This window comes from Mesocricetus auratus, unplaced genomic scaffold (assembly GCF_017639785.1).
Source record: "Mesocricetus auratus isolate SY011 unplaced genomic scaffold, BCM_Maur_2.0 Super-Scaffold_100010, whole genome shotgun sequence".
Classification (NCBI taxonomy): domain Eukaryota; kingdom Metazoa; phylum Chordata; class Mammalia; order Rodentia; family Cricetidae; genus Mesocricetus; species Mesocricetus auratus.
In genome coordinates this window covers 49,247,673-49,391,851 of record NW_024429194.1, presented here as the reverse complement: position 1 = coordinate 49,391,851, position 144,179 = coordinate 49,247,673, and the positions used below count along the sequence as shown (strand labels likewise).

General features: G+C 43.9%; 1 protein-coding gene, 1 long non-coding RNA gene and 1 pseudogene across 6 annotated transcripts; 1 reads left to right on the top strand and 2 right to left on the bottom strand.

The window, feature by feature from the left end:
• LOC121142961 overlaps positions 1-1,066 on the bottom strand; it is a 41,125-nt pseudogene extending 40,059 nt beyond the window's left edge.
• A 20,698-nt stretch (positions 1,067-21,764) lies between these two features.
• Positions 21,765-25,885, bottom strand: LOC121142820. Its single transcript, XR_005879926.1, has 3 exons — positions 25,762-25,885; positions 22,328-22,385; positions 21,765-21,861 (listed from the first exon to the last, which is right to left on the bottom strand). It is a non-coding gene; the product is annotated as an uncharacterized LOC121142820 (long non-coding RNA).
• Positions 25,886-45,041: 19,156 nt separating this feature from the next.
• LOC101823809 (aldehyde oxidase 3) lies at positions 45,042-134,708 on the top strand. Of its 5 annotated transcripts, none has more exons than XM_040753584.1 (35): positions 45,047-45,327; positions 46,871-46,928; positions 49,682-49,778; positions 50,799-50,907; positions 53,119-53,245; positions 56,840-56,901; positions 59,531-59,611; positions 62,829-62,909; positions 65,581-65,725; positions 66,534-66,626; positions 71,518-71,669; positions 73,918-74,011; positions 77,334-77,443; positions 79,124-79,308; positions 80,113-80,275; positions 80,534-80,626; positions 85,041-85,210; positions 85,713-85,827; positions 86,163-86,285; positions 89,880-89,976; positions 90,776-90,900; positions 92,448-92,581; positions 95,126-95,213; positions 97,564-97,650; positions 98,652-98,843; positions 99,030-99,257; positions 105,800-105,895; positions 106,587-106,715; positions 108,434-108,508; positions 109,638-109,690; positions 113,055-113,169; positions 114,654-114,719; positions 116,171-116,359; positions 123,957-124,101; positions 134,191-134,708. In XM_040753584.1, exons 1-35 carry the CDS (start codon positions 45,274-45,276, stop codon positions 134,208-134,210), a joined length of 3,951 nt encoding a protein of 1,316 aa, XP_040609518.1. In that variant the 5' UTR covers positions 45,047-45,273; the 3' UTR covers positions 134,211-134,708. The 5 variants fall into 5 exon arrangements, with proteins under 5 accessions (XP_040609521.1, XP_040609520.1, XP_040609519.1 ...); XM_040753583.1 differs by having other exon boundaries at positions 45,049-45,327; positions 123,957-124,124; XM_040753585.1 differs by lacking the exon at positions 123,957-124,101 and having other exon boundaries at positions 45,046-45,327.
• Positions 134,709-144,179: the final 9,471 nt, after the last annotated feature.

Genomic DNA, 144,179 nt, shown 5'->3' with positions numbered 1-144,179 from the left:
TTTCTCTCACAATGGTTCTGTGTCCTTACTCTACCCCGACTGTGAGGTCATGTTTTATGTGTGAGTATGGTCTGTGTACATATATGTTGGTATGTGTTCAAGTGTGTGTGAGTATATGTGGAGGACAGAGGTTGGCACTGGGGTCTTGCTCAGTTGCTCTCCACATCCTTTTGAGACAGAGTCTTTCTGTGAACCTGGAACTCATCAGTTGTCTAGATTGGCTAGAAAGGAGCTCTAGGGGTCCTCCTCAGTCTGCATCCTCCTGCCTCAGTATAGTGGTTACTCACCATCACTCCCAGACTTTCCTGTGAACAGTAGTGATCAAGACTCAGTCCTCATGCCAGACACTGACTGAGACAGTTTCCCAAGCTCCTGAGGCTTATTTTAGAAACAGCACTAGATCAAGTTCTCTGGGGACAGGTTTCCTCAAATCTTCATTATTTGTACATTTTCTACATGTCTTTTTTTGTTTCTTGTTTTTTGTTTTGTTTGGTTTTGTTTTTCAAGACAGGGTCTCTCAATCACATTCAGAGCTAGCTGATGTGAATCGTCCTGATACACAGCTTGCTCTAGGTATCATCTATCCCTGCCTTATACAGCTGGGATGACAGGCAAACCATCACACCCACCCAGCATGTACATTTCTGGGAATCCAAACTCTGGTCCTCAGGCCTGTGTGGCAAGTGTTTCAACCACTGAGCCGTCTCTCCAGCCCTGCTTTTCTCATTTCTATTATTTACTACCAAACCTGTATTTGTTTTTATGTGAGCAGTTTTCTATCATTGTCAGGTGAACCATTATCCTTACAGACACTCTAAATAAATTCTGACCTGCTTCATTCATTAAGTAACTGATTCTGAGCATCCGCTGGGTGCAACATCCTGGGCAAAGAATACAGATGAGGTCTCCTCTTAAGTGAACCTCGATAGGGAAAGAGATCACTAGGCAAGTAATAAGTAATGTGATTTCAGCAACAGTAAGTGCTAGGAAGATGTGGAAAGAGGTGTTTGCAAGCACCTCCTGATGACACTTCTGGTCTCGTGAAGTGTCACCTACCAGCAGCCATGTTTGAAAATCTCGTTGGCAAACCAGAAAGGTACAGCTAGCACGTCTCTATTTTAACAGTACATCCTGATTCAGTCTCCGTCAGAGTCTCTCTCTATAGAAACATTACAATTTATAATGGCTTACATGTCTATGAATGCAAATGTTTCAGATTCTGTTTTATCAGCACACACTCGGCAGAGGGAGCTCGTGACTTAGTTTTGGCAAGCTGCACAAAAGGGCTGTGGCCAGAAGAATCTGCAGGAAGCCGGCTCTTGCCTGGCAGGGGTAGCCTGTCTCATGGTGTGAATGGGCGTGGCTGATGCTTCATCTATGGGCAGAATTCCCTTCAGTAAGGTTATGGGTTTTTGCCCAATAGGTTAACTTAGAACAAACAGCCAAACTCAAGAGTCCATCTAGAAAGACGATACCTCCCCACCTGTCCATCTCTCTACCCTCCATGTTTTATTTATCCCACATTGAACTCAGGATATCAACTTTCTGGGCCTGTCCTCATTGGGCTGTGATTTATCATTGACTAAACAGGTATCTCTGCCAGTGGAGATTACAAAGCATGAATCTACTTACAACTCAGCAGCTGTTGAGAGAGCGTTTAGGACATGAGGACCTGTTATTGGTGAGATAAAGACAGAGAGCATTAATTCCTCCCATCATGCTGTGATGCAACTCAGCAACATTGAAAGCAAGGGTGAGGACAGCAACGCTGACACCTTGTGAGCCTCTGTGTATGGTCTGCAGTTTCCCAGTTCCTCCAAGGACAAGGCTGCTAGGAACATGTGGGTTAGTTAGCATTTCCCCAGGAACAACACATGGTCTTCTGTTCTAGCTGCTTCTACAAGACAAAAATAGTGTGTGAGTGTCTGTGTGTGTGTGTGTGTGAGAGAGAGAGAGAGAGAGAGACAGAGAGACAGAGAGAGACAGAGACATAGACAGAGACAGAGAGACAGAGACGGAGAGGCAGAGAGAGACTGAGAGGGAGAGAGAGGAAGAGAGACAGACAGACAGATGAGAGACAGACAGATGAGAGAGAGAAAAAAGAGAGGGAGGGAGGGAGAAAGAAAGAGGTCTACTCTGTAGCCAAGGTTGTCATGGAATTCACTATATAGCCCAGGCTGGCCAAAAATTTGTGGAAACTCTCCTACTTCAGTTTCTCAGATGGGAAGGTTACAGATGTGAGCTGCCAACCCAGGCTCAAAAAACAACATTAAAGGAAAAATTCCTTTCTCTCTCTAAACCCATTTGTTAATAGAAAATACACAAGGTGTTGAGAAGAACATGGGCACATATGGTTCGCAATCTAGTGCTTGTAATTTTTTTTTATTACTTTAATTTTAAATAGCTTGCTTCACATGTCAATCCGAGTTCCCTCTCCCTCCCCTACTCCTGCACCTCCCCTTCCCCCCAGCCTCCCACCCTATCCCCACTTCCTTCCTCATAGGGAATATCCAGAGTCTGTCATTTCACTCAGGGCAGGGTCCAGGCATTCCCCTAATAGTCCAGGCTGACAGGGCATCCCTTTTTGTGTTATGGACACACGAAGTCCATTTGTATGCCCAGGGCCCCATAGGTAGCCCAAGCCTCCTCACTGACTCTCACACTCAGGGGGTCTGGATCAGTCCCATGCTGGCCTCCCAGCTGTCAGTCTGGGTTCCAAGAGCTCCCGCTTGTTCAGATCATCTGTCTCTGCTGGTTTGGCCAGCCCATTCTTTGTCAATTTGCTCATTGCTCCTCTCTCTGTGTAACTGGGTTCCATGGGTTCAGTTCAGTGTTTAACTGTGGGTGTTTGCCTCTGATTCCATCAGTCACTGGATGAAGGTTCTAGGATGGCATATAGTGTAGACGTCAAGTTCATTATCAGGAATGGACATTTAGGGTGGTCTATCCACTATTGCTTAGCTTGCTAGTTGGTGTCATCCCTTTAGATCACTAGAGGTCTCTCTGGTGCCAGATCTCTCTTCTAACCTATGACTCCCTCTGCTGTGGTATTTCTCATCCTATTCTCCCCATATTCTAACCCCCACTCAAACTTCCTCTCCCACATGACCTACTCTCTCTTCCTCTTCTCCCCCTCTCTTCTTTCCAGCTCCCACTCTCCCCCCACCCCTTCGCCGTATTCCCAATCTGCTCAGGAGACCTTGCCTCATTCCTCTTCTCTGGGGTAACATGCATATCTCTCTTTGGTTCTTTCCTGTTTCTCAGACTCTCTGTCAGTGGAAGTGCAGACTGGCACTATCCTGATCCATGTCTAAAATCCATATATGAGTGAATACATACCATGTTTGTCTTTTTGTGACTGGGTTACCTCACTCAGGATGGTTTCTTCTAGTACCATCCTTTTACCTGTGAATTTCAAGATTCCATTGTTTTTTTTCTGCTGAGTAATACTCCATTGTGTAAATGTACCACATTTTCTCTATCCACTCTTCAGCTTAGGGATATCTAGGTTGCTTCCAGGTTCTGGCTATTAAAAAAATATGCTGCTATGAACATAGTGGAACAGATGTCCTTGTTGTATGAATTTGCATCTTTTGGATATATGTCTAAGAGTGGAATTGCTGGGTCTTGTGGTAGATTGATTCCCATTTTCCTGAGAAATCTCCGTATTGATTTCCAGAATGGGTGTAGGAGTTGGCACTTCCATGAGCAGGGGAGGAGTGTTCCCCTCTCTCCACATCCTCTCCAGCATAAATTGTCTTTGGTGTTTTTATTTTAGCCATTCTGACAGTTGTGAGATGTTATCTCACAGTTGTTTTGATTTGCATTTCCCTGATGGCTAGAGATATTGAGCACTCTCTCAAGGGCCTCTCAGCCATTTTGGCCTCCCCTAAATTGAGAATTCTCTATTTAGTTCTGTACCCCACTTATTAATTGGATCCTTTGGTGCTTTGGAGACTTGCTTCTTGAGTTCTTTGTAAATTTTGGAGATCAGCCCTTGGTCAGATGTGGGGTTAGTGGATATCTTTTCCCATTCTGTGGACTGCCTTCTTGTCTTGCTGACAGTGTCCTTTGCCTTACAGAAGCTTCTTAGTTTCAGGAGGTCCCATTTGTTAATTGTCGATCTCAGTGTTTATGCTACTGGTGTTATGTTCAGGAAGCAGTCTCTTGTAGCAATTCGTTCAAGGGTACCTCCCACTTTCTCTTCTAAGAAGTTCAGTGTGGTTGGATTTATGTTGAGGTCTTTGATCCATTTGCACTTAAGTTTTGGGCATGGTGATAGACATGGATCTATCTGCAGTCTTCTACATGCCAGCATCCAGTCATGCCAGCACAATTTGTTTAAGATGTTTTCTTTTTTCAGTGTATAATTTTAGCTTCTTTGTCAAAAATCAAGTGTTCATAGGTGTGTGGGTTAATCTCAGGGATTTCAATTCGGTTCCATTGGTCAACCTGTCTATTTTTGTACCAATACCAAGCTGTTTTCAGGACTATAGCTCTATAATAGAGCTTGAAGTCAAGGATGGTGATGCCCCCTGAAGTTCCTTCGTTATATAGGGTTGTTCTGGATATCTGGGGTCTTTTGTTTTTCCATATATAGTTGATTATTGTTCTTTCAAGGTCTCTAAAGAGTTGTGCCATAGTTTTGATAGGGAGTGCATTGAATCTGTAGACTGCTTTTGTCAAGATTGCCATTTTTATTATTTTGATCCTACCAATCCAAGAGCATGGGAGATCTTTCAATTTTCTGGTATCCTCTTTGATTTCTTTCTTTAGATACTCAAAGTTCTTGATATACAGGTCTTTCACTTCTTTGGTTAATATTATCCCCAGATATTTGATGTGTTTATGGTTATTGTAAAGAGTGAGGTTTCTCTGATTTCTTACTCAGCCACTTTATCATATGTCTATAATAGGTCCACTGATTTTTTTAGTAAACCTTGTATCCTGCCACTTTGCTGAAGGTGTTTATCAGCTCTAGGAATTCCCTTGCAAATAGTGAAAGCTTGATTTCTTCTTTTCCTGTTTGTATCCCCTTGATCTCCTTTTGTTGTCTTATTGTTCTAGCTAAAACTTCAAGTACAGTATTGAAGAGATATGGAGATATTGGACAGCCTTGTCTTGTTCCTGATTTTAGAGGAGTTGCATTGAGTTTCTCTCCATTTAGTTTGATGTTAGCTGTTGGTTTACTGTACATTGATTTTATTATGTTCAGGTATGCTCCTGTTATCCCTGATCTCTCTAGGACCTTTATCATGAAGAGGTGCTAGATTTCGTCAAAGGCTTTTTCAGTATCTAGTGAGATGATCGTGTGGTTTTTCTTTCACAGTTTGTTTGTATGTTGAATTTCATTGATAGATTTTCTAATGTTGAACCATCCCTGCATCGCTTGGATGAAGCCTATTTGATCATGGTGGATGATTTCTCTGATGTGTTCTTGAATCTGATTTGCTAGTATTTTATTGAATATTTTTTGCATCGATGTTCATGAGGGAAACTGGTCTATAGTTCTCTTTCTTAGTTGTGTGTCTGTGTGGCTTGGGTACCAAGGTAATTGTAGACTTATCAAAAGAGTTTGCCAGTGAGCCTCCTCCTTCTATTGTGTGGAATACTTGGAGGAGTATTGGAATTAGCTCTTCTTTGAATTTCTGGTAGAATTCTGCATTGAAATATCTGGGCCTGGGCTTTTTTTTTTTTTTTTTTTGGCTGGGAGACTTTGATGACTGCTTCTATTGCATTAAGGGTTATACGTCTGTTTGGATTGTTTATCTGTTCTTGATTTAGTTTTGGCAAGTGATCTCTATCCAGGAAATTATCCATTTCTTATACATTTTCCAATTTTGTGGAGTACAGGTTTTCAAAATATGCCCTGATGATTCTCTGGATTTCTGCAGTGACCGTTGTTATGTCCCCCTTTTCATTTCTTATTTTGTTAATTAGCAAGTTCCCTCTCTGTCTTTTGGTTAGTTTGGACAGAGGTTTGTCTATTTTGTTGATTTTCTCAAAGTACCAACTCTTTGTTTCATTGATTCTTCACAATGGTTTCCTAGTTTCTACTTGATTGATTTCAGCCCTCAATTTGATTATTTCCTGGCATCTACTCCTCCTGGGTGAGTTTGCTTCCTTTTGTTCTAGAGCTTTCAGCTGTGCTATTAATTCTCTAGTGTGACTTTTCTCTAATTCCTTCATGTGGGCACTTAGTGCTATGAACTTTCCTCTCAGCACTGCTTTCAGAGTTTCCCATAAGATTGGGTATGTTGTGTCGTCATTCTCATTGAATTCCAGGAAGTCTTAATTGTGCATTGTTCAATTTCCATGAGTTTGTAGGAGTCCTGCGATTTGTGTTATTGCTGAATTCTAATTTTAATGCATGGTGGTCTGATAAGATACAGGGGATTATTCCAATTATTTTTAATATGTGGAGGATAGCTATGTTTCCTATTATGTGGGCAATTTCAGAGAAGGTTCCTTGTGCCACCGAGAAGATAGTATATCCCTTTGTGTTTGGGTGGAATGTTCTATAGATGTCTGTTAAACCCAGCTTGGTCATAACTTCTATTAGTTCTTTTGTTTCTTTGTTAAGTATCTGTCTGGAAGACCTGTGTAGCCGTGAGAGCAGAGTGTTGAAGTCTCCTACTAGTAGTTTGTGAGATTTTATGTGTGATTTGAGCTTTAGCAATGTTTCTTTCACGAATGTGGGTGCTTTTGTATTTGGGTCATAGATGTTCAAAATTGAGACTTCATCTTGATGGACTTTTCCTTTGATGTATATGAAATGTCCTTCTTCATCTCTTTTGATTGATTTTAATTTGAAGTCTAGTTTGTCAGATATTAGGATTGCTACACCTGCTTGTTTCTTGGGTCTGTTTGATTGGAAAATCATTTCCCAACCCTTTACATATGTTTTTGACGTTGAGATGTGTTTCTTGTATGCAGCAGAACGATGTTTTCTGTCTTGGTATCCATTCTGCTAGTCTGTGTCTTTTTATAGGCAAGTTGAGACTGTTGACATTGAGGGATATTAATAACCATTGATTGATGATACTTGTTTGTGCTTGATTAATTGGCAGTGGAGTTATGTGTAGGGTCTCCTCCCTTTTTAATTTGGTGTTTGGTAAAGTGGAATTATCTATTTCCTAAGTCTTTGTGAGTGTAGTTATCTTCGTTGGGTCTAGGTTTTCCTTCCAGCACTTTCTGTAGAGCTGGCTTCATGGATATACATTGTATAATCTGGCTTTGTCATGGAATATTTTGTTTTCTCCGTCTATGGTAATTGAAAGCTTTGCTGGATATAGTAGTCTGGGCTGGCATCCTTGTTCCCTTAGCGTTTGTAGGATTTCTGTCCCGATCTTCTGGCTTTCATAGTTTCCATTGAGAAGTCAGGTGTAATTCAGATAGGTCTGCGGTTGTATATTACTTGGACATTTTCTTTAGCTGCTTTTAATAGTTTCTCTTTATTCTGTAGGTTGATGTTTTGATTATTATGTGGCAAGGTGACTTCTTTTTCTGGTCCAGCCTATTTGGTGTTTTGTAAGATTCTTGTATTTTCATAGGCATATCCTTCTTTAGGTTAGGGACGTGTTCTATGATTATTGAATATGTTTTCTGTACCTTTGAGCTGTATTTCTTTGCCTTCTTCTATACCTATTATTCTCAGGTTTGACTTCTTCACTGTGTCCCATAATTCCTGGATATTTTGTGTTAGGCATTTGTTGGTTTTGAGATTTTCTTTGGCTGATGACTGTATATCCTCTAATGAGTCTTCATCACCTGAGATTCTCTCTTCTATCTCTAGTATTCTGTTAGTGATACTTGCATCTGTAGTTCCTGATCATTTACCTAGTTTATTCTTTCTAGTATCCCCTCATTCTGCGTTTTCTTTATTGTTTCTATTTTAGCGTTCAATCCTTCAACTGGTTGATTCGTTTCCTTAATTTTTTTGTTTTTTTTTTCTTGGTATTCTTTAGATTCTTTGAGAGATTTGTTTATTTCTTGAATTTTTTTGGTTTACCTTTCCCCCCATTTCTTGAATTTTTTGTTTGTTTTTCCTTCTATTTCTTTAAGGGATTTCCAAGTTTCTTCTATGAACATCTCTATCATCTTCATAAAATAATTTTTAAGGTCTGTCTCTTCTGCTTCGTTTATGTAGTGCTTGTCAGGTCTTGCTGGAGTTGGTTCTCTAGATTCTGGTGCAGTCATGTTGGTCTTTCTATTCCTGAGTGAGCTTTTATTCTGTCTTCTTCCCAGCTCTTCTTCCAGTGGTTACAGGTGGGGTCTTACTGTCTCCACTGGTCTCCTTCTTTCCTGAAGCAGAAAGTTGAAGCTGAAGCTGGGGTCACTGGAGGTTGGGGCCAGGAAGGGCTGTTGTCTTTCCTGTGTGGGCAGGTCCTCTGAAGCAGAAGCTGGGGTTGCCAGAGGTTGGGGCCTGGTAAGTCTCATGCCCTTCCTGAAGCTGGGGATGTAGGAGGTTGGGGTCTGGAAGGACTGATTGTCATGTACTTTCATGACAAGAATGTCATTGTCCTTCAGGTAAGGAATAGGTGAGTGGGGAATCTTACAAAAGGGAATTTCACTTGGGGCTTTTAGAAGCAAGAAGTATCAGAGCAATCTTCTTGTACTTCCTGTTTGTTTAGTGTCTTCAGCTCAAAACAAATCTTATGTCAAAGTAACATATTTGGGGATGTATGTACTGAAAGAGCTCCCAAGGACAGAAGCATTCTCTTTGTAGGACTATCCTAATTCAGTCACCCACAGAGGTTTAAGAAAATTGAGGTGATATCATTATGTAATTCCTAGACACTGAAGGACCCAGGCAGTGATCCTCAATGATATCTAGACATTATTAGAAGAGAGAAACAGCTCTAAATCCCTAGGGGAAAGGGCATACACTATTTATGTAAGACTGTTGGAGTACTGTGAACCCTGAATATTTGACCTTATGAAGTATATGCCTGTCAGTTTTCTTTGTCCATTCGACAACACTTAGAATTGCCTAGAAGACATGCCTCTGTGATGTCTATGAGGTTGTTTCTAGAGTTCAAGCAAGGAGAAGATTCCATCTTGAACATGAGCACCAACATTCCATGGGCCACAAACACAGACTGAATGAAATGAGGAGAAAGTGGGAAGCCCACTGAATTTGTTTCCCGAATGCATATGCAACAGGACCAGCTACAGTATGTTACTATTGTTATACCTTCCCCTACAAGGGAGCACTCCCCACCCCTACAATGTAAACCCTTCCTTCCTTAAGTTGCTATGTGTTGGGTGTTTCATGACAGAGATGGGCAAAGTTAGTAATACAAAGTGTGTACTGAGCTTTTAACTGATAATGATAAAGGATGAGATTCCCACTTTTTTGGTTTATGTGAAGAAATTATTACAGTATCTAAAACTGCCTTTTAAATTATCAGAAGGAATGGGAGTTTAGATGACACAAGATACCTATACATAACTCTATGTATATATGCATATATTTATATTATATACATATATAATTGCATTATATGAATCAGTGTACAATTTTTCTTCCAAAGGAATGGACATCTTTCCACTTAAAAAGTTTTCTGAACTAGCTTACTTTCTGTTGTTTGGTGAACACCAAGAGCAACAGTAACTTGGGGAGGGAAAGGTTATTTGATTTCCTCCTCCAGAAAATAGTCCATCAGTGAGGTAACTCAAGTCAGGAACCTGGAAGCAAAAGCTTCAGCAGAGACCATAGAGGCACCTTGATTGCTGGGTTGCTCTCTGACTTCTGTTCTGCTGGCTTTCTGATAGAGACAAGGATCACCTGCCTAGGGATGTTGCCCAAAAGTGGGCTCATCCCCCATACATATGTAAACACATAGAGGATTCCCACACATACTCCCACCAGCCAATCTGATCAAGGTGGTTCTTCAGTTGAGGGTGCCTATTCCTACAGTACTCTTGGTTGAATCAAATTGACAACAGAAACCAACCAGCACATTTTCTAGACAGTTTCACAGTAACTATTAAAATATTTCAACTTCTCAAATATTTTAGACTGATTAGATAAACAATGCTTTTCAAGTCAGAGGTAAAATTATAGTCATTTGATATTGGTTTTTTATACATCCCAGATACTGACAGACAGGCTCTAATAGCTGCCTAATGTATCCTTCTCCTTCAAACCAAGCAGTTTCCACGATCTTGTTTTCAACAAATAGGAAGGAAGGCAGTTGTATCCACTAATGGATCATTACAAATTAATGATAGACCTTTACACTGTCTAGGGCACTTTATCTTAACTTAAAGGGGTGCAATTAACTGGCATCACCATAGCAAGACTGTTCCCATTCCTGTTGATTTACTAATATGGAAAAATTGCTCAGAGCCAGTATTGGTCAGACCAAGAGGAACAAACAGGAATAGCATTAATGCCAAAAGTTATCTCATTCTAGAACAATGTGACATTGTCTCTGTCATCTGTATGTCCTCTCCTCCCTCTCTCCCTTTCCTCTCTCTCTCTCTCTCTCTCTCTCTCTCTCTCTCTCTCTCTCTCTCTCTCTCTCTCTCTCTCTCTCTCTCTCTCTCTCTCTCTCCTCTCTCTCTGTTTGTGTGTGTGTTTGTGTGTGTGTGTGTGTGTGTGTGTTTGTTGAAGCCATTGAGAGGTACAATTTCAAATTATTTTACAAATGTTCTCATACATTTTGTCATTTTGATCAATTGTGTATTAAATAAAATGAGGATAATTTCACAGTTAAACACAAAGGTCACAGAAAATGTTTAATGTTATAATTTATTGTAGAATTGTGTAGTAAGGGAAGCAGACTTTCAAATATACAACCCATTATGACCAGATAAAATTCTGTGGGGAATTAAATGGACAACCAAAGGGAAATTAGGCAGGGGTTGTGGCAAGACCCTAGGCTCAATTTTATTTACTAGGGGTGGTGGACGGAGAAGGAAGGGGTAGAGAAAAAGAGACAAACAGTAAAAAAAATCCTATTATAAGAAGACATGCTCATTTTTCAAATAGGAATTTTCAATTTTTATGGATTTGTGTTATCTGGAAAATATGCTTAAAATTCATCTTTTATTTAAAATATTATCTACACCATGCTTTAGAAATTAAAAACTTTGAAAATAATATTGATGAATAATTTTAGATTTAACAATTGCTTTAGTAAATGCCCAAGAGCTATAAAGATAAGAGGTTTTGAGAAACCACTATGAGTCCACATGTCAGAACATTTTTTGAAAAAGATTTTGGGCAGAGGAACTCTAGAAAACTACCCAAATATATCCTCCTGCGTTGGTCGTCTGTGTGCTGGGATCACAATTGTGTGTCACTGCCTCGGCTGTGAAAACCATATTTTGAAGTTGTCTTTATAGTGATAGGGTGAGATAAAACCCACAGCAATTGTCCCTTTGGAATATACCATGAACCTGGGGACACTATCTCTCTGTGTGTGATCCAGGTACAACCATTACTATCTGAAGAAGATGGATCGGTCAGAAACACTTAAGTCTAAAGGCTATAATAAACATATTCTTCCAGTACCTCAGGTACTCCCAGCACACCCACCGGTGCCTCAAGTTCCCATTGGCACATCTCTATAATATGGATCTTTACCTGTCCTTGGACTCCATGCATGGAATCTCACTGGTGGTCCATTCATCTTCATGTGGAGACTCCTGGAAAACACTTTCCAGATGCCTGGTGTCCTATGATCCACACTGAAGCTGCTTCTCCCCTGCCTCCCAGACCTTACCTTTTACTAGACAGAAGTGTGCTGATGTTCATGAGGTCTGAGCATACAACTGCATGCCATGCACATGGAGACAAGGAATAAAGAAATGTGCCAGATACCTACATCACAGCCTGTTCTTAAGTTCAATGCAAAGATTGAAAACATCAGTCAAAAATAAAGGGGAAGCATCAAAATATGGCTTTCTGGATAAGCCATGAGAGATGATTGTAGTAGTTTAAATGTTATTAGTCCCATAATTTCATAGAGAGTGATATTACTAGGAAGTGTGGCTTTGTTGGAGTAGGTATGGCCTTTTTGGAAGAAGTGTGTCACTGTGGAGGTGGGCTTTGAGGTTTCCTATGCTCAGGATCCCACCCAGTGTCAGTGGACTTTCCGTTGTTTGAAAGTTATAGGACTCTCACCAAATCCCCCAGCACCGCATCTGCCTGATTGCTGCCAAGTTCCCTGCCATGATGGCAATGTACTTTACCTCTGAACCTGTAAGCAAGTCCCCCCAATGAAATGTTTTCATTCATGAGAGTTGCCATGGTCATGGTGTCTCTTCACAGCAATTGAAACACTAAGACACAAATGAATCATATTTATTGAAGACTATATACATAATGGTAGGGCAGGAAATACTTGACAAAGAATAAGGTAAGACAACAAAGCTTCAGAACTGTGTTAGGTATATATGATAAAGGCAGAGATCTATAGAAATCAGTGTATAAGTCTCACTTCTTCTAGGTAGGCTCTCGTGACACTAAAGAAACATAAACAACTTTGTCTAGTTGCCACCACGATGTGGATGTCAGTGTTTTCTACTACAATCCACATTAAAGTTGTTTCTGTACTCCATGGTCATCAAATTTTAAGTTACTTGATGTTTTTAATCACATCCAATAGGAGGTCAAGGCCAACAGTGTGGCCAAGTTAAGGGTCAAGGTCAACAGAGTGGCTAGGGAAACTTTGATGTCTGGATATGGAGGATTGTACCACAGTCTTGAAGCTTGTGCTGCCCCTTGTGGTGGTTCCAGTATCCTCTGAGGTGTTGGTGTTGCTGACACACATGAGATCATCTTCTCCTGGATCTCTTGAATATCAGGTATCAGTTGGGCACACAATGACTTCTGGGTGCGGCCCACACACCCATCATGCCAGTGTCTGCCCAGATTGTTTCTCTGTGTGGCCCAGATATCCTGAAGGCCATGGCTTGGGGTCCTGGGTCCTCCAAGTTGATAAATCTCCTGGGTGTGATGAGGAGAGAATGAGGACTACAACTCTCAAAGTTAAATTTGACGCAGGCTTCTTGGTGGTAAGTTATCCCCAGCTCACTCTCATTTTGATTGGCCTTCAGTCTTCAGTTTCAGAAGCCTTATTTATGAATCCAAAATCTTTGATGAATGGAATGGTGGGGTTAGGGATCAAGTGAATCACAATAAGACCCTGTGCCATCTAATTCTTCTTGATATTAAGGGAGAGTGGTTCCTTATCCAATTTAAACTCGTTGCATAGTCTTGCTGCCTTGCTGTGAGTGTACTTCCGGGTCATATGGAGAGAGGGTACGGCCCACATACCCTTAAATTTAAGCTAGACCCAGGTAGTATTAGGTACTCAGGTAGTATGTCATTCTTCAGACAACCATCTCATGGTGTTAAAATGTGTTCAACCTTCTTGGAGCAGTAGGTGCGGTCTAGGTCAGACTTGAAGTCAGGTTTTTATCCGAGCTCTCTGAAAGTCCTCATGCAGGAAGAGCTGGGCACAGAGGATTTGCTGAGTGCGGCCCACACACTCTTGATCCCAAGCTGTGTTATTGTTATTTGATGTTTATGTGTGGCCCAGATTACTAGAGAGCAATGATGTCTTAACACACCTGATGTGAGAATGGTTGTTGCCTGTGTTGGAAGAATGGCAGGAACATCCTACAAAGTGTAGTGGTACTACAAAGAAGATTCTAGATTAGAACTGGTAGGAGTTCACGTCCTATGATGTGTTGACAATCATCAGTGCAAAAATGGTTGTGGTTGAGTACAAATTTCTAAGTGAAATGCCATGGATTCGGTCACAAATGAGTCTATGATTTGTCCAAAAAAATAAATTGACGTGTGAAAATCCCTGGCCTCAGACCAGGACTTCTTCATGCGTATGTCCATTTCTTTTGGTCATTAAGGTGATGTTTGTTCCAGGTCACAAACGAGGCAATGAATTGTCCAAAATAAATTGACATGACATAATGCCTGGCTTCAGACTAGGTCGGCGTCATGGTTATGTTCATTTCCAGTGGTCCTTAACATGATGTACTGTCCCTTTAAGCCTGGCTCTTTGGGGTGGGATCTTGCCCTGGGTTGACTAGAGGGTTGGCCCACACACCATTTAATGATAGTCCAGGTTAATTAGGGTTCAAGGAGGTGCTGGGTTTCCTTTGAGGTCTTTTTATGACCTTGAACCTGTGTCAATAATCATGTCATTATCAAGTTCCCCTTCTTGGAGGGGATAATACATGCAGATTTAAGTTAATCAGATCAAGTTCTGGGTTTCCCCAAATTCTTCGTGAGCAGGCTATGCCTAGAGATGCATATGAGAAATTATTGTTCTTAGAAAAAAAAAGTCAGTCAAGATATGGTGCAGGGTGCAGTATAAAACCCTTTTTGATAAGGTGCATCCATGATATTGTATTATTTAGGTGAGCCCTTGGCACTTTATGGCAATGTTGTCATCCTTGTTAGCTTGTTGAGGATGTCTGAACTGAGTGAAGTGTGTGTAAGAGCCACACTTCTGGTACTCAGAATGTCAGCTTATATCAAACAGTATAGGAAGTATAGAGCGTTAGTCCAAGACTATCAGTGACATATCAGTGACAAGCTGGGATGTGTGTGCACTGATGTCTTGTTGGTTGTAAAACAAGAACTGAACTTAAGGCCTTATTCAGAGAACCTCATGGTACAAACTGTTAAACAGGGTGTTTCACTTTAGTGTTGCTCTGGACAAACTTATTTGGTTGGGTTCAGGCCTCTTTGGGAGAGAATTAATCTGAGATAATATTACATCTGATTTTGTGCCCAAACTTCCTCCCTGTCAGGGTTTGGCCCAGGCCTGTTCCTTTTGAGGGACTACCCAGGCCTCACGTCTCTTCTTGCTTTTTGCCTAGGTTCAAGGCCTGCCCAGGGCCACATCTCTGTTTGCTGTGGGCCTGGGCTTCAGTCCCCCATATTTTCTCCTTTTGTTCCTAGACAAAATTAGGGTCTGAAATTCTCTCTTGGTTTCTAAAGGAGTTATTTGGTTCAGGGAATGCCCAAGCCCTCATCTTTTCTCACTTTGGGACTGGGATTCTTCAGGGTCAGGATGGGCCTGGGGAATACTCATTTCCTTGTTTTGGCCCTGGCTGGTTTCATTAGAGGAACTGTCAGAGACCCAGAAACCTACAATTTTTGGTCCCGGGTTTTGTAGGGTCAGGGATTTGCCCAAGCCCACATCTATTCTCAATTTGGGACTGGGAATACTCATTTTCTAGTTGGGCACCGGCCTCTTTCATTTGATTGGCTCAGACCCATATCTTATCCTTTTTTGGGGCCCAGGCTTCCTTACCGTCAGGGATTCCCAGAAGCCCAAGTCTCTCCTTATTTTCAAACTGGGTTCTTCTGCTTCAAGAATTGGCCCAGGCCCACATATCTTCTTGATTTGGGCCCCAGCCTTCTCAGGGTCAGAATTGGCCTAGGCACACTCATTTTCTTTTTCTGGCCCAGGCCTCTATCATTTTGTTGGCCCAGGCCTACTTCTCTGAATAATTAGGCCCAGACTTTTTTAGGGTCACGGTTGGCCCAGGCCCACATCTCTTCTTGCTTTGGGCCCGGGCCTTCTCAGAGTCAAGATTGGCCTGGGCACACTCATTTTCTTGTTCTTTGCCAGGCCTCTATCATTTTATTGGCCCAGGCTTGCTTCGCTGAATAATTGGGCCCAGACTTCTTTTGGGTAAGGGGTAGGCCCAGGCCCACGTCTCTTCTTGCTTTGGGCCCGGGCCTTTTCAGGGTCAAGTTTGGCCTGGGCACACTCATTTTTTTGTTCTGCCCCCAGCTCTTTCATTTGATTGGTCCTAGGACTAATTTTCTGGATAATTAGGCCCAGGCTTCTTTAGGGTCAGGGGTGGCCCAGGCCCACATCTCTTCTTGCTTTGGGCCCGGGCCTTTTCAGTGTCAGGAATGGCCTGGGCACACTCATTTTCTTGTTCTGGCCCAGGCCTCTTTCCATTTATTGGCCCAGGCCTAATTCTCTGCATCACTGGGCCCAGGCTTCTTTAGGGTCAGGGTTGGCCCAGGCCCACATCTCTTCTTGCTTTGGGCCCAGGCCTTTTCAGTGTCAGGAATGGCCTGTGCACACTATTTTTTTGTTCTGCCCCCAGCCTCTTTCATTTGATTGGTCCTAGGACTAATTTTCTGGATAATTGGGCCCAGGCTTCTTTAGGGTCAGGGTTGGCCCAGGCCCACATCTCTTCTTGCTTTGGGCCCAGGCCTTTTCTGTGTCAAGATTGGCCTGGGCACACTCATTTTCTTGTTCTGGCCCAGGCCTCTTTCCAATTTTTGGCCCAGGCCTAATTCTCTGCATCATTGGGCCCAGGCTTCTTTAGATTCAGGGTTGGCCCAGGCTGACATTTCTTCTGGCTTTGGGCAAGGGCCTTTTCAGTGTCAGGAATGGCCTGGGCACAGTCATATTCTTGTTCTGGCCCAGGCCTCTTTCAGTTGATTGGCCCAGGTCCAGGTTTCCTCTCTTAATGGGCCCGGTCTTCTTTAGGGTCAGGGTTTTCCATGGGTCCCCTTGTATTCTGATTGGGGTCCTGGCATTTTTAATGTCAGGGTACCTGTTTATGTTTAGGGTGGAGGTAGTGGATCCTTTTCAGCCCATGCTTGCCAAAATCTTCAAGTTAGTCTATTGTCAACATTTCTGTAAAAAAAAGAAAAGTCTGGTAGACATTGATAGTGGACAATACTAGCATTTTAACTGTTCTTATAACATCACTTACCTGTCCTCTGAGAAACATGCACAGATACAGACACAAATAGCCCACAGTTCACATGAAATAATTATACATTATACAAAGATGAAATATGTAGGAGAGAAAGCTGATTGATAAAACCTTCCTCTTGCACAGCTGACTGTCTATGGTGGAGTGGATATCCATGACCTAATTTGAAAGACTGTTGCTTTTAGGTTTTGAGATACCCACATGACAGTCCCACCAAGACCCTGTGGTATATTTCCCTTCTGTGGTCTGAACCCTTGATGGAATAACACAGTTACAAGAAACAGCAGAGATTAGACCTCCCAGAATCTAGAGGATGCCTTCCTAAGCATTGGGGGCTCTACAGATCTTCACAAGATCTCTTTGCTGTGTGGGGATGACGTCTTCTCTCTGTATGTCATACATAGCTGTGAACAGTCAGGGTATTTCTCTGATCTTTGTTGATGCAACCCTTCTCAAGGTCATATCTGTCTTGTCCATCAAAAACCCCTCAGTCACCTAAGCTGCCTTTGTCACCCCTCCCAAGAGAGGCCCCTTCCAAGTACACTGGGGTGAGATCACTTCTTCACCCACAGAATTTTCTGCAATCATTTACCTGAAATAGATCCATGACTACCTTTTCCTGAGCTAAATCCTGGTCCACTATAATGGGCTCTGCTGCCCTCAAAACTAGGTCACAACTGTAACCATGACAGTGACCCACATGTGAGGTCACAGAGGCCAGACCTCACTCTGTCTGTGAAATCTCAAAGGGAGTTGATGCCCACAGATGTCTTTTGGGCTGGTACTTAAGGGAAGTACCTGAAGGCTTCCCTTAAGATCATTTTTCATTTACGAGCTCATATTCCGTCTTTCTCCTCCAGGCAACATCACCCCTGGAACCAGCATATTCAGTGGGGAAGGGTCATATTCAGCCCTAAGGTGCACAGTTCACCTCTTGGTGTCTCATTTCTGCTGCTCAGTTTATCAACAAATTTCTCTTGTCATGAGATTTTAAGTGTCCCATCTGCAGGATTTTCGGTATCAAGCTGATGGAAAATGTTGATGTGCAACCTCTCCCATCACCACCTTTAAACAATTTTTGCAGGAGGATTTCCCAGAAAATTGACAAAATTCCCTCAGATATACAGATTCAACCACAAATTTAGTAACACATGGTTCATAAGTAAAAGTTTAAGTTTGAAAATAAGATGGAGCGAGTATGGCATCAGTGTTTGTGGCTAATCTGGGAAGGGTCTTCAAGCTGAATATATAGATGTCCAGGAAGGTTCATGTCTATGGATTCAAGGGAAGCATTCCTACCTGTGAAGCAAGTGCTCCCTGTGGGGATGTCACTAACAGGTGGGTAGTGCAAGTAGTTATCTTTAGCATTCTCGAGGCTCAAGCCTTAAGTCGTAGACTATGCACTGAGTTGACACTTTCTTCAGAGGCCTCTCTTCATTAAATTTTAACATACAATTTAAATTTAAATGTGGATAGCTTGGGGAGATGGCTGTAGTTGTGTTTCATATTGTAGCCCTGACTTCGGCCATGCTGGTTACAACCCATAATTATAAACGATTAAGGATCTTGCTGTGAAGAAGCAAAGTCCCTTCAGACCTCTGCAGTAATGACTTTGACACGTTACCCACAATCCCTGACGCTGTGGGCTGCCATAGCTGATGGTTGTCCCTGGCTCAGGCACAATAGCATAGCTTCATTCTCTACCAGCCTGGAGCCTCAAGTCTTCTCATGTGATACATGCTGGGTATGGACATCTCAAGGCCTCATTCTTCAGTGAGTTGTGGGTGTTGTCTTCCTGAGTCCTTGTTAAACTAGTTCTTTGTAACACATCTACAGATACTTACTGCAGCTTTTTCTACAGCTATAGCACAGGTCCTGTTGAAGGACCATATTTTGCCTCATATCCTTCATCATCCCTGCCTCCCACTATAGCACAGTGAGGTTCAATTGGGCCTTCATCCCAGGAATCCTGTGTATATTTCTCCATCCACAGAGGCTAAACCTTCCTCTAAATACATCAAGTGAAAACGTGTATAAGCACAGATTTATAAAGGGGAGTACCGCCATGGTGCTTCCTGTAATAGTGACATTGGTGTCTATCCCCATATTATGGTACCTGTCTATCTTAGTACAAATGAAAACATTGCTGCCACCAGGGACTAGACTTCTCAGGGAAGATCAGACATCACTGCCTGGGATACTTTGCCCACACTCCCCGAACAACATACGTGTGATGATCAAATGTGAATTTACAAACTGGAACCCTCCTTCCTTCTCACCAAGTCAGAGGCTGGAGTCCTGGTCCAGATCCACAGGTGTGGCTTCATCCCAAGTTATCTCCCTCTGTGAGTGGAGGGGTTCCTCTCCATGTGCTCTCGAGGGGCCAGTCCCACTGCTATGAGACTTCTGACTTCTAGTTCTTCTTAGGATGAGCTGTACTCAGGGTGGGACATTTCAAGTACCTCGTTAGGTTTCAGTGTCTCCATTTAAGATGTAAATAAAGAAGTGCCTCAAACTGAGTGAGTCACTCACCTGATTAATTTCAGATAGGTTGCATCACAGAAAACAGCCCAAAACCTACCCAGTCACATGCACTTGCTGTGACTCAAGCCCTCCTTCTGGACTCTGGCTTGTCCTCAGGTAAGACCACAGGCATCACTAGGGCAGGGTTCTATCCTGTGAGGTCACAGAGGCCTCACCTACCTTATTCTGAGAATCACAGGTCATCCAGACCTCAGTTCTCTCCCAGCCTGACCTATCCTTGTTCTTTACCAACCTAGATGCAAACATCCTTGGAAGCACTTAGCTTTGGGAAAGCAGCTAGCAGTGCCTTAGGGTTATTTCCGTGAGGATCTATTACATTTCTCTCCTGTCATTCCTCCATCTTCCCACAGGTACCATCACCCTTGAGAGGAAGAACACAGTTGACAATGCTGCTTTCTCAGCTCAAATGTCTGAACTCACACTCTGCATCATCATCTCAGGTTCTTCATGGGCACCATGGTTCATTGCTGGCACTCAGCCTGTGGGGTACCATCTTCTGCCCCTTCTACCTGGTTCCAACATTAACCTTATCTTATTGTCTACCTAACTCTCTGCATCATTAATCTTTTAGCTTGAGTTTGGTTGTGGGTTATTAGCTAGTGCTTGCCTGGCATTCCTGTGGCCCTGGGATTTAGAATGAACAGCACAAAAATACATAGATGAATAATGAATAAATACATACAGCATGGATGAATCACTATAGAGTCGCAGGCAGAGCCCACCAAGTGAGGTACAGAGACTCCTGGAAGCACCTGCTTTTCCTTGTCCCATTATCAGCTGAACTTTCCCTCAAAAAGCTGTGTGCAAGAATGGCCAAGCTGTGCAGAAATGTGCCACGCCCTTTGTCCCCATGTGTGTGCATGTCATGCAGTGGTAGGCAGGCTATGATAGCCCTGCTCTGATGTGGGACTCTTTGTCAAGTCTGTGCTTCCCCTGCGTTGCAACTTCAGTCTCTCAAACACCAGGTTTCCAGTGTTTCTCACGAAGGGATGGTGGACATAAAACATGACTGACACCAAACAGGGGGACTTCTGGCCAACCTGGTCATGGGGCTACCATGCATTCTGTGTAGACTGGAAATGTTGTAAGGCTCAGACATTAAGTGTGAAAATCTTGAAACCTTTGGCTGAATTAGCCTGGCTCTATCCTTGGAGACAGAAATTGAAGCTCCACGCATGAGGATGGTTTACGGTAGTCCCACTGTGTTGACAGTTGATGGCTGCTGGGGAAGGCGAGTCAGCTTTCTTTAGGGTGTGGCATGTGGAGGTCAAACATGGTCCAGTGGATGCCACACCCATGAGGACGTGAGTTGTACAAACTGGATTCAGTGGGTTATAAAGTAAAAGACAGGACTTGGGTGTGGGGTGCCGCAGAAGGAATTGGAGGGAGAAGAAGGGGAAATATGATGAAAATAAATTGTATACATGCATGAATTTCTGAAAAATTAAAGCATTTTATATGCATTTATATTTAACATGTATATATTTAAATTTTATGTATATAAATGATATATACATACATACTTGTGATATGGAGTACATGAGAAACTTTAAAACATTATATTCTATTAAGTATCAATCCTTAATAATTCTTAATAAGAGAGAAGATATATGAACAGTTGTCCTCATCCCTAAGATTCAGTTGCTGTGTTTCTGAAATGTAAGAAAAATGAAGAATCTGCCTTACGTTAGAACAAGCAGAAACCAGAGTGTCTGTAGGCAAATCATTAAGGGTCAATGTGGGAGGGTACAATGGCTTAAACCCCAAAGCTGGACTCTTCCCAGCAGTGCGCACTGGATGCTTGGCAGCAGGGGAAGTGGTTCAAAGCAGAGGTGAGGAATGAGCTGAGAGGGATTACTACCCAGGCCCAGAAACAAAGACGCTCATGATAGAAAATACTAAGCTTACGTTGAGGATAATGTCAGCATTACCATTTAGGGGCTCAGAATAAGGCAGCATGGTGGTCAAAGATCTCCTGAAGCACAGACAACAAGAGAGGATCCCAAAGAGAACTTTCAGTGTCCTAAAGAGCTGGCAGTCAGGCTGGGAAGCAGGGAGATTTCCCAGGGAATGCAGGCATGGGACAGCCTTGGCAGCTGCTCAGGTCCTGAACCTCATCTGGAATTGAGGAATGAGGAAAGTGGTTTAACAAATGCATGAGTGGAGTCCCAGAGGAGGAGGGGAGAGAGATCAGAACAGATAAATTGTGAAGCCATAGTGCATTGAAGGTATATACAGAACGTAAACAAATTAGGAAAGCACATATAGTGTTAGGTAGGAGAGTGAAGCCATCTAACTGTCTATTGACGCAGAGCTCTCAGGCTCACGGATGGAGAATGCCCGCGTGGGAGCAAGGAGACGTGACTGTCCTTAGTGCTTAGCACAGGTCTTTCCACACAGTAGGTCTCCATACACATTCACCCTTTGAAGGAAGAAGACGAAGTTGAGAACTACAGACTCATTCAGAGCTGGACTTTGCTGTGAGGTACCTGATCATCTTGGTGCTGGGGTTGTATCTCGAGACCATCACGGTGCAGGCGCCACAGCCTCTCCCTCAACAGCCATACTTAGTGCCTGTGAGTCGGACTGGAAGAAGCTGAGTTAAAGATACTGTATACTATGGTTTTCTTTCTAGAACAGTCCTTACTTAGGACACAGCATCATCACAGACACACACAGGAAAGTTCAGTGTGGATTCTCCAACGGCTGCTACCTAAGTCTCGTGGTTTCCTGCTTCCTTTTGTGCGTTACAGTTTGTGCCAGCCTCTGTATGAAGCTGGAACACTGGCTGCCAAAAGTAGGACCAGACTGAAGAAGGGTCTATGCATGGAAGTGTTTGAAAATTTGCAAACACACAGACTTACACTTTTTCACACACTCACATTCCTCCCAAAATCACACACAAGAATATACAAATACACACTCAGACATGCAACCGTCTTCCAGATGTATGCACTCACATGTTTAGACACATATGCACTCACAGACACTCAGAGAATCATAGACTTAGCACACACAAATGCACACTCTCACAACATACAGCAAAGGATACGATTCTTCCTCAGGTACGGCAACAGCATCATTTCAGGATCAACATGCTGCTCTACCACCTGTGCAAGAGAAACACAGTTACACACACAGGAACAAGAGCTTGTGTTAGTGGAGACAGAAACGAACCACGCCCCCAAATACACAGACTAAAGCCGTAGACACCAGTGCCAAGCCAGGCAAGGCTGTGTAGCTAGGCACACTGAAGCATCTGGGCTGGCAGACAGTCTGCTGCAGCCACGGAAACAGGATGGAAAGTCAAGGTTCCCTGGAATTCTGCTTTCTCTACTTTGATTAAATTCTTTAAAATTAATGTTTTAAGTTAGTGCATCAAGCAATGGATTGGTGGCATTTTTATGTTATTTCCGTCCTTCCTCTCCCCACTGAGATCCCCCAGCTGGTCCTCTTTTCTGCTTGCATGTCCCATGGCATTCATGGAACAGACAGCATCATGGCGTCTTCATATAGTCACAAACCCTAGTCGTCTCTCTTCATGTTGTGTTACTCTGTCCCTCTGGGAAGGAAGGAAGAGAAGGAAGAGAAGACACACACCCAGTGCTGACTCCTCCTGCAGCTCTACTCGGGCCCTTGCTGGAAAAATCAAGCCCTTTTTGAGGAACATGCAATACACAAGACTGCATGGCATGCGCGCCCATACACACACACACACTCACACACACACACATGCGCCCATACACACACACACACACACACACACACACACTTTCCATAAGATGAGCTGAGTCCTCAGACAAACTTCATGGCAGCTCATTTACTTTGCTCTCTTCCCTCTTTTCTCACAACAACTCACAGGCTCACTCTAAGAACATCTAAGGTTTGAATCCTGGCTTATTTCTAAACTTTCCTTCTGCCCACTGAAATCAGTGACACCAAGTTCTGCTCCTTGGAACTGAAAATGATTCTTGGCTACACTGCCACCAGCAACATGGAGCCTGCACAATTATAACAGAGTCTCAGCGGTCTCTGCCTCCTGTGAGCCTTTCCTGCAGGAGTGACAGCTCTCAAACCCCAGTCTTACCATCACCTCTAACTGCATGCCACCAGGGAATCCCTGAACCAGCCAGACTCTCATCATGACCCACTGTTCCACCTGGAATCAGGATTTCTTGGAGAGCAGCCAACTTCAGTGAATTAATGCCAGAGTCTCTGTGTTTGAGAACTTAAACCTCCTGGCCCCATGTCTTTGATAAACATCAAGCTGACTTAGGCCATGTGAACTCAGACAGTGCACAGACTTTTAACTTTAAATGTTTGCACTCATAGTTCTTCTCCTGCGGAACAAGAAGCAAAAGCCAGAGGCCTGCTGCTCAGGTCACCAGAGCACCCTGAAGGTGTTCAAGGAGTCCGAGCAAAGGCAGATCCGAATCACAGAGACTGGCTTTTCACAGGGACCTTCTCTCCAGTGGCTTCTCATGCTTCTCCGAACATCCCTTCACTTGCTAACCAATGGTGAAACACATGCTTACTAACATAGGGAGGGACACAAATGAGCAGGAAATGCTAGCATGATGTTTGCTTTGGTGAGGTTAGGGAGGGGACAGTTTCAAAACCTAAACCAGTATTTCTAGAGTCTACTTTACAATCATGACAGAACATTTGGCCCCAGGACCAGGTCCCCAGCGGTGCCAGCAGTGGGACTAAGAGATTAAATGAGTCTTCAGGTAAGAAATGGCTCTTTATTCTTAAAAATCAATAGAGCATAAGGTTTCACTACTTGTAATAATCTCCTGTTTGGAAGCAGGGGAGGGAGAGAGTGAGAGACTGCAGACTCAGCAAGGTGGCTGCCTTCCTGAACTCAGCACTGAGCATCACCTATAAGGCTGCACTCTGGCCCCTGGCACTTCTGCAGCTCCAACAGTTGTTCTCTGGGGGTGGGAGAAGTCTCCTGCCACAGGACCTGTGCGCCAGGTTTCTCTGCCCAAAATGTTCTTTCTGCGTTACATACATTGCTTGGCTACCTCATCTCAGACACTGCTCCAATGGCCCAGCTCTGAAAGTCCAAACCAACCCATTCATCTACCCCATGAGATCCTGCCCACCTCACATTGTTTCTATGCCAGCAACTGTCACTGCCTGACACCACACTCTCTCCACATATGTATACCCGGGTTAGCTGTTACCCCAGGACATGTCAGCTCCACACCAGCCAGGCCTCATCATTTCTGTGGTTTGCTGTATCCCACAAGCCAAACACAGTTTGACATATGGTAGGCTGTGAAAAAAGCATAGATTGAATATTGATGATCACTCCTTATGGGGGGGGTAGCACGGCCCCCATTAGTAAAGTGGTATGATTCCATGCGGCTGTCTCAGTGATCTGTAAGGGAATCCCTGTCTGTTTAGTGGGGACAGAAGACTCGTGTGCTTTCTCTGTTATGCAAAAGAAAACACAAAGGAACAAGGCAGACATTACACCCCATTAGCCTATCTCACACTGGTCCTATGCGGCCCTAATGGAGCCCAGTAAGGATCCATCTTATCCCGTGTGAGGCCCAAACTTTTTAGGGGGGCTTGAGTAGTTGGAGAGATGCTGGTCTTCAAGAAAACACATTCCAAAACCACAGCTGTGTGAATCAACTCATGGCCTCAGAACAGACCTCACACATGAAGGATGTGTGCCAAACCTTCCTTGACTTCCTTAGGGTCAGCCAGTGCCAGCCAGGGCAAGGACTCTGTTCACAGCCATATGCAGGGGCCGCAGGTGGCTCCAAACAGAGGAACACCTACATTGTGGCTGGCAGGTTTCTTCCCACAACCACAAAGTGCCATCAGTTTATACTGAGAACACTCCAGTAAGCAAGGTCATTGCCCAGAACCTGGTTGTAAATGATGCCCAGAGGCTTTGCTTACAAACATCAGGCCTTGCTTGGAACAGAGCCAAAGCACACACACAAGCAAAACTACTGTCACATTGAGAAGGGGTCCCCCAGAGTCTGGTTCTGTCAAGCTGTGATGTGCCAGGAACTTGCTGTGACTTCACAAAATCAGGCTTCATCTGAGAAATAGCAGGGCAGCTTCAATCAGTGTGTCACTGTGTCCTGTGACTACAGGCATTGCTCACCCAGACACACTGAGAACTGAGGCTATCTCTTTGAATGTGCCGCTCGATGTTATTAGTCAGAGCTGTGAGGGTGCTGGATGGTCAAGAACAAGGGTCTTTTCCCTGCTGTGTGAGGAAGGAATGGACTTGGGTATCCCACCCACTGTGATAGAAAAGCCAGTTAAAGAGAATGTTGGGAGGGGAGAGGCCCTGGGATTCAGGCCATTCTGAAACTTGTCCTTTGTCTCCTACGTGCAGGTAGTGATCCTGCAAAGTCATCCCATGCCCGGGTCTCAAGGAAATCACAGGGCCCTGGGTTGGAAAGACCAGGGACAGGGGCAGGGCCTGCCCTGCCTGGGCAGCCTGAGAGCACTCACCTTCCTGCCATTCACAAAGAAGAGCAGCTGCTGGGGGTCCATGACTCCTGAGGTCCCAGCAGGTCCTGAGAAGCTCCAGCCTTGGGAGAGAGTAAGTTGCCTGAGGCTGAGGGGTATGGCTTGTCTGAGCCTCAGGCCTCTACCCATCCAGAAAGTTCTGGAAGAGTCAGTGCTGCCCAGTTCCCAACAGGAAAACTATCTTGACCCCTATCGAGTGTGCCAAGAGGGAGACACACTGAACTCTTCTGGCATCGATGGAACGGGTTGTGCACCATAGCAGCGCTGCAGACTCAGGAGAGTCCCAGTCATCGCTTTGGTAACCTGTACCAACGCTGGCTTATTGGAAGAGGCTTCCAGGTACATTGAATCCTCTCAGCTTGTTTAGGGGGAGGCCAGACTGCTGAGTCACATCCCAAGAGTCCAGTGCCCTTAACAACAAATAAATGCGTTTATTTACTTGGGAATACTTATCCACTTGCTTGAAAAAGAAGGTAACTTTTTGGTTCTCTCGTTACATTATAAAACTTGGCACATCTCAGATGAGATCAAACTCATTTTCAGACTTCATTTAACTTAGTATATCTTCCTAGATTATATTGTTCATGCAAACACATCGCCCCCTCCCCGCAAGACAGGGTTTTCTGTGTAGCCTTGGCTGTCTGGGAACTCTTTGTAGACCAGACTGGACTTGAACTCACAGATCTCTGCCTGCCTCTGCTCCCTCCTCCTGAGTGCTGGGCTACACAACATTTTCATTGTGAAAACTTGCCAAGTTTGTAAACAGAGGAGAACAACCCACACCTCAAAACTCCAGCAGGAGCTCTAGTGGTAAGCGGTTAATACTTCCTGGCTTCCTGGATATCTTCAAGCAAATTTCAGACACAGTGTTTTACCCCTAAATGCATCAGTAGACACAAAGCGTGTGTGTGTGCACACACTCTCCTTCCTTCCTTCTTCCTGCCTTCCTTCCTACTTGTTCCTTCCTTCCTTTTCTCCTTTCTGCCTGCCTTCTTCCCCCTGCCCTTCCCCCTTCCTTTCCTGCAGCAGAGACTCACTATATAGCTATGCTGGTTGGACATTTACTGGCCTTGAACTGACAGACACCTATCAGCATCGGCCTCCTGAGTGATGGGTTTAAAGGTGTGCAAGTGTGTGCCACCATACCTGGCATACATTTTCTTTTTTGAAGAATACTGCTAACAGGGGCTGGGGGATGATAGGGGTTAAGAGCTTCCAGAAATCAGGAGTAGAACAATCCTGTCTTCCTTATAAACTGCCCAGTGTTGGGAATTCTTTCTCAGCAATAGTGCAGAGAGTAGAGCTAGAATTAATTGTACCATTTCCCTGAAGCCAACACTATGGATTCTAAAATCTTAAACTAGAGGCTGGAGAGATGGCTCAATGGTTAAGAGCACTTGTTACTCTAACAAAGTTCAATTCCCAGTCCACACAGTCACCCATAACTCCAGTTACAGGGAATCTGATTTCTTTTTTTCTGATGTCCCACAGCCCCAGACATGCATATCACACATACACACACACACACACACACACACTCTCTCTCTCTCTCTCTCTCTCTCTCTCTCTCACACACACACACACACACACACACACACACACACACATGCACCCATGTGCACATACACAGGGAGTAAATAGGAAAAACAAGCTATTTGCTTTATTTTCTCCATCTACAAAAACACCAGTGTTACAGTACCAATAAAAAAGGTGGGTGTTTAATTCTTTGTCAATAACTCAGGAGTGGATTTTCAGGGATCAGACCTGAGATCTGTGAGGAGGGCTGAAAGGGAGGAGGAGGGGGCTTATGAGAAGGCAGGCTGTGGCCTCTCACCGAGGTGCACAACTCCTGACTGAACAGCAGGCTGATTCTGGGAATGCTGAAGCAAGCTGGCAACTGGAACCAACTGGTACGGTTGGGCAAATGCCATTGCTAGGGTGACGCTGACAAAAGTGTCAGTCATTAGAAAAAAAAGCCCTTTGCCCTGTGTACTATTCTCCTCTGGTGGCCCCGTCGGCAGTGTTAAAACAGATCAGCTAGCAAAGAACAGAAAATTGTCAGTCTTGGTACCATACAGAAAAGTGTCAAGTTAGAGTCGAGATGATGATGGCTGGCATGTATTAAAATGTGGAGTTTGGTTTAATGTGATTCACACTTGTAATTCTTCCTGCATTTGGAAGCCAAGGCAGGGGAATCCTGTGTTTTGAGTATCAACAAATCTCTGGTTGTGTTCATATCAGTGCATTGAAGAGTAAATAGTTCTAGACCACTTGCTATTGTTACCCAGAGTCCATACTTCCCTACTCTAGCAGCATCCGCTGGTCCACACTAGCAGATCAGTTATCACATCTCTTCTGGGGAACCAGCAAGAGGCCCAGGGCTCACACTTGCAGGTGTGTTTCTATTATTATATATGTCTGCCAGTCAGAAGAGGGAACCAACCATCATTATAGTTGAGTTGAACCTGGGGTCCTCTAGAAGAGCAACCAGTGCTCTTAATGTTTAGTCATCTCTCCAGCCTGTCTTGGAGTTTAATTCCATTCTTTCTGTGTCCCACCTCAGAGAAGGTGTGTAGGTGACTTCCGGAGTCACTTTTGTGGTACTCCAGGTGCTCCTCCCCCTTGCCTTCTCAGTTCTAGACTACAGCAAAAAATAATTATGGATTTTATCTCTTGGTTGGGTGCTAATCAAATTTTATAAGCGCCAAGCAGCATTTGACAAAGTCAGCACCAATTGGGATTTCAAAAACTCTCAAATATGACTCTTTATGCTGATGCAATCATAAGAGGTTTTTTGGCCATGACACCACCTCCTTTAGGAGATACATTTTCATAGAAATTAGGAACAAGACAAAGATGCTATTTCCATCACTAGCAAATGTTTTAAGGAAACAGACATGTGACTAGATAAGAAAAGCTTTGCATGGCTGGAGAATCATAATCAAGGAAAATAAAAACTCTTCAGCTTCATTTGCTTTGACTTTCAAAATCATTAATTTTGGCTTGAGTAATACTAGTGTAACTGTAGATGCAGCAGACTCATGTTCTACCAGAAATTCAAAGAACAGCTTATACCAATTCTTCTCAAAGTGTTCCACACAATAGAAGCAGAAGGGTCTTTGCCAAACTCTTTCTATGAGGCTTCAATAACCTTGATCCCCAAGCCACACAAAGATACAACTAAGAAAGAGAACTTCAGACCAATATCCCTCATGAACATTGATGCAAAAATACTCAAGAAAATACTGGCAAATCGGATCCAAGAACACATCAAAACAATCATTCACCACGATCAAGTAGGTTTCATCCCAGGAATGCAGGGATGGTTCAACATACGAAAATCCATCAACGTAATCCACCATATAAACAAGCTGAAAAACAAAAATCACATGATCATCTCACTAGATGCTGAAAAAGCCTTTGACAAAATCCAACACCCCTTCATGATAAAGGTCTTGGAGAGATCTGGGATAACAGGGACATACTTAAACATAATAAAAGCTATATACAGTAAACCAACAGCCAACATCAAACTAAATGGACAGAAACTCAATGCAATTCCTCTAAAATCAGGAACAAAACAAGGCTGTCCACTCTCTCCATACCTTTTCAACATGGTACTTGAAGTCCTAGCTATTGCCATACGACAACAAAGGGGGATCAAGGGGATACAAATTGGGAAGGAAGAGGTCAAACTTTCACTGTTTGCAGACGATATGATAGTTTACATCAATGACCCAAAGAACTCTACCAGGGAACTCTTACAGCTGATTAACACCTTCAGCAAAGTGGCAGGCTACAAGATCAACTCAAGAAAATCAGTGGCCCTACTATATACAGATGATAAAAGGGCTGAAAGAGAAATCAGAGAAACATCACCCTTTACAATTGCCACAAACAACATAAAATACCTTGGGGTAACGCTAACCAAACAAGTGAAAGACCTGTATCGTAAGAACTTTGAATCTTTAAAGAAAGAAATTAAAGAAGCCCTCAGAAAATGGAAAGATCTCCCATGCTCTTGGATAGGTAGGATCAATGTAGTAAAAATGGCAATCCTGCCAAAAGCAATCTACAGATTCAATGCAATCCCCATTAAAATCCCAGCACAGTTCTTCACAGACCTTGAAAGAACAATAATCAATTTTGTATGGAAAAACAAAAGACCCAGGATAGCCAAAACAACCCTGTTCAACAAGGCAACGTCCGGAGGCATCTCCATCCCTGACCTCAAGCTCTATTATAGAGCTATAGTCCTGAAAACAGCTTGGTATTGGCACAAAAATAGACAGGTAGACCAATGGAATCGAATTGAAAACCCGGGTATTAACCCACACACGTACTGAACATCTGATCTTTGACAAAGAAGCTAAAAATATACAATGGAATAAAGAAAGCATCTTCAACAAATGGTGCTGGCATAATTGGAGACTGGCATGTAGAAGAATGCAGATCGATCCATGTCTATCGCCATGCACAAAACTTAAGTCCAAATGGATCAAAGACCTCAACATAAATCCAGCCACACTGAACCTCTTAGAAGAGAAAGTGGGTGGTACCCTTGAACGAATTGGTACAGGAGACAGCTTCCTGAACATAACACCAGTAGCACAGGCAGTAAGATCAACAATTAATAAATGGGACCTACTGAAACTGAGAAGCTTCTGTAAGGCAAAGGACACAGTCAGCAAGACAAAAAGGCAGCCCACAGAATGGGAAAAATATTCACTAATCCCACATCTGACAGAGGGTTGATCTCCAAAATTTACAAAGAACTCAAGAAGCAAGTCTCCAAAACACCAAAGGACCCTATTAAAAAGTGGGCTGCAGAACTAAATAGAGAGTTTTCAATAGAGGAGTCTAAAATGGCTGAGAGGCACTTGAGAAAGTGCTCAACATCCTTAGCCATCCGGGAAATGCAAATCAAAACAACTCTCAGATACCATCTCACCCCTGTCAGAATGGCTAAAATCAAAAACACCAATGACAATTTATGCTGGAGAGGATGTGGTGAAAGGGGGACACTCCTCCATTGCTGGTGGGAGTGCCAACTGGTTCAGCCACTTTGGAAATCAGTGTGGAGATTCCTCAGAAAAATGGGAATAAACCTACCACAAGACCCAGCAACTCCACTCTTAGGCATATATCCAAAAGATGCCCATTCATACAACAAAGAGGTCTGTTCCACTATGTTCATAGCAGCTTTATTTGTAATTGCCAGAATGTGGAAGCAACCTAGATGTCCCTCACCCGAAGAGTGGATAGAGAAAATGTGGTACATCTACACAATGGAGTACTATTCAGCAGAAAAAATAATGGAATCATGAGATTCGCAGGCAAATGGATGACACTAGAAGAAACCATCCTGAGTGAGGTAACCCAGTCACAAAAAGAGAAACATGGCATGTACTCTCTCATATATGGATTTTAGACATAGATCTGGGGAGTGCCAGCCTACAATCCTATGGCCAGAGAGTCTGGGAAACAGAAACTTTATTTAGTGGCTGATCGAAGAAGAGGCAGACTCCCTTGGTTAAGTACTGAGCTGAACTCAAGAAAGCCAGTAACAGAGAGGGAGGACTGATGATCAAAGGGATTAAGACTGGGCTGGTTTAACCCCCAGAAACAGCTGACCAGACAAAGGTTAACTCTTGAATCCCAGGCATTAGCCTGGGAAGCCAGCATGGGACTGATCAAGACCCCCTGAATCTGGGTGTCAGTGAAGAGGCCTAGGGAATCTATTGAGCCTTGGGCAGCAGATCAGTACCCATCCCAAGTATACACACGGACTTTGGACTCCAATAGAACAATGTGAGGTGCACTCTCACCCAGAACTCTTGGGAAAGGGTCTAGGCCCTGCCCTATATGAAATGACACACTATGGACACCCCCATGGAGGGCCTCACCCTCCCTGGAGAAATGAGAGGATAACGGGGGGGAGGGGAGGGCACGGGAGGAAGGGAGGGAATGGGAGAGGGACCTGGAACTGACTTGTGAAGCAACCTTGATTCTTATCTAAATTTAAACTGGAAAATAAAATTTAAAAAATAAATAAATAAATAAAATTAAAAAAAAAATTCTTACTTCTCCCTGTTCTCCAGCAAAAGATGCATTTGTTAATGGGTAATTACTTCTAAGAGAAGATCTCGGGTTCACTAATCAGTGACTTTTCTCTAGATTAAAGAGTCCACGTTATCTAACCTTCAGACAAATCAAACTAAGGGCCAAGCGCTTTTCAGTCATGTTACTAGAAGTGAAATAATGGTTAACTGGAATTGAAGTGTTTACCTGGAAGGATCTGAATAGGAATTCTCCCCATAAGCTTATGTTTTCAATGTTTGGTTCCCCACAGCTGTGGGCACAAGTAGGATTATTCCTTCACATTGTAAGAAACAAGTTGAAACGTGCCTGAAAGTGGGCTAGAGTCGGTTCAGTTCATGCTCTTTCAGAGAACCCAAGCGCCGTTCCTAGTGCCCATGGCTTTCTTCTGGATCCCTCAGGGTCCTGAACTTACCTGCACACACCCGCATAATTTTAATAAATCTGAGAGAGAAGGCAGGGCAATAAGTAAGCCCAGCCTCCCTTCCCTATGTGGACTGAGGGATGGCTCAGTGGTTAAGAGCCTTTGCTGCTCTTCCAGAGGACTGAGTTTAGTTCTCACCACTCACATCGGGCAGTTCCCGATGGCCTCTAACTCAAGCTTCAGTGGCTCCCTCTTGCCTCCATTCATGGCATTCACTCACATAGACAAATACACATGTATTAAAAGAATAAATAAAATTCAAATAGGATCTGGGAAAGTTGGGTATTGGCTACTTTTCTGGTTTCAGGGACAAATACCTGACAGGTAGCTTGAGTAAGTGAGTAAGGGTTTGTCAGTTTATGGTTTGAAGGGATCAAATCCAGCATGGTGGAGAAGGCTGGGCAGCAGGAATGTGAGGTGGCTGTTCCCGTCTCACCCCCAGTCAGGAAACAAAGATCCAGTCTGGGACTCGGATCAGCTTCTCCGTTTCCCTCATACACGACCCTAGTCTGTGAGCTGCTGCTGCCCTGCCCACCTTCCTCCTCTCAGTCACATTAAGTGATGGTTTTTCCCTTGGGGCAGTTTTCATCTCACTCAGAGAACTCTTAGGACTCTGATCTGAATCATCATGGCATTCTGAAAAATAAAGGAGTATAAAATAACTATTAATCCACAGTAAACAACACATACTTAACCATTTCACAGAGAGGATTTCTGATAATCTGTTCTCAGATCCTTATATTATTCAGAATTCATGCTGGTAAAAATTAGCCTCCTTATTGGAGTTACTGCTATCATTTGAGTTCACCAATCTCCTTAAGCTCTAGAAGTAGTAATGGCTCCATTACTGGATATACTCCATTCTAATCTTGGGGCAGAGGCTGAGTGAATGCTCATAGTATGTAAAATGCACTATGCGAGTACTCCAATTATTGAATTTAATTTTTATCAGCATGACTGTGGAAAGAAAAACTACCACGCTTTAAGCTTAACAGTTAAGGTTCTGTATTCCAGTCTGAAAAATCTAACAAATATGTAAGCACCATAGACTATAGCACAGGATCATCAATTAGGAAGACCATGTAAATGAAATGTGTCATCATGTTTTCTCACTGAGTCATTACTCCAGCTCATTAGCACTATCAGTGTCATTTCTGCTGCTCTGGTAAATATACAGACAATAGCACTTTAAGGGAGAGTTTACTTGGCTCACAGTTGTGGGTTAGATAACCCTGTCCAGCTTTTAGCTTGCCTTGAACATGTGGTAATTTGCCTCAGTCTGGAACTTTATTAACTGACAAAATCTAGGCAATCCAAATGTTCACACCACACCAAACAATGGAAGCAGAGTAAGAATGCCTGTTGTTACTTCTTCATCTAACTTTGAACAGGTAGCTATTGCAATAAAGTAAGAAAAACAAAAAGATAAAAAGACTTGAATATTAGGGAGCTAAGGGGAGGGAAAACTATCCTTATTCAAAAATAACAAAGTATATTCATGGAAAATTAAAGGAGATAGGCCCAACAAACTGTTAGAATTAACAATAACTTCACTGGAAACAAAGCCAGTACCTGAAAATTAATTGTGTTTTTGCAAACTAACATCAAGAAGAAAACATAATTAACAAACAACAGCACCAAGTGTCCTGGTACATGCCTATAAACCCCTGCATTCTAGCCATGGAGGCAGGGGAATAGGAATTCAAGGCCAATCTCAGCTACATGAGACCTGGCCCAAATAATCAACACAAAAAAATTCATTCATCACAACACTAAAGAATCAAGCAAGTAGGAAAGAACCTAGGACATGGAATAACTCAGAGAGATTCTCCTGTCTCTGCCTCCTGAGTGCTGGGATTAAAGGAGTTCGCAACCACGACCCAGTTGTTCCTATTCTTGGCTCCTTAGGAATCATATTTAGAGTGTGTTAGCATGGTGGAAGCCATCATTCACACTAAAGAATCTGCAGATTGTTGGAGTACAGACGTGTAACCAGCACACAGGCAGAGCCTGCTGTTTTCTGCACTTTTAGGTTAGCAGAGAGCAAGTCATAAGGGTGGGTTTGTTCTTTCCCCAACCACAAATGGAAGCTCAACAGCAATGCAGTTTTTTTAAAAAAATCTTTTTTTGCTGATACTTCCTGAACTCCATGGTTCAACAAATGTCACTGAGCTGGATAGACTCCATGTATTAGCTTGGATAGTAGCCACAGAGTTTTGCAACACGGTTTTGAAGGCCAAAGATAATGGCTTTTGTTGTTTCACTGTTCTATGTGGTAGATTAAATTTAGTCTCTTGTGTCAGCCAACTTGAAGCTAATCAAAAGCAAGAGAATTCTTTTATACCCTTGGAAAACCAATAGTGCTGAATCAGGGCTTAGGAATGTTTGTGTGGGGGCTGGAGAGACAGTTCAGTGGTTAAGAGCTCTTACTGCTCCTGCAGAGGACCCGGTTCAGTTCCTAGTACCAACATGGTGGGCTACAACCATCTGTAACTCCAGTTCTAAGTGACATGGCCCTCTTCTGGCCTCCATGGGCACCAAACATGCACGGAGTGGCCAGACACACTGTAACATGAAAGGAGAAGAATCAACTCAGGACCCCAAGTCCAAGCTCTCAGCACAAAGGAGATTTGTTTGTCCCAGAGGGACAGAGGGCCCAGACTAAGAGACAAAGACAGGAGATAGAGGACAAGGAAGATGGTGGGGGAGGGGGAGCAAAGAAAAGAGGGCAAGGGTATTTGTCCCAGAGGGACAAAAAAACTTCCCCTGGAATGAGGGGAGACACATGCAGCACATAGGAAAATGGCGGTTTATAGATGTACAAGGGAAACCCCCATACAAGGGAAACCCCTGGTTAGGATGAGGTGTTTATTAGGTGAGCCAAAGGGGGCTTCTGATGGCTGGACTTTGGTAGTGAGCCTCAGGAGGAGGAAGTGACCAAATAAGGGTACAGACCTTGAGAGATAGCTTTAGGAATGGAATCAATCTAACACTTTTTAGCAAAGCAGAGGAATTGGGGAGAAGGACAAGGACGCCAGCGCCATGCCTGCCATGATCAAGTTGCCAGAGTCCTTCACATACATGTAGGCAAACACTCATCCACATAAATAACAGTAAACAAATCTCTTGTTTAAAGAAATTCACAGTGGGGACTGGGAATGGAGCTCAACTGGTGGACTATTTGCCTGGGATGTCAGAGACCTTAGGTTCATTCCTCAACACCACACAGGCCAGGCATAGAGGTGCAAACTTTAATCCATTAAGAGGAGAGGACAGGAGAACCAGAAGCTGAAGGTCATTCTCGGCTACACATCACATTCAAAGTCCACCTGGGCTACATGAGACCCCATCTCAAAACCAAAGGTTTTCAGATGATAAACTTTGTCACATAATTTTCATTGCTTCCTTATCATGGAATAACATGGTCAGTGCAAAGAAAGACTTTGTCCCATATCTGGCTGCAAGCATTTCTCAGCTTCTTCTCTGTGTGTTATCTGTCTCAGAATATTTCAGCTGGCTTTTTAGAGCTAATTCCACATTCTGTGATGCAGCCTTGAGGCAGGTGGGGGTGGAGCTTGGTCCTGCAGCATCTTGATGTGCCCTGCTTTGGTGACTTCCCTGGGAGGCCTGCCCCTTTCTGAACAGAAAGGAATGGATGGGGCAGAGATAGAAGGGGAGGGAGGGAACAGAAAGAGAGGGAGTGGAAACTGTGGTTGGTTTGTAAAATAAATGAAAAAACTAATTGAAAAAATGTTTCTAGACACTCAGAACAGACATTGTGATGGACGTTGGCCACAGCATAATCCCAGCCCTTGACATGGGCCAGGCACGTGCAACTCTTTTGTCTGTTTACTCTTTGTGGGACATAAACTACTCTGAGGTCTCAAGAGGAGCCATCCACTTACTGGTCACCTGAGAACCTTCCCCTAGTAGGCTGGGTCTGTTCTAGGTCAGTCAGGGAAGAGTTTCATCTGCCTCCTTGGTGGAAAACATGACAGTATGTGGACAGACCCTGTGAGGACTCATCTTGAGTTATCATTGCAATGGATAAGCAATGGGTAAAACCCAAGGCCTCTGACCTGGAACCTAGCACTGAATGGGACATATAGAAATGTTTTTAGGTGGGCTCCTGGTGACTCTCTCCAGACACCATGGAAGGTCCTTGAACTGCAGTTCTCAAGGGCAGACAAGCAGCATGCAGTAGAAAGACTCTTGGGCTTATTGTCTCTCAGGTAGCCTTTCCTTCTTTTCTCTCAGATTGAAGGTGCATTTATTCAAGGAATGGGACTCTACACCATGGAGCAGCTGGGCTACTCTCCACAGGGCGTTCTGTACAGCCGTGGCCCAAGGCAGTACAAAATCCCTGGCATCTGTGACATCCCCACAGAGATGCAAATTTCTTTTCTACCCCCATCTGAACACTCGAACACCCTGTACTCATCTAAGGTAAGCTCTGCTCCATGACTGAGTCCATGCTTCCTTGATGTCTGTAGGGTGGACAGATATTGGTCTGCTTGATTGTTCCATATCTAAGGAGATTACAGAAGGAGTCCCTAATGAGCATTCTAATTATAAAGTAACTTAATGGCATGGTAAAACGCTTCAAATATTCCCAATCTGCCTAATATGAGCTATCATATTCCAGTTGTCATTTTACGTTACAATAAACATCTTTATGCCTGTATGTGTTTGCTCTATTTGAAATCATTTTTAGGCTAGAATTCCAAATATAAGAACAGTAAGATCATTCTGGTTCTGGGTTACCTCACTCAGGATGTTTTTCTAGTAGCATCCTGCAAATTTCAAGATATAATTGTTCTTTTTTTTACCACTGGGTAATACTCCATTGTGTAAATACACCACATTTTCTTTATTCACTCTTCTGTTTATGAGCATCTAGATTATTTCCATGTTCTGGCTACTACAAATAATGTTGCTATGAACATAGTTGAGCAAATGTACTTGTGGTATGGTTGTGCATCCATGGGGTATATGCCCAAGAGTGGTATTGCTGTGTCTTGAGGTAGATTGAGTTCCAGTTTGAGAAACTGCCATACTGATCTCCAAAGTGACTGTACAAGTTTGCACTCCTACCAGTTGTGGAGGAGTGTTCCCCTTACTCCACATCCTTTCCAACACAAGCTATCATCAGTGTGTTTCGTTTTGTTTGGTCTGGTTTTGTTTGGTTTGGTTTGGTTTGGTTTTTCGAGACAGTGTCATCAGTGTTTTTGATCTTAGCCACTCTAATAGATACAAGATAGTATTTCAGAGTCGTTTTGATTTTCATTTCCTTGATGGGTAAGGATGTTGAGCAATTCCTTAAAAGTCTTTTGGCCATTTGAGTTTCTTCTGTTGAGAATTCTGTTTAGATCTGTACCCCAGCCTGGGTTTTATAGCAATAGTCTGTCCCTACAAAAAGGGTCTAAGGATATAGTTGGTTACGTAGTACTTGTCTAACGTGTTCAGGGCCCTTGGTGCATTTACAGTATTGGAATGAGAGAAAGAGAGAGAAAACCACAAAATAGGAAAAGATATTTGCAACTGTATGACAAAAATCTTGTGTACAGGACACTTGCAACTTAGTAGTGAAAAAAAAAAGAATGACTCGAGTTGTTTATTATCTTTTTAATTGACTGATAAAGCCAATAGACAGAGATGTTTAAATGGCCAATCAGCACATGAGAAGATGTTCAGCTTTGTTTATACTTAAGAAATGTAGGTCAAAGCCATAGTGAAACACTATTCACGTACACTGTGACATCTGTAGTTGAAGCAATTGGACAGTGACACGTGTTAGCAGGATATAGATAAACTAGAGGCTCTATTCATTGTGCTAGAGGGATGCACACTGTGCAGCCACTTGAGAACAGTCAGGCGGTTAAAAAGTTAATCAGAATTTCCACGTTATTATAGGATTTAATACATCTTCACAGATGAATATACACACAAACACTCAGAGCATTTTTCACAGTACCAAAAAGGTAGGAAAATATTACCCCAACTGTTAATGTTAAATAAATAAAATGCAATATATTCACAAAAGTGAATTCGTTCAGTCCTTCAAAGGGATAAAGTAGGTATACACACTACAGGAGATGTGACAGGTGAAAACATTATATAAAATGAAAGAAAAAACACAGAAAATGACATCTATATTCCACCTATACGAAAGGTCTCAAATTGGCAAGTTCTCAAAGATGAAGTGAATGAGTGTTTGCTAGGGCCTGAAGAGAGGGAGGAACTGGGAGTGACTGCTCATAAACATGGGGTTTTCTTTTTTTTTATCTTGTAGAAGTCGTTTTTTTTTTTAAGTTTAAATTTAGATTAGAAACAAGGTTGCTTCACAAGTCAGTTCCAGGTCCCTCTCCCTTTCTCTCCCCTCCTCCCGTACCCTCCCCCCAAGAGATTTCAGAAGGGAAATCAACAGGATCATACACATTGTTTCAGTTTTCCATCTGGTACTGTTATGAATACCATGGCCAAGAGCAACTTGGGAGGAGGGGTTTATCTGACTCACACATCCTGATCACTACTGGTCATTAAGGGCAGTCAGGGACAAGAGCACCAGCTGGAGCAGAGGCAGAAACCATGGAAGAAGCTGCTGACTGGCTTGCTCTCCACGGCTGGCTCAGCCCGCTTTCTCAGTCATCCAGGGACACCAGCACAGGAGTGGCACTGCCACAGGGGACTGCATCAATCACCAATCATGAATAAGCCCCACAGCCTTGCCTACAGGCCAATCTGATGGAGGCGTTTTCTCCACTGTGGCTCCCTCCTCCCAGATGATGCTCAGGTCCTACTGACAAAGCCAACCAGCACAGACCTAAAAGGATCAAATTATACGCTGTGGATTTTATCAGACATTTCTCAAAGCACCAGTGGAGAGAAACAACTTGAGGAAGTTGTGACTGGAGTCTGTAGAGCTTGGGACACGACTTGACCTTTGAATCTGAATGAATGCAGGGAACAGAAGAGGTGTGAAGCATCCTTCAGGTTTAAGGGGTCTCACTGAAGCTGTCTTGTCAGATGGCAGAGGACAGGGAAAACAGGTGGGAACAGTGGGGAACAGTGTTCTGCTTTCTCCCTTCTCCCTAGCAGCCGCCTCCCTTGTGGCCCTGTGCTGGCTTCTCGTGCAGCCATCCCTCCAAGTGTAGGCTCCTGAGGGAATCCTTCTTTCTCCTCACCCCACACCCTGATTCTGGCTGTGATCGTTACTCCATGTTAGAAATGGTTCTTCTGCTGAGGCTCTAACTCTGAACACAGTGCTCTGATGGTGACGAGGGGACATTCAGACAAGGTCTCCGATGCTGGCTGGCGGGAATCTGTTCTATACAGCAGAGAGACCTCACACTCATGGGGATCTTCTGCTGTTGACCACTAAGTGCTGCCTCACAAGCACATGCCACCACTTGCTCCAAGTCTTGTGTTTGATTGTGACTTGGATGTCTCAGACCCCCAGGCCTCATGTGTCCCAACCGGATCTCCCAATAGTATAACTGCCTCTGAATTGTAGCCAGAAATGGAGAGTCAGAACCGCCCAATTGGTGAACACATCTTTCAGGTATGGCAGCCTGCCAGTCCCCCTCTGAAACAGTTCTTAATGACATCACTGTTTCTTCAGCTGATGTTCCTGCAAGTCACATTCATTTGCCCCTGGCTATTGCAATAATTGCTGCTTGCTTTTCTTACATTCATTTTTGCCTTCCTTCCGAATGGTTCTCCACATTGAAGGCACAGTTCTGTAAGGACTTGTGGAGACACATCTTTATCCTGTCTGCACACGTGCAGAGGCCACACGCTTATGCTGTGCTCTTAGCTAACAACCTCCAGTGACATCCTATCCACAGGATCTTATCCTGGATCCCTAAAGAGCATATTTACACTATGTGTGTTATCCCCTGTCTATCTGCCCAACCTAGTCTCAGGGTACCCTGTTCTGTCATGAATCCCTGTATCCTGACCCTCATTTTGGAGCCCCTGCATCTTTCCACTGCCTGGAAAATGTTCCCATGTGTCTGACTGTCTGCCTCCCTTCAGTGTTTCTTGTTAGGATGCAAGACCTGTAGCAATGAGAAGGATGGATGTAGAACATCCAGAGTAAAGTGCAAGAGGTAATGGAAGGAGGAGGCAGGCAGTGAGTGAGTGCCCAGATCCCAGATACACACCATCCTGTGTCAGCATCCCTCCCTTAGCTCATACCTCAGCTTACACTCCACCATGGAGCAAAGTAGAATGTCCCTACTGACAGTGTGATGAACATGGAGAGAGACTGAGCTTGGTTCACAGGTTGGCCAGCACCGGATGTAGGTACAGACAAGATGGAAGTATGCATGACAGTCTCTCTAGCAGTTGGTGAGGGACACATCTTCCCAATGGACAGAATTTTTTAATTTTTTTAATTACAAATAATCTTATTTTACATACTACTCCCAGTTCCCTCTCACTCCCATCCTCCCACTCCCCCACCATCTCCCTATCACACTCCTCAGAGAGAGTGAGGCCTCTCATGAGGGATCATCAAAATCTCGTACAGAGTTTTAAATAGTGCACATGTTATTGCCTTCTTCTGGAAAATGCAGGTGCCCCATGGATAGAATAACCATGGGGTAACAGATGGTTTGAATGGATATTCAGAGCATACAACAATTGGATGGGGTAGTCATACAAGAGGTGTGTTAAAGGATAAAAGTGAACATGATATGTGAGGGATTTTATATCACAAGTTACTTAGTTACATTTTCATTCCATGATAAAATGCCATGACCAAGGCACATGATTATCATGGCAGAGAACAAGGGAGCAGGCATAGTCTTGGAGCAGTAGCTGAGAGCTCAGAAATTGAGACAACCATGGTACGAGGTTAACTAGGAATGCTATGGTCTTCTAAACCTCGAAGCCCAACCCCAGTGATACATCTCCTCCAACAAGGCCACACCTCCTAATCCTACCTACACAGTTCTGCCAACTGGAGAGCAAGCATTGAAACACATGAGTGTACAGGGGCCATACTCATTTGAACCACAATAGATTGCCACCCCGAAAAAAAGCTTCCATGATAAAATTTACCAGCCAAGCAACTGAACAAAATGTCATGGCCTCTCTCCTCCTCAGTTAGCCCAGTGCTGACACAGGGTGTGATAGGTTGTGACAGCCATCACATTCCAAGGACTCACATTGACTCTGAAGGTCTCATGAAACAGTGTGTCAGAAGAGTCTGCAGCCAAGTGTGAGTCTGGAGCCCACCCCATCACTCATGCTCTGTGCTACCAGACACACTCAAGTCTGACAGTGCTGCAACGGCCTAGCAGAGACATAGCTAGAGCATCAGGCAGGAAGTCCCATCTCTCAGGATGCAGATGTGTGACGTGAAAGACTCTACACAGTGTTCTGCTTCAGTGACAATAGGCTAGCAGAAAGGAGTGTTTATAGATTATGCTACTATCCATTGTATGTTTTTAATTCCATTTTATTTAAGTTAAAAACAATCTTGTTTTACATGTCAATCCCAGTTCCCTCTCCCTCCCCTCCTCCCCTGCCTCCCCAGCCACTCCTTCTCACACTCTCTTTCTGCTCCCCAGAGAGGGTGAGGCCTTCCATGGGAGATCTTCAGAGTCTGTCATATCATTTGGAGCAGTGCCTAGGCTCCCTCTATGTGTAATGGGTCCCCAAAGTCCATTCGTATACTAGGGATAAATACTACCAGAGGCCCCACACATTGCCCAGGCCTCCTAACTGACATCTGTATTCAGGGGGATCTGGATCAGTCCTATGCTGGTTTCCCAGCCATCAGTCTGGGGTCCATGAGCTTCCCCTTGTTTAGGTAAGCTGTTTCTGTGGGTTTCACCAGCCTGATCTTGATCTCTTTCCTCATCACTCCTACCTCTCTGCAACTGGACTCCAGGAGTTCAGCTCAGTGTTTAGCTGTGGGTCCATTGTATGTTTTAAATTTCCCCCAAATAAGAAGGTAAAAAAAAAAAGAAAGTCTGATAGAAATCAAGGGACACAAAAAGAAATAGAAATAGTTGCTTAATGTACAGCATGTGGATCACCTTGTGTTAATAAAAGAAATGCCAACTGACTGTGAGCTGCCCTCAGTGGAAGGGACAGTGTGTGAAACAGTATAGGGGAGATGAGAAGGTCCCACTTTGTTATATGTGACATATATGGGACACATCACTTAGGAAGGAGTTGCCTCCAGCCATAGACTTACTTCCAAGCCAGGAATTCCAGTTCTGAGAATCGGCCCCACAGGAATTCTAGCCTGATGATACCTTCTTCCCCAAGCAGTCCCCTTCCCACTACCACACAGCTTATTCTAGTGCCCCCAGCAAACCCCTTCCTTAAAACATTTCTCCTGTGGGTCTTTCCCTGGCTCCATGACCTCATACTCCCACACACCTCCACATGTATGGAAATCAAATGCAATGGACGCTGAGAGAGAATTCCTGTTACACTAACGAGGGGCGGGCTCAACCAATGTATGCATGAAATGCCATAGGGAAACCACTTCGTCTGTATCCTAATTTTAAAATAAAAATTAACAAGAATAAAACCAGAAAAAAAGCAACAACAACAAAAAAGGCAAAAATCGTTGCTCAAATAAAAGGAAGGATGGCCAGATGTTGTGGCGCAAGCCTTTGATCCCAAAACTCAGGAGGCAGGCAGGTCTTTGTGACATGCGGGCCAGTCTGCTCTACAAATCAAGTTCCAGGACAGCCAGGGCTGTTACACAGAGAAACCCTGAAACCTTGTCTTAAAAAAATAAAAAGGAGAGAAAGGAGGAAGGCAAGTAAGGCTGCCTCTAAATATGCAAAGATAAAGCTAAATTTCCACTGCAGCATATTTTTAATATCTGGTGTGTGTGTTTATGTGCCTGTGTGTGCCTGTGTGTGTCTGTGTGTCTCTGTGTGTATCTGTTTGCATCTGTGTGTGTATCTGTGTGTCTGTATGTGTGTATCTGTGTGTGTGTCTGTGTGTGTACCTGTGTGTGTCTGTGTGTGTGTCTGTGTGTGTCTGTGTGTGTCTGTGTGTGTGTCTATGTGTGTGTCTGTGTCTGTGTCTGTGTCTGTGTCTGTGTGTATATCTGTGTGTGTGTATCTGTGTGTATATCTGTATCTGTGTCTGTGTCTGTGTCTATGTCTGTGTGTGTGTTGTATGTGTGTCTGTGTGTATGTGTCTGTGTGTGTCTGTGTGTGTGTCTGTGTGTGTGTCTGTGTGTGTCTCTGTGTCTGTGTGTCTGTGTGTGTGTCTCTGTGTCTGTGTGTCTGTGTCTATGTCTGTGTGTGTTGTATGTGTGCCTGTGTGTGAGTCTGTGTGTGAGTCTGTGTCTGTGTGTGTCTGTGTGTCTGTGTCTGTGTGTGTGTCTGTGTGTATGTGTCTGTGTGTGTCTGTGTGTGTGTCTGTGTGTGTGTCTGTGTGTGTCTCTGTGTCTGTGTGTCTGTGTGTGTGTCTGTGGGTATGTTGTGTGTGTGTGTCTGTGTGTGTGTCTGTGTCTGTGTGTGTCTGTGTGTATATCTGTGTGTGTCTGTGTGTATATCTGTATCTGTGTCTGTGTCTATGTCTGTGTGTATGTTGTATGTGTGTCTTTGTGTGAGTCTGTGTGTGTGTGTGTGTCTGTGTGTCTGTGTCTGTGTGTCTGTGTCTGTGTGTGTGTCTGTGTGTCTGTGTCTATATATCTGTGTGTGTCTGTGTGTTTGTGTCTGTGTGTCTGTGTGTCCGTGACTGTGTAGGTCATGTGTGTGTGTGTCTGTGTGTCTGTCTATTGTATGTGTGTGTGTCTGTGTCTGTGTGTGTATCTGTGTGTGTATGCGTATGTGTGTCTGTGTGTGTGTCTGTGTGACTATGTGTGTGTGTCTGGTGTGTGTCTGTGTGTCTATGTGTCTGTGTGTCTATGTGTATATGTGTGTGTCTGTGTGTCCCTCTGTGTGTGTCTCTGTGCGTCTCTGTGTGTGTCTGTGTGTCTGTGTGTCTATGTGTCTGTGTCTGTGTCTGTGTGTCTGTGTGTGTTGGTGCCCAAAGAAACCAGAGGTGTCAGATACCTCTGGAGCTGGAGTTACAGGCAGTTGTGTGCTGCCCATCACAGCAAAAAAGTTCTCTGAACTGCTGAGCCCTCCTCAGCCCTGTGTCTTATTCATAACTAGAAATCTTAACAGTTCACGATGTAAATCCACAGGTGACCAAGGAGCGTGCTTGGCAATGACGTTTACTGGGGCCTCAACCTGGCTGGCAGCTGCTGTTTTTAGCACTGTCCAGGCATTGGCTCTTTGATGCCGACAACAGTCCTGATAAAGATACTATTGTTTTGCCCGACTCACAGGTAAAACCACTGAGGCAGAGGAGAGCCATGGGAGGAGTAAAGTAACTTTTGAAGCCATGTAAACAGTTCAATTTCACCTTTTAGAAATTAACAAAATTGTTGTTAAAAAAGTAACAAAAAGAATGCAGTGTAGACATATGTACTCATAAGTTCTTTCTAAAACTTTGAAAGACCACAAGAATGTCGTTTTAAATGTTGGCACAGAGAAATTTTACTTTTTTGCTTTTCACACTTGAGTCATTTCTTAAAACATTCTTTTTATAGATTAAAGGCAAAATTAACAAACACACTTCGGGCCAAGTCACTGATCTGAGAGCAGTGTGTTGGCATCATTTCCACTTCGCCAACTCCAGCCAATTCTTTTGGAAAAGGCTCTCCCACGGCTTGCGCCTGAGGCAGATGTGTGTACTGAGCATGCGCTAGGACAAGAAGGTCCTTCCAGGTTGGTGAAGGAAAGAGGAAAGTGGAAGACCCAGAGGAGAGGAGTGGAGAAGGTGGGGAGCTTTGATGCGGCAGGGCTGGGTGGGAGGAGCCTGCAGACAAAGCCCACATCCTGTTGGGCTCCTCATCCTCCTCAGAGCTCTGCAATTCTTCTGAAAGTCTGTCTCGGGGACAGGAGCTTTAGACACAAAACACTGGCGACGGCCATCAAGTTATGTCTCATTCAAAGGACTCAGATGAACTTGTTTTCTTTGTGAATGGAAAAAAAGTAAGTGTTCTCCACTGTAATTAATGAATGTACATAAGAAACGCTGGTAGAAACAATCTGGTACCAGCTTTGCCGAAGTGAAGATACCGGGCAGAGGGTGTGGGGTGCGGGGACGCTAGATCTAGCAATCCTAGCAATCTGCCATGCCTCTTGGGGGAGAAAGAAGGGAAGAAGAGAGAGAGAACCCACAGCGTGCATGGAGAGTGTTGGGGCTAGTATAGGGGAAGTGTGCAGCTAAGTGTCTCGTGATCAATCCTCACCACGTTTGAATGTACCTAAGCATCAGGCACTGGCTTCCCTGCAACAGGAGCCTCTCTCTCTCTTTCTTCCTCATACCTCCTTTTCCAGCTCCAACTCAAACATCTATGTCCCCCCAAAAAAATACTTTCACACGTTTGCACACACACATCCAGAATCCAAGATCTTCAGGTCACTCGCAAATAATTATAAAGCCTTTGGTCAATACGAATGGAAGAGAAGCTATACTGGAAAGCCAGACATGAACTGTTAGTGTAAATGTTAAACTCTGCTCCTTTAAGATTGGATTCATGCCTGTACTCCCAGAATAGGAGGAGGTCTGAGGCCAACTTGGTCTGCAAAGTGAGTTTGGGACACGAAGGTCTATGTAATGAGAGTATCTCAAAAATAAGTAAATAAATAAACAAATGTGTGAGCAAATAAGCAAATTAGGAGTCATAAGCCACTCAGGATAACAAGCTGAAGTGTCTTCTTATCCCTCTATCTTGAGCTCTTGACACCTACACAAATGACTGCAATAAATGACATAAATGACATAAATGACTGCAATATGCCCTTTGCATATATGCTCATGTCCTTGACAATTGCAAGGAACAAGGAACGTGAAACCAACACCCTGTTCTCAGCAGTATCGGCATAAGAAAAGGGCAGGAAAGTTTAAACCAAGATTAGAGTGTTGTGTGCCGCCTGCTGTGCTGTGTGCCCTTGTGAAGTTTCAGGGCGATTGTGCAATAGAGACCTTGGCTCTCATCTCTGTGCTCCTTTCCTGGGCTCTGTAACCTTCCCCTGGGGAGTTGGCCATTCTTCTAGAACACCAGTGCTAAAGGGAGGGGCTGGGGTTTATTTGAATGTTTTCCTGCAGCTGCCAAAGGAATGTTGCTTTATACTGCTGCCAAACTCTTACTTAACTCTTCAAAGTTGGATGGGGAACACAGACCAGAAACCATGCTTAGTATATGGTGATAAGAATTAAAACTTTCAGTTTAATTCTTTGTCTTTTATAATACTGTAGGAATGCAAGAGTTTGTAAAATACTTGGCTCTTCAATTTTGTATGCCTTTTCATTATTTTCTTGACCCCATATTTTGTTTGAATTTAAAGACTCGTTGCTTATCCTCTGAGTATGGCCACGTATCATACAGCGTTATATGGTTTCATAATTGCAAAGAGTGAGGTTTAATCAAGTCAGGCAAGTAAGACCTACAAATATGTTCTCAGTCATTCTTACTATTTAGAGGTCAAAATGGAAACTGCCTCAACTTACACAATTGTTTCCTGTGTACAGGTCATTGAGAGGAATGCTGACCCTGAAGTTAATTTATTGTTCTACCTGAGAAAAGTCAGTATCCTTTTGCTAGTTCATGAAAACAAAACAAAGTTTCCACCTCTGGGAGCTGCGGTTTCTTTAGAGCTATTTTCCCACATCCCTTGAGAAGGTTTTGCTTGTGTGCAGGAATGCAGTGAACTGCTTGCCTTGTAAATGGGACTGTGTGTGACAAGGGTTCCAAATTTATGCAAGTTTGAGGATCGCCTGGGAATAGTGGTTAAAATGTGAGGTTCAGAAGCAGAAGAGAGAGCTCGGTGGAGAAAGTGCCTGACATGTAAGTGTGGGGGCCAGAGATTGGACCCCCAGAAATCACACAAAGCCTGGCAAGGTAATGTCTATTATTATTAAAGAAAAAATGAAAAAAAATCTATGAAATGACTTGCTTAGACTAGGGATATAGCTCAATTGAGCTCAATCGGTACAGTACATACTTACCATGCACAAAGCCTTGTGTTCAGTCCACAGCACCACAATTAACCAGAAATGGCAGTACCTGCCAATAACCCCTGCACTCAGGAGGTAGAGTTAGGAGGATCAGGAGTTCAGTGTTACCTGAGACTCTTTCTAAAAACAAATGCATTAAAAGGGAAGAGGCCACACTTCCCCAGGAGGAAGTAGTCTTCAGAGGGTTCAGGAAAACTTTCTCCCTCCGCCTACCTGACCTCCATCTGCTTCTAGTTCTCCTTCCACTAGGTATTTTAAATATTAAAGAAGGGCAATAAGGTGAGGAATTGGGACACTTCCCATTCCTGAAGAATTGCTGTGTTAGCCGGGCTGTAGTAACTGAGTCCCACACTGATCACAAGAAAGGGATTCTTCCGGGATGACCTTGAAGCATGCTCATTTCTTTTGTTGTCACTATGATTGGCATTATGTTCATTATATGTAATAATAGGCATACTATGATATTTTCATACGTATATACATATACTGTATTTTGAGTCACCCCATTACACTCTCTTGTGCCCCTCATACTCTTGATGACCTCCTTCCTCTCGCCAACTTGCCCTTCTTCTACTTTTGTGTATATATTTTCTTTTTATGAAGCAGCAAGCTTCACTAGGGCTGCTTACAGGACCATGGTTGCAGGTTATAGATCTGCCAGAGGATGGAAACCCTACCAGTGACTTTGCCCCAAGGAAAACATCTCTACCTCTCTTTTCAGCCATTAGCTATCAATAAATCCTCAGAGGTGTGATGCTGCATGACACATCCCACCCCAATTATAGAGTGTTGATGCTACCATTCTGGTGCAGGTCTTGGCAGATTATCACAGCTGCTCTGAATTCAAGAGTTCAATGACCATATCATGCCCAGAAGACAGCCTCTTCTGTGATGTCCCTAAGTCTTGGAGAGGGTAATATAGATGTCTAACTCACGACTGAGCACTCAACAGTCACTTATTTTTATTACTTTGACTAATTATGGAAAAAAGAACCGTTTTGGACTAAACCAGGCAGCAGCACTAATTTATGGACATGAGCAAAATTATTTAGAAAGCATTTAACAAGTGTATCATTGAGCAAAACAACAGTAACTTCCCTACTGCAGTCTATGACCTCCCCAGTCACAAGCTTTTGACAGTGGGCCCCAAATCCAAGCAAAAAGTAGTTGGTTACCCTTACAGCAGACTTGCACTATTGTACTAGTGGATACATCTTCCCTGATCAGTCAGCAGTGTTGTACAAATAGCTCACAGATGAATAAAATATTGATGATAATTCTCCACAAGAAGCCTGCATAGCAACTTCAAGGACTATGAAAAACTTGCTGATTATAATTAGCTACCCAACACTGTGACTACAAGGAGTTACAATTCCCCACCCTCCCCACTGTCAACTCAAGAATGAACTGAAGACTTAAAGAATACTGTGTCAGTAACTCTCAATTTCTCTGCCCTCTCTTTAGGCCAAGCACACCCACCTTTACTGTGTTTTTGGCCTTTGTTGCTTCTTTCCCACCTTTCTGCTTCCTTGATCAATAGACGTTGTGTTGTGGAGTCTGCAGTTACACTGGAAATGCTCCATCCTCAGTGGTTGGGATGCTGTTTAGTTGCCTTCTGCTCCTGACTTTATGTGAGTAAAGGGACAGCACTGATGTGAAACCAAGGTTGGAGTGTTTCTCACAGGAATGACCAGGTCTTCAAGGTGCTGGGGGAGAGCGGGGTTCCCCTTGCTGTACCGGATGTCCCTAGGTCAGAGTACTCCCCCTACAGTGACTGCTGCCTATGAGATGCCATGTTCTGACTGATTTACACTGGGCATCAATCATTTTTCAGGCAAGTGAGGAACTTCACTGTGAGAGTAAGTGCTCCCTGTCACCTGACAGAACCTAGAACCACCTGTGAGGTAGTCTCTGGGCATGCCTGTGGAAGGTTATCTTATATGAATCAATGTGGGAAGACATCTTAATTGTTGGGGGGACCATTCTCTGTCAAGGGGGATCCTGGACTGCATAAAATGGAGGAAGCAAACTGGGCAGTGACCTGCCTGCATTTGGGCTCTGCTTCTTGACTGTGGAAGCAATGTCAGTGTCTTCTTCAAGCTTCCGGTGCCCTGGCTTCCCCACCTTGGTAGACTGAACCTTGAATTGTGAGTCAGAGCAAACTAATTTTACCCTTAAGTTGCTTTTATCAAGTATTTTATCATCACAACAAGAAGAGAAAGGATGTATAACAGTCCTGATGTCGTTCTTGCCAACTGTGAAAATTTATATGAGAAGAACTGAAAGTTCAAGTTCCTCTTTCTTCCTTAACCCTAACCCTTCCAGTCCAACTCACAGGAGCAAAGTATGGCTGTGGAGGAGGTGGCTGTGGTGCCTGTACAGTGATGATCTCAAGATATGACCCCATCTCCAAAAAGATCAGGTACCTTCCTTCTACAGCCAGGACTGTGACCACCCCATCCTGACAACCCATAGTACTTTCTCATGGCACACTGGACTGCACTTCACTCCAGAAAGATATCTGAGACAGCCTCAGTTTTATGAGCTGGAACTAAAATAAACAAGCTAAGTCGGACGTTGGTGGCGCACACCTTTAATCCCAGCACTCGGGAGGCAGAGGCAGGTGGATCTCTGTAAGTTCGAGGCCAGCGTGGTCTACAGAGCAGCCTCCAAAACAATATAGAGAAACCCTGTCTCAAAAAATAAAATAAAATAAAATAAAATAAACAAGCTATAATTTACTATTTGGAGAATGTGGCACAGAGCTGTGCTGAGTCCTAGCAATGCTGGCATTGCATTTTACAAATGGTGAAAACGGGGTTCTGAGGGAATTTGTAGTCTCACCATGGTCACAGAACTAGTGAGTATTAGCTCATGAACCCCAAATTCACTGGCTGTACAAATGGACTCCAAGATCCTTTGTATAAGTGCCACCTCAGGAGAGCTGGGAAAGCCTGCCTCCTCCTTCCTATGAAGTTCCTCTTTCCCTAAGCACAGGACACCAGGCAAAGTGACTTGTATTCATGGGACATAGACTCTGGTAGAACTAATACACCTTACAGCTTTTCCCCAACACATTCAGGCTTTCTCTAAATCCACACACAAGCGATATCACTCAGAAGAGAAACAACTCCTTATTTGACTACCTTTTACAGCTGACAGGATGAAATGGGCATATCAACCAAGACCACTTCAATTCCTGTTTTTAACAAGATAATTTGGGGAGATAATGACTTTCTTAATTATAAATTATAACACTTATTTTTAGGCAGACATAGTTAAATTCAAAATCATTTATTTAATGATATTTACTTTGTAATGAATTATGATCATGTCAAAATAATTATAATCCTGTAAATGCGGGTTTTTTGTTTTGTTTTGTTTTCCAATACTACTGTTGTTTCTATGAATCCTTTTTTACTTCACTGCATAAACTTGGAAGTCATTTCTCTGTCGCTGCCTGCCTGGTCCCCATCTGCTCTCTCCATGGGGCTGCTGTCACTACTGTTGAAGGCATAGGAAGCACCAAAACCAGGATTCACCCTGTCCAGGTAAGACCATGTTTTAACATTTAACAAGCTGTCCTAGATATCTTTAACCTTCAACCTGACACAAACTAGAGTCATCTGGGAAGAAAACCTCAAGTGAGGAACTATCTAGATCAGGTTAGTCTGTGAGTCTGTCTGAAGGGGTTGTCTTGATTGTTAATTAATGCAGGAGGGTCTAGCCCACAGGGCAGCGTCATTCCCTAAGCAGATGGCTCTGTGTAAGAGAGCTAGCTAAGCATGACCCTGCCTGACAGCCAGCAAGCAGGGTCCTCCACAGTTCTTACCTCAGGTCTTTGGTTTTGAACTGAGTTCCCTGGTCAGAGGTAATGCTGTGTGGACTGGCAAGCAGGACTGCCCTCGAGTTCTTGCCTTGATTTCCTCACTGGTAGACTGGGACCTGGCATTGTAATCTAAATAAACCTTCTGTCCCCCAAAGCTCCTTTGGGTCTATACTTGTCATAGCAGGGAAATGAAGCTGGAATACAGGTTTGGGCAGCTTCTTTAGGCGTCCAGACCGCGGCTTATGGTTTTAGAGGATGAAGCTGACAAGTAAAGGCTCTGTTCCCTTCAAGGAAGATACACCAGTTTTTCCTGAATCTCCTTTTTCCTTCCGAGGCTTTCTTTGTTGCCACTTGAAGTTTATTTTGTTTCCATAAAAGTGTGGAGGGGAGTCTGAAGAAAGTGGCTGTAGACTGAATAGCTTCTCTTGTCTCATAACCTCAGGGACCCCACCATTGGGATATTTGCTTTTACCACAAAGACTACAAGGAAGGACTCACAGGGATCTTGGTTTAGACAAAAACATGAGAAAAAATGGGATATATACTCTTTTTGGTTGTATGAATCACCATGATGCTAATTCTAGCCAGAAAAGCTAATTTTCTGGCCAACAGATTTCCATTTAGTCCTTGTGCTGGTTGTGTCTGATAAGTTGCCCCAAAATAAGTTATAAACTTTTCCAAATGAAGAATGTTTGCCTTAACCTAAAAAAATACCTTTCCGTGTAACTAAAAAATTATATCCCATAAATACTATCAAAGCTACTGGAAAGATGGTTCAGCCAATAAAGTGCCTGCCCCTGAACATGAGGACCTGTGTTCTAGCCCCAGCACTCATGTAAAAAACTGGGTAAAATGGTCATTCCTCTAATCCCAGCACTAGGGAGGCAGAGTCAGGAAGAACCCCAGGCATCTGGTCAAATCTTCTCATTGAATTCATGAGGTCTGGGTTCAGTGAGAAACCCTAACCCAGACAATAAAGTGGTAGACAATTAAGGATGGCACATGACATTAATCTCTGTCCTTCACATGCACATGCATCTGTGTACACACACACACACACACACACACACACACACACACACGAGTTTGTTGCTTTTCCAAGAGACGATTGACAGACTACCAAATCAGAGACCTGCTTGTCCTCTTGCCTCTAAGAAACTCCTCCCATCAGAGGCACAGCTGCGTGGATCAGTGTCATAGCCAAGTTTTTACAGAATCTTTCAGTTCATGTACTAAATATTTCTTAGTAAAAATGTAGTAACAAAACTTCAGGTAATCGCCAAAGTTAAACCAAAAGGGAAGAGATAGAATTCCCTTCATAGAAATAGTCCTTGACAATAAATCCTCAGTTTAAATTATTTTGTGTGGATGAGGATGGAAGGTCACCCGTGTGGCAGCAGAATGGGGAAGTGATAAAACAAAAGTGGTCTTGGTGGCTTTACACTGTGCCCTTGACGGAAGGCACTAGGGTGACACTGAGAACTCCCTCTCCCAGCCACTTCAGTGGAATGCTCCCCGCAAAGCTTTCTCCTCGTACTGTAAATATGAACAATTGCAGCATTAGTGGTTACTATTGTTATTCCTGAGATTCGCAAGAGAAAAACTAGTCCCACAATTTTGAGCCAAATTTGAAGCAAACTTTAATTAAACACTACCAGGATGGCCTCTGGCCAGGTCCATCCATGATACCTAGTGAATGGTGTTGAGACAGGCAATACAGGGCTTTTTAAGGGCAAAACCATAAGGACACTGTATTTTCCAGGTGGCTTTGTTACTTTCCAAAAACTACAACTCCCAGCATTCTTTGAAGATAACTGGTCCTTGGGCAAGTCACTATATGACATGGCCTAGACCTGCCTGTAGTTGCACCAAGACATTTCATTTCTGAGGACTGAAATTCTCAGCCTGGAATACTCCTGCTCTTCATTCTTAGGAAAGGATTGCCAAAGGCCATGGTACTCAGTGTGGGTTCTGCACTCCAGGCATGGTGATGAGCATCTATGCTCTCCTCAGAAACCATCCAGAACCCTCCTTGCAACAGTTAACAGAAACCTTTGGTGGTAAGTCTCAACCTCTTTGTTCCCTCAGAAAATTTTATTCTTCTCAAATCTTATATGTGCATATCATTCTGTCAAGACATTTTTTTAATTTCTGTGTTTTTGCAAATCTGATGAACGTTGCCTTCTGTCTTTATGCAAGTCATGGGCTAAACTACTGAATAAAATAAGCCAAGCAGAGCTATTTGAAATAATTAACCAACGTCATTAACACTGAACTGTTGTTTCATTGTCTCTCGTGCATTTACATTTTCAGTCCTTGCTACAGAGGAGCCCAAAGTTGTCAAGTGCCCTCTGAAATCTCCATGCTTTGTGTCCATGGAATTAAACAGATCTACCCCAGAATTCTTATCCCAAAAGAGAAGGCTGGCTTTCTTAAGTCACTAGTCTTCTCTTGGAGACCACTGTTCTTAGGCTCTGTCACAAATAACCCCTGTCAGAATAGATCCAGAGAACTGACAAAGAATAGAGTCAACCTCCCCAATTCCCATCTTAAAAAAATGAAAAAAAAATATCCAAGGGTTGCCTTTCTCTGATGTTCTAGAACCACATGGGTTTATTATTATATCTCACAAAGATTGTGGCTCATAGTTTCACAGGCCCATCTTGTCATGAGACAAAATTTACTTGATCCAGCTGACATCCTGAACAAATTAAAAGGGGCCATGAGTTCTCTTAAATTTCCATGTATCTTAGACTTCAAGGCTTTTTGAACAAGGCTCAGATGATGCTTAGTTACAGGTATCCTGTTGCGAGAAATACATGAGCGATTATACGAATGAAGCCTGCTCTCTGATGTGTCTTAATATTACTCTGCCTTCACTGAGCAATGTGATCATTCTCTTTTGATGTGTTGTTGATGATGATAGCATTTTCTCCAAACCTACCTCAGTCTTGAGTGCGGTCAACCTGACACTACTCTGTGCCACACTCTTCCCTTCATTTTCTGTCTTGCCACATGGCTTTCAGCATTTCTTCCCTCCTTTCTGGGTTCACTGCTCAGAAAGCAGTGTGACCACAGCCCTCCTCCCTCACTTCCTGTCACATCCAGTGACATCCTCTCAATCCCACAGCTGAGGGCTTCCCCTGCTTCTGTGCTAGGCCTCCATCTGTGGCTCTGTCACTGTGCTGTACCTTTTGAAATTGCTTCTTCACAACGACTGTCCTGAAATCAAGCATTCTTCACCTTCAAAGACCCTGTCCCCAATACCTGCCATTGTCACATCATCACAGCCTGTGTGGTGAGCTTTACAGCCTTGCCTGACACCGCTTTCTCTGACTTTTATGACCCTCAAGAAGCCTTTACCCCAACCCCATTTTTAGCAGAGTTGAGACCTTCCAAGTTTGGATCACTAAAGAATGCTTTCTCAGCAGTGGCTTTCTCTGTTATAGCTTCTCCAAGAAATGTTTTGTCTATACCTTGCATTGGGCCAGGTGACCTGTGTTGTCCATCCCCTCAAGCAGCCAGATGCTGGCTCAATTGGTAGGAAGGTATTCGCAGTGTGGTAGTTTGGAAGAAAATAGACCCCAAGGGGAGTGGCACTATTAGGAGGTGTTACCTTGTTGGAGGAAGTGCATCACTGTGGGGTGAGCTTTGAGGTCTCTTTTCTCAAGCTTCACTCAGTGTGACATTCAGTCGACTTCCTGCTGCCTTCCAGTCAAGATGTAGCCAACACCAAAACTGCCTGCCTGCCTCCATGCTCCCCTTCATGGTCATCATGGACTGAACTTCTGGAATTGTTAGCGAGCCACCCTCAACTAAATGTTTTCTTTGTAAGAGTTTCCATGGTCAAATTGTTGCTTCACAGCAATAGAAACCCTAGCTAACACAGTCAAGGCTGCAGGGGCTGTTGAAAAAAATGTTCACATAGAGCCTTGAGTCAAAGAGTAAGCTAAGTTCATCAAGAAAGGACTTTTGACATCTCACTGAAAACTCAGGGACTACAGGCAGCCTTAAAAGTCATCAGTAGCTAAACATCAGAGAATCACGTCAAAATAGCAAGTTAGGGAAGGGAACAGTAATCAGGACAATGGCCTTCAGGAAGCAGAGTGGCCTGTGATGTGCTGCAGAGCCACAGCCTGCGTCTCCCATTAAGCTGTCACCCTAATGGTCTCAATACCCTTTATTTGAAGTTCTTGGATTTCCACTCAAATGTGCACGTGATGATCCTAGGTCCCAGCACCTTTGTTAGTTTTTATTTTGTAACATTGCCACATGTTTTACTGAGTCTCATCCCTTCAGGTTTTAGAGGTTCTTGCTAGACCCCCAAAGTCTCAATGCACCAAACCTAGAAGTCCTCCTCTGTAGCCCTTCAGTCTGTGTTCTCACATCTGCAGTCTGTCAGAAGAGCTAACTTCTTGAGTACTTTCTGCACTCCATTCACTTTTCCATGATAAGTACCTCATATCAATCATACAAAAAAGGAACTTGAGATACAAAATGGGGAAGTTACTGCCCAAGATCTTAAACCTAGTGAGGGGAGGGGTCTGTTTTTGAACCTGGGTAATCTATGTAGACTCCATGCCTTTGTCACTTCATCTGAATTTGTTTACAGGACTGTTTTTTTATTATTATTTTCTCTATAAAATTGCAAAGACTTTACTTACTTTGTACATCTGAGTAAAATTTATGTATGTTTTGAGTCATCTGTCTTTCTAGTTTAGTCCCTTGTGGCAGGCAATGTGCCTGTGGACCCTAACCTTGGGCACAAGGGCTTCAGATGCAGAGGGTTCTATTGAAAGAGTCTGTGAAAATTCTGTGTAAAATACAGAACAGAACAGAAATGCCATCATAGTCCCTGAGTCTACGATCTCATCTGATAACAGTGAGCGCTGAGAGATTCGAGAATGTGAGATGATCCCTCTGTGTCGGGGTCAGTCCCTCTGATAGTATGAGATTGCCAACACCACCTACTGGCCCCCAGGAACTTGCAAAGATCTGTGATTTCACCCTGCTCACCAACCAATAAGTTACCCTGCCACTGTTGTTGGACACTGGTGGAGACGTGAGATTCACAGCTAGGTCAAGGCCTCAACAGAACAAGCATGGCTGGAGTAGCTGCACCCACAGCAGCTCCTGGGTCCCAGATCTCACAGGCAATTTGAAGAGAGCCAGTAACCCCTAAATGGTGATAGGTTATGTTACAAGGAAGAACCCTGGACTTAGGGAACTCAAGTATTATCTAATTGGTGCTAAGTCCCCTGGAAGGTAACATATCTGTTTTATACTAAAAGTTCTCATTTCTGCAATGAGACCCTGTGTTTCCTTTCTCTATACAACTATCCTGGAAAATAGTCTGGATCCAACAGTGAACATTCACAAATTATGGAAATCTCTGGCATGTGAGGTGTATCCTTTGTAGTGGTATTTTCTGATTTTGTTCAAGTTTCTCTTCTGTTCCTCTCTTAAGAGGGTACCCCAGAAATAGGTCCTGAGTAACTCCTGATAATATGTGTGACATCTAGAAAGACCAGGCCTTTTCAATGATGGGCAAGGGAAGTATTATGAGTGAAGAGAGAGACTCCGTATGAATGAGAGAGATACAGCAAGCCCAGGGAAATGACCTTGGAGTTGAAACTGTGTATTTCATTCACCAGGTAATTTATGCCGCTGCACTGGATACAGACCCATTGTGGAGAGTGTGAAAAGTTTCATCCCTGTGAGTGAAATGACTGATGGCTGGGGAGCCTCCATCATGCCCACCCCCATGCTGGCTCCTTCCTAACCACCCCAACACACATGCCAGATGGGTTTCAAGGAAAGTACAATACTGTGTTCTAAAGAAAAATTATTTTCTGCTTTCGCCCATCTCAGTTAGCACAACTGGGTATTTTTTTTTCAGAAATGCAGGCAGGTAGAGCCATAATAGCTCTTTTTTTGAAGGTGAAGTTTGGAAATTGTATATTCTTAGTGAAAATGGATTGGGCCGTTTGAACATCTTGCTTCATGATAAAGGAAAACTGATAAAAGTCTGTTTCTAGACTGTCGCTTCCACAGCACTTTCGGTTGAGACATCGCCCGAGTGAGACATTTCCATCAACTGAATGCCCCTCTTTCCTCTGGTTGTGATCCAATGGGATTAGTACTGATGGAGATGAGGAAGAGGGAGAAGCCTTCTCCATCACTCACTCGAGATGGAATCAATTGAGAGTGGGGTCTGAACACCCACAAAGCATCAGTCTGGGACTCTCTCTGCCCTCAGCATCAGCGACTCCTCTGAAGGAGACACCAGATGCTTCCCCACAACCCATGGAACAATCCTGATGTCAGTCCTGCAGGGCTTCCCACACCAAGCCGTCTTCCAACCCTCTAGACATTTGCAGGGTGCTCTGTGGTTTAATGTAGTTAGTTCTGACACTAACTACTCAGAGTTAGTGTCACAATCTATAATGTAAAGGCTCCCAAGATTGATTTCATCTTACCAAATGCCATTCTGGGCCATTGGTATTTCTGATCCACTAGCTAAAACTCAGGAGATCCGAGGCCCTCACCACCTCAGCTTCAATAATTTTTCAGGATAGTCAACACAACTCAGGAAACACTACTTGCTCTGTTGTGAAGGGAACAGGTGAATAGCTAGGGAAACCAGTGCAGCAGGAAACATCCAGAAAGGGGCTCCAGTCAGTGACCCAGAGGACTATCATGCACCTAGCAAGGGGTACTTCACCATCCTAAGGGCTCATAAATTTTCTGGTTCAAGTGGCATTTTGTGTGTTATAAAATTTACACAGCGTGTGAGTACATGTGTGGAGGCCAGAGAACAATTTGTTAATGTGGTCCTCTCTTTTTCCGTGAATTGAACTCAGAAAGCACTTTACCCACTGAGACGTCTCACAGCCACCAGAAGTTCTTAGAACTGTGTGGTTGCACACATTTGCAATTCCAGCATTCAAGAGATGGGCTAAGGCAGGCCGGGCGGTGGTGGCGCACGCCTTTAATCCCAGCACTCGGGAGGCAGAGGCAGGCGGATCTCTGTGAGTTCGAGGCTAAGCTGGACCGACAGCCTTGAAAAAAATACAGAGAAACCCTGTCTCCTAAAAACCAAAAAAAAAAAAAAAAGAGAGAGAGAGCGAGAGATGGGCTAAGGCAGAATAACCGCAAATTCAAGATGGGTCTGAGCTATAAAGTGGGTTCAGGGATGGTATAAGTTGCACAGTAAGACCTTGTCTCATCTCAAAAATCAATAACAAGTTTTTACAGCACTAAATCTTTAGCCCCTAACCCTCAAGCTAGTCCACCCACTGAGCTAGGTTGGTGGGCTCCAAGTTTAAGCACATTGACCACAGGGCTTTTCTGCCAATGGGCCCATTCTAAGGCTTCAGGAGTGGTCGCATGTTCAGCAAAAGGAAGGAGTTTTCAGTGGAACCCATCCCTGCATCTTGATGACAACCCAGAGAACATTATCCTGGTTTCAGAAACCCCGGGTCCTCCAGGTCTCTCACTACTCCCTTGGACAACCTGCCTCCCACCCTTCTGTCTGTAGAGGTTCATTGAAAACTAAAGACTCAATGCATAAGAATCAGTGAACACAAGCCTAGACTAGGATAGACAACCAGGAAATTGTAGTTACTATTAATAATTAGAATATAACGTTATGTTGAATGAGTTTAGACTAACTTCATATCAGCATGCATAGCCTCAAATTCTGATTTAATAATTCTCTAGTTATATAATTTAATAAGTTATATAACTTTTCTAAGCATTTGTTTTCTTGTCCATGAAGTGGAATCATAATTAAACCATAGCATGTCCACAAAACATAAAACATCATGCTGAGCACAGACTGTTTCCTCAACGAAACTAGACCACAGTTTACATAGTTTAACTCTTGTACTGTGTGTTAGTCCATCTTATGCCACGGTAACAGATTACCACACTCTAGATCAGTTCTAGTGAACAGAGATCTATTGGTCACAGTTCTGGAGGTTAGTGCATCCAAGACCAGGGTGTTCCACCTAGCAAGGACTCTCTTGCAGTGCTATAAATTGGCAGAAGGCACTGCAATAGCAGAAGAGATTTGTGAGTAAAAGAAAGGCAAAAGGGGTCCTAGCTTGTTCTTTAAATAGGAATCTTCTTTGGTTGCACAGGCATTAGTCTGCTCTTGGGTGGAAACTCTTTCTAACACAATCACAATGGCTATTAAGCTTCAGTATGAGTCTGGAGGGACACATATTGAAAACAAATGGTACCATCATCAAAACCATCCCTAGATTCTTACATCATAACCTCCTCTGGATTCTTACAACTCGATGATTCTCTGACTTAACAATCAATGTTGTCTTCTATAGAGTTCATCTTGCTTCCAGATGAATGGCAATGGGAAATGTTGCTTGGATGAAGAAAAGAATGAGCCAGAGAAGAAAACCAGTGTGAGTTTCCCTTTTCTCCCCTCACTTTCCTCCATCTTCTTGCATTTGCCCTCAGCGCATCCCATCCACATGAGTCACATGGGGCTTTTGTGCTGGGAAAGAGCAGAGGCTCCAAAGACAAGTGTCTTTCCTCTGGTCTTTCCACCCCTCTCTTTCCCTTGACTTGCTGTCACTGCCAACACGAGTCCACCCTGGAGACAGGGAGTCCTCAGAACTGGGCTGCAGTGAATAGTAAAGATGGATCCATTGTAGAGGCTGGCTGTGGGAAGATGTGACTTGGTTCCACACCAGCTCTGGGACTCCTTCAATACAATGGGGTAATCACTGAAGGACATTTGGAATAGAGTGTATTTGCTCGTGTAGTCCCAAGTTGAATGGCAAACACACAGCACTTGCATATGAAATGTCTGATTTTCCCAATGACCAAGATTCAGAATCTCCCTTTTAGTCAACTGTGGCAAGCAAAGGAATTCTTGTGTTGAGGGTATTAGATTCTACCTTCATACTTTCTGATTGAGCAATTTCACTGCCTGAAATCCACTCCAGGAAAGTAATTAGAAGTAGGTCAAATGTTTACTATGAAAAAAATATATGCACCACAGTGTTATTTGTAATAAAGGTTAGCACTAACCTGAACATCTAGCAAGAGGGGATCACTTAAGACTACCCTGTCATAACTGTTTCATTGGACCTTACACTCACCTGGAATCTTTTTCAGTAACTTTTAAAGAATTTAAAAATAAAAATGACTTGCTTAAAGTGAAGCTATTTAAAATTTGTGAATCTGGCACCACTAAATATTATCAGCATATACAATATAAATGCAAATATGCAAAGTGAAATTATGAGTAGAAAAATAAACATAATGACAGTAGTGGTTACATCTACACCACACTATTAAGTAGCCGTTTTATTTCTGTAGACTTTCCAACACTTCAACTTGATTTTATTATAATCGCACATACACACAAAAATGTTTAATCAAAAAGGAATTCCCATAGATAATATAGTAGTTACATTAAAACACAATTTCCTCTAAAAGTCACACTCACTTGATTTGGAGTCTAGAATTAGAGAAGGGAGAGGCAGAAAGTGGAGAGAATAACGTGTGCTCTTTAGCCTACAGCCACTGTGTGTAGTGAAATATTCCTGCGGGCACTGACAGAGGGTCAGGCCTGCCACTGGTGTCCTTAGGCCCAAAGCAGAAGCATAAGTAGAAGAAAGAGCTGGAGTCTCATCTCTCTGTGCCCAGCTCTGTCCCACATCACTGGCATCACAGACCACATACCTGGCTTGTGTGTCCAAATTGTGCCCACTCCCAGTCACTTTTCCTTAGTGAGACAGGAACATCTCTCAGTGAGAAAGGAATGGAGCACAGGGGCTTACATGGGTCCTACAAGTGGATTTGGGGCTCCTGGGTAGAGGAATCCTGAGGCCATGGTGCCAAAAGCCTCTGGCTAACAGGTAGTGGGCTGCTGGCTGTGGATGGAATGTTCCCTAACTCTGGGATCTCTTTGTCCTCTGTGGAGGGACCCGGTAAGAAAGGACCAGATTAGGGACTCAGGGATCAGTGGCCTGAGGCCAGGTGGAAGTGGGCTTCTTGAAGCCACATTTGGTGTCTCCCACACCAGTAAGATATAAGTAAGGGCACACTGCAGGGTGTCAGCTCCCTTGGCTGTCACTTACCAAGGAATCCCAGTTCCTCTTGGTAGAGTAACTCTACTAGCTGCTTCTTTTATTCAAATCTAGAGTGCTCGGGTTAACTCTCAACTCACACACTCCACACAGTAAGATATGTATGTTGTAGAACAGCTACAAAGGGCTTAATTAAGGGGCTACACTTGGAAAGTGTGTGCAGTGAAGGCAGCAGCTAGCACAGGTGCAAAGAGCCATTGCAGGTAAGTTATTAAGAATCCAGTTAGAGAGCAGCTGGAGGCAGAGCCAAGCCAGGCTCAAGGCAAGTAGAGGCAGGTGGAGGGACTGACAGCCTATTTGGCACTCCAAGGAGAGGGCCAGTCAAGCAGAGTGGACTGTTGGTTTCTTCGGGTACACACACGGGGTGGACAGATTAGTGAGACCCTCAGTGGCAGTGAGGGAGCCCTCATTTCAGGTGACCCAGGTGACGGGGCTGCTCTTTGCTGCTCTAGTGTGTTTGATGAATTCTCAGGTCAGAATTTTCTGATATGGTTTTAATATTTCATGAGCTCCCAATCTTCCTCAATGGGCATCTTTTCTTCCCTGAATAAGCTACCACACTGTGCCTTCCGGTTTGTTGCTGGGTAGGAAGAGGTGATGTCTGCATGCACAAACCAGATACAGTGTCGTCCTGCCCTGAGGTTGCACTCAAAATGGAGTCACTCAAGAGCAAGGCACACTCTGAAATCCACTGTTCTACACAGCACAGAGTGACTCAGGGGACAACCCAATCTCCACAACTCCCCGTAAATGCAAAACACAACTGCTACTCCAAAGGGAGTAAGGAACAGCTAAGTCTGAGTCCAATGTAAGTGGCCACGGTCTGGGAACACAGACGCACAGCGTCCTGAATGACAGGTCCCGTGGAAGCCGTCACAGGAATTCTACAGTCACATTTTACAAAAAGAGAAAGAAGCCATAGCCGGGTGTGGTGGCCCGTGCCTTGAATCCTAGCACTAACAACCTTAGCTTGGTGGTTGGTAGAAGCTAGTAGACTGCTTAATATTTTACAAAGTCTTCCCTAATAGGACGCTGGGTCAGACCCAAAGGTGGGCAACAAATGACTGTTGAGAAGACTAAAAGCCCAAGGTCATTTTGACTCTGAATCAGCAAAATTCCAACTCTACAACTACAAAGTTCTAATCAATCCGCCTGGGGCTGCCTGGGGCTGGACACAAGGCGGCCTCTTAACTGCTTCCTGCTTCCTCCTGCTACCTACCAAACCTCTCTGCAGCCTCTCCTCCCCACTCCAGCTGTCCCCTGACCCACCCTGCCCTCCCCTGACCCCCCCCCCCCGCCCTCTCCTGCCCTCCACAGTCCCCTTGCCTCTCCTCCCCTCCCCAGTTCTCTACACCCTGTCTGCCCTCCCCTGTCCTCCCCTGTCCTCTCCTGCCACTGCCCTTATATCCCAGTCCCCAGTCCAGGCTTTTCAAACAGGAAATAGATATTCAATACGTGACAGCTAAGAACCATGTACCAATCTTTGCCACAGAGACTAAAACAATCTTTTTTTCTTCTTCAGGTTGACACCAAATTATATGAAAAAAAAGAATTTCAGCCCTTGGATCCAACCCAGGAGCTTATATTCCCACCTGAACTAATGGTGTGTTCTCCTCTGCTTTACTCAGTTTTGTGGTGCTTGTGAGAGAGTGTCCCATCAAGTTGTCCCCAATTGGGCCCTTGTTTGCTCCTCTGGGTTACTTTGTGTTATGTAGCCCGCCAAAGGCATGAAAACATTTTTTAAATTTGTTTAAAGACTTTGTCCATGTATAAGTTCATCTTGCCCCTAATCTTTGTCATACCCTATGTGCAAGGTACATATGTTCTGGTGCCCAACACCAATAAAGATCCACAGAGATTCAGGGTAATACTAGGACCAGCCAACAGCTCCACACGGGTACAAGGTTCTGAGCTGTCTCCTTGCATTGTTTCAAAGCACTTTCTGGGCATCCCTTGGACTCCTTTGTATTTGTTTCCCAAACTTCCATTAGGGGATTCCCAAGTATTCGGCTCCAAGCTAGACACCTAGATGCAGAAAAGACAAATAGCCTCTTGTTGAGAACAGTCTTTCCAATGTGGGCAGTGTCCCCCTCATCCGTTCTTTCCCCATGGGATAGCCTCCTGCAGTGGGGCACTTGCCTCTTCCCTGCCTTGATTGTGAGCCCACGCTTGCTGTGCAAGAGAAGGCGGAGCACTGCTTCACTGCCCAGGCACCACCACTCTGCACAGTTCTTAGCTGTTTTTTTGGGGGGGGACGGGGGTGGTTTGGCTTGATTTGGCTTCAGTGCTGTTTACGTCTTTAAAAATGACAACCACATGTGTGCAATACCCATAAAAGCCAGAGGAGGGCGGCAGATCTTCGGGAACTAATTATGGATGATTGTCAGCTACTGTGTGGGTGCTGGGAACCAAATTCAGTAACAACAGTGGCATTGTTCAGGATTTTTTTACATCTCTCTATGACTTAAGTGAAAGCAGCTGAGTTTGCACGTGGCTTTAGGCTGCAGACAGGTGTGAGAACATGCACCAGGAGCATTTTTTGACTCCACCATACACTCCTGAGACAACGTGAAGGAAGAAGGCAAATCGTACACTTTATTCTCCATTACAAAACAGTTTTGACTGTGGAACCCCTGAAGTGTGTTCTGGGGTACTGCCAGCAGTGTTTGGACTCTACTGAGAAGTGCCGGCTTCACCTGATGAGAGCCTATGGGACATTTGGGCGTCAGAGTTTTCCCATGGGCCCAGAACTCTCCTGCCAGTCATTTTTCCTACTCCACATACAGAGGACACAACTGAATGCAGCATTTACAGTGATAGAGAAACTTTCATTTAACCAGCCTGCCTTTAGTGACAGCTGGTTTCCATCAGCCTTCTGCCAGGATTCCTGTAGGAGGAAATTATTCAGTGAGATGATCCATTAAAACATGCAAATTATACCAAAAGACCTTCCCCGTGGATGTTCCCACAAAGAGCAATCGTGTTTTCATAAAATATTCTTGCAAGGGTATCATCAAAGTTCATTTGAAACAAGTTAAGCAATTCAATTGCTGCTTAAGAAATGGGGTTGCCTAATATTAAGTGGCAGAAATTGTTGAAATCATGTTTCTTCCAAATGTCCAGAACTCCAGTTTCGGGGGACACCAAGCAAGGAGCCTGGTGCCCTGGTGTTCATGTCGTCTTCACTTTAATGATCTGTGTCACTTTGACAAGACCACGTCTCTGATTTGGCCCTTGCTATATTTTTTCTTTGGTAAAACTAGATGAGTTGTTACCATATTTTCTCATTCTTTCATGCACACTGTAAATTAATGCCAGATGTGATTTCACTTAGTAGGGTAGAAATGATTTTAGACAGAAAGTATAAGCATATTAAATGATCCCTGTATCAAATCAAAACAGAGGGCATGGAAGTCCACAAGAGACAAGAAAGGAAGGAAACTAAAATTAAAAGTCTGCTTGAGTAAGCATAAAATTATCCTTGTGAATATTTATTTCACACTCATTCGTGTTAACATATGGCTACCTATCACAGCCATTTGTTTTAGAGAAATTGAAGGACGAAAACCTGAAGAAATTCTCCATGTTTACGACTAAGACATCCCACCAGTATTTTTCAAGTTCTCAGTCCTGCTTAAGACTCCTTAGACATCAGTGAGAGGTCCCACTGCTTTAATAAGCTTGGCAGTCTAGGTTTTCACAGGTTTGTGGCTATTTGGGGTTGGGTTGCCTTTTGTTCTTCAGCAAAACAGCTGTGCCCCATACTTCAGTGACCACGGAGACCCAAATGGCATTCATACATCATCCCTACTTTTCACACACCTCAAGCCAGACATAAAGAGAGTCCAGAGTTTTTCTAAATTGATCTGGGTACTTAGTTGCCAGGCTGGGACTAGAGCCTGGGTCTCCTGTTTCTTGGTACATTCAGCATGTTTCTCTGCCTGGTGATACCACACAGGCCTCAGCCCACATGTGCTTCATACCCTGATGATAGTCTATTGTCACTGATAGTTGGGTCTACAGACATTTCTTTGATTGGGAAATTGATATAATATCATGTATGTAAGAAGATTGTTTGTTTATGCTGAGGCTTCATTAAATCCACTTCATTTTTTAAGTTATAAGAGATAAGAAATATATTCCATGGAATTAATTATGAGTTAAGACATAAATGACTTGTCTTTGTTTTGTTACTGCCTGTTCAGTTGCAAGCTGTGATGAAGTCTGAGTATTTTGTCACTGACATCATTGTTGTCTGAATTTAAATACTACAGAGGATGGCAGAGGATCCCCAAAAGAGAGTTCTGATGTTTTGTGGGGAGAGGACTACCTGGATTGCACCAGGAACCCTAAAAGACCTCCTGGAACTGAAGATGAAGTACCCCAGCGCTCCGCTCATCATAGGCAACACCTCTCTGGGTGGGTAGCACGAAGCGGCTCCTCCTTTCTGTGCTGAGACCCAGATTCCTGAAAGGAGGAGAAAGCAGCAGCATCGGTCACAAAGCAGACCCTCAGCTGGACACAGGCTTGTTTCTTTGGCCCAGCTGATGGCCAGCTGGTTACACAGTGACCTTCCTGATTCACACAGCACCTTGGCCTTTCATTCCAACTACGGAGTGTGATTAGATTGCAGGGTAGGGGGATAGTTACGATTTTTTTCTGGTGCCAACAAACTTATAAAACACATCTTTATCTTACTGAGTTTCAGAGGATGAATCTATAGGTGGTCAGACTCAGCCTGAGTAAGGAGAAACCACTGAGAAGGGCAACGGGCTTCCTTTGCCATGGTCTTATTTCATTTTAATGAGTTCTAGGTCATGGTCTCATTTGCAAAGAGAAATTAAATGGAATCTAGCTGGTGTGTTCTCCCCCTCTTCCTCCTCCTTCTCCTTCCCCTCCCTGTCTCCCTGTTCCTTGCTCTCTTCCCCTTCCTCCTCCCCATTTCCCCTTCCTCCTCCTCCTCCTCTTCTCCACCTCCTTTTCTCTCCCCTCCTCCCCTCCCCTCCCCTCCTCCTCTTGCTGCACTGGGAAGAGAACCTGAGATGTCACCCATCTTAGACAAGAGCTCTCCTACTGAGCGATATCCTCAGCTCCCTTCACTTTTTAAACTTTTGGTACAGAGGCTCGCTGGGTGCCCGTTCCTGAACCACCAGGATTATAGGCATGTGCCACCAGGCCCAGCATGCCTGGTTTTATTCCCAGTGTTGATAATTCTTCTCTCATTTAGGGCTTGATATGAAGTTCAAAGAAGTTTCCTACCCAATCCTCATCTCTCCTGCCAGGGTCTTGGAATTACACACAGTGACTGATACAAAGGAAGGTATGTGCTCATCTCTTTAACAAGGTCCCTGTGCCATTCTCTTCTATCCTGACGAGGCCCACGTGCTGCCGATGGTTTGGCTGGAGAAAGCAAAGGCTGTTTCACACTAAGGAGGCCACAGGCTCATGAGATGGGAGTGGCACTACAGTGTTGAACCAGAACTAGTTCTTTGTAAAGAATATCTTCTAAATTTAGAAAATCCTGAAGAAGTTTGCACATCCTGTCTTGAATTTCAACTGGGCCTCAAATGATGTTTGTTGGTTTATCCAGACAGGGTTTCTCTGTGTAGCTCTGGCTGTCCTGGAACTAGCTCTGTACACTAGGCTGGCCCCAACGTCACAGAGATCCACTGACCTCTGCCTCCTGAGTGCTGGGATTAAAGGTGTGCCCTACCACCACCCAGCTTCCTTCTGCTACTTGTATGGTCCCAGGTCCTTGCAGAGAACCTTCCCTGTTGTCTTCTCTCTGGCATCTGAGGACATGGTTACCTGGCTCCTGTTAGGTAGCACACGGCGTTTCCCCAGGCAGGAGCCCGCAGTTATCCTTTCTCCATCACAGCAGAACGGATTCCAGTGAAAGCTGCAGCTATCCACCAAGGAGAGGCTCAGAGCTTCTTTCTCATAATATAGGACTCGATTCTGTGAGAAGTGTGAGTGGAATAAAAGCATTTGCAAACATTCATTTTTCAATTAGTTTTCAAGTCATTGAGTTTGTTACAGGCACAGACCTATAAGCTGTCAAGTCACATTTCCCGTGAAAGACATGGTTAACGTCATAAGCAGAAGATGTGTATGGACATTTCAGAGGATGATGTAATGACTGTGACATTTGCCGTTCATAGTTTCTTAAGTCTGTGGTAGAATCTTCTCAGCTAAGAGATTTTTTTCAAAATGGTGCTACTTTAGGATCATGAAGTTTTGTTGCTTTTTAAACTTTAATTAAAGAGAATCTGGGATTTACTTTAAGGAATGAAAAATACAAGTGTAAGTAAGCAATTAAGAGCCACCACACTTTGGGTAAAAAGTTACAAGCACTAGATTGAGAACCATATGTTCACATGTTCTTCTCAACACCTTGTATATTTTCTATTAACAAATGGGTTTAGGGAGGGAAAGGGATTTTTCCTTTAATGTTGTTTTTTTTTTTTTTGAGCCAGGCTTGGCAGCTCAGATGTTTTCCACAAATTTGAAGCCAGCCTGGGTTACATAGTGAATTCCATGACAGCTTGGGCTACAGAGTAGACCTCTTTCTCTTTCTCACTCTCTCTCACTCTCTTGTCTGTCTCTCTCTGTCTCTGCACTTCCACTGACAGAGTGTCTGAGAAACAGGAAAGAACCTAAGAGAGATATGCATGGTTCCCCAGAGAAGAGGAATGAGGCAAGATCTCCTGAGCAGATTGGGAATACGGCGAAGGGGTGGGGGGGGGGGAATGGGAGCTGGAAAGAAGAGAGGGGGGAGAAGAGGAAGAGAGAGTAGGTCATGTGGGAGAGGAAGTTTGAGTGGGGGTTAGAATATGGGGAGAATAGGATGAGAAATACCACAGCAGAGGGAGTTATAGGTTAGAAGAGAGATCTGGCACCAGAGAGACCTCTAGTGATCTAAAGGGATGACACCAACTAGCAAGCTAAGCAATAGTGGAGAGACCACCCTAAATGTCCATTCCTGATAATGAACTTGACGTCTACACTATATGCCATCCTAGAACCTTCATCCAATGACTGATGGAAGCAGAGGCAAACACCCACAGTTAAACACTGAACTGAACCCGTGGAACCCAGTTACACAGAGAGAGGAGCAATGAGCAAATTGACAAATAATGGGTTGGCAAAACCAGCAGAGACAGCTGATCTGAACAAGGGGGAGCTCCTGGAACCTAGACTGAGAGCTGGGAGGCCAGCATGGGACTGATCCAGACCCCCTGAGTGTTAGAGTCACGGAGGAGGCCTGGGTTACCTATGGGGCCCTGGGCAGTAGATCAGTGTTTATCCCTGGCATACAAATGGACTTCCTGTGTCCATAACACAAAGAGGGATGCCCTGTCAGCCTGGACTATTAGGGGAGTGCCTGGACCCTGCCCTGAGTGAAATGACAGACTCTGGATATCCCCTATGAGGAAGGAAGTGGGGATAGGGTGGGAGGCTGGGGGGGAAGGGGAGGTGCATGAGTAGGTGAGGGAGAGGGAACTGGGATTGACATGTGAAGCAAGCTATTTAAAATTAAAGTAATAAAAAAAAGTTACAAGCACTAGATTGAGAACCATATGTGCCCATGTTCTTCTCAACACCTTGTGTATTTTCTATTAACAAATGGGTTTACAGAGAGAAAGGAATTTTTCCTTTAATGTTGTTTTTTGAGCCTGGGTTGGCAGCTCACATCTGTAACCTTCCCATCTGAGAAATTGAAGTAGGAGAGTTTCCACAAATTTGAGGCCAGCCTGGGCTATATAGTGAATTCCATGACAACCTGGGCTACAGAGTAGACCTCTTTCTTTCTCCCAACCTCCCTCTCTTTTTCTCTCTCTCTCTCATCTGTCTGTCTCTCATCTGTCTGTCTGTCTCTCTTCCTCTCTCTCCCTCCCTCTCTGTCTCTCTCTGCCTCTCTGTCTCTGTCTCTCTGTTTTTGTCTCTCTCTGTCTCTCTGTCTCTCTCTCTCACACACACACACACACACACACACAGATACTCACACACTACTTTTTGTCTTGTAGAAGCCACTAGTACAGAAGACAATGTGTTGTTCTGGGGGAAATGCTAACTAACCCACATGTTCCTAGCAGCCTTGTCCTTGGAGAAACTGGGAAACTGCAGACCATACACAGAGGCTCACAAGGTGTCAGCGTTGCTGTCTTCACCCTTGCTTTCAATGTTGCTGAGTTGCATCACAGCTCTGAATCAGATGAATTAATTATCTCTGTCTTTATCTAGCTAATAACAGATCCTCATGTCCTAAGCTCTCTTTCAACAGCTGCTGAGTTGTAAGTAGACCCATGCTTTGTAATCTCTACTGGCAGAGATTTCTGTTTAGTCAATGATAAATCACAGCCCAATGAGGACAGGCCAAGGAAGTTGATATCCTGAGTTCAATGTGGGATTAAAAAAACATGGAGGGTAGAGAGGTGGACAGGTGCGCAGGTATTGTCTTTCTAGATGAGTTTGGCTGTTTGTTCTAAGTTAACCTATTGGGCAAAAACCCATAACCTTACTGAAGGGAATTCTGCACATAGATGAAGCATCAGCCACACCCATTCACACCATGAGACAGGCAACCCTTGCCAGGCAAGAGCCTGCTTCCTGCAGATTCTTCTGGCCACAGCCCTTTTGTGCAGCTTGCCAAAACTAAGTCACGAGCTCCCTCTGCCGAGTGTGCGCTGATAAAACAGAATGTGAAACATTTGCATTCGTGGACATGTAAGCCATTATACATTGGAATGTTTCTATAAAAAGAGACTCTGACGGAGACTGAATCAGGATGTTCTGTTAAAATAGAGACGTGCTAGCTGCACCTTTCTGGTTTGCCAACGAGATTTTCAAACATGGCTGCTGGTAGGTGACACTTCACAAGGACCAGAAGTGTCATCAGGAGGTGCTTGCAAACACCTCTTTCCACATCTTCCTAGCACTTACTGTTGCTGAAATCACATTACTTATTACTTGCCTAGTGATCTCTTTCCCTATCAAACGTTCACTTAAGAGGAGACCTCATCTGTATTCTTTGCCCAGGATGTTGCACACAGCTCAGAATCAGTTACTTAATGAATGAAGCAGGTCAGAATTTGTTTAGAGCGTCTTTAAAGATAATGGTTAACCTGAGAATGATAGAAAACTGATCACATAAAAACAAATACAGGTTTGGTAGTAAATAATAGAAATGAAAAAAGCAGGGCTGGAGAGACGGCTCAGTGGTTGAAACACTTGCCACACAGGCCTGAAGACCAGAGTTTGGATTCCCTGAAATGTACATGCTGAGTGGGTGTGATGGTTTGCCTGTCATCCCAGCTGTAGAAGGCAGGGACAGATGATACCCAGAGTAAGTTGACTATTAGGACTTTCCACATCAGCAAGCTCTGAATGTGATTGAGAGACCTTGCCTCGATGAACAAGGAGTAAGACTGATGGAAGACATTTCTAAAATCCCCCCTTTGCCTCTACCTGAATGCATGTTTCACACATGTGCTGGCACAAATGCAATTATGCCCACATACATAAGGGTGTACATGCACATACAAATAAAGAAAAATGAGAGGGAGCATGTTGACAAAGGAATGGAATTCAAGTTCAACTTTTAGATGGGAAAGGTTTAGAGTAAACCAAGGAAACAAGGGTTGTGCAAGGCATCAGAGATACAGTGGTCTAAAGCAGGTCTTCTCCCTGCCATAATGAAGTTATCATCAGATGGTGAAGGCAGATGTCACACAAACTACATGAACGTTTACAGCTAGGACCAGTGCAACAAAAGAAAGACCCATGCTGTTAGAGGGGAAGGTAACAAGGCTAAACTCAGCTTGGACAGGCAGATCTGAGATCAAAAGGTAGGTAGGAGGCATCTAGTCAAGAGGGTGGGGCCTCACTTGCAAAACACCAAAGACAGAAAAACAGTGCCTGGTACTGGGATGGGGGTGATGGGGGAGAGGCATCAGAGAGCCTTCTAGCTCTAGGTGAGGGATGTCTTGATAGCAGAGAGCAGTGAACTGCCCTGATGTTTTTGTTGCCTTTCAGGGATCAAGTATTATTTGTGCTTTTGTTTCTCCCTTGTACTTATAAGATTGTTTATAAATATGTGGAATATTTATGAGTGTAAAAGACAACATCATAGTCAACTCTGGCTATCTTTCTCTCACTCTCCCCCTCATTGCCAGGCTTACAGAATATTAACAAAGCTGTCTCCCTTTCAGGGCTGACGCTGGGCGCTGGTCTCAGCCTGACGCAGGTAAAGGACATCTTGACTGATGTGGTCTCCAGGCTCCCCGAGGAGAGGACACAGATGTACCGCGCTCTCCTGAAGCATCTCAGGACCCTGGCTGGGCAGCAGATCAGGAACATGGCTGTAGGTTCTCTTCACCTTCCTCTGGGTAGGGAAAAATGGCATTAGTCACTATTTCTCTTTCCAGCTGTAGCCACCTGTGTTTTCCGCATGACCAAATGAAAGGTTACCTGCATCAGATACCTGCGGAGTAAGCCACTTAAATGGCCAGGTTAAATGCAGAGATGGTGTCTCCTGATTCATTCCCCATGACTTGGATACTTCTGCAATTTTCTGTTAAGGATGTGTCTATCCAATCCTGACAGCCCCCAAAGAGGCTCTTGGACTTGTTATCTTATAAAGATGGGCTTGTTGAAAATAACTAACCTGGTCACAGATATGAGTGAGAGCCACACAGTTAGCTCTACATCTCCTATGGTCCTATACTGCCTCTGTAATATGAAGATTAAAATAATAACTACAAATACAATGGCCACATGAGTAACATCAACAGTAAGTAATGTAGAGCAGAGTATCATTGCTAGCCCTCCATCTCTCTATATGAAAGACAGGGTTAGCTCAGTGGTAGATCATCCACCTTGCACGTATGAGGTCCTGAGTTTGATACTCATCATAACAATAAAAGAATTGCTTGATTGTTTCTCCAGTCCAATCTAAATCTTCTCTGATGACTGTGGGTGTGTTAGGATTTTATTGCTGTGACAAGAGACCATGACCATGGCAACTCTGATGAAGGTAAACATTTAATTAGGGCTGGCCTACAGTGTCAGAGGTTCAGTCCATTATCATGATGACAGGAAGCATGACAGAGTGCAGGCAGACATAGTATTGCAGTTCTGCATCTGGGGCCACAGGCAACAGTAAGCGACAGTGAGACACTAGGCCTGGCTTGAGCATCTGAGATCTCAAAGCCTGCCTCAGTGACACACATCATTTAACAAGGTCATTCCTACTCAGACACGGCCACACTTCCTAATGAGGTTCACAGTGAGCCTATGGGGCCATTTTCATCCAGACTACCACAGTGGATTTGTGTTTTGGATGTCTATCTGGATCTCATAATATTCGTATTCTGAGTTGCCTGTTTTGGGATGCCTGTAGTATCCTTATTGGTCGTCTCATCTGTAGTTCACCATCTGATGTGCATTCTTCACTGGTGGAACCCTCAGTGGTTTTTCCGGGGAGGTAGATTGCTCAGAGCACAGGGGCCTGTCACAGGCCACATTTCCCATGCCATATCTCACCAGAATCTCTCAGTATGCTGCCAGCCAGGATGGGTCCCATAAGGCTTGGCTCGAAGGAGACAAACTTTTTCCACCCTGCAACCCTGCAGATGCCACCCATCTCAAGGTGTTAGCCAGTCTCTTCCTTCAAACACTTAAGGCCTCAACAACTTCATCATGCTAAACACACCTGGCCCCTACTATGGCCCCCACACTCATAGTCCCACCCTCCCACCAATACTTATAAGCAATCTGGTGGCTTTGTTCAACCATTTCCTGTCTGCTGTCACTCAAGCTACACATGCATAGCTCCAGAATAATGACCTCATCCATAAATCCCAACTTCAGCCCCTCCTTGATTGAAGTGGCTTTCATGGTCCTACTTTCTTTTTTTTTTTATTAATATTTTTTTTATTTTCCATTTTAAATTTAGATAAGAAACAAGGTTGCTTCACAAGTCAGTACGAGGTCCCTCTCCCTTTCCCTCCCCTCCTCCCGTGCCCTCCCCCCCCATCCCCCCCCCCGTTATCCCCTCTTTCCCCCAGGGAGGGTGAGGCCCTCCATGGGGGTGTCCATAGTCTGTCATTTCATATAGGGCAGGGCCTAGACCCTTCCCCAAGAGTTCAGGGTGAGAGTGCACCTCACATTGTTCTATGGGAGTCTAGAGACCGTGTGTATACTTGGGATGGGTACTGATCTGCTGTCCAAGGCTCAATAGATTACCTAGGCCTCCTCACTGACACCCAGATTCAGGGGGTCTTGATCAGTCCCATGCTGGATTCCCAGGCTGATGCCTGGGATTCAAGAGTTAACCTTTGTCTGGTCAGCTGTTTCTGGGGGTTCAACCAGCCCAGTCTTAATCCCTTTGATCATCAGTCCTCCCTCTCTGATACTGGCTTTCTTTTGTAAGTAATTACAATAAAATGACAAGTCATTGCTGTAAATATCTCAGAATTTTCAAAAGAACATGGAACCATGCTGGCATGTTCTATTCTAATTGCTGAATTATCCTGAAAAGTAATGCCATCCTCTGTCTATTCAGCACTCAACAACGAAAGCAATGGGTTACTTACTAAATTTTTTTTTAGTCCTTAGGTGGACATATTATCAGCAGACTGCCGACCTCTGACCTCAACCCTATTTTGGGTGTGGGCAATTGCATCCTCAATGTTGCTTCAGTAGGTGAGTTACTGGGTTCCTTCTAGTGAAGAGGAGAGTTTCCCAGACACTGAGCATAGAGATATGGGGTGAAAGGCACTCATCATTTACACTATTCGACAGAGTGCCGATGTCTCATTTTGTTGTGGAAAACCCTAGAAGCACACACATCAGGAAGATAGCAAAATTACACACTTCTGGAAATTGCGAATTGTCAATAAATCCACCTCCATTTGACTTATTCTCCGATTGTGTTAGGTATCATTAGTTGTCAACCTGACGTGTAGTCAACAAGAGACCACTCTTTAGGAACACCTGTAAGGAGTTTTCTAGAGTAGGTTAGCAGCTGGGCATGCCTGTGAGTTGTTGTCTTGGTTAGGTTAATTGGGATGGCATGACCCACCCTAACTGTGGGCCACAGCACTCCTTGGCCTTGGGTCCTGAACTGCAGAAGGAGGAAACAGCTAAGCAGGGGTGCACCCTGTTGTCTGCCCTGCTGACAGTGTAGGTGCAATGTGATCAGCTGTTTCAGCCCCCTCCCCCATGCCTGTCACCTTGCCGTCACCCACCCCCACGATGGACTGGACCTTTGAACAGTGAGTCAAAATAACCCCTTTCTCCCCAAAGTTGCTTTTGTCACCAGACACAGATGATCATCAAAAGTCAGAGCACTGTAGTTGGCTCATGTTACAGACACTGAATGGTATAGAGCAGTGTTTTACCCTCATGGTGGTTTTGTCTACCTGGTGATATGATTCACCTTGTCCTGTGCTTGTATATTTAGGTTTTAAAGCAATCCTTTACTTCCTCTAAAGCTAGACATCCCACTTGTCACAGGACACTTTTGATCCCAGATGTGGCCAGGATCACACACCCAGCCATTCTCCAGCAGACTTGAACTGAAGTCAGCTTGATTCTGACTCTGACCTCAACTTAGGGTCACTTTGCACATGCTGAGGACTTGATTACAAGACTGTCCCCATTTCAGACAACCTCAAATTGGGTCTCTGGGACTTCTGACCAAAATCAGGGTTTCCATGACCCCATTGTTTGTTTCTATTATTTTGCTACAATGACTCCCAAAACTCAAGCAATCACTTTACTGTTGTCTTAGGGTTTCTATTGTTGTGAAGAGACCATGAGCATGGCAACTCTTATTAAGGAAACATCCAACTGAGGTGGCGGCTTACAGTTTCAGAGGTTCAGTTCATTATCATGGTGGGAGCATGGCAGCATGCAGGCAGACATGGTGCTGGCTGCATCTTGATCAGAAGGCAACAGGAAGTAAACTCTATGTTACACTGAATGAAACTTGAAAAAAAGCCTCCAAGCTTGCCCCCACAGTAACACACTTCCTTCAACAAGGCCACACTTTTTAATAGGCCACTCCCTTTGTGGGTCACTTTCTTTAAAACCACCACAACTGTGTTTTCCCATCATATAAATATGGGTCAGGTTAAGCTATCACAGGAAAATACTTAGGGGAAAGGACACAGAGCTTCTAAGTCCTCTCCAAGCCAACTACTCTCCAGTCTTCTCCGCATGTTCCATCATCTGGACCCAGGCTAGATATGAAGAACCCACTTGTGTTTGCTAAAGTATCAATCCTATGATCACATGGTTGGTTCTCCTGGCAACCAGCTCCTATCCTGAGGCCATTCAAATACCCGCGAAGAGTCACTTCATTAATAAAAAGGATGCTTCCCTCACGCAAGAAATCCCATGGAGTTTAGAAGTCAGATGCTCTTACCTCTGAGAAAATCGCTCAGGCCTAAGAATTTTGTACCAGCAAACAGAATCAATAGGCACACACTAACGCCAAACAATCTGCGAGCTCTCCTGCCAAGGGCTCTAGAGCTTAGTGTCAGAGACCAGGGCAAAAGCAGGCACTGTGTGTGTGTGTGTGTGTGTGTGTGTGTGTGTGTGTGTGTATTACACGTGTGCATGTGGGTGTGCATGCATGTATGTACATCTGTGTGTGGTCTGTGTGTATGTGTGTGTGTGTGTGTGTATTACACGTGTGCATGTGGGTGTGCATGCATGTATGTACATCTGTGTGTGGTCTGTGTGTATGTGTGTGTGTGTGTGTGTGTGTGTGTGTGTGTGTGTGTGTGTTTGGATCAAACTCAAGGCCTTGAGTCTCAGGGCTAATCAAACACTCTACTACCATTGAGCTGGACAACCAGTGCCACATGGGTCCCATCACAGGAAATTCTATAGCAGAATCCACAGAAGAGGATCCATGATGATCACGTGATACCCTTCATGATGTCAAGGGTTGCTAAGTAAATCATCATTGATGCTCACCTTGCAGAATAAACATTTGAAAGGGAGGTTCCAACAGGACAGGACAGGAAAGTAGTCCCTGTGTGGTAAGACAAAGAACAAAAGAAAACTCTTGTTGGGCTACACATTACACAAGAAAAATCAGTCTATTTTCACTTAACTTTTGACCAAAAGTATATTCGTTAATTTGACCCAAAACCCTTTCCATCAATCCTGCTCCAGAATGTCTGTTACCCCTGGGCACAGATCACACCCACCTTCAAAGACAAAAAGATTCATCCTCACCCAGGCTCAGAATGAATACCCCCCCAGCAAGAGTTTCAAAATGTCACAATAAAAGAAATATGTCACCTTCCCCAGGTAGCTTTCTCTGGTTTAATGTTTATTTCTGGGTTCGTGTTTTAGGATTTGGGTTTGAAATAATCACATGACTTTATGGTTGTTTCATGTGTTGATGGACATGGCTGACATTATCCATATTTCACCTATTGATGTCACTGTCCTCAGGAATTATGTCCTCGTGCTGACCATATCCATTCAGACATTCACAGTATACCCCACCCCTCTCATTCATGCATTCTCTGTCAATCACACACACACACTATCTGGCACTGTGTCCACATGTACACACTGATTCAGGTTTTCCTGCCCCTTAATTCACACACTGTAAGCTAGGCAGAGTTTCCCACACACTGGATGATCCTGCTACTTCAGGGAGAAGACCGTTTTCCAGGTGAGAACCGGATCATGGGGTAGCATGATGTTGCAGGCAGCTATTTTTCCTTTTAATTCCCATCTTGGAACTTTTGTTTAGTTTTGTTTTTTGAGATAGAGTTTGTCGGTGTTGTCTTAACTGTCCTGGAACTCACTTTATAGAAGTCCAGGCTGGTCTTGAACTCACAGAGATCTGCCTGCCTCACCTCCTGAGTGCTGGCATTAAAGGCATGCGTCACCACTGCCCAGCTTGGAATTTGTTTTTAGAATAAGAATACTATTGGATATTATCAATAAAAGAGTCACAATGCTATAGTCCTTTGATGAAATGCTTTTCCTTTGGTAGAAGGAGCACAGCAAATCCCTCTGGATGATCGATTTCTTGCCCGACTACCAGATGCAAGCCTGAAGGCAGACCAAGTGCTCATCTCAGTTTTCATGCCCCTCTCTGGGAAGGTATGAGGTCACAGGTTCACAGCAGCCACTGGCATCTTTGACTTTTATCCTGAATTGGCCTTGGTGTAGAGAAGCATAGAGTTTGTATCAAATTCCTTATGCATGCAGAGATGCAGATAATTCCAGATTAGACATAGCCAGCTCCTTCAACAACATCTCACAGCTTCAGGATCAGGACACTTGGATCCACAAAGTCAGTCAATGTCCTGAATGTGTAGGTGAGGAGATTGCACTCCACAGAGGCTTTATCATTTCAGCCAAGATTTGTGGTGAAAGATTGGTGAAAACGGGACCACAAGCTGCCACCAGCCTCAGAAGAGCTAAGAAGAATAATCATCTCCACATTGTTTGTCCTTACTGTACCAGATTAGTGTTTTCTTTAAATTCATGATGATTACAGAGAAGTGTATGATGCATTCATGAGCTCTGGTTATACGAGGATGCTCTCAGCATCTCAGGTCGTTGATGGAGAGCTATAGCTCTGGCTCACTTTCTGTCCAATAACAATATCTGTTTGCTGTCCAGAAACTTGGGCAAATGTTGTTGGTAACTATCATCTCATAGGCTTTGTTCTTGAGAGAAGTTCAAGCAAAAACTGAAAAGTGGTGGTCACTGCCAAGCGTTCTCATTTTGTGGACACTTGCCCGCGGTGTCATTCATTCACCCACCAGTTATTGAGAGGCTTCTAAGTAGAGAGAATGCCAAGGGCAGACTGATAGTCACTTCCATTTACCAAAAACATTAATAGTTATCTTCTCTCTGCCAGGGCTCACAGATTGTAGTTTTAGCTAAAGTTCAGAGCTGAGGCCGAATAAATTAGAGCAGTAAAATTAAGGATTTGCTTTCATTGATTGATCAGCAGATCCCAACATGCAGAACCCTGTGGCTAGCTTCAAAGGGTCTCAGGTATCAAAATAAGTTTTGCCAAATGAGAAGAGAAATGTTGTTCTAAGCATGGAGCCTCTTCCAGGATTCACCTGTTCTAGAGAGGATATCTTAGTGAGTAGGATGACCCTGAAGTTAAAAAGAAAAGCACATCCCATACTGCATCACCCACATTGTGTTCCTGTCACCCCCAGAAAGTTCAACCTAAATCAGTTCATAAAGAGAGAATCAGATAAACCTAGTAAGGGACAGTCCACATGCATTCTATGGTTCCCCAAATTGAGTGTTGTGAAAGAACAAAGCTCAATACTCTCCCAGGACAAAGAAACTATGGGAGTGGTGATGATGCCACCTTCACCGCCAAAGGCAGGTGGGGTCCTGCTTGCACGCATGTAGAAATGTGACTATGGACTGTATTAGATAATAGCACTGTATCGTTACCTGCTAATAAGGCTTGCTGTTGATAATACTGTTGACATGGAGCTATAGAGGAGAAAGCCCTTGTATTTTAGGAGTTACTTATAGAAACATTTAGCAATGAATCATCATGGTGTCAATGATTCATTTCAACTAAGACTGAGTGTGTGGGGGCATGGGGGTAATCTTAAGAGTAGGCGTATGTGACTAGTCACTGGTGAATCCATGCATATAGGTAAAGGATAGATAGATAGATAGATAGATAGATAGATAGATAGATAGATAGATAGACAGACAGACAGACAGATAGTTCTGGTCTTAAGACTGTTATAGACTTGAAATATTTCTAAATAAACAATCATTCTTCTCATTTTCCAGTGGGAGTTTGTGTCAGCTTTCAGACAGGCCCCACGTCAGCAAAATGCCCTTGCAGTAGTGAACGCTGGGATGAGGGTCGTTTTCAAAGAGGACACAAGCACCATTACAGACTTCAGCATCTTATATGGAGGGATGGGCGCCACTACAGTCAGTGCAAAGAGATCCTGCCAGCAGCTGATCGGAAGGTGACTTACAAACGTTTGTCCTTTGAGTAGTGGCAACTGACATGATTGTCAAGGAAGGGGCTGTGCCGTCTCTCTATGGTGTATAACACTTTGGAGAGAGCACAAGAAAAACAGCATGCACAAAGACGTTGCTTCGTGATAGGATATTCCTGCGTGAGAACATAAATTTGAGCAACCTTGTTTAGATTTTAGGTTTACTTTGGCAAGTGAACCAGGCTTTTTGGGGGGGCCATCAACCAGCTCCCAGATCAAGACACAGAGACTTACTATCAGTTTTGTGGCTCAGCCTAGCTTAGGCACGTTTCTGGCTACTCATTTAACTTAAATTGACCTGTTTCTCTTTATGTATCTTTTGCCTCGGAGCTTTTTACCTTTCTTGCTTCTGTACATCTTACTTGTCCTGCTTCTTGTGTCTTCTGGCTGTTGTCTCCTTGGTTCTCTCCTCTCATCTTCTTCCTCTGGTTTCTCCTCCGATTTACTCTCTTTGCCCGCCAGCCCCACCTATTCTTTCTCCACCTAGCTATTGGCCATTCAGCTCTTTAGACTAATCAGGTCCCGTAGGCAGGCAAGGTTAAACAGATGCAACATAATCTTTACATAATTAAACACATATCCTTACATCATTAAATAAAAGCAGCATAAACAAACGTAACACATTTTTACACAGTTAAAGTAATATTCTGCAGCATAAAAAACCTAACACATATTTGCCTAGTTAAAATAATATTCCACAACAGGTGAATATCGGATGCTTGTTTGACCCCACCCATACTTAACTGGTTACATTCCTCTCCATGTGCCTAGGTGTTGGGATGAAGAGATGTTGACTGAAGCTTGCAGGATGGTTCTAGAAGAAATCTCCCTGCCAGCATCAGCCCCTGGAGGAATGGTGGAATACCGGCGAACTCTTACCATCAGCTTTCTCTTCAAATTCTACTTAGATGTGTGGAAGCAGTTAAAGATGAGGGTAAAGTTGTGGGAAGAGAGTTCTACATGCTTCTCCAGCTTAGGGGAACACCATGTGCTAACCTAACCATAGTTCTGCTTGCAAGCTACATTTCTGAGGCTCATACTGAATGAAACCCAAAGTTCTCCCTAAGTTCACTCAAACTTCCCCAAAGCAATAAAAACAAAAGCCAGAAGACCACACAGCAACAGACATTTAAAATCCTGTCTCTCAACTAAATCTCCACAGGAAGTAAAAAACTATGCATCTTTGTTCCAGGATCCCCGTGGATACCCTGACATCTCCAAGAAACTCTTACATGTTCTGGAAGACTTTCCTTTGACCATACCACAAGGGATACAGTCATTTAAGGTCAGTGCATTTTATGAGTGAACAGAACAGCCAAATGGGGCTGTTCTTTTGACCGGGTTTTACTCTGAATTTCAAGTTGCTACTGTGTTCTTTTTTAAAAAAAAAAAGTTCAACTAGCCAGGTTGTGGCACACGCCTTTAATCCCAGCACTCGGGAGGCAGATGCAGGTGGATCTCTGTGAGTTCGAGGCCAGCTTGATCTACAAAATGAGTTTCAAGATAGCTAGGACTGCACAGAAAAACCCTAAATTAAAAAAAGCAATAAAGAAAGGAAGGAAGGAAGGAAGGAAGGAAGGAAGGAAGGAAGGAAGGAAGGAAGGAAGGAAGGAAGAAGAAAGAAACAGGATTCAGCCATGGAGTTATATTCATGCTCAATAGTCCATTAGAAAATGCAGTAGAATGGTAGATCCTACTGACAACAGCCAACAAAAACTAAATCTCTGGAAATAAAATTAAGAAAAAATATGCAGTGCTGGTGTGAACAAACATTTAGACTACTGACAAACTTTTTCAAACAAAGCATATTTGAATAAAAAGAAACATAGTCCATAGGTAGGAAGACATCGTATATAAAGATAACAATTTTCTCATAAATTAATGTATATACTAAGTATAATTCCAATCAATGATGCCAACAAGAGCTTTGAAAACTTTGATTTTAAGGTTTATCTAGAAATACAGAAATAAGCATTCATAAAAACCAGTAATAAGGAGTGAACCAAAACCTATTCAACCCTGAGACTGAACCCATGGCTCTGCTAGCTAAACATATAGCATTACATGACTAGACACCACAACCATTAAAGGTTTCAGGAATAGAATAGACTAAAAGGTCGATGAAACAGCACAGAGTCCAGAAAGACAGCAGTAAGTGGGTCACCATGAAAAGCAAAACTACACCTCAAATAAACAATAAAGTGGAGGGTTTAAGTAGCGATTTCTGTGTGAGTCACTTTAAAAACAAGAAACAAAGCCATATTCCTTCATGACAGTGAATATAAAATCCAGATTTATTAATATTTTAACCATTAAAAATAGCAACGTGGAATCCCTAGGTTAAAATGTGTGCAGACTCTTTTTAAGCCTGCAGCTGAGGAAGTCTTCCAAACAGGGCTGAAACCCAGAAGCATAGAGGAAAAGCCTGAAAGATCTGATTACATAAAAGAGAATGCATGAATGATTTAAAAAATATTCACAACAAAAACTTTTACAAATTAATAGACATAAAGAATTGGCAGATGGCCGGGTGTTGGTGGCGCATACCTTTAATCCCAGCACTCGGAAGGCAGAGGCAGGCGGATCTCTGTGAGTTCGAGGCTGGGCTGGACCGACAGCCTCCAAAACAATACAGAGAAACCTGTCTCATAAAATCAAAAAAAAAAAAAAAAGAATTGGCAGATGACTGGGGGAAAATGATCTTTAAAACATTAAAATATACAGATGCTCACTCAGAATTTTTAAAATGCATTTTAAGACAACTAAGATAATTTTTCAGTCTATCATGCTGGAATAACTTAAAATTTTGATAGTGTCCAGGTGTCATTATACTTGAAGTATTTTTATACAAACACAGTCTCTCTTATAATAAAGTCACTGAAACAGAACAGCCTATTTGTAAAGGTACTGGGGGTTCTCCAGGATCCCAGCAGGGGGCAGCAGAGGCCTCCTGTGCTGTGTCTAATCATTTCATGCCCTGGTTTTAAGAGAGGCTCTTTCTAGTGTGGTTTCTGAAGCAACAGTTATGCAAAAAGGGAGGCGCTTTACCAGTTCTTGTGATTGTCTCAGTGGCAGTGAGGACTCAGGTGGCCGCTGGCTGGATGTCACCTGGAGAGTCCCCATGCCACATTTCACATGAATTTCACATGAACGGGCCGTCTGTTCACCCTGTGTAGGGAAGTGCTGACAGGGCAAGGAATGAGCCCATCCAAGTCCAGCTTGGTGGAACCATGAATGGATTGGACTAACTCACAGGGCATAGGTGAGGGGTTACTAACAGGACTATGGGTAGCCCCCAAACAGCTGTATCACCAAAAGACCCCACCCCTCCTGACCTTCTGACCTTCCCAATCACTCACACAGAGCTCAGACGGCTGCTTCCCTCAACACCGGCATTGCTTACGCAGCCCTCTGTTCTCTGCTCCCATTAAAGATGTCCACACCAGGCCCAGCTCAAGACTTCTCTGTACTTAACCAATAATGCAGGTTTCCTTTTGAGGAATGTGTTAATTTTCTAGTGCTAGCTACATCAACTTAAAAACCCCTAAGGTGTATTTGGCTTATGGCTTCAGGAATTTGCACCTATGGCTGGTTGGCTCCAGTTTGAGGGAGACTGTGGTGAGGCAGAGCATCATAGAGGACGGTGTGCTTACTAACCTTCTGGCAGCCTGGAAGTAGTGATGAAGAGGGGGAGAGCAGTGGTCCTGATGCTTTCTTCAAGGGCGTGGCCCCAGTGATCTAACTTCCTTCTGCTAGGCTCTACCTCCTGAAGGCTCCACTAGGTCCCAGTAGCACCCCAGGCTGGTCACCAGGCCTTCAACACACAAGCCTTAATTCAGACCTAAATTACAGAAGGAAACATGATAGAACTTTATACCCATCTGTCGGTGCCTGTCACCTACACAGCTGCCTCGAGAAGTCTTGTGCCCTTCAGGGCTGAGGAAAGTGTGGACTGAGAGATTAGGGTTGTGTAGACACACACACACACACACACACACACACACGCACTCTCACGCACGTGCGTACGTGCGCGTTTTTCAGTTTCTTATTAGAGAACTAAAGTGAGTCCTTTACTTCTATCCTAAGATATTCAAAACTTGATTCATACAAATTTAAAGCACATAGCAGAGATTTTTATAAGTCATTAATAAAGAAACTGATTTTTAAAAATCAGTGAATAAAAGTGAAAGGGACTGAGTTTGGAGAGAATGGTAAAATGTGACTGATTCAGATGCAAAAGCAGAAACTATCTTGCAGAGAAAAACCTATAACCCCTGAGATTGTTTTTCCTATAGGGAACATATAATTTGATTCTCTCCTGGGAAACAAAATCAAATCCTGCATGTCTCCTTATAACTGCACAGTCTCCACCCCATCAGCATTAGAGTAAACGGAACACACCCTGCGTGTCCCCACATAACTGCATAGGTGGGTCCCAGGCTTGCTGCCAGCCAGTCTAGCCAAAACAGTAAGCTCCAGGGTCAATGAGAGAGATCCTGCCTCAAAAATAGGGTAGAGAGTAGTAAGAGAAGACACTAGATGTCAAGTTCTGCCCTTCATAGGCACACATGCAGGTAAACACACATGAGCACATGCACATAACTCACACAAACACAAATTTTTTGAATGTATATTATCTTAGTTTACAAGTTTAAAATGTTATTTTACCTAAAAATCAGGCCTCTAATTCCACATCTTGAAAGATAGAAGCTACAACCCAGAGAACTTAAAACACTTAGAAATTTCTGTCTAAGACTTGCTAGAACTCCTGTCCCCAATTCCCACCCACTAGAGACATAAACCTGCCACCAGCTTATAACCCTACCTTCAGTGGCTTCTCACTGAGGTCTATTTATAAAACACGCAAGTTTCCTCAGAAAATAGGTCTCCTAGATGCTAGCTGTCACACAATCCGGCTTTGTTCAGGTCAAGTCCCAACTTGTTTCATCTTTGTCACATGTGAGCACCCTTCTGCTTTGTACATGAAGGGGACACCCGCACCGCAGGGGCTCCCTGGATTAGTCACAAACCACACCTGAGCACCTGTATTCACAGACAGACCTCTTATTAAGCTAAAGTGGCTGCTTTCTGATTGTGGCAGAAAAACAGCAGCAAATGGCCCTACTGGTGTTAGACTGGGCTAGGGTGCCCTGGTAAAGGAGCTGGGGGAGGAGGAAGGAGGGGAAGGGGACAAGGGAAAGGGGCAGGGATTGCTGTCCCAGAGGGACAAAGGACTGCTTCTACATAGGGAGGAGACACGGTACATGGGCAAATGGTGGTTTATAACGGTAAAGGGGGAACCCCGTGTTAGGATGGGGTGTTTAATTTTAATTGGGTGAGTTAATTAGGTGAGCCAAAGGGAGCTCTGATTGCTGTAGTCAGCCTCAGGAGGAGAAAGTGGCCAAATAAGGGATTAGAACTTGATGGCTGACTTTAGGAGTGGAATCTAACACCTTCTAGAAAGGCAGAGGGAATGGGGAGAAGGGCAAGGCCTGCCAGAGCCACCTGCTCTAGTGGCTAGTGTCCCTTCATTTAATATGCATCGGAAGGAAAAAAGAAGACCCCGGGTTAAGCTGAACTGGGTTGCTCTGGAAAGTTCACCTCAGGAGAATAGAATAGACACCTGCTTCCTGGCAGATCCTGCTGACCATGGCTGGTCTTGCTTAATCATTCCATTCTGTGCTGTTCCTCTGACACAGGGTATAGACCCCCAGCAGCCCCTGCAAGACCCAGTGGGGCGTCCCATCATGCATCAGTCTGGCATTAAACACGCCACAGGGGAGGCAGTGTTTTGTGATGATGTGTCTGTCTTGGCAGAAGAACTCTTCCTGGCCGTGGTAACCAGCAGCCGGCCACATGCTAGAATGATGTAAGCAACGGTGGTGGAGTTGGGAGGCTTGGGATACCCAGCTGGTACCTAAGGACCTGGTTGCCTCTTAGCAATGAAGCCTACTCAACACACTGAAAACACAGTCTGAGCATGTATCTTGAGAACACAAGAGGAAAAGGAGCAGTGGGCGTGGGAGCACAGTAGAGGAAAACCCTGTTGAATGAGCAACGTTCATCTGAAGAACATGCCATTGTTATCTGAGAATTTAATGAGGCAAGAACAACTTGCCTGCCTCGTGCGACCCCCCAAAACTGTGATTCTCTCTGTCTTTTATGACTGTCTACCTTCAGAATGGAGGTTACTCTGTGCCCAGTGTAACGAGTGTCCTCTATCTACTGCCAACAGTGTTTGCCTGGTGGCAAGACCTCCACGTGTGGACCTGTCTAGTGATGTTCCTATGGGTCACAGGTCGTTTCTTAGAATCTCCATCTTCACTTGAATGAGGTCCCTGCTACACACTATGGTTTTGTTTCCTTTCCAGTTCCCTTGATGCCTCCGAGGCCTTGGCATCACCTGGTGTGGTTGATGTCATAACAGCTCAAGATATTCCCAGTGACAACGGCAGAGAAGAAGAAAGCCTATTCGCACAGGATGAGGTACTGGCTTGGATTATTATTACACTGGGGCTCTACAGACGCCCCTCCAATGACCCGAGACTACCCATCTGTGCCAAGCCTTGTGTTGTAACTGACTTGAGGAAGTGAGAACCAGCTAATCTCACGTACTTCTTTTAAGACAAAGACACTGAGGCTTAGATGCTTTGGTAACCTACCGGAGGCACATTGCAGTGGCGGCGGAGGCACTGCTCACACCAGCCTGCGCCTCATGCTACAAGTCGCTCCCCCAAGGCCAGCCCTTCTTCCTCCCTGGTTGACAAGAGGAAGTCATCTGCCATTCTCTCTCGTACGTCCTCTGCTCTGCTTCTCCTCAGGTGATTTGCGTGGGTCACATTATTTGTGCCGTGGCTGCCGATTCTTACGCTCACGCCAAGCAGGCCTCAAAAAAAGTGAAGATTGTCTATGAAGATGTGGAGCCCCTGATCGTGACAGTTCAGGTAACTTCCACATCTGCTCTCTCTTGGAGTCACCTGGCAGTGGATTTTTGTAGAAGGTATGAAGGGTACTACTAGATGTTGCTATGCAGTACTGGGAAAAATGCCTTAACATGTGACATCTGTCATGCACTCCAGCCATGACACATACACATCACATTTTTTTTTTCTGGAAGTTTCCTGCTGCCCTCCTCTTTCCTTCAGATACTCTGGGCTACAAAGGGGAACTCCAGTCCCACTACAGGCCCCTCCTGGGACCACCATCCCTGAGGACATCTGAAACAAACCTGTCTGGTTTCCCCAATTTCCTAGCTTGACATTTGAATCTTAGAAAGTTCACCCCTTTGCCTCTTAGGTGAATTTGATGATAAGCAAATTTGGAATTTATTTCTCTTAGCATCTGCCCGGGTTGCATCTACCTAGGTTGCACCTGCCCAGGCTCTGTGTCATCTTTAAGTTTTCTGTTGCCCTACATGAGACTGGTCCCTTCCCCCTGAGTGTGGAGAGGATCTTTTGCTTTTCTTCACGTTTTTCTAGGTTCCCAGGTAAAGTGCAGCAATTTCTTCTCGCATTTTGTGGCAGGCCCGCTAGCGAAGGAAGCAGCACTACTCCCCAGGAGGACAAGATGGGAATGGCTGCATTTCTTGGCAGAGCAGACAACCCACTGAGCACTCTCTGCTCCTTTACAGAGATTTGTCCAAAGATCCATGCAGTGGGGTCGCATACACTTGAGGTCAAGTGCTAATGAAAAATAGGGATAGGCCATCAACCTTACCACATGGCTCATGGCTCATTGCATCAGAATAGACAAGGAAGGTTAGACATTGGTGGAGAGGTCAAAAGAAAAACCTGAAGGGGGTGGAGAAGGCAATGGTGGACGCCTTGTTAATGGGTATGGCTCAACTTGTAACTTTTTTTTAACTTTTTTTTATTACTTTAATTTTAAATAGCTTGCTTCACATGTCAATCCAAGTTCCCTCTCCCTCCCCTTCTCCCGCATCCCCCCACCATCACCCCCAGCCTCCTACCCTATCCCCACTTCCTTCCACATAGGGGATATCCAGAGTCTGTCATTTCACTCAGGGCAGGGTCCAGGCCCTCCCCTAAGAGTCCAGGCTGAGAGAGCATCCCTCTTTGTGTTATGGACACACGAAGTCCGTTTATATGCCAGGGATAAATACTGATCCACTGCCCAGGGCCCCATAGGTTACCCAGGCCTCCTCACTGACTCTCACATTCAGGGGTTCTGGATCAGTCCCATGCTGGCCTCCCAGCTGTTGGTCTGGGGTCCAAGAGCTCCCCCTTGTTCAGATCAGCTGTCTCTGCTTGTTTTGCAAGCCCATTCTTTGCCAATTTGCTCATTGCTCCTCTCTCTCTGTCACTGGGTTCCATGGGTTCAGTTCAGTGTTTAACTGTGGATGTTTGCCTCTGCTTCCATCAGTCACTGGATGAAGGTTCTAGGATGGCATATAGTGTAGACGTCAAGTTCATTATCAGGAATGGGCATTTAAGGTGGTCTCTCCACTATTGCTTAGCTTGCTAGTTGGTGTCATCCCTTTAGATCACTAGAGGTCTCACTGGTGCCAGATCTCTCTTCTAACCTGACTCCCTCTTTTATGGTATTTCTCATCCTGTTCTCCCCCTTTTCTATCCCTGACTCAACCTTCCTCTTCCCCCATGACCTACTCTCTCTTCCTCTTCTCCCCTCTCTTCGTCCCAGATCCCACCCCCCCCACCTCTCGCCGTATACCCAATCTGTTCAGGAGATCTTGCCTCATTCTTCTTCTCTGGGGTACCATGCATATCTCTCTTAGGTTCTTTCCTGTTTCCCAGACTCTTTGTCAATGGAAGTGCAGACTGGCACTATCCTGACCCATGTCTAAAATCCATATATGTTTGTCATTTTGTGACTGGGTTACCTCACTCAGGATGGTTTTCTTCTAGTGCCATCCATTTACCGGTGAATTTCAAGATTCCATTGTTTTTTTTTCTGCTCAGTAGTACCCCATTGTGTCAACTTGTAACTTCTATAAGACAGAGGGTTAATAGATTAGCAATGTAAAGTAAGTGTACTCCAGCACAAAGGAAAATGTGCTAGGAACAGAAGACTAGCACCAACTGGAAAAATACCTTCAGGCCACAACACAGGAGACATAGTCCCTAGTTACACAAATACTTCCTAGAAATGAAAAAAAAGGAATAAATAGGAAAACTGAGCACATAGATATAAATAGATCACAAGAAGAAACTGCAAACAGCCAATGTGTGATCCTACTATTAAATTAAGACAATTAAGAGCTGTGATGAACTGTCATTTTTTAACAAAATACAAAGCCTGGCAACACTGAGCTGGTGAGCTGTAGGAAAGCAGATATTGTCTTGTCTTCCTGAGATGAATATGAAACACAACAATAATCTCTATGAAGAAACATTTAGCAACATCTATGAAAATTTTAAGCAAATTTACCAGCAAGCTCAATATCGGATCTTCTCCAGGCTTAGATTGTCTTCCTGCAAGAGAATGTATTCAAACTCATTGTCTGTACCACTGCTGGCAATAGTAAAACAATGAACACAAATCCAGGTCTTGTCTGTATAGCAGAACTGAAGCTTGGCAGAGTGCTTGCCTAGCATGCAGGAGGTCTTTTTGAACCAGCACACACACATACACACAGAGAGAGGCACACACAGAGACACAAACAGACATGCACGCGTGTGCGCACACACACACACACACACACACACACACACACACACATTGGAATTCTGTGGAGCTGTGTGTACTTTTTATGAGCACATTCTCTATTCATGGCTACAGAAACATCTCTAAATTGTACTGATAAATGAAAGGCAAACATGTGCATAATGAGGGGGTTAAGAATACAGACTTCTGTGTATTTGTATGTGTACATATCTGGAAGAATACATAAAAACCTAACAGTAGGGCTCGCCTTTGGATGTGCACTCGCACAGATGGAGGTGCCTGAGGGCTGCCCCTTCTCCAGTCTATGGAGATGCTATCTCACTTTGCCAACCTTGAAATGTGTTGCTTAATTTCAAAACAAAGAAGTTTTAAATATATCTTTGAAAAAAAGTAAACTATTTGCAAAACAAAGAATCAAGAATACAACCAGCTGAGATTTTTGAGAGTTCCTTGGCTAAATTAAGGAACTTGAGTTATGTGTCTCATTCTTGCTATTTGTCATACTCCTGAACACATCTGACTGTGGGTGGGGTGGAGGGTGGGGTGAACTCCGAAGCTAGTGTAAGGGTTTAGGCTAATCTAGCATTAAGCCTCCTTAATGGGTTTCTTCTGAGGTTTAAAGAACACTGTGTCCTGAATTCAGGGCAGATTGATGTGCAGCTAGATAAGGGGCTGAGTTACACCACGATGGTGCCTTCCATGTGCCAGCTCAGAAGACAGGCTCTTAGCTGTCCCCATACTCACGGAGGCCCTAGCAGGTCATGTTTACCACACGCATGTCCTGGGGAATTTTGAAATTGGTGATTATCATTGCTCATGGCTTTCAGTGTGCAGGATGTGCAGGTGACCATACTGAGCCACCTGAATCTTGCCTTTATTTGTTACCTCCCTAGGATGCGTTGCTACATGAGTCATTCATCGGACCCGAAAAGAAGCTGGAGCAAGGAAATGTTCAGTCAGCGTTCCAATGTGTTGATCAAATCCTTGAAGGTGAACTCTCTTTGGGGGGCGTGCAGGAAGGTGGTTGACACAGGTCTTACTTTGTAGCTCTGGCTGGCTTCAAACTCACTTTGTAGAGACCAGACTGACCTCAGACCCACAGAGATTCATCTGCCCCTGCCCCTGCCCCTGCCCCTGCCCCTGCCCCTGCCCATGCCCCTGCCGATGCCTGCTGGAATTAAAGGTGTGGACTACTACACCCAGCCCCTTGAAGGTGAATTCTTAAGCACCTTCTGTTCTATCACAGGGGTTTTTAATATAGTGATACTCTGGCTTCTATAAAGCTGAAGTGAGGCTTGGTGGTGTATCCCAGTACCCTGGATACTGAGGCAGGAAGAGCAGGAGTTTAAGGGCAGCCTGGGCTGGGGTGTAGTGAAAGCTGTCCCAAACACCAAGGGCAGGGGACACAGCTAAGTGGCAGTACTTGCCCATCGTGCTCGCGGCTTGGATAAACTTAATGAATCTTCACTCTTCTCAAGAAGATATCCCAGTTGTTGCTCAAGCCAATAAAAATTAATTCCTAGTACTTAAGAACATGTTAACATGAGTAGGTAGGGAAATGGAGCCAAATGCATAGGAGATTTTAAATTGCCTGTGATCAGCCAAATATACATAATGACAGCTGCTTATGGAAACTTTGTCAAATCACAATGCTTTTTTTTTCTTAAATCAAGACAGGAAACTAAATGCTATTCCTATGACCTAAAAGAAAATCATGGCATTTAGCAATGCCCCACTTAAATTTAAATGATGTGTCTCTAAAGTCACATGTGTTCACTCTGTCCAAAAGGGGAAGTACACTTTGGAGGCCAGGAACATTTTTACATGGAGACTCAGAGTGTACGTGTGGTACCCAAGGCAGAGGATAAAGAGATGGACATATATGTGTCAAGCCAGGATGCAGCATTTACACAGGTAGGCCTCATTTTAGAGTGTCATTTGTCTGAGCTATAGAGTGTCATTTGTCAAGGTTGAAGACATCAATTAGACCGAAGTTGAATATTATGTGTGCACGCGCGCGCGTGCGCACACACACACACACACACACACACACACACTTAAAATAATTACAATTAAATTAGAACTGTACCCCTGGTTCTGCTTCACCTGGTGGCAGTTGCTTCCCTCCCTCCCTCCCATCCGAGGCGTGTTATAAGAACAACTGCCTGCCTTTTTCAGTTACATCTTCTGCCACAGTCACTAGTTGCTGCTGCTCCTCGACCTAAACCATACTTTTCCCCCTTTCCTGGACATCCTCGCTGCCTTCCCCTGCACATCATTTGCTTCTTAACACTCTCCAATGTCCTTGCTGTGCTCTCAAGTCCCTCCTTCTGCTAAATGACGATAACTTTTCAAAATACGCACTTACACGGTAAAATAGGAGATGAAATGAGCTAACTGTGTGTGTTTGTGCAAACACACGTATAGCTGTGTGTTCCTCCAATGTTTGCCTTTATAGTCACAGCATAGTCATTCTTGGGAAGTTTAACATTGATGAACACTATCTGGTAGATGAGTCATAGCCAAGTTTCCACAAGTGGCTCATTCACAGCTAGAGACTGCCCTTGTCTGCTCTCTCTGCCCGGGTTCTACTGTATTTCTGAGCTTCTAGACTTTCTTACGACTGCACAGCTCCATAGACCTTACACCTTTGATTTCAGGCCCTTCCCAAACAGCATAGCTTATCCTGACTACACAAATACGAACTCCGTTTATCATCAGGTTACACAGCCCTGCAACATCACTCACTGTCCAGGATGTGTGCCTCCCTTTCCAGCCACCCTCCTGTTCTCTTGTGTGAGCTCTCCGTAGCATGCTATGCTGTGGCCACACCCTTCTACCCACTGATGCAGGAGCAACTATTCCCTGGTTGATGTCTGAGTTAAGGAATGGGAGTTGCCATTTTTAACTCCGCCCACCATGCTTTGGCATGGTCCCCCTGCAGCCACCTTTAACCTGGCTACCGCCTGAGTTGTTAGCAGCTTCCCTCTGGTCCACTCCAGGTCATTGCCCGAGTCATAGCAGGCTCAGATTTACCTTCACGTCTCATGGTCCGCTGATGAGCTTTGCAGGCCTGACTTGGAATTGTGTAATATTTCCTTTTGCATAGTGCACAGCTTCTTATGTCTCTTCTGTCAGCTTATTTATTACATAAGGTATTAATGCTCAGTGATAAGGGACCGTTGGTAGGATTACAAGGGCTGCTGCACAGCAGGGAACGAAGAGCTCAGTGTGCCTGTTTGTAATTCCATCTATCATTCATTAATTTTGAAAAGCGATACCAATGTATCCTTTCAGCTGGCACCCATAGCATTTTCTGTGGTTGGTACTCAAAAATAGATAAATATATGCTTATTGTGGGCAGGGAGAAATGCTCAGAAAGTTCTTCAGCAAATGAACTTCTTGCTAATCCTTTGTGTTCCGTTTCACCTTCTTGGGGGCCTATGGCCAAATACTCACAGGAAATGGTGGCTCGCACCTTGGGCATCCCAAAGAACAGGATCAACTGCCATGTGAAAAGGGTTGGTGGAGCCTTCGGAGGGAAAGCAAGCAAGCCCGGGCTCCTGGCATCCGTGGCAGCCGTCGCCGCACAGAAGTGAGTGGATCTGTGAGCCAGTCACCCGGATGTGGCCCCTTCGTGACCCACTTCTCACCCCCTGTTCCCAACCATCTCAAGGGCTTTCTTGGGGGGTGGGGTTGCATATGCAGCCTCACGGTGAGGCCACTGCACTGGGAATTTGGGAACAGGCCACCTGGCTTGTCTTCTGACTTTCCAACAGAGTCAGCAGCAGGGGGTGGGTTCTGTCTCACACTCCTGCTGGGTTTTCAGCTCAACTGCCAAGGAAACAAGAGTAAGTGAAACAGACAGCTTGATTAGTCTACAGTATTCATCCAGGCATAGGCGAAAGCCCAGAGATATGGAAGGTAGGACGAGGGAAAAGTGAATATTTGGATGTTACCCATGTGGGCAGTTCACTACTAGGAGGAAGACACCTGGTATCACATTAAAAATGTGGTTTGTTTAGAAGGACAAAAAAACTGCTGACGACTGTGCTTCCTAGAAGAGCTGTGTGGCCGGGAACTGCAGCAGGAGACTTGCTTTTCGCTGAGCCCTCTTTTGAATTTTTTAAACTGTCGTATGCGCGTGGCTAACCTATTAAAATAAATATTATAGCTATTACTGAGGCGCAAGGCTCACAAAGAGTGCTGATGGAATGATGGACGGTTCAGACCACAAATCCTATATGTCTAAGGGAGACCTGATCTGTTCTCAGACAACATAGAATCTAGGGAGAATACCCAGGGTTCACAAGCCACACACACACACACACACACACACACACACACACACACACACACGCACGCACGCACGCACATACATGCGTACACTCACACCACTCTCTCTCACGCCAATATGACATAATGATAAAGATACAAATCATATGCTCAGTTTTAGTAATCCCAACCATACTTAAGCAGACTATGATGGCAAGAGCTTCATAAATGAGGAATTCTTTTTTTAATTTTATTTTTTAATTTAAATTAGAAACAAGGTTGCTTCACATGTCAATCCAAGTCCCTTTCCCTTTCCCTCACCTCCTACCATGCCCTCCCACCAACCCCTCCAATATTCCCTCATTTCCCCAGGGAGGGTGAGGCCCTCCATGGGGGTGTCCATAGTCTGTCATTTCATCCAGGGCAGGGCCTAGACCCTCCCCAAAGAGTCCAGGGTGAGAGTGCATCTCTCATTGTTGGATGGGTGCCCAAAGTCATTTTGTATAACCGCGATAAATACTGATCTGCTACCCAAAGCTCAATAGATTACCTAGGCCTCCTCACTGACACCCACATTCAGGGGGTCTTGATCAGTCTCATGCTGGATTCCCAGGCATCAGTCTGGGATTCAAGAGCTAACCCTTGTCAGGTCAGCTGTTTCTGTGGGTTAAACCAGCCCAGTCTTAACCCCTTTGCTCATCAGTCCTCCTTCTCTGTCACTAGATTTCTTGAGTTCAGCATAAATGAGGAATTCTTACATGAATTATTGAAAGAAGAAAAGGCAAGATTGCTATGATGGAGGCATGCCACCAGATGTCTATCTCATTATTATGGCTATTTTATGATTATGTATGCATGAGATAAATGTGGGACATGCATGCTCCATCACGTATATGACACTCAGGGAACAACTTTGTGGAGGCTGATTGTTCCCTTATGTGGATTCTGGAGATCAAATCCAGGTTGCCATACTTAGATGCAAGCATCTTTTCTCGCTGAGCCATCTCACCAGCCCCACCCATGACGTTTCCTGAGAAGGTGGCATGTGATGCTTGCCTGGAGGGGCTCTGAGGCATAGATTGAAGTTGGAAATGGCCAGAGAAGACTCTGAAATTCCAACTGCAATTATATGGAGACAACAAAAGGAACACTTATTAAAAACAGGAGAATTAGAACCTAGAAATGTAGGAGAAGAAACAAATGGCATGATTTAACATGAATTGCTATTTGAATGAAGAATGCAAGGAATTAAAATATATACTTAGACTTGCATATTAACTAGACCAGAGGTTCTCAACCTGTGTGGGTCACAACCCCTTTGGGGGTCAAATGATCCTTTCCTAAAGGTTACTTATCAGATACTGTGCGTATCAGATATTTACATTATGATTCATAATGGTACAAAATTACAGTTATGAAGTAACTACAAAAATAATTTTATGGTATGGAAATAATTTTATGTCACCACAACATGAGGAACTGTATTAAAGGGTCTCCACATTTGGAAGGTTAAGAACCACTGAACTAGACAGTGACATCACTAACATAAATGGAGTGTGGCTACAAAAGGGAATAATAAAAGATTCAAAGTCTCCATTTCAGAGGGTTTTAAACTTCCTACATTACTCTGATGGGGCAATCTAATTGACAGCTGCAAAACAACTTCTTCCATAGCCCACAGGCAGCTTCCCTGCCACACCATCCATCAGGAGGCACCATGAAACTCAGCACCCTCTCTTCTGGGAGTGGCTGCATTCTGACTTTTTCTCCTTTTGTAGTGCAATGACGTTGTTGCTGGCATTCTGCAAACCTGAACTCAAATCTCAAATCTGTTGCAACTGTGTTTCTGTTTCTTTCTCCCTAGAACTGGCTGCCCAATACGTTTTATTCTAGAGCGTGGGGATGACATGTTGGTCACTGGAGGACGCCACCCACTACTAGGGAAATACAAGGTGAGTGGGGAGCAAAGTCATCTATGGGCATGCCACTTCAGAGACCTGTGGCTTGCAGCCAGATCTTCAGAGCCCTCTGCTTAGCCACACGATGTAGTGAGAGATCCCACAGAGCCATTGCATCTGACCTGAACCCTGGAGTGATAGCACCTAGGCTTTGAACTACCTTTTGTTTAAAGTCAGTTCTTATTATCTGAGTGCTTCCGGAAGGATTCCAGAGCCTTTGCAAAACTCAGTCATGAGAGGACTTGGCAAACCAGGTAGTCTCCTGACTGAGAATTTTTTAGGCAAACAGGTCCTTCAGACAGCTGTGGATTAGAGGGTTTGATATGTGCAAATTTCGTGCTAAAGGTGTAAATTGTGTAACAATGAGAAGAGTTTTTGCAAAGCAAGCAATGGATGACCAGGTCACCAGAAGCTGACTCACCCTGCTGTTTGATAAGCCCAAAATTTATCTTGGAATGACCCCTTTCTTCAATGGACCCGTGCAAAACGGAACACAGACAGCCTCGGTATTGCCCATGTCGCCATGCGTCCCGGGACATGAAAGGAAAGGAGATGGCAGCAAGAACACAAGTGGAGAAACTGACATTTGCAGGTCTCACCATTCCTGGGACCTCTGAAATACAGATGCTCCAGGATTTGACACGTCTCTAAATTTGACTCATCCTGTTCATTCATGAATCTAGTTCAAAATGCCTTCTCCTAGCTGGAAGACAGTTTTCTAACAACTTCAGCCTGACGGAATGTAAAGCCCCATGTCCAGAAGGACACAGAAAAGCTGCTAAGAAGCAAGCAACAAAACTGTCCCCTCGCTCCAACTGTAGATGCCAGAGACTCCAGCCCATAGGAAATCTGTGAACTCTAGTGTAAGCCCTGAGTGGTCCCTCACTCCACGCTGGATCAGAAACAGACCCTTGCTCAGGAGGACTTTCTCTAGGAGACCCCAGCAGCTGAACCCCAAACCCCATACATGGTTCATTTCCCATGACTGTTTCTACACAGGGCTTCCTGTGTGGCAGGTTCCACCCTGCTCATTCCCTCCTGAGTACCTGGTGTCCACTTCGATCCTTGAACGCCTCATCCCAATCACATAGCTGGTGGTAGACCTGTCTCCATACCAGAGCTCTGGCTTCTTGTGCAGGAGGCAGGTTCCTGTCTTTACTGTCTGCTTTCTTAGTATCACACACATACGATATGTGCTAAAGTGAAGTGTGTAAAACGCTCTATAAAAGGATTGGACGCCAGATAGACAAATAAGCCTGTTTTGTTTGGGGTGGCCATTCATTCAACAGACAAATACTCCATTTCATAGGACCTACCAGAATCACTTGAGCCAGCCAAAATGGAGTGGTGGGGGAGGGGCACAGGGATAACTCAGTCCACTGGAATGATCTTAGTTTCCAACCTTCTCCTTCCAACCAAGTATATTGTGTACTATTGCCAAAATAGACCGCATTCTTATAATACTGCGATAAAAAGTCGCTTGCTTTGTGGAAAACTAAAGATAATGGCAGAGACTCAGTCTGTGAGGGCTGAAGAATAGAAGAGGTGAAATGCAAGGGTGAATGTTCTGAGGAAACAGGAACACTCCAAGGAGAGAGGGCTGTATGCATGGGGTGGGTACCTAAGGCAAAATCACAGCATGTCAGTTCAGTCATTATCCCTGCCCTCCCTCAGCTACTGTGGCCTCCTCGGGCCCAGTGTGAACCCTGACTGTCACCCATCTTCAGCCTCCCAGTGCCTGATTAGGGAGCCCAGATCCAGCCTCGCTAGGATGCTGTTGTTACTCAAATTGCTGGGAACTATGCAAGAAGGAGAAGAGCCATCCGAGGTTCTAGTGGAAGACAGTGCCAGAAAGTGATGAGGACCAGGCAGAGTCCCCTATCTCTCTCTCTTAGGTTTCTGAGACAGAGTCTTGCTCTGTAGTCCTGGATTACTTGAATGCTGGGACTGCAGGTATGAACCCCCTGTGAGTCCAGTCAGCAATGATCAGAGTGTGATTACTAGATCAGCAGCAACAATGTCACCTGGGAAGTCACTAAAAACAGAGATTCCTAGGCCCAAATCTCTAAAGCGGGACTCAAGCCTTCCAGATCATGGTGACAGACATGAAGCCTTGGAGTGGGTGACAGCTTTTTCCCTGTTGGCATACCTTAGGGTACTGTGGCTTAGGAAGGTGGAATGGGTATCCCAAATGGCAGAAGCTGAGTTTGAACCTGAGCAGGTCCACTCCCCAGCCCACACTCTTAGCATTCACAGACCTTCCCCTTGTTCTGTTCAAGTTCTCAAGTTCAAGTTCATGTTCAAGTCACAAAGCTCACAGGGGCAAGTGTTTAACTCTTCACAGATTGGCTTTATGAACGACGGGAAAATCAAGGCAGCTGACATCCAGTTTTACATCAATGGAGGCTGCACACCGGATGATTCTGAACTGGTAGGTGACTTGAAAGAACACCTGGGGTCCCAGATTTTAGTGGCAGGTGATTGATTCAGTGTGAGCTTGGTGTCTTAGAGGGTTAGCATAGATGACCTGTTGTGCCCACAGACCTGGATGGTACATACTGTCAACTGTATGGATGACTCAGGATGCTTCCAGATCTCCACCACCCACTGCCTATGAAGAGTCAGGGAACGGAAAGACACTCTGACATGGAGGTAGCCTGTCCAGGAGAGTCCCCGAGGCTCACTTACCACTCACAGTGTTCCAGGGCCTGGGTGTGACTCTTTGATGAATGTCTTGAGTTGATCTCCAGAAGTTCCCCAGAGGAAAGCTAAGTCTTCCATACCCCTCCCTCCAGTGTCCTCCTCTGGCCAGAGCAGATGACTGTCAGGGAAGCACATGCTAACAGAGGAAGAATTGGGCTGTGGGTTTGCCTCAGGAAAATCTCCTTTCTGTGCCAAGGGAAGCTTTCCTCCACCACCCAGCCTCTTGCCTCCTGCTTACAGCCTCAGCCCCACCTAGGCTCCTGTCCAGACCCAACAGTTTCTGCAGTGTCTCGGTATCCAAAACTCACAGGCGTCTTCCAGACCCGTCACAATCTAATCCTTTAAACGCAGACATGAGGACATCACTGGCCTGATTGGCCTTTTCCCCCTGTCTAAATCTTTCCATCAAGCCTAAAGGCATGTCCAGCTGTCTTGTAAAGTCGGACTCCAGACGTATGTTAAAATTGGGGGTAGAATCTCTTCCTCCTTTGGAGAGGAAAAATAGATAGATAAAACCTCTTAATATTTAGGAATTAAAAACAAACAATGAAACCATAAAGTTAAGTATACAGCCATACATGGTGACAGCCAGGGAATAAGTGTGAGATTCCTTTCTGGCTGTGCCAAGAATGGAGTCAAAAAAATATACCGCAGAAGGGCTTGTCTTCATCATGCCAGGACAAGGAATCTGTCTGGTGCTTAGAATTTTACCTTGGAACACTTTTTCAGGTGATAGAATACGCTTTGCTCAAACTGGAAAATGCTTACAAGATCCCCAACCTGCGTGTCCGAGGTCGCGTCTGTAAGACCAACTTGCCATCCAACACAGCATTCCGGGGATTCGGCTTTCCACAGGGGGCATTTGTAACAGAAACCTGGGTGTCAGCTGTGGCAGCCAAATGCCACTTGCCACCAGAGAAGGTAAGAGGAACTGACAATTGTTTCAAAGTCCTTATAGAGAAACACCCCATTTTCAGTTCCCTGCACCGTGTTGTTTCTTGGGTGCTTCATTTGATGCCATGCTAACTCTGTAATAGTCTATTGCTTGTCTGTTAGGGCTCACTTTTTGAAGACCTTTTTGTGAAATTTGGCGTTTCCATCCACCAGGTTCGAGAGTTAAACATGTACAAAACAATTGACAGGACAATTCACAAGCAAGAATTTGACCCAGAGAATCTGATAAAGTGCTGGGAGACATGTATGGAAAACTCTTCCTACTACAGCAGGAAAAAGGCTGTAGAGGAATTTAACCAACAGAGCTTTTGGAAGAAGAGAGGAATCGCCATCATCCCTATGAAATTCTCAGTTGGATTTCCAAGAACCTTTTATAATCAGGTGACGTTCAGAAATACTTAAAACTAAAAAAATAATTTCCAGGCACTATAACAAAAGCTCTATTGATAATCTTAGAACAGTGGCTCTCAACCTTCCTAGTGCTGCCACCCTTTAATGTAATTCCTTTAAATAGTATGGTGACCCCAACCATAAAATCATTGTCGTTGCTACTTCAAAACTGTAATTTTGCTAGTGTCATGAATTGTCATGAATTGTAAATATCCAATATGCAGGATATCTGATCTGCAACCCCCGTGGAGGGGTTGTGACCCACAGGTTGGGAAGCATTGTGTAGGAAGATAACTGCAACGCCTCTGGTACTTGTTCAGCAGGTTTGTTTCTTTGGCTCTCATAGTTACAATATAGATGGTTGAGCAACCACTGATAAGAAATCTGCAGTTCTTAGTGCTTCCTTAAACCCAACCCATGACAAACCTTATATAACCTCAAACCACTACAGCTGGAAGCCATCTGGCACCCCAGTACCTGCCTTGTTCTACCGAAGTGATGCTTAACTCTTTCTGGCAAACAACCCTTAAGGGTCCCTCGGTCCAGGCTACTACCTAAGCCATTGTCTGTGCCATCTGCCTGTTTTCTAGCCTAGCACATGACTGCACGGACGGATGCATTGTTCAATGGGTAGGTGAACAATCTATGGGTGGAGACAGTGTTACATCAGTAAGAAAGTAAAATGACTTACATGAGTATTCAGCCATTATTTATAATCTTCTTGAAACTATTCCCTGAATTATAGAAAAAATGAGCTGGGGTTTTGTGTCATCCCTACACAGGCAAAGTGGACTCACTGGATTATACACAGTAAACCCAACACTTCTGTCAGTAATTGGTTGTTATTGCCTGTACGTTTTTCATAACGATACATTTCATCTTGGAGTGTAGAAATAGCCAGAGGCTAATAATGAGTCGCTGAAAATCAGTGCCATCAAGATCAAGCAAAGGCAAAGTCCCCCAAGAGGCAGAGTCAGCAGAATTTTAGGACAGTGTTTAACAATAATTGAGATTCATAGGATTGCATGAGAAAAAAAGATGACAGTATCTTCAGGTTCTCTGCTCAGTATTCATAGGCTCCTTGACTACAAGATGAGACTTGAGATATGTTCAAGCTCTGGAAGTCATGCTCCCTTCCCATGGCTGGCCCTCGGGAGAGAGCAATTCTACGCTGCAGTGACTACAGCTAGGTCATGTGTTTGCAGCAACTCCTCTGCTACCTTTGCATCCTGCCAATTAATGTTTTGGAAATATAGCATCTATTTAACTGCACCCCAGTTCATAATGGAAAGCAACCATTAACCTCAGGGAAGACAATGATTAGTTAGCTATTCAAAATCCTTATTACTAGACACTACCTACACTGGTTGTTAATGTGCCCATAGTTGCTCAACTGTAATTGACCCTGTCTCCCAAATAACTTTAGCTGCTCCTCTCAGAACGTTTGGCTTACCCTCCAGGATCCTACCTGTGCAGAACATTCTTTGCTCCACTCTTTGAAAGAGGGCAACATGAGATCACAAATTATACCCACTTTATAGAATCTGTTTTAATGATGGGTTTCTATAGGTGGTACTTAAATCTCTACACTTCTCTGGTTTTGTAACTCAAGTGAGAGTTATACCCCATACCCTAGGACAAGAGGTATCATTTATCCATAATGCACACTGGCTTCTTAGTGTACCTCCTTACCAAAAAAAATGTTCTATTAATTTGTTTGTAACTATAAAAACTATTGTAAACAAATTTAAAAGTTACTAAAAGTTTCGAAAGGAAAAAGAATCACGTGGAAGCCCACCAAAGAAAGAAAACTACTATTAATTTTTGGTAGTATATTTTTCTATACCTCTATGTATCTCTTAGTTAGGGTTTCTTTTGCTGTGAAGAGACACCATAACCATAGCAACTCTTATAAAGGAAAACCATTTAGTTGAGATGACTCACAGTTTCAGAGGTTTAGTCCATTATCATCATGGCAGGACATGATGGTGTGTAGGCAGACTTGGTGCTGAAGAAGGAGCTGAGAGTTCTACATCTTGATCCCTAAGCAGCAGAAGGAGTTTCTGTCCACACTGGTCATAGCTTGAGCATAGGAGACCTCAAAGTTTTCTCCCACAGTGACATACTTCCTCAGACAAGGCTATACCTACTCCAACAAGATCATACCTCCAAATAGTGCCACTCCCTGTGAGTTTATTACATTCAAACTGCCACATTCTACTACCTGGTCCCCATGAACTTGTAGCAATATCATAGTTTAAGATGTATTTAGTCCAACTTCAAAAGTCCCCATAGTCTATCACAGTCTCAACAAGTTCAAAGTCTCTTCTGAGATTCATGCAATCTCGTAACTGTAATCTCCTATAAAAGCAAAAGCAAAAAGCAAACTACATATTTCCAACATGTAATGGCACACAATATAAACTACCATTCCAAAATGTAGAGAAGGGAGCATAGTGAGGAAATACTGGACCAAAGCAAGACTGAAAACCAACTGGGCAAACTCCACACTTTATCTCCATGTCTGATATCAAAGGGTTTTCAAATCTCCAACTCCTTTCAGTTTTGTTGATTGCAAAACACTTCTTTCTCTTGGGCTACTTCCACTCCCTGATAGCGGCTTTCCTTGGCAGATATCCTACAGCTCTGGCATCTCCAACATCCTGGGGTCTCCAAGGCAATCCAGGCTTCACCTTCACAGCTTCACATAATGGCCTCTCTAGGTCTCCATGCAGGGACACCTGTGACATATGCCTGGCCTTAGCAACTTTATTCCATAAACTCTTTTTTCTGACCTTGACTCTAAAGCCAGAACCACGTGGCCAAAGCTGCCAAGTTCTGGTGCTTGCTGGGGTTGGAATGTGGACCCCTTGTTCACTTACATCTTATTTCTGATTTTGATAGTTTCCTTCACTGCCTAAGTTTGGCTGTCCTGGAACTCGCTCTGTAGACCAGGCTGACCTCAAACTCAGAGATCCACCTGCCTCTGCCTCTGGAGTGCTGGGATTAAAGGCGTGCACCACCACACTTGGCTCTGAGCTTTTCTTTAACCCCTTTCACAAGTTAGAAATTTAGCTGGATAGGATCTTGCTTGATGTCATCACTCCCTTTATTCCATTTCTTAATCTGTGTATCTCCTTAGCTCCTTTCTTCTTAGTGGTGTTCCATGTCTCCTCAAATTGTACATTTTGCATTTTTTTTGGTTCAGCTTGCTCCTTTTCATTATAAATCTTCATTAAGTTAACACATATAGCAGTCTATACGACTATTTTGAAATTTCCTCTGCCAAGAAATTAATCCAAATCTCTTCACTTTAGCCTCAGGCATACTCTTTGGACAAGGGCAAAATACAGCCACATTCTTCACCAAAATATCCCCCAAAACAATCCCTAGGTCACATATTAATATTCTTCTCTTCTGAAACCTCCTGATCCAGAACCACACAGTTCAAATAACCCCCAGCACCTCTGTTTTCCATGCTTTCCTAACCCAAGTTCCCAAAGTCCAAGTTCCTCCAAACAAGAGCATGGTCAGGCCTATTACAGCAACATTTCTGAGGCAGCTGACAGTCCAATGCTGGGGAATATGACAGAGCACCGCTCCTTCTTGTCCACGGGCAGTAAACCCATGGGTGAGACACATGCCACATGCATACACACAGGTAGCACAGATTCCCTCCATCAGTGGAACAGTACTCACTCCCCTCTGATTCATGGAAACTCTGGGAAAATCCCACCACATAATAATGGCTAAGCCAACAGGTATGGGGCAGACCTGAAACAGCCCCTGGGTCAGAGGATGAGGTGGGATTGGGGTCGGGGGAGTCCTACAAGGACGTACATCAAAGAAGAGTGCTTGTATGCATGTTTTAAATGAGAACCCAGCTCAGTGTTGAGTACTTCCTACTTCTGCTAAGGACCTGGATTTGGTTCCCACAACTGTCTGTAAGTCAAGGGAGTTACAGGGAACCTAAAGCCCTTTTCGGCCTTCCTTGGACACCAGGCATGTACACGGGACACATGTATACAGGCAAGACTCATATGCACATAAAATAAAGACAAATAATGTTTTTAAAGAATATACTAAATGTGCTAACTAGAAAAATAATTAGGCCGGGCGGTGGTGGCGCATGCCTTTAATCCCAGCACTCGGGAGGCAGAGGCAGGCGGATCTCTGTGAGTTCGAGGCCAGGCTGCACCGACAGCCCCCAAAACAATACAGAGAAACCCTGTCTCATAAAAAGCAAAAAAAAGAAAAAAAGAAAAATAATTAATACCAAAATACATTTGCATTCAGACAAACCACATTCACTGCTGAAGATTTTTCAAAACAACCTCATTGACATATAATTTATGTACCATAAAATTCAACCTTTTACCATGTACCATTCAGCCAGACACACCACACCTAGGATTCTGATGTAAAATCAAGGCCAGCACAGGCTACATAGCAAAATTCTGTCTCAACAACAACAAAAGAAAACTGTTTGCAATCTTGTCATAGAATTAAGCAGTTGTTACCAAAGCCTAGATATAATAGTCTCTCCCTTCATACCTCATACTAATTATAGCTGATGGAAATTTATCTGATGAGTCTTTTCAAAATATTGTTTGTGGGAGTGGAAAGACGGCGCAGCAGTTAAGAGATGACTCAGCAGTTAAACTGCTGGCTGCTCTTCTGGAGGACTCAGGTTCAAGTCCCAGCACCCACATGGAGGCACAGCACCATCTGTAACTCTACTTCCAGAGGACCCACACATGTACAGACACACATGCAAGCAAAACACCCATGCACATAAAGTAATAAATAATAATAAATAATAGGCAGTGTTTGCTGGGATGTCATCTGAAGATACACACCAAAAAAAATGTGGACAACAAAAACCTATACAAAATAGTCCTCATTTTTTTAGAAACATTTAAAATAAAAAAGTGTAGACCATACATCTCTATAGATGTATATATGAATATCACACAGATATTAAAATAAGTGAAGTGGATATAAATATGTGACATAGAACAAAAATCCACAACGAAAGGAAAAGCATAGGCTCAGCACCCCCAAGACCAAGTTCTCAGGACAAGGGAGATTTATTTGTCCCAGAGGGACAGAGGACAGGGAACAAGAGACAAAGACAGGCGTTAGAGGATGATGGAGAAAGAGTAGGGAACAAGGCGAGAGGGGGAAGGGCTATTTGTCCCAGAGGACAAAGGACTGACTCCAAATAGAGGAATCAGATGTGGCACATAAAAAAATGGCACTGTATAAAGGTACAAGGGGAAACCCCGTGATAAGATAAGGTGTTTAATTTTAATTGGGTATGTTAATGAAGTGAGCCAGAGGGGGGTCCTGATTGCTGAACTCAGTGGTTTGATAGCTGGACCTTGGTAGGCAGCCCCCAGGAGGAGGAAGAGACCAAATAAGAGAATAGACCTTTAGGAATGTGGTCTAACCGGTTTTTAGCAAGGCAGAGGGAATGGGGAGAAGGGCAGGGTCTGCCAGTGCCATCCTGGCCATGCTCGCCATGCTGGAGCTAGCCAGGGTCCCTTCACGAGACAGATTGTTAAATTAAATAATAAACAGAAGAGCAGTCTGTATTATTGTGCCATTTGTAGAAGTCATACCACAAAATGAGAACACATTCCTAAACCCTCTGAGAGCTGTGAATGGGAGCTGATGATTGGTCCCTGTAGCAAGAGGAAGGCAGGTGCTCTGTCTCTATCGTGTGCATTTTAAATGTTTGCTTTTAGACATGGGCATGCTTTTGTGATTCCCTCCTGTGAAACCATTAAAGCCAGGTGTGAAAGATGGCAATCCCCACACCAGGTGCTGTTGCGCCCAAGTTCTTAACCCCAAAATCACCAAGAGGCCCATTTGGATGCAAAAGCAAAGAGTCTTTTATTGTGGTTGTTTAATGAGCTAATCCATTAGCTCAGGCACCATGGCGGATGACTAGAGAAAGCAGAGAACCTGAGAGGCAGGGATCTTAAAGGGTAACATAAGGGGGCGTGTCTAGGGGTATGAACCAGTCTCAGGATTGTGTGCTTCCAGGTTTAGGTGATCTGCCCTGTGTTGACAGGACAACTGGTTGTTATGGCCCACAGGCCCTCCTAGGGAGGTTGCTATGCTCTGCACGTCACTGTTGTGCACTGTCTGTAAAGCACACACAGAGCCGTAAAGCACAGCCCAGCTAACTTCTGATTGGTTCCTTGCCACAAGGAGGGCATCTGACCTCCTAGTGACCAGGACAGGAGTGGCAGGGTCATGCAAGCACATGTTAGCCTGTCATGGCTGCTAAAACTGGGGGTGGGGGGGGGGTGGTCACTACAGTACTAGATAAAGTCCTCATTGGCTTCTGGGACAGTGTTCTCTGCTCAAGCCTGAGCGTGTCTGCAGTGATGTGTGCAGTAATTCACAATAAGTGCAAAAGACACTGTTAATCTCACCTCATTGGGTGAGAGCAAACTCAGTGTCCACCAGCCAGGTTGGAATTCAGCACAGAGACTGAAAGCAGATTCTAATTTCATTTGCAGGCTGCCGCTTTGGTCCATGTCTACACAGACGGCTCTGTACTGGTTGCTCATGGTGGTGTTGAGCTGGGACAAGGCATTAACACCAAGATGATGCAGGTGAGAGAGGTTTCAGCATTGCCTTAGAGAGAACTATACTGCACCACCTTTGGGCTTTGTGACACAAGGGCCAAGATGTCTTAGTGTCCCAGTTGTTCTTTGCGAATCAGCGGGCAATGAGGCAGCTAGGATGTGAAAAGAGTCCTCACCCCCTTCTGGAGTGAACAGGACATCACTAGAACCCAGCTTCCCGAGGGGTCAGAGGCTCCTGGGCCCTGACTGCAGCAGCTTTAAGTTCCCATGGGTTTCAGAGCTCAGGCTGCTGGCACAGCTTTCCTTGGCAACTCCTGTACAAGCAAATGGCCATTTTGTAAAAGGGAAGCCCATGGCTGGGGGGGGGGGCCCTCCTCTAGCCCCTCAGCTCCAGGTAGTTGACCTCTCCAAGTGAAAGGACAGAAGATCTGGGTTTCGTCTTTGCAGGATCCTGTCTCCCCAGCAAAGTCGGCCACCTGGCACTGGGGAGATTTTCCTAGCTCCTTCCCAGCTCCGGGTCTTTGACAGGTTTTAGAGTAGAGGCCCTTGTCTTAAGGACCTTTGAGGTCTTTATGAGTTTTAATTCATAAAGACTGTTCAAATCATCTTTCTCAATTTTCCAAACAGAATTAAGAAAATCAAGACACTTTCTGAAAGGGTTAAGTCATTGTCCCAATTACAATTTGAGCTGGCACATTCTGTCTATTCCTCTGGACAGGTGGCCAGCCGTGAATTAAAGATACCAATGTCTTATATACACCTGGATGAAATGAACACTGTGACCGTCCCCAACACAGTTGCCACTGGAGGCTCTACTGGTGCTGATGTCAACGGGAGAGCTGTTCAGGTGACGAGCTCTCTGACTCCCAGCCTCCCTCTGGTCTCAAAGTCCTTTCACAGAAGAGCCAACTTTTCAGTACCCCCTTAGGAACACTCCTGCCCCACCCAGTGCAAACATAAGGATTTGTGGTACAGTTTCAGGAGATTCAGACTACAGTGCTTGACCTCACGGATGGGCAAAACATCACTGTAGTGATAATTCACGATAGCAGTGAGCAAGACCAGGGGCCAGGCATAACTTTCAATCACACATCCAGTGAGGCATCTCTAGAAGTTTTCCATACTTCCCACAGTAACACCACCAACAAGGGCCTAAACATGAACCACTGTCTCCTGGTGCTTTTTCCCAGAAGTGTTAGAAGGAAGGGGGCAGAACACCAACTCTTGGTGTCTCTCCATACCACCAGAAACAGTGGTTACCGGAGCAGTATTTAGCACTATGAATTCCACTTTTGCTTAATATATTTCAAGAACACCCCAAGACATGAACCTAAGACAAAGCCAATGGGCTAGTGTCATTTGGAGTACACAACAGAACAGGGCCCAGTGTTCCCAGGCTCCTGTGGGCATCCTTGGAGGGCAGAGGGGCTCAGGGAGAAACCTCAAACAACATTGCAGTGTCTTGTTTTCTGTGTCAGAGCAAGCCGGTTGACTCCTGGAACACTTCAAACAGAAAATGACTCCATTCCTCAGCCCTCATTTCCCTTCCCATGCAGAGAACTACAAAGTTCCAATCTGCCAATGAAACCCCTACACACACACACCTGCACACACACACACACATACACACACACACACACACACACACACACACACACGTACGTACGTAAGCACACATGCATTCGAACAAAGAACACCACAGACTTCACTCTAGGTAGGACAGAGAAGCCTTGTTGCAACAATGACCCTGGTGTCTGAAAGATGACAAGTGTGACCCCTGAGGGGAGACAGACTTTCCCCGTCTGGTGAGTTGAACTAAAATATCCATGACTCTAGACGCTTGAGTCCAAGTTCTGCATCCACGCACTTTGACGGGTGCTTCCGAATGAAAGCAGTTGAGATAACAGCTAGTCTTATGGCAACCTAATATGAAGCAACCCTCCGAGGTGGATATCAGTATCAACACCATCCAAGCCAAGGCTCTTAGGAGGCCAAAGGGAGTCCATGATAGCAATACAAGTTGGCAAGCTCAGTTGGGACTTGGCCTGGGAAAGTGGAGGATATGGTCACCCTTTACCGTTATCTTTATATCGTAGATGAGGCCCCTAAGGCGTGGAAAGTAAAAGACACTCAAACTCCAGACACATTTTACTGCACACCACCTTGCCTTCTGGGTGACCTCATGAAATACCCGATCTGGGAGCCCCATTTGGGTTCATTTTCCTGGGTAGCGTTTTTTGTAGTTTTGCTAGATATTTGAAATGAAACGTTGCCGCAGAAACAAACTAACATATAGTTGGCGTGGTTAAACTGAGAGAAGGGGTTGCATTTTGTGTGCTACCCTTCTGAGCCCGCCTCGTCTTCTGTGATAACTCCCAAAATCCCACATCAGCATCATTACCGCAGGGACGGCCAGGTGCTACCCCAGCCCAGGTGTGGAGACAAACCACACGGAGCATCTGAGGGAGGCAGGGAGAGCAATGGCGGGTGCTGGGTGAGAGCGTGTCATGCGGAAGGCGCTGCCCTTTAATTCTCGGCTGCTGCGCTGCCCTCTCCAACCTGCAGAACGCCTGCCAGACCCTCATGAAACGCCTGGAGCCCATCGTCAGCCAGAACCCTAATGGGACCTGGGAAGACTGGGTGAGTATCTGGTGTGACTGAATCCTGCAGAGCCTACTGAGGCCACTTGGTAGAAACGCCTGTCCCACAATACACTGGATCCAACAAACAGGGTGGCTTCTCCCGTGGGCAGCATAGGACAGGGAATATTCCCAGTTGTCCAGGGACACACACTACCTGACCACTTGTTAAAAGGGTAGCTTCTTCTCCAACGAGCTCTGGGTGTAACCTAGGGTCTGCACTTCTGCTGACTCCTGAGCAGCCCCCTCCCTGATGGCCCATGCTTAAAGCGAGAGAGTAAAGGATGGGTGCAGATCTGAAATACACCTTGGGACATCTTATCTGATGGATCTCAGTTCACAGAAGTTCCTCAGAGGTAGTGATGCTATTCTTAAGGCGCTTTTGTAGATACATGATTATTCTCCAAGGAAGGATGAACCTACACCATTTAGTTCAGTTTCCAAACTTTGCATTTAATGGGAGTCCTTGCAGGAGACGCTGCTGCATGGGGTCTGGTTTGAAAGGCCCCTCAGTGAAGGTGACAACTTCAGCTATTTTGCACATATACATTTCAAATAAGCATGAAGAACATGGGGTGGGCATTCTCTGAGTGCTAAGTCTCACTCTTCTTTCAGAATAAACGATTCATGTGAGAACATATTCAGCTAAGAAATCTACCAGGCCCATAGTGTTTAATCAAGGCTATTGACAAAGGGAATTTGTGACAGATGAAACACATTGAGTGATGTAACTTGTAATCTATCAAAGTTACCTCATTTTTCACTGTGTTTTTTGAAGTGTGTGTGTGTGTGTGTGTGTGTGTGTGTGTGTGTGTGTGTGTTGGGGACAGGAAAGTAGAGAGCCATCATCAGATTTTGCTTGGGGCCCCTACATTTAAACTCCCACCCAAATTTACCTTTCATTCCTTGTGTAAATGAATCCACAAATCCAGCAACTTAGTCTCCTCAGAGGAAGTCCGATAAGCCAGTCAGACTTCCCAAGCAGGCAGTGAGTACCCACCTGGCAGTATGCTCCATGTGCACCCTGAAAAGGCATATTCCCGAGAGGAAGGAAAAGTGCCAGTGATATTTGCTTTCTTCTTGTGTCCAGCTGTGTGTTGTCCTTTGAAAACAGTGTTCCTCTTTTACAGGTTAACGAAGCTTTTACCCAGAGCATCAGCCTCTCTGCCACTGGATATTTTAGGTAAGAGGTGACCTGTATTATCCTAAAGCCATTCCCTTTAGAACAGAAAAGAGCTTAGGATACATGTGTTCAGTTGTTTATATCTTTAATGCGACATCTACTGCTTATTTTATGTTCACGGAAAGGCTTTCATTAGAGTAAGGAGCTATGTTATTATAAAGGTAGATAATTTTGAGATTAGTCCCAGTTTCCTAAATGTAATTTCTTATCACATTACACATAAATTACGTTTTTACACCATATGTAACATATATGTGTATGTTATTATAGGTTTCAGGGCTTCCTGCTAATGCTACTATGTGTAGAGTGAACAGCGTAAGGTAGAGGGACTTTAGCAAACTTTCAGTGTCAGTGCAGTCTAGCATGAGCTTAATACTTATGCTTTTGGTTCTGATATTTAGTATGACCCAGGATTTGGTGCTTCTAAATACTCATTCTTCAGAAATCTTACCCTGTTTCTTGTCACGTGGGATTTTACAGAAGCCGTGTGTCAAGTCAGAGGCCAGAATAGTTCTACACAAATAGGAACTTGTGCAAAGTAACTTAACAGTTTTTTAGGCACAGAGTCTTGCCCAAATAGGCCACAAATACCTCACTATAGGCAACACAAAACTAACCCTGCTCTTATCACATGAGCACACATGGACACATCTTTTACAATTGGGGCTGGTAGTGGTGTGTTCTGCTGATGTCTGGCTCTGGTGTGTCTGGTGAGACACAGCTCATATCAGGAAGATCTTCACGTGTCAGTCACTCAGAGAAAGGGTGAAAGTCGGACATCAGATTGAGGGTGCTCAGCTTTGTTTGGTCATAGATAAGACCATGGAAGACAGAGGCCCTCCTGAGTGGTGGGTTTAAAGAGGTACATCAAAAGCTAATGAGGTTATGGTTATGGTTTTGGTTATGGTGATAGTTATGGTTTTGGCTAGCCATGTATTTACCCAACAATTAAATAGAAGCTGAGTTCTGAACAAGGCTAATAGAATAATCTTTTGTAAATTTTCTTATCATTTATCTAAGTCTGGAATGGGTGTTTTTACTTTTTAGAGTTGGGTTGTGGAGAACCAACCCAAGAATCCTGGGGATATACTACTAGAAGCACATGCCCCACAACAGGACAAAATATTGAGGACAGAGTGTATCTAATCAAATGACAGCATCAAATAATACCTTCCTCACCTTGGTGGATATGTCAAGATATACAGTGGATGAACTCTTGAGATACCAGTTCCCCAGATTACTTGGCTTCACTAAATAAAGCACACTTGAAAGATCTGGCCACGCCCTCTCATGTGGTGACGTGGCTATAAAGATGTGTTCATTAGAAAAGGGCTTTATAGTGGCGTGATGATCTGTGAGCTTTTTAGCAAGTAGTGCCAGCATGTAAAAAGGTAAATTTCATATGCGAGGATGGAGCCAAGGCCAAGTTGAGAACTTCTCAGAGCAGTGGCCTGTGTTTGGACATGCAGTCTTACAATGACACCAGTTACTGGTGCACTGTTCACCTGGAGACACTTAGCTCTAAAGAATTTACAGTAATAGAGTCTACAAATTGTTCTAAGTTCACCAGACACAGTAACACATGTCTGTCATTCTCGAACTTTCAAGGCTGATTAAGAATTTTAAAATAGCCTAGGCTACATGGCAAATTTTAGGTCACTTGTGCTACTTAGCAAGACCCTATCTCAAAAAAGACAGAGCAAAATTAATCTTACTTGTAAGAACAATAATTCAGATGTGTAAAAATTTTAGAGCAATTTGCAATTAAATACAAACAAAACAAAACAAAACCACATGGCCAAGGGATGCTTCAAACTCAAGATTGAATTGTGAAATTTCTTCATGGAGGAAGGGTAGAAGAAGGAATGAGAAAGGATTCACATACACATATAGAATCCAATGTACAAAGATGCAAAACCTGCATGTGATGAGTGAGCATCGATTTCAGAGTAGCTTTAAGAAATGGTCCATATTGGGGCTTGCGATATAGTTCAGTAGTAGAGTACTTCTCCAGCATGCACAAAGCTGTGGGTTCAATCCCTAATCTCTCTCTCTCTCTCTCTCTCTCTCTCTCTCTCTCTCTCTCTCACACACACACACACAACCTTCCTTAAGCAGTCACAGACAAATATCAAATAGTTACACTTACATAAGATTCCTAGAAGAGTCAAATTCTGAGACTAAAAGCCAAATGGTAGCTGTTAGTGGGAGAGAGAGGTCTTGGTTTCCATGTTTTATGGATACAGAGTGTCACTGAGAAGAAGAAAAAGTTCTGGAAGGATTGGTAGCTATCTTTGTTTATAAGGATTTAATGTCATGGAACCACACAATGCCTAAAACAGTGATAACTCTCAGAAATATGGAATCTGGACTTTTTCAATCAGAGTGTTTGTAAGTTGACTTGTTTAGCAGGCTCTGCAAGAAAATGAGTCCAATACTTTGGTCTCTGATGAAAACTTGGCTACAAAGAAAACATTTCAAAGCTGGATAGCAAGACTTGACCATAGGACCTGTATGTCCATCCTTGTGATACAGAAAGAAGCATCAATAGTCACTGTCCTTCGGTGAAGACAGCCAGTGAAGACAGTCTTATTGACATGTCCACTCCGACTCTCCTAGCTATCATTGTTCTTTAGTGGTATTCTGCTCACCACAATTTGCAATGCAATGCTAAATCAAAAATGTACTTTGGTAGGCCTCCTGTAACGTCATAGCAGTAGCTCAAGGGAAGGAGATGGCCACCCGCCTCTGGATCTGAGAGGCTGCCATTTGAATTCGTTTTTGCTTCACTTCCAGGAAAAACTACACTCCATGCCACAGCCCTCCAGCAACCAAGGAATTGTTTTTCAAAAAGAAAACCGGGTGGACTTTGTTTCTTTCCACGGTTATTATCACTTAAATGATGTTAGGTGTTTTTTTTTAAAAAAAAAAAAACAGTCTTAAAGGTTATGATTGCTTAAAGTTAAAAGTGGACTCTCTTATTGAAACCTCACATGAAGTGCTTGACCCCTCCTCGTAGTAGTCAATGGCCCTTCCTCTCCAGGCCAGGAGGGTGGGCAGTGGCCCTTCTCCTCCAGGCCAGGAGGGTAGGCAGTGGCCCTTCTCCTCCAGGCCAGGAGGGTGGACAGTGGCCTTTCCCCTCCAGGCCAGGGGGATAGGCAGTGACCTTTCTCCTCCAGGCCAGGAGGATAGGCAGTGGCCCTTCTCCTCCAGGATAATTGCTTCTCAGGATTTCCAGAGCTTCCATATTCTGCGAATAATTTACCCCTGAAAGCCAACTCACTTCTCCTATCTCCACATTCTTAGGGAACGTCTCCCTGACATAGCCCCAGTCCTGACTACTGGCTGTGTCTTGTTTTCTCAGGGGCTACAAAGCAGACATGGACTGGGAGAAGGGAGAAGGTGACATTTACCCCTATTTTGTTTTTGGAGCCGCCTGTTCTGAGGTTGAAATTGATTGTCTGACGGGCGCTCACAAGGTAAGTGGCAAACGGGAGCCACCAGTATAGTGAATGTGTTGTGAAGGGGATGTGGCCTACCTTCATTTGCACATCACATGCAAATATTTAATAACCAGCTACTCAAAAGTTGAAAAACATGAGTTGAAAAACGAATGCCTAACATCCACCCAATGGGATGTCTTACCTTTCTCAGATGGGTTCAGCAGACTGAAGTGACTTAGATGAATGTTTAAGATACTCAGAGAAAAAAAAATTTTGGGACTAGGATCCAAGAAGCACAAACGAAAACAACCAATAGGATATACTTGTTGTAGAACTTTTTTAGAGTATAGGTGTCAATAATCTTTTCTGGCAAAAGCTGCCAGGAGTTCTCAATTGCCAGTCATCCTGGGAAGAAAGAATGGGACATAAGAAACAAAGTTACAGAAGAAAAAAATTGCCTTGAAGCATAGCTGTGAGGCCATTAGTGCTAGTTCAATAGTCGCTCCATATAACATCAACCACAGCTCTCAGACAAAGGAAGAAGCAGTAGCCAGGTAGGAAGCTCCATCTTCTTCATCCCCTTGGCAATAGAACAGGAAGAATGTGGGTTTGAGGTCAGCCTGCACTACATAGAGAGTTCCAGGGCCAACCTGGGCTACATAATGAGACCCTGTCTCAAAAAACAAAAACATAACACATGGGATGACTTGTTAATCCTAAAAGACAGCCCCTTGCCACAAATTTTCAACACAGAAACAACATGGTTTTAAAGTCTCTTCTACAATATTACTATTTTAAAATAGCATGCTATGTATTTTTGAAATATTTAATTCTGATAATTTGCTCCTTGTTGTTGCTGTTCCAAGCACAAACAAGTACAAAGAGAACCTTTACTAAGCAAGGCAAAAAGATAATGTGACTGAATCTGAACCTGGCAGACACAGCCGCAAACAGCTTTGCAAGTGTGGATTTAAGAGGGGAGAAGGGGAGGTCTGTGTTAGAATGAGCTAGGACATGTTGCTAAGTTCTGATTGCATATTTTAATTAGGTTAGTCAAAATTATACATTTTGATTGCTGGATCTGATGTTTTGATGAATGTTCTCATCTGTGTATATAATTTTACAGCCTGGTTTCATGACCACGTTATACATCATTAGTTCATAACCATTATTCTAAGTGGCTCTATATTATTATGATTGAGTAAGGAAAAATTTCACAACTTCAATTTTGTAGGAGGATGGGGCTCATGTCAGGTACTTGTTAACTTTAAAAATTCTAGCAGATTCCAGGTCAACAACTCCATGGTCATCACTTACTCAATAATCCCTGATTTGTATTTATCCCAAGAAGCACATCTTAATTAATAACATTTGGTAATTTTTATGACCTTTACCAACAGTAGAACGTTGTCAGGGTGTTTTAAAATCACCTTCTATGCCCTAATCAAAAAATATTTACTGTTTACAAAGTGGAGTATATTCTGCAACCATGTTTTTGTTTGTTTGTTTGTTCTCCACAGAACATTAGAACTGACATTGTCATGGATGGATCTTTCAGTATAAACCCTGCTGTGGACATAGGCCAGGTAGAACATATGCCTTGTTGGTGAGGTAATATCCAAATACTTCAAACACTAACCACATTTTCACCTGCTCTGGATAAAGGCTGAAGGAAGCAATTCTATTTTCTGGGTATCAAGAAATAGTTTTAATGTAATCCCAATATTCAGCACATTACAATATGAACAAAGACAGTTTGAGAGTCTCTTTCAGCATAACATTTACAGACATTTATAGTTCCTAGCATTGATTTTTTAAAAAATTTTATGTGTATGAGTGTTTTGCCTGCATGCCTGTCTATGTGGACCACATGTGTGCCTGGTGCCCATGGAGGCCGGAAGAGGCCTTATATCCCCTGGAACTGGCACTAAGACAGTTGTGAGCTACTGTAGGGGTGAGCTCACAATACTCCACACCCCTTTGGGACCATATTGTGGGCCCACCCCTACAATCTACCATGCAGGTGCTGGGAATGGAACCGAGGTACTCTGGAAAATACTGGTTTTTTTCTCGACTCTTATTTTTACAGAGCTAGATTCAATTCAAATAGGCATTGAACTAAAAAATAACGATCAGATGTTGTTAAATTTTAGACTTTGGAATGAGGCAAAGGTGGTCAGATGGAAGCCCATTGCTAAAGATAGGTGCTGAGAAACCCCTGAGAAAGACCAGATCCAAGACCTTGCCATCATGCTCAGAATGGACACTCTAGCAACTGGAAAGAGAGCTGTCTTTCCGTTCATTGAATGACCTTGGGGTATGTGGCTCCAAAGGACGCTGTAACAATAATCGACACAATTACTGAAAGTAAAACTAAGTATTTATTGTAGAAATTACTCACAAGATACCAAACAAGTAACCCAAATGAGCCAAGTAGTTTTCCGCTGCCGAACTCCCGGAAAAGAGAGCGAGACTTCCTGTATGCTGTCTTTTATGCCTTCCCCTGTAACGCCCCCTAGCCATGCCCAAAAGTGGGCCTGGCTAGTGACGTAGTTCACCACCTACGTACGTATACGTCTTTACGTCCAGCCGTATACGTCTTTAGTCATGCCTAAAGTGGGTGTGGTTAGTGGTGTGGTAAACCGTTCTTTTATTACCTCATCTGTATGCGCCTCTAGTAAGTCACATGGTTAATGGCGGCATACAGACTTCCTCCTACAGGGGTACAAATAACTTATTACAGGCAACAGACCACAGAGGCATCTGACATCAGCTTCTAAAAATCCTGCTATGCAAATGACTTATCCAACCGTTAAAGATAAGCATTGTTGTTTCTCCAATAAGTCCTGTTAGATTTCTGAAATCTACCCAGGGGTTTCAAAAACTGTTGTTCACACCTGCAGGTAGGACACATGGACCTAAGAGACCTAGACTCCAGAGAAAATCGTCATTTAAGACATGACATCATTTGCTGATGCTTAGAAAATCAACACATTATTTAAAAAGTGACATTCATTGATTCATTCCTGTGTTTCAGATTGAAGGGGCATTTGTTCAAGGTCTGGGACTTTATACTCTAGAGGAGCTGAAATATTCCCCTGAAGGAGTCCTATACACCCGTGGTCCAAACCAGTACAAAATACCTTCAGTTACCGATATCCCAGAAGAATTCCATGTGTCACTACTGGCACCAACCCAAAATCCAAAAGCCATTTACTCTTCTAAGGTAAGTACACACAGTCAGACTTCATTCAGCTTGCCATGTGTACATGTTCCAAATATTAGTCAAAGAAAACTTACAGAGGTAGCTCGGTGGCAGGGTACTTGAATGGCTTGCACAAGCCTATGTCCTATCCCCAACATCACAAAGAAAACCGGCTGGGTTAACATCCTCTTCTGAACAGTGACTCCAGGGCTTTCCATCTGCAGAGCTGGAGAACCGGTCACTGTCTACAATGTGCAGAAGCCCAGAGAGGATGGGGCATGAGATGAGAAATACAAATGAGACCAAGGTGATGGTGATATTTCTCAATGCAAGTCAGTTTCACACTTCTGACACTATATCACATTACATTTAAGCATGTTAACATAGTGAATAAGCTACTCACTTCTCGTCTCTGTAATCTGCCCTCCATCCTACCATGCTATTCAAACAACTATCCCCAGAGTGCCCACCCCTTAACCGAGTTGATGTCTCATCAGATGTCTCCTGCTGACCTCTTCCTCAGTCTCCTTGGGGCCAACAACACCTCCCTGTCCTGTGTGCCTCTGCCTGCTCTTTGTTTTTTCTTACTGGTGATTCCTATTTTTCTGCCCAACTTTAAATGTCATTCTATAGGTGTAGAACCTTGTCCACTAGTAAGTAACTTAGCTGTCAGCATCGTGGAAACAAATCTGTAAGCTGTATTGTCCCTCTGTATTTTTCAGTCCCAAAGCAGTAACTAAACATGAGAAACATGTAGTAAGCATTAGATGGGTTGAATTGGCTTTGTCTCTCTATCTAAACCATACTTATGCTATCCCAAAAAATTATGCCATCTATCAGCTTCCGTATTTACAGATACAGAGAGAGAGAGAGACAGAGACAGAGACAGAGACAGAGAGACAGAGACAGAGAGAAAACCAGCAATACTGTCTAGGAGAGAATCATGAAATTTACTAAATCACCAATTTAATGAAGTTTAATTAAAGACAGAAAACATCAAAATGTTTTAATGATAAGGAAAAGAATTTCTTTCTTGGATGTCATTTGTGCATATGCATATCACACACTTATGTATACTAGAAAATATGACTTTCAGATATTACTGTGGTTTATAATAATAAGAAGGTTGGGGAAACACTGATCAGAAGTGCTCTCAATATAATTTGTCTTATAAGCAGCATGGAGTGAAGTGTAACCTCCTCATTCAGCCTTAACAAATGCCGAAAGGGTTAAGTCCATTCCAGAATAAGTTTCAACTAAATAATTGGGTTTTTGTTGGTGGTTTGTTGGTTGGTTGGTTGGTTTTTGTTTGGTTTGGCTTGGTTTGGTTTTTCAAGATATGGTTTCTCTGTGTAGCCCTGGCTGTCCTGGAACTCGCTTTGTAGACCAGGCTGGCCTCAGACTCTAGAGATTCTCCTGCTTCTGCCTCCTGAGTGCTAGGATTAAAGGTGTGTTCCACCACTGCCTAGCTATACTAAAAAAAACTTTTAATTTCGTAATGCGTAAATTATTAATGACTTCATACAAGGCTACTCAAGAACTAGAGGCTTATGTCATCACAGGAGGCTTTCCTCTTTTAACTAGACTTTACTAAACCTGTTTGCCAGGGTCCATTTTTCTTAGCATTGAAACAGTCTGCTCTGGGAAAAGCCAGTTCTTGTTAACTAGATGGCAGAAACCAGAGACAAGACAACATCCTGTAGAGCTTTGTGCCACATGTTCACAGGTCAAGCTGCTGCAGACCCTGCTCAGGGCCTTGAACATGGCCTGTGACTCCCATCCTTTCCTCTTCCTAGGAGGGTGCTCCTATTCATAGCCTGAGAAGGAGATCAGTGGTGGTACACAGCCCTCCTGGATGGTGATAGTCTTTTGTAACCCTGGGATAATCCAACCTTGTGCAGTTTCTAGCCAGGGAAGAAGCCACATAATGTTTCAAAATTCTCCATATACTCTACCTGTCAGGTGTTGGTTTTCAACCAAGATGGGTGTAGGTTAGGAAACACTTCTTGACATAGAGCATTATCCATCATCATCTCCTAGCTTCCTCCTCCTCCCCCCACCTTACATTGTCCCCATTGGGGCTATACCAAAGAAGAGCAGGAAGAACCTCCTCCGAGAGCTGGGCATGTCATACCGCCTTTTAGCCATAGACGTGGACCTGAGAGGCATTTGTCCTCTAAGAGTCTGTGGCTTTTATAACTTCATTCACATATGTGGATGGACTTGACCTCAGCACATGTCTTGGACGATTCTCCATAATCCAGCACAATTGCACATTGCTTCACAATGAGGGAATGTTCCAAGAAATTTGTGTTAAGTGATTCAATATGAATATCATAGCATATACTACATAAACTTAAATGGTATACATCGGTCACTTAACATGGCCCCTCTATGTACTTCAGAAACAGTAAGCTATATGAAGCTGTTGCCAATATGACACAGTATTCTGGTTCACAGTCAGCTTTTTAAAGTGAATATAAGTGTATTCTAAAATAGCTCCAAAAATAAGGCAGACATAAACCAAAGCACAATTGTTTACTACCAATTATTGTGTTTGTGTGTACTTGTACTGTTGTACATTTTTGTAACTGGGAGAGCAGTATTCTGTCTAGATCAGCATCCCCATAAACACAGACAACATATGGTACAATGATGTCACCTTGTCATGATGTCACTAAATCCTGAGCTACTTTATGAGCATGTGGGACCACTGTTGCATATCCTGTCCATCACTGATCACACTGTCATTATCAGTGTAGGACTATACCCAGGGTGTGTGTACCTATGTCATGTAGTTCCCTTATGGCAGCCTGGAGAAAGGCAGTGAGAAAACACTGCATAATAAGGACAGGTAGACACCTGTAGTATTGCTCAATACAAAATGGCAGGACAGGAGGCACGAGAACTCATCCTGTAACTTGAACAGCAGGAAAAGTCAGGTATTGGTGACTTAATGTGTTTTGTGTTGTTGTATCAGAATACTTGAGACTGGGTAACTTATAAGAAACATCAAAGTGCCGGGCGGTGGTGGCGCACACCTTTAATCCCAGCACTCGGGAGGCAGAGGCAGGTGGATCTCTGTGAGTTCGAGGCCAGGCTGGACCGACAGCCTCCAAAACAATACAGAGAAACCCTGTCTCGTAAAAACCAAAAAAAGAAAAAAGAAAAAAAAAACATCAAAGCTAGCAAAGTCTGTAATTAATGAGCTACATCTGGTGGTGACTTCTTGGGCAGAAGATATAGAGTGGTAAGACAGAGAAAAAGGCCAAATTCACCTTTGTAGCATAGCCACTCCTGCAATAACAGATGACCTAGCAACATCCTAAATGTCTTATCTCACAATGTACAGAGAATGAGTTGTCAGCACATGAACTTAGGCAGACATTTTCCAACAATGGTAACCAGTAGACATGACTGTGTATGGGAGACACTCATACTAAATGCAGTAGGGAAAGTGTCCCAGTTCTATCATTATAAGTTACCTGAATCCTGGTTTCCACATCTAAAATGTGACAACAGAAGGACAGGCTTTGTAGACATGACAAGTTAGGAACACTTTGCATGCAGAAAGTTTGGCAGTAGTCTGTTCAAAGTCACCTGAGGATGACATTAGCTGCTAATGTCACTTAGGTATGTTAGTTATTTGTGCATGGCTGTGACAATAATACCTGGCAAAAAGGACTTAACAAAAGCATGTTTTGAATCATGGCTTCAGAAGATCCACTCCATCCTGGTAGGAAGAGAGATTCATGGTAACCTGAGAGACAAGAAATAGGGGTTCTGACTCTTCATTTGCTTTCTCCTTCATCCCTTCTTATTTTCTCTGAGACCCCAGCCCATGGGATGGTGCAACCCGAGTTCAGATCAGGTCTCTCTACCTCTGAGTTAATCCTGTCTAGAAAAGTATTCACAAACATGTCCAAAGATGTGACTCCTCAATTTTCTAGATGATTCTAATCTAGTTAGGTTGATGATGAAGATTAGGCAACTACCCTGTGTTGTTGTCTTCAGTAATAAGCAAAAGCTCATTCTTGACAGGTATTCACCCTTTCATTGGATATTTTCAAACACCTTACTATGAGAATTTAACCTTAATCATGAAATATATAATCCCAAGGCTTTCCTGGTAGCCTTAATGGACAGTCAGTTATGTATTTGTGGCTAACCTGAGCCTCTTGAGGAGCTTTTGGTCACCAAGTGCTTCCCCTGTGGATTTGATGGTGGGAAGTCACCATCCCAGCACAGTGTACAGTCTTAATTTCTTCTCATAATTAAGGAGATGGGTATTGCTCACATGTCAGCCTTTGGAAGTTTGAGTAGTTTCCTAGGGCTCAATTAACTCTAGAGCCTGGTATACTTACATTTAGGGGCATTATGTAGACTTTGGGTTGATTATAATGTCAATCTCTCTGCTCCAGACCTAGATGCTTTCTCAGAAGCTTCCAGGACAGGTATGGGGGCCTAAACTGGAAGACCTCTACCTAACACCAATTCTACCACTTGTATCCACCTAAGTCTGTGCAGAGCAGTCAGAGTACAGGGCACTCACTCTCCCAATTTCTGGAAGACATAAGTTATTAGTATTCAGGCATCTGTACTGGCCTGCCCTTGGGGTTCTGTTGGGATATGGACTCAGCTGCAGCCACTAACAGTACCACCTGTGCCCATTCACTATGTTCCTTTTTAAAACGGACCTGCCCACCTCCCATCTTTCTCTCTCTGCCTCCCATCCTCTTCTCTTCTGCCACTCCTGTTCCCAGAGGCCTGTCATCCCTCTCTTCTCCCCACTTTCCCCCAATAAAAAAAACCCTCCACCCAAGTTCTGTATCGTGGCATCTTTCTCTCACATGCCACTTTTTAAAATTATAACTTAAGTAGTCTAACACATGAGGGAAGGTTCACCAGCACCATGAAGGAGACAGGTACTGCCATCTGCAATGTAATAACATTGGATGCAATGATGGACTACCTATACAAAGATAAACCTGACAGGCTGTATGCCTTGGTGACCTTGTAACTATCTTCTTTGTGCAGCTGAAGGAAGATAAATTGCTCAGTGACACATTTCTCATAACATACTGCCATCATTACCTGTCACAACTGTACAGAAACATAGCCACAAGAACCCTTTTGCCTATCTCCATCACCCTGGCCCATGGAGGACAAGGGGTTATAGCATGAGAATCTGATGGCTTCTACGGCCAAGGAGACCCAACTACTGATGAGAGCAGGCCTGAAGACCTGACTGGACCAGTTTATGTGAAACAATAAGCAACCCAATAATGTGCTCAAAGGCCTTGGATCCACTCTGCTCCTCTCTACCAGCTAGTTTCCCACATTAGTCACTGCTTGAAGTATTTCTTTGACATATTATGTGAATTAAGGTGTATTTGATCTGTTAAGGCAGCAGATTAACCACAGAGTACCAGCCTAGGAAGAAAGTTCTGTGATTCGATGTAAAAATCCTTTGGCAGCTTCCCTTGAGTTGATAATAAGACATGGCTCTTAACATGGCTTCCAGAGCCCTGCATAGTCCACGCTGCTAATCTCTCCCAAGACTTCTTGTACCATCCTTTCTATGCTTAAGCTACATAGCTTTTTTCAGCCTCTTGGATGAAGCCAGCTCTTCCCTCTTCCTGACAGTTTTGCAATGGTGCCTGTATCAGTCCAATTTCTCTAAACAAACAGAACTGATGGGTTCTTTCTGAGTATTGTAGATAATACCTATGTGCATATATTATACAAGTGTGCTATGTATGCATGCATGTATGTCTATATTTATATTTGCTCATGAATCTACACATGTGTCTATATGTCTGCACACACACACATACATGCACACACACACACACAGATTTATTTTAAGGAATTGGCTTACACAGTTGTAGAACTAACAAACTCGAGATCTGTAGGACAGTGGGCAGCAGTGCAGTTTCTGTGCTAATGCCCTGGGGGAGAATCACTCCTTCTTAGAGGAAACTTGTTTTGTTCTTGCAGACGTGGCACATATTATCAAAGGTAGTCATTTCTTAAAAGTCAGTGTCAATCATGTCCTCAACACACTTTCCCAGCAACGCCTACATTGCTATTTAACCAGACACGTGGGTGTCTGAGCCTATCTGGTTCATGCCCTTCTGCCTGAGACTCATCCTTCCTTCCTCACCTGGTAAGCACCCTCTCACCTCATACATCAGTGTGAATGTCACTTCTTCAGGAAAAGCCACCTCTGCCTTCTCAGATCATGCAGTGACCACACTTGTCCTGTCTCATTGGACTTTTCATTTGTTGTGTTCATTCACTTCATCAGGTGACTTTCTCCTGCTTGGACATACATTCAATCAGAGCATGTCATACAGCCCTGGTCCCCTCATCAGAGTTTCTCTAGCTCCTCGAGTGTATCAGGCACACCAGAGAAAGACTGCCTACATCCTCAGAGTTCAGTTACCCTCTGGCTTGACACGCAGGTGCAGGAGTCATCCTGTCCTGCCCAGACAGAAGACTACCCTACAGCACATGAGACAATGGTTTTCGAGCAGGACAAGGTATCTAAGTGTGATGTCGCCAAGGTGGTGAGGGTTTTACTTCAGGAGACCTCTAACTCAGGGACTCTTTGTTTGTTTTGGTTTGATTTTTCAAGACAAGGGTTTCTCTATGTAGCCCTGGCCACCTGCCTCTGCCCCCAGAGGGCTGGGATTAAAGGTGTGCACCACCACCACCCAGCACTCTGAGACTCTCAATGGCAGGCACCATCTCCCATGGAATACATAATCATCTACTGGTATACCTTGAAAAGCCTTTGTCTCATTGTAGTTCTCTCTGAACCTTGGGAAAGTGCTTGAACACCTGTTGTTGATTTCATTCAGACTAAGAAAGATAAATCCTTGGCATGGGATAAATCCTTGGCCCTACTAAAAGTGTCAGCCACTAACAAGGTGTTTTTATACCTTCCTCATCCCTTAAAAACCCAGTTGGCACAGTGGACGGCTTCAGCTGCAACCACATGGTCCCCTTGGGCATGGGCACGCCAGGCCTTAGCCAGGCTCTCATCATTTGGCAAGTATAACCAGCATTAGGATTACCACTTGGGCCTATCTTCCACCAGAATGGAGTTCCTTTGTGTCCCAACAAGTTTCCAAAACAAATAGAAACTGGCCCTGTAGCAGAGTTCAGGCTGTTCTGGAAAGGATCCTAGGAGTGGTTGGAAAGGTCATCATCTTGAGAAATGAACAATCCCAAGTAGACTATTGTTTGGAAGAGACAAGAAGCAACCAAAAAAATACAAGCTGAGTCCTTTGCAGACTTGTGGAATAAGCATTAGCTGTACCTCAACATAACCCAGGCACCCAGCATAGCTAAGCAAACAGCCCAGAATCTGTCAGAGGGCCTACCCACCTACCATCAACATAGTTACTAGGACACAAGCATGGAAACCAGAAGCACTGAGTCAGTTCAGACCCTCTCTGTCTGCAGTCCCCACCCCACCCTACCCCTGCCGCTTTTTTCCATCCCCTCCCCCGCCCCTTCCCTCCCCTCCCCCACCCCGCACCTCATCCATGGGATAGCTGTCCAAGGCCAGGCTTCTAAAAGTCTTCTCATTTTGTCTTCCCCACCCCAGGGCCTCGGTGAGGCTGGAATATTTCTGGGCTCTTCTGTGTTCTTCGCTATTGCGGATGCTGTGGCTGCAGCTCGAAAGGAGAGAGGCTTGCCCCCAATCTGGGCGATGAACAGCCCTGTCACAGCGGAACTGATACGAATGGCCTGTGAGGATCAGTTTACTGACCTGGTACAGGACCCCCTCCATCTTGTCTGTGAATGTCTGCAAACCCTTCCATGACTCTTAGTGCAGGGACAGAGGACAAGTGTTAGTTCAAAAGCAAATACACAAACCCCAAAAGCAGAATGTCTTCTTGTGGAAAATGCAAGTTGCGTTTGTAATTTATAGGAAGTTATAAGGTTTTTATATTTATAGAAGGGAATGTGGGTTTTTTAAATAATCTATTATTTTTAAATTTAAATTAGAAACAAGGTTGCTTCACATGCCAATCCCAGCTCCCTCTCCCTTTCCCTCCCCTCCTACCACGCCCTCCCACCAACCCTCCCAATACCCCCTCATTCCCCCAGGAAGGGTGGGCTCTCCATGGGGGTGTCCATAGGCTGTCATTTCATCCAGGGCAGGGCCTAGACCCTCCCCCCAAGAGTCCAGGCTGAGTGTATCACTCATTGTTGGATGGGCACCCAAAGTCTATTTGTATGCCAGAGATAAACACTGATCTACTACCCAAGGCCCCATAGTTTGCCTAGGCCTCCTCACTGACACCCACAATCAGGGGGTCTTGATCAGTCCCAAGCTGGATTCCCAGCCATCAGTCTGGGATTCAAGAACTAACTCTTGTCAGGTCAGCTGTTTCTGGGGGTTAAGCCAGCCCAGTCTTAATGCCTTTACTCGTCAGTCCTCCTTCTCTGTCACTAGGTTCTTTGAGTTCAGCTTAGTGATTAGCTATGGGAGTCTGCCTCTGTTTCCATCAGTCATTGGATGAAGGTTCTGTTCCCCAGACTCTCCGGCCATGGGATTGTAGGCTGGCACTCCCCAGATCTATGTCTAAAAACCATATATGAGAGAGTACATACCATGTTTGTCTTTTTGTGACTGGGATACCTCACTCAGGATGGCTTCTTCTAGTGCCATCCATTTGCCTGCAAATTTCAGGATTCCATTGTTTTTTTTTCTGCTGAATAGTACTGCATTGTGTAAATGTTCCACACTTTCTCTATCCACTCTTCAGTTGAGGGGCATCTAGGTTACTTCCAAGTTCTGGCTATTACAAATAATGCTGCTATGAACATAGTGGAACAGATGTCCTTGTTGTATGAATGGGCATCTTTTAAATATATGCCTAAGAGTGGAAGTGCTGGGTCTTATGGTAGGCATATTCCCATTTTTCTGAGGAATCTCCATACTGATTTCCAAAGTGGCTGTACGAGTTGGCACTCTCACCAGCAGTAGAGGAGTGTTCCCCTTTCTCCATATCCTCTCCAGCATAAACTGTCCTTGGTGTTTTTTATTTTAGCCATTCTGACAGGAGTGAGATGGTAGCTCAGTGTTGTTTTGATTTGCATTTCCCAGATGGCTAAGGATGTTGAGCACTTTCTCAAGTTCCTCTAAGCCATTTTCGCCTCCTCTATTGAGAATTCTCTACTTAGTTCTGTAGCCCACTTTTTAATTGGTTCCTTTGGTGTTTGGAGACTTGCTTCCTGAGTTCTTTGTAAATTTTGGAGGACAGCCGTCTGTCAGATGTGGGGTTAGTGAATATTTTTTCCCATTCTGTGGGCTGCCTTTTTGTCTTGTTGACTGTGTCCTTTGCCTTACAGAAGCTTCTCAGTTTCAGGAGGTCCTATGTATTAATTTTTGACCTCACTGTCTGTGCTACTAGTTATGTTCAGGAAGCAGTCTCCTGTACCAGTTCGTTCAAGGGTACAACCCACTTTATCTTCTAAGAGGTTCAGTGTGGCTGGATTTATGTTGAGGTCTTTAATCCATTTGGACTTAAGTTTTGTGCATGGCAATAGACATGGATCTATCCACATTCTTCTAACATGCCAGCATCCAGTTATGCCAGCACCATTTGTTGAAGATACTTTCTTTTTTCCATTGTATATTTTTAGCTTCTTTGTCGAAGATCAGATGTTCATACATGTATGGGTTAATATCAGTGTGTTCAATTCAATTCCATTGGTCTACCTGCCTATTTTTGTGCCAATACCAAGCTGTTTTCAGGACTACAGCTCTATAATAGAGCTTGAAGTCAGGGATGGTGATGCCTCCAGATGTTGCTTTGTTGAATAAGGTTGTTTTGGCTATCCTGGGTCTTTTGTTTTTCCATACAAAATTGATTTTTGTTCTTTCAAGGTCTGTGAAGAATTGTGCTGGGATTTTAATGGGGATTGCATTGAATCTGTAGATTGCTTTTGGCAGGATTGCCATTTTTACTACATTGATGCTACCTATCCAAGAGCATGGGCGATCTTTCCATTTTCTGAGGGCTTCTTTAATTTCTTTCTTTAAAGACTCAAAGTTCTTGCAACACAGGTCTTTCACTTGTTTGGTTAGCATTACCCCAAGGTGTTTTATGTTATTTGTGGCAATTGTAAAGGGTGATGTTTCTCTGACTTCTTTTTCAGCCCTTTTATCATCTGTAGATAGTAGGGCTACTGATTTTCTTAAGTTGATCTTGTATCCTACCACTTTGCTGAAAGTGTTTATCAGCTGTAGGATTTCCCTGGTAGAGTTTTTTGGGTCACTGATGTAAACTATCATATCGTCTGCAAATAGTGAATGCTTGACCTCTTCCTTTCCAATTTGTATCCCCTTGATCTCCTTTTGTTGTCATATTGCTCTAGCTAGAACTTCAAGTACAATATTGAAAAGGCATGGAGAGAGTGGATAGCCTTGTCTTGTTCCTGATTTTAGCGGAATCTTGTTGAGTTTCTGTCCATTTAGTTTGATGTTGGCTGTTGGTTTGCTGTATATAGCTTTTATTATGTTTAGGTATGTTCCTGTTATCCCAGATCTCTCCAAGACCTTTATCATGAAGGGTTGTTGGATTTTGTCAAAGGCTTTTTCTGCATCTAGTGAGATGATCATGTGATTTTTGTTTTTCAACTTGTTTATATGGTAGATTACATTGATGGATTTTCATATGTTGAACCATCCCTGCATCCCTGGGATGAAACCTACTTGATCATGATGAATGATTGTTTTGATGTGTTCTTGGATCCAATTTGCCAATATTTTATTGAGTATTTTTGCATCAATGCTCATGAGGGATATTGGTCTGAAGTTCTCTTTCTTAGTTGTGTCTTTGTGTGGCTTGGGGATCAAGGTTATTGAAGCCTCATAGAAAGAGTTTGGCAAAGACCCTTCTGCTTCTATTGCATGAAATACTTTGAGAAGAATTGGTATAAGCTGCTCTTTGAATTTCTGGTAGAATTCTGCATTGAGGCCATCTGGACTTGGGCTTTTTTTTTTTTTTTTTTTTTGGTTGGGAGACTTTTGATGACTGCTTCTATTTCCATAGGGGTTATAGGTCTATTTAAATTGCTTATCTGTTCTTGATTTAATTTTGGCAATTGATATCTATCAAGAAAATTGTCCATTTCCTGTAAATTTTCAAATTTTGTGGGGTACAGGTTTTCAAAGCATGACCTGATGATTCTCTGAATTTCCTCAGAGTCCATTGCTATGTCCCCCTTTTCATTTCTGATTTTGTTAATTTGGTAAGTTTGGACAGACGTTTGTCTATCTTGTTGCTTTTCTCAAAGAAGCAACTCTTCATTGCATTGATTCTTTGTATTGTTTTCCTAGTTTCTACTTTATTGATTTCAGCCCTCCGTTTGATTATTTCCTGGCATCTACTCCTCCTGGGGGAGTTTGCTTCTTTGTGTTCTAGAGCTTTCAGCTGTGCTGTTAATTCTCTAATATAACTATTCTCCAGTTTCTTCATTTGGGCACTTAATGCTATGAACTTCCCCCATTGCACTGCTTTCAAAGTGCCCCATAGGTTTGGGCTTGTTGTGTCTTCATTCTCACTGAATTCTAGGAAGTATTTAATTTCTTTTTTTTTCTTCTTTGATCCAAGAATGGTTCAGTTGTGAATTATTCAATTTCCCTGAGTTTGTAGGGTTTCTGCAATTTGTGTTGTTGTTGAATTCTAGTTTTAATGCATAGTGGTCTGATAAGATGCATGGAGTTATTCCAATTTTTTTGTACCTGCTGAGGTTTGGTATGTTGCCAAGCATGTGGGCGATTTTTGAGAAGGTTCCATGTGGTGCTTTTTTATTTAGATGGAATGTTATCTAGATGTCTATTAAATCCAATTGGGTCATAACTTCTATTAGCCCCTTTGCTTCTTTGTTAAGTTTCTGTCTGGTATTCTTGTCTAGTGGTGAGAGCTGGCTGTTGAAGTCTCCCACTATAAGTGTGTGGGGCTTTATATGTGATTTGAGTTTTAGTAATGTTTCTTTTACAAATGTGGATGCCTTTGTATTTGGGGCATAGATGTTCAGAATTGAAACTTCATCTTGGTGGATTTTGCCTGTGATGAGTATGTAATGACCTCCTTCATCTCTTTTAAAGACTAATTTGTTAGATATTAGGATTGCTACCCCTGCTTGTTTCTTGGGTCCATTTGATTGGAATATCTTTCCCAACCTTTAACTCTGAGGTAATGTCTGTCTTTGAGGCTGGAGTGTGTTTCTTGTATGCAGCAGAAGGATGGGTTCTGTCTTCAAATCTATTCTGTTAGCCTGTGTCTTTTTATGGGTGAGTTAGGACCATTAATATTGAGGGATATTAATGACCATTGATTGCTCATTCTTCCTTGATTTAGAATGGTTGTTGTTGTTGGAATTATGTGTGGAATTACACCCCTTTTTTTCTTTTGGCTGTTGGTAAGGTGGGATTATCTAATGCCTATGTTTTTCTGGTTGTAGTTAACTTCCTTGGGTTGGAGTTTTCCTTCCAGAACTTTCTGTAGGGCTGGGTTGGTGGATATGTATTGCTTGAATCTAGTTTTGTCATGGAATATCTTGTTTTATCCATCTATAGTTATTGAAAGCTTTGCTGGGTATAGTAGTCTGGGCTGGCATCCATGGTCTCTTAGTGTTGGTAGAATATCTATCCAGGACCTTCTGGCTTTCAGAGTTTCCACGGAGAAGTCAGGTAGGTTTACCTTTATATGTTACTTGACCTTTTTCCTTAGCTACTCTGAATATTCTCTCTTTATTCTGTATATTTGTGGTCTTGATTATTATGTGGCAAGGGGACTTTTTTGTGGTCCAGTCTATTTGGTGTTCTGTAGGCTTCTTGTACCTTCATTGGCATGTCTTTCTTAAGGTTGGGAAAGTTTTCTTCTATGATTTTTTTGAATATATTTTCTGCCCCTTTGAGATGGTTTCTTCACCTTCTTCTATACCTATTATTCTTAATTTTGGTCTTTTCATGGGTCCCATATTTCCTGGATGTTTTGTGTTAGGGATTTGTTGGACTTAAGATTTTCTTTGGTCGATCAATACATTTCTCTTAGTGTATATTCAACACCTGAGATTCTCTCTTCCATCTCTTGTATTCTGTTGGTTATGCTTGTATCTGTAGTACCTGACCATTTGCCCAGATTTTCTATATCCAGCCTTCCTTCAGATTGTGTTTTTTTTTATTGTCTCTATTTCAGTTTTCAACCCTTGCACTGTTTGAATTGTTTCTTGCAAATTTTGTTTCATGTTTTCATCCATTTGTTGCTTTTTTTGAATTATTTGCTTTGCTTTTCCTTCCATTTCTTGCATTTTCTGGTTTGTTTTTTCTTCCATTTCTTGCATTTTTGTTTGCTTTTTCTTCCATTTCTTTGAGGGATTTTCCTATATCCTTTTTTAGGGCCTCTATTATTTTCATGAAGTTGTTTTTAAGGTCATTCTCTTCTGCTTCATTTGCACTGAAATGTTGGAGTCTTTCTGGTGTGGAGTCTCTAAAATCTGGCAGTGTCATATTTGCTTTTCTGTTGCTGAGTGTGTTTTTGTATTGTCTCTTTCCCATCCCTTCTTCTAGTGCATGCAGAAAGAATCCCTTACTGGTCTGGTGGTTAGGGTACCAGAGTTCCCTTTCGGTGGGTACAAGCAAGTCCCATATTCTGGTAGTTCTCCTCTTCTTGGTCCCGTGGGTGGAGAAGAAGACAGAGAATCTGGGGTGTGTAGGCTCCCACTGGTGGTGTACAGGCATTGGTCCTGGTCCCCTGGTCCCGTTGGTGGAAGAGAAGACTGGGAATCTGGGGTGCATGGCTGCCACCAGGAGGGGAGGCTCTGTGGCAGTCCCCAGGCAGTCCCCAGGCGCTGGAATGCAGGCCAGGATGCAGGACTTGGTTTACCTGGTCCCGTTGGTGGAAAAGAAAACCAGGAATCTGGGGTGCATGGCTCCCACCAGGAGGGGAGGCTCTGTAGCAGTCCCCAGGCACTCGGGAATGTGGGTTTTAAAGAGTTTTAAAAATGGTCTTTCCCACCTAAGTCCCAAAAGAGCTACAGTAGACTATTGCCCTTTCAACAATACAGCTATCTCCAGCCTCAATCTACCGCCTCCACCACGTAGGGAGGAGGAGGGCTGCTCAGTGTCACTTTTGAACCCAGGCACTGCCAGCTGCTGTAGCTGTAGCCATGTGTGGCGTGGAAATAAGCCTAGTACTCACTACAGTGCGCTGTGCATGCTAATCCAAACCATATTTTAAAGATGGTTTTCTGGAAGGTAAAATACCTGGTGAGTAATTTTGTATGCATATGACGGGAATGGTAATATCTTGGTATATTGGGTTGAGGTTAACTGTAACTAAAATTAACTTTACATATGTATCCTCTGATGACCTAAGGTCTTCTAACCAAGTCTCTCCCAAAGGCTTAACTCCACATCCCACCCCTACATTAGGGACAAAGCTCCCAACACATAAAATTTTGGGGTAACAGCCACATGTAAAACCATAGCAGGCAACTTTACTTTTGTAAATATGAGTACTAGGTTTTTTTTTTAACATTTTGGGGGTGGGGGTTGTTTTTGTTTTTGTCTTTTGAGACAGACATAGCCCTGGCTGTACTGGAACTCACTGTGTAGACTATGCTGGCCTCAAATTCAGAAATCCGACTGCCTCTGGCTCCCTAGTAGTGGGATTAAAGGCATGTGTTACCACACTTGGCGCAGTACTTGATATTTTAAGAAGTGCAGCTTCCACTTGTGGCTTTCTATGGGACTACAGCTGCTTCTGTGTGCAATCCTGTGCAATCCCTTTTGCATCTTAACTTCAGGAGCAAAAGACAAGACAGAGGTGTTGGCAAGTGTGGTGTAGGGAGGCAGGGATGGAGCTCAAACTTTTAATTGCTTTAAAAACAAATTAACAAAAAACTTTCACAAGGTCCAAAATTCAAGAAGGAGAGGGAAATGGAAACGGGGAGAGGAGCCCTAAAACTTTATGCATCCCTCAAGCGTTCTTCCTCCCTGATCCCTTCCAGTGACTCCCACCCCACCCCCACCCCTGCTTACCTGTTCTGCTCAGCTCAGCTCAGCAGCTACAGTTTGTATACCCACTGCATGCAGCAAACAAGATACTGTGCTAGGCCGAGACAGAGCCACAATAAATAATTTTATAAAGGCCAATGACAAAGCAAGAGAAACCTCAGCAACATAACAGAGAACTGATTAGAGGAAGAGTTTTTACTGAGTCACAGTAGCAAGCAGGGACAGGTGTGTGGGTTTGGCGAGGATGATATATAAACATTGACCCCATTATCTCAATATGGTGTCAGTTGAAACTCTCTACGCCACTATACTTGTACAAACCTGAACTGATGAAAATAGATTCCAAAAATGAATGTGAAAGATGTTTTAGTAGTCTCAACTAAAGGTGCACCAAGCCAACCACAACTGGAATATAGTGTGTGTGTGTGTGTTCAGATAACTATATGTGTGCATGTATATTTAAACTAAGACTCATTCCTCTCCAAGAGTAAAGAGAAAAGAAATAACAGAGCTCAGTGAAATGCACATTCACATTTTAGTTAATAAACTCTTCCAAGCACCTTTAAAATTGTGACCAGGCATTGACAAAACCTCCCCCTCATGGGACTTAGAATGTAATGATATATGGTTAAAATGAAAATGATGCAAGAAGAAAGCACCAGACCACACATGGCACAGTGCAGCCCTATGGGAGGTGACAGAGAAAATATCCAGCTAATGGGTGAGATCTACACGTGTGGACAAAAGAGAAAGGAATTCCAGGTGGAAGGAAAATTAAATACAGGGCAGGGGAGAAAAGCATTAGGTATGTCTTAGAACACAGATAATGTGGGTTTCCTGGAGGGGAGCATGTGCAGAGGGAAATCTACAGAGTAAACTAGGACACACGTATGAACTCCAACACAGATACTGTAATTTGGTGCTATCCGCAGAGCACGCAGGCCTTTGAAGGTAATGTGATCATGGGAATGATATACTCAAGTAAATAACCTGATAGATGCTGTAACATGAATTAGCTTGAGAAAAAAACAGTTGGGAGCTACCATGACAGTCAACAGGTGACAAAGATTTGAGCAGAAAAAGCTAGTGACATGTGAAGGAAAGACAGGGTCACACAATGCCTGTCACTCCATGGAGTGCAGGCAGCTGAGGGTCCAGGCGAGTCCAGGGTTATACTCTGATGAGTGGGAGAACTATACTGCCCATCACAGCAATAGGCAGCAGGGAAATTCTTCAAAGGAGAATGGCAAATTTGCTTTTAGAGTTGCAGCCAGGTAGTCAGCCAGCCAAAGGATTATTGCCAACAATCAATTAACATAGAATTGACTACAGGGCAGAATTCCAGACAGATTTATGAGTCATTAGTGCAAACGAGTAATTAGGTCGTGAAAGTAGATAAAATTCGTCTGTGGGTGAAATTGTAATGAGGGAAGAAAGAAATTAGGGAAGAAAAAGGGAAGAAGAAAGTGAGAAAGGTGGGCTCCGTGGGGGGAACCACAGACCTGAGGGAGGAGTGGGAAACGCCAGGCTCAGTGCTTTGACTCTGGGTCCCTGGGCCCTGTGCACACTGGACACGAGCACAGCGAACCACAACTTTGAACAGAACAAACTGCCAGCCTGAAAACCACACCACCGTAACCCCTTACAAATGAAGGTGCCCCAGATGCCGAGAGACCTCTGCTGCCATGTCCTCCAGCTCCAGCAGTCACAAGAAATGGTTGCACACAACACTCGGGAGACAGAGGCAAGGGATGGTATTGAGTTAGAGGCCAAATTAAACCACATAATGAGGTCCAGGCCATCCTGGACTATATGACAAGCCCTTATCAAAGGAAGGAGAAGAGGAGAAGAGAGGAGAGGAGGGGAGGGGAGGGGAAGAGAGAAGAGGGGAGATGAGGGGAGGGGAGAGGAGAGGAGGAAGAAGAAGAGGAAGAGGAAGAGAAAAAAGAGGGAACAGGAAAACAAGGAAAGTATGATGGGCAGGTAGTCTTCAAGTACATCTTATTGAGTTGGAAGAAAAGATGTGCAGAAATTCAAACTGCCCTCCTGGAAAGCCTCTGTGAGCCTGGTGGCCTGCAGCTGACTGGGCCCTGGCTGAAGCAGCTAGTGGTTTTGATCCAGGTGCTCATGTGCCCAAGTTCTGCCTCCAGCCAGGAAATCTGCACTTGTGAAACTGGTGAACCCTAACACCGCTGACAGGCAAGGCTCTGGTTTGTCCTAACTGCTCCCACTTGACAACCTACACACTCAGCTCCCATGGGGGACATACTGATTCTACTCTAAGACCCTTTCTCCACACAGATTTTTGTAACTTGGTTTTTCAACCACCTGTGACAAATTGGGTGTTTGGGGGTACAACCCTGAGTTGTCTCATAGGAATCTGTGTTTTAACACAACACAAATACACACAGTTGTGGGGTTGACTTTTCAGTGATGCATGTCTGTGTACAGCCTGCTCTGTGCAGGTAGAGTCCACTGATGCAGAGACCTGCTTTTCCAACCACAACAACGAAACTATGTTGGTATCTTTGGAAACAGAGCAGAGTCAGAACCCTGCCAACATTCGCTGAGGACCGTATCTCCAGAAGCCAGCCTCGCAGGACAGTGGACTTGTACTGCCAAAGGGATGTGCCGCTTCCAGAGTGTGGGTTTACAGGGAAGGAAGGCTGAACCTGGGAGCAGTCAAGGAGATGTATCAGAAGAAGCCCAGGAGCTGCTAGCCCGGGTGCCTAGATGTGTTGCTAGGTGTATTTTTTTCTTTTGTTTTTAAACTATTCTTTTTTTTTTTTCTTTTTCTTTCTAGGTTCCACGAGTGGATTCTAAATGCAGTAAGCCATGGTCCATCCCAGTTGCCTAATGTTCGGGGTTCAAGCACAAAGCAGATATCCAGATGGATTAAAGCTTCAGTGGGTCATTAATATAAACATCATTATCTAGAATGCATAGAAAGTTGGGGGCAATTCTTAAATTTTCATGTTTATATGCTTATAAAATATCTTGTAATCTTCAATCACATGCTCTGTAAGCAATGTTCGTAGATCTTTAGCCAAGATAATGTTTAATTCAATATAATAAACAGCACCTTCCACTGTGTGAAGAATTTCTTTGCTGCGTGTACAGAGAAAATGAATGTCTAGTCTAGACCATATGTCCCTGAAAAAAAAAACAACAACAACATCAGAGAAATGAACAAGATTCTCTGGCTGTTTCCCTACAGTTTGTGAAGTTCCTGACTCAAGATGCTGTGTGTGAAATGACTTGGTCTTATTTACCATTCTGGATTAAATGTGGAGGAATTGACAGTCTGTGGTGACTATGAAATGGGTGTTTGCTTCCTTATTTTAATGTGCAAATTTGTTGGAAAATCATTTGATTTTTTTCTAAAGCTCTCAGTTACAGAAGACTCCCTGAGATGCTACAGATGGCAGAGTTGCCTCTACGATGATCCACAGAAGGACAATTTGAGGAAACTAGGGAGCAACTTTAGGATGTCACAGCAGCAGTGGTGTCTGGCTTCCCCAAAACAAATCTGTTGAGTGAAAGTAGCCAAATAAACACAACCAGTGTGCCCATAAGTTAGGTTCAGATGCATAAGCACTTAATATTTTGATATCCAGAGCATATTTAAAAGTCGTCCAGGCTGGAACATGCTAGCATGTGAATAATACACAGCAGGAGTCTTCATTTGTACAGGTTGCATTGTTACAAGAGTTTTAGTGGCTGGGACTTTCAATGGCTGATTTTGCACATGGCGTTGCCTTGAGGCCAACCCAGTGAGTCCTTCCTAAGCCCCCCCTCATTCCTCCTTTCCATTCTGGGTTGCCTCTCCTACCTCCATACACCACTTCCAACACACAGGAAGCTTGGTTGAGGGTCAAGTGGAAAGACAGAAGTGTAGCAGGCAGTTTATACCCACACGCTCTCAAGAACTTCCTGTTAGAAACTCAGTAATAAAAACCGCATAGCCCTAACAACAGGACCGTGTCACTTCCCGGTTACAAAGCATTTCACATCTTCCACTCCCTCGGAGTCTCACCGCACCCCGAATGTTTGCCCAGGTGTTCTTAATCTTGATCTGTAATTTATTTTGAACCATTAATTACAGTTGTCCGTGTCTTGAAGGAGGGAATTGTACCTTGTATTTCACGTGCATTCACAGCACACTAGATAAATCTTGCGTAAGTAAATACCACCCAGCTGATTACCAAGAAAAGTTCCAGGGACAAAAGCATCTACATTTGTCAACAGAAGAGCTCTTAGGCAAGGAGGACTGGGAAAGTGGGTTCCAGGAAGGGGCTTATACAGGGCACCAGGTGTGGTGATTTGAGTGAAAATGACCCCCCCATAGGTCCATAGGACATGGCACTATTAGGAGGTGAATGTAAGTGTTACAGCTCTGATAGAAAGATACCCTGGCAGTCAGAGGCCAAGGAATACCTATAGCTCTTAAGGGAAAGGTATCCCAACAGGTGTTACAGCTCTGTTCTAGGAGAGGGGAGGGGAGGGTTTCCCCAGTGAGACTGCTACATCTCTGCCCCAGCTCTGCTGTGGAGAAGGGTATTACAGCTGGGCTCCACTAAGGGAAGGTTTCCCTGCAGAAGTGTAGCAGTTTTGCTCCTTTCTGAGTGAGCGCTATTACAGTTCCGCTCTGCTCCACTCCAGGGAAAGAAAGTCAGTACAACAAATTTCACTCAAGAGATGTATTGGGTGGAAGGAATCCAGGACAATGGTTGCCTCTGTCAGGGTGGGAAAAGGCAGCCCTGAACAACAGGATTTATATAGGGTTTCTTAGGGGCAAAGCTTTCCAGGGTAATGATTTTCAGCATGAGAATTGGTAGGTTCTTGAATTCTGAGCTAGGGATAAGCTCAGAGATTGGTCCGATTTCATGCTCAGGGATTGGTTGGTTTTCATGCTCAGGAATTATTTGGATTTCAAGTTCTGAGTTGATTTGGGGCAGGCTGTATTTCCTTGACTCTCATCTCAGGGCCAGGGTATTGTTTCACTGACCCTTTTTACCTACAAAAGTAAAGTGTGGCCTTACTGGAGGAAGTGTGTCACTGGGGGGTGGGTTTTAAGGTTTCAGATGCTCAAGCCAGGCCCAGTATCACTCTCTCTTCCTGCTGCCTTCAGATCCGGCTGTAGTCCTCCCAGCTACTTCTCTAGCACCATGTCTGCCTGCGTACTGCCCCACTTCTCACCATGATGAGAGTGAACTAAACCTCTGACACTGTAAGCCAGCCCCAGTTAAATGTTTCCTTATATAAGAGATGCCGTGGCCATGTGTCTCTTCACAGCAATAGAACCCCTGAGACACCATGAAAAGAACATGCTAGAAAATACTTAAGCATTATCAAAGCATTAGCCATGTATATACACACCTTCCCTTATACATCTTACACAGTCCTTCATATACATGCCTTTTTTATTCTTAAAGATTTATTTTACTTTTAATTATGGATACGTGTGTGTGGTGAGGAATATGTGTGTGTAAATACAGGTGGTCACGGATGCTTGAGGTATGAAATCCCCCTGGAGCTGGAATTACAAATTGGTGTGAACTCCCCAAACAGATCCTGGGAAGTGAACTTGGGTCCTCTGCAAATGTCTTCATGATTTGTAATTGCCACATTGCGTCTCCTGTTATCTATACAGGGCACTGGACAATTCTTCCCACCACAGTGTGTTTATCCATTGCCAATTTGGTAATCCCTAGGATGTAATACTCTGGGAATGAAGTTGGACATAATGGTTCTTACTCCTACTGTCATTTGAACTTTCTCACTTCTTAATAAGAATTATTAGGTATTTATATACTTAGATGTGCCAAGAAAATATTGGCCATGTTAATCACTGTTTTAGCTTTATTGTTTTCTAAGTAGTTGTTTGCTTTTGTCTTCAGGAACATACATATTCCTGACTTCTCTCTTGATTTTATTTCTTTTTCATGAATGTTTGGTTTTCTTTTTTAAATCATTGGACTTAATAAAAATATTTAAGTCTACTATGCTTCAGGGGCTAGAGAGATGGTTCAGTGGTTAAGAACACTGGCTGCTCTTGCAGAGGACCCAGATTTGGTTCCCAACACCCACATAGTGATTCACAACCACCTGTAACTCCAGTTCCAGTAATCTGACATTCTCTTCTGGTCTCTGAGGGCATAATACACACATGGCACACACACACACACACACACACACACACACACATACATGCAGATAAAGCACTCACACCCATTAAATGAAAGTAAATAAATTTGTTAAATAATTAACTTTTAAAAAGCTATTTAGTTTGTCCAAAATATGTTGTTGAATCTTACAGGTTTCTGGAACAAGCTTTTTTGTTGTCTATCTTTTGTTTGGTTGGTTTGGTTTTTGACATAGGATCTTACTGTGTAGCCCAAATATATTTGAATTAAAAATCTTTCTTCCTTAGCTTCCTGAGTGTGAAAGTCACAGCCCTGTGTCATCAAGCATAAGTGTGTCATTTATTTCTCTCTAAACTTTATTTTCTGTTTTCATTCCTTCTTTGAACGCAAATATGTAGAAATTTTGTTCTAAAATGTGTCTGCGGTTGTATATTTTGTTTGTTTATTTGTTTTACATTACTTTCTAGTGTGCTTGCATTGTAGGAACAAAGAATTGCTTAAAGGGGAAAATAAAATAAAAGAACAAACCAGGGTGGGGGGACAGCAGTGTAAGACACAAGCAGGAAAAGTAAAGGGAGATAGTGAAAGTGAGACATGAATGGAAAGGCAGCAAAGGGGCTGGTGGCCTGGCAGCAGGGTCGTGGGTGCTGCAGGAGATGTACAGCAGATACCTAAGGGGAAGGGCACTGAGCAGCAGACAGACACAAGCCTGGAAGAACCAGCTGTGCCTTGGCTGTGATGACTAAGACTCTCTAAATGTTAGACGTAAGCCCGACTCTCTTTCTCTGGGCCACTCCTTGACTCTTCAGCTCTTGCATAAATTTAATTACCTCTGTATCTTCCCTTAAACTGGAGGAATAGATTTCAACATAGGAAAATCGCCAGGTACCCCAACCAAGCAATCTAATTCCCTTACACTGAGTTCCCATGATGGCCATTGTGGTGTGGAGAACCTTGAAGAGTCACCAGTTTACTTGAACTGTACACAAAGACAATAATAGTACCTACCCTGAATTTTTTTGAGAATTAAGTAAGGTAATGCCTAGACAGTGCCTGGTGCAGATGCACATGGTGGAAACAAGCTCTTTCTGCAGAAGCACATGGTGGAAACAAGCTCTTTGTGCCATTGTGGGCAGCCTCACCATTGCACAGTCATGGTGTGTACAGGCCTGCACAGAGCACAGACATGGGATGCTCGTGTTGACTTGGTCAGTTATCTCACAGCCCTCCTGGTTCAAAACTAAAGCAGCCATCCAGAAATGTAAAGCACACTAGAAACCAAAACTTCAGTAGAAACCAATGTGTGGGAATCTCATCTGTCAAAACTCTTCAGCCAGAGGAAATACAAGCAAAAACTGAGGCTGCCTGCAATGCATTAGGAGCCTTGAAGAAAATAAACTCACAGCAGAGACTCGGGTCAACATTGACTATCCAGAAGAAGCTCCAGAAAGGAAGAAGAGGAAAACTGTGAGCAAACATCCTAAAATATTCACCATAAACATCTCATTTTAGAATGGGTTCAGTCATCCATTTCTAAAGATACCAGTTTATAAAAGTGTAACTGGGACATTTAGGCAGTCATAAGTGAGGGATTATTTTGGTCACTGGAGATGTGTGAGGAACCATGCAGATCAAGACCCTGCCCCTGCAGTATTTATCATCCTAAGGAGAAACGGACATTGTGTAAACAGTCCTACAAATGTCACTGTAAGTTTTGTCAACTGCTAAGAAGGAAAAATGGAAGGGGTCAGTGAAGATGATGGCAGGGGACGTTGAGATCTGCAGACAGAGAGGTGAGTCTTTGAGAAGGCAATGAGTGATGCAGGGTGGGAAGGCTCTGGCTAGATGAGAACCATGGCAGATGGTGTCTGGGACCAGCATGCTCAGGGCGCATTGGCAGGAGATGCAGGTGTGGTGGAGTCACTGAGAAGTCTGTGTGAGGGTCATGGTTAGGATGTCATCGTTAGGAAGGAGAGCAGGGGCAAAGCCAGACCCCCTCAAGCAAATCACAGATGGGATTTAGGCAACTAATTGTGTTGGGATTGAGTGTGAAGACTAGTAAGGACTACAGATATCCATCACGGTTATCCGTCGACCCAGTTATTGCAGTCAAGTACAACCAAAAACAAAGAATCCTTTGCCTTATCAGGTTTTGAAAGGCTCATGGCATTCCACGTGTGCAACGGCACCCATGCCAAAGTTCAGCAGCTCAGGCAGCAGAACATTCACTTAAATCCACCTCATTTAAATCTCGCTTGAATAAAAGGAGGCAAGAATCGCACCCTCTAGCCATAGGAGTGCTTGTGGGAAGGAGGAATGGGTTAAACCTCACAAAATAAGAATCTGGAGATGCGATCCCGAAACTACTGAATTATTAGTGGTACATGAAATCAGGACAATTAGGAAATAAAAGAATTGGGCAGGTGACAAATTAGCGTAGCAATTTTATTTCAAGTAAAGCTGAGGATTTGGGCTTAAGCCTATAGATAAACAATGCTGCAAAGATTTCACCATTGAATTAAGCCTATCCCAGTGACAGATGGCTCTGCAGGTGGATGAAATGGCAAAACTTGGCCTATTTAGCAGATAATATGGTGGAAGATGGAGGGTTGTACTGTGACCCTCTTGGACTCTTAGCATTTTTGATTTTGTAGGTCCCTAGCTCTCCCACTGCCCCCCCAAAACTAAAAATTCTGTCTTGTGGCTTCACTGGTAACAAAGCAAATATAATCCAAGAAAGTCTATGTCATAATTTTGTGCTGACTTTAAAAGATCAGAAAGCATTTTCATGGACCCTAAAAGAGCATGTCAGTCATGCGGAAGGCTGCCAGGAATAGAAGGTGGGGCCCTGGGAGTGGGGGGCCAAATACCTGTGAAAACCTCTCACGAAAACTTCACAGGCAGCCTAGCCTAGATCAGAGTCATGTACCCGCAGATTCTTGTACCCGCAGATTCCAGCCTGATTATGGGACCCAGAGATAGTCTGGAGCCCCAGAATAATGTCACCAATGTTTCCCAATTTCTGCATGTCTTCAAGAATGCTCACTGAGATCTAAAGTGTTGTCTTGGCAACACCCCAACACCACCTGCTAGATTCTCAGTTCGGGGAGAATGACCCCACAAGGATGACCCTCACCAGGACAGGGCAACAAGATTCAACCCTACCCATAAGAAATCCTCCAGGTTCAAGGTGTGGTTGCAGGTGCTGGGAGTAAGTAGGGCACCACTGTTATGACAAGCTTGAACAAAGAGGCCTAGGGCTCAGGGAAGGCATTCAGTCTTCCAGAACAGCTCTCTTCATAGGCATTTCTGGTCATCAGGGAAGCACCGCCATTGAAACAAGAAACAAGCATTGAAATTGCCTGGCTTTGATATTAACATGTCTCAGTGGGGTCATGTGATGTCCTCCCATGAACTGTCCTCCATTGGTGGCAAATCTAAGCCAACCCAGCCAATGACTGGGAGTTTCCAAGCTCAGACACTCACCCTGACATTTAAAACGCTTCAGTAGTTTCTGTTTCATGTACCATGGAAACCTGATGAATAGATGATCTGAGCGCTCCAAGCAAACAGAGTCATTCTGTCTCACTGAGCAGTTAAGGAAGCAGGCTGTGTGAAATTATAAGGAATCCCAGAGGTCATAGGTGTGGGCAGGCAACACATGTAACTCATTCTCTGGGGGCCTCTGATCATTTGTAAAGTAAGAATACTATTCCCATTTCAAAGGTTACCATAAAGATTAAATAGAGCAGCATAGGGAGACATCCAGCCTGGCATATGCTTGAATACTGAGTAGAGGTTAGTTTCTGTGCAGGTCTAAGTGTACACACACACACACACACACACACACACTCCATCTCATGCCCTATTCTGCCGTGTGCACAGCCCCAGTTCCACACAATTGGAAGGAAAACCAACAAGCAAAACTTCCATGGCCAGGATGATGATGGCAATGGTGAGGGTGTCCGTCCCAGGCACTCTCTCTGGGAAACTTGTCTAATGTCATTGCCAAAGATCTCAGAGGCTTATTTGGCCTGAGCCTGCCTGTTGTGACCCCTCCTCTGGAGGCTGGAGGGGCAGCATGCCCTCCCCCTGACCTCACACGATAGGCAAGGTGGTTTTGGGACGAGCACATCACCTAGCAAGCTAGAGTGTTCTCCTGCCACACAGAAATATTACTTTTCCCTTAGTACATTAAAATCCCCAAGCAGTTTGTGCTAGTACAAGTGAGAACCTGTAGACTAATTAAATTGCATCTTCAGTCCAGGGCCTCCATTGTCCTCTACATTCCTGTAGTCCATTGACATGCACCTCTGGAATTCAGACCAGCAATTTAAACTGCACGTATCCAAGAGAGGACTTTTCTGTTCCTTTCCCTTAACCCCAGTGCTGTCCCCAACCCCACTCCTAGCCTCCCACTGAGAAGTTGGTACAGCCTCATCCAGCTGTTCATGCCGGAGTCCTCTGGTCTACTTTTTACCCCATTCTTATCTAATCTGTCAACTGGTCTAGTTGGATATGTCCCCAAATTTCATACAAAAGATGTAGTCTTCTCTCCAAACTTACCTCTGTCTACCATGTCACATCCAAGTCTAAGCTGGTATCACCTCTAGCCTGGGGTTTACAGAAATGACTTCAGATCTGTCTCAATAGTACTAGTCATAATTCTTTCTCTATACATTAGAATGGTAGAATTTTCATCCTAAAGTTTATCTTATTTATGGGTATGAAACTGTCTCTATGTGGGTGTCCACAGAGGCCAGAAGAAGACACCAAATCTCCTGGAGATCCCCAGGAGTTATAAGTGGTTGTGAGACTTCTCATATAGGATCCAAATTTGCATCTTCTGTAAGTATAACAAGCACTATTAATCTCTGAGCCACTCTTAATCTCTTCTTTAAGGCAAGGTTTCATGAATCCCTGGCTGACTTTGAATTCACCATGTAGTAGAGGTTGACCTTGGACTCCTGATCTTCTTGCCTCCACCTCCTGGAGTGCTGAATTACAGGAGTACGACACCACAGTCAGTTTATACAGTGCTGGAGGCCAACTCCAAAGCTTCATGCATGCTAGGCAAGCACTCTACAAACTGAGCCCCAGTCCCAGACCAAGGATGGCTGAATCAAACCACACTATGTTGTATCCCACATGGGAAGTTCCTGGGGCTTTCCTTCCCACCTAGTTCCAAGGCTTTGTCTTTCCCCTGCATCTCTGTCTCACCCTTCATCTCTGCCTCCCCCCTGCATCTTGTCTAACCCCTCATCTCTGACTCATCCCTGCATCTCTGTCTCGACCCTGCTCTCCACTCTCAGCTACACTCCCCTTCTCAGCTTTACCATGCCAAGGTCACCCCTTCTGTGGAGGTCACCATGCTAGCTCTTTTCTCCTACATCCTCTTGGCAGGTGTCTCCTTTGTGATTGTCCACACACTCCAGTCCTTACCACCTCAAAACTAAGCTTAAGTCACTGTGTCACCACACCCCGTTCGCTACATTAGTGTCCATTTCTGGAGGTTACCCCATTTCTTAAGTTTCAAGTGCCTGGACAAGCATGGAGCAGAAGACACTGGGAACTGAGGCAGCAGGCAGAGGTATGTGCAGATGGTGAGGTCCAACGTGAACCTGACCAAAGACTGGATTGGAGTCTGGGCCTAGACTTCGAGCCCTGCTGTGCTCAAGACAAAATGGACAACAAGACAGCCTTGAACACCCAAGTGCTATTCACGACATCATTCTCTCTCTCTCTCTCTCTCTCTCTCTCTCTCTCTCTCTCTCTCTCTCTCTCTGTGTGTGTGTGTGTGTGTGTGTGTGTATGCACATGCACGCATGCACGCATGTGTTAGCATCTCAAACTTAATCTGTACAGACAGAACTTAAAACCTCCCTGGCCATCTGCTGGGCTCTACAGCTGCGCTCCCTTCGCATGCCTACATCACATCCAGCAGGACACCCGCTCCCCACCACACCCATCAAGTCTACATCTGGATATCATCATCGTCACCACCATCATGTGCCACTGTCATGATTTGTAGCTCTGGTTCACCCTCCCCCCAAGCTCTTCATTCTCCATAGCAGCCTTGTAAATTCTGAAATGCAATCCCATCACCCCCTGCTCAAGTCCATAATGACTTCCCTCCCAATTAGAAGCCTCGGGACACCTCTCCTGGTGGCTCCAGGGCCCTCAGAGCCTGGCACAACTGTTCCTTGTCCTCACTCCCCACAAGGCTTCTACTACATCCTGAGAAAAGTTAAAGCTGTGGACTCCAAGGAACCCTGCTCTTTGGGCAAGCCACTTAAAATCTTCATGTCTCACTCTTCCCATTAATAAAGCAATGGTGATGATGATGGTGGTGGTGATGATGATGGTGATGATGGTGATGATGATGATGGTGGTACTGGTGATGATAATGGTGACAATGATGCCTTCCTGAGATGACACAAAATTCCAAGCCTATAAGAACAACCTCCAGCCCACAGCAAATCTGTGTTCACATTAGTGACTTTAAATAAACTTGTATGTAGGGTATTGCTGAGTATGGGAATTTTGAAATAATTCACTGTCTTTCACCCTCAGACTTTAGGGAGTGGGAACAAGTAAGTACAGGGAAGAAAAATCAAGAACAGAGGATTCACTTGCAGGTTGTTAT

Coding starts and splice junctions, on each gene's coding strand:
- LOC101823809 (XM_040753583.1), top strand. CDS start 45,274: ATGTCTCATTCAAAGGACTCAGATGAACTTGTTTTCTTTGTGAATGGA. Junction 89,977..90,775: donor TGTTGATCAAATCCTTGAAG/GTGAACTCTCTT, acceptor TCTGTCCAAAAG/GGGAAGTACACTTTGGAGGC. Junction 116,360..123,956: donor AAGCCATTTACTCTTCTAAG/GTAAGTACACAC, acceptor TCCCCACCCCAG/GGCCTCGGTGAGGCTGGAAT.